Here is a 144,179-nt window from a genome sequence, read left to right as displayed (position 1 = left end):
TAGGGGTGAATGCTCCTTCCTTGTTCTCCTCGACCTCTCAGTGGCTTTTGATACTGTTGACCATGGTATCCTCCTGGACCGCCTGGAGGGGTTGGGCATTGGAGACACCGTATTGTGGTGGTTCTGGTCCTTCCTCTCCAGCAGGTACCAGAGGGTAGCACTGGGAGAGAAGGTTTCGGACCCATGGCTGCTCACTTGTGGGGTGCCACAGGGTTCCATCCTCTCCCCGATGCTATTTAACATCTATGTGAAGCTGCTGGGGGCTATCATCAGGAGGTTTGGGGTGTGGTGTCATCAATATGTGGATGATGCGCAGCTCTACCTCTCGTTCAAATCTTCACCAAGGTTGGCCGTAGAATCCCTGTCCAAATGTCTGGAGACGGTGAGTGGCTGGATGGGGAGGAATAAGCTGAAGCTGAACCCTGACAAGACCAAGGTACTTTTGGTGGGAGACAAGAGGAGGTTGACCTGGTTTTGAATGGGGTACAGCTACCCTTGAAAGACCAGGTCCGCAGTCTGGGGGTCATCTTTGACTCCCAGTTGTCCATGGAGGCTCAGGTGTTAGCTGTGAGCCGGACAGCACTGTAGCAACTCCATCTGATACGGCGGCTGCGCCCCTTCCTTCCTGACCATCTGCTCCCATTGGTAGTACATGCCCTTGTCTCCTCTCGTTTAGATTACTGTAATGAGCTCTACGTGGGGTTACCCTTGAAGACAGTTCGGAAGCTGCAGCTGGTACTGAACTTGGCAGCTCGCCTGATTAAAGGCAGCCAGTGGCGAGATCACATCGCTCCAGTGCTGAAGGAGTTGCACTGGTTACCAGTTGTTTTCCGGGCCAAATTCAAGGTGTTGGTTTTGACCTTTAAAACCCTATATGGTTCCGGCCCAGCCTATCTCAAGGAGCGCCTCCAGCAACACCAGACAGGCTGCTTAACGAGATCAGCCTCAGATGGCCTTCTCTCTGTCCCATCAGCCAGGACAGCTAGACTGGTGAGGGAGAGGGCCTTCTCTGTGGTGGCCCCCACTCTGTGGAACTCCCTCCCTAGGGAACTCCGCCATGCGCCCTCTTTAATGAGCTTCCACCGCGCATTAAAAACGTGGTTGTTCAGGGAGGCATTTGGGGTGCGTTAGGGTATTTTTAGAAATATGATTTTTTAATGTAGAATTTTATTGTTTTAAACCGTTTCTATTGTTGTACATCACCCAGAGTGGCTGGGTGACCAGCCAGATGGGTGATGGATAGGTTAAATAAATAAATATAACACTCCCTTTTCTCTCTCTCTCTCTCTCTCTCTCACACACACACACACACACACACACACACACACACCTACCTGCAGTCTGAAGTAGTACAACTGAGACACAGGGTTATCACTTCAAAACTAGGCCTCCGGTTTCCACAATACTGTAAGCATTCTGATAGGACAGTTGTGAAGTGCCTTACATGACCATTTCTGAGGTGGAAAAGTCACCACAAGGTGATTCTCATCTTCACGTGGTAAAAATCATTCTGTGAAGGGGGTTTCTTTCCTGTTCTTTCTAGAACGTTGTCATTTGTTATCTTGCCGGATGAAGGCCCATTTCTCAGACTGTAGTCACCACATAAGGAGGGAGGAAAAGCACACAAGGGCAGCTCTCCCACTTCCAAAAGAGTTGTGTGAATCAGCACTATGTGTCAAGTGGAGATCAAACGGAATCATTTTGCTTTTTTCCTCTCTTCTTGGAAGCTGCAATAATCAGGCTGCCTTTCCCTACCCCTCTTTGTTCAGGGCCAACAAGACCAGACAAAAGATATGAAGCAGAGCTGGGAGGGGAAGGCAAGCATTCAGTTGACCAGGGACAGCCTTTACCCTTCTACAAGGCAAGATGATCTGCCCCAGGTGGCAGGTTTTAGGATAGCAAATTTTAGCTTATTTCATTGAGATTATATGTTAATCATCAAAGGGCAGGCACCGCTTGAATTTTCCGTCTTCGAAGTTTCCCAGCAGGGAAGAAAATAAACAAACAAGCCAGTTCCTCCCACTTTTGGAAAAGGTACAGGAACAGATAGCCAGTACAGAACTGACAACCCTCTTTACTCCCTGGTCCTCCACCCACGAGATTCTCATCGCAGAGAATCTCTGTTTGGGGCCAATCCATCATTCTTATGACAGCTTGCTCAATCTGGGTCAAAAGGGAACAGAGTTCTACCTGAAATGCCCACAGGAACCCATGAAGGAGCTTTGCTTAGCTGCTGTGTGACATCCCAATTTTCCAGGGATTATATGTCACAGAGTTCAGCACCCTTTCTGCATGCAGGTGCTTGCTAGAGACAACTGCAGCTCCCTTTTCTTGCTTGACAAGCCTTTATCACCAAGAGTAGCTATTTCTGCATATTCCTTTACTCACAGCTTGTCAACTCTTGTCTTTATGATTTACTTTGTTTACCCTAACCCACTTCAGAGTTTGATCAGCGATATGCAAAAACTGAGGTGGGCTGTGTGGTTTTGATTGGACTGACACCTGGAATTTCATGCTTTTGTGAGTGGATTAAAATGTCTTCCTGGTCAAAGCGATTCCTGGAAGAGCTCTACCGTCTGCAAACAGTGGTCAGATTTGAGTCTTATATCCCTGTCCTATGCAAGTTTACTCAGCCCACTGAGTGCAATGGGGCTTACTCCTTAGTAAGTCTGCATAGGAGTGCAAAGTTAAGCTGTAGTCCTAAACACACTCGCCTGGAAGTTAAGTGTCCTTGAAAGTAGTGGGACTTATTTCCGAGTGCATACACTTAGGATCAAGGTGTAAATCTGCTTGTTCTAAATTCTCTGCCTCAAAAACAAAACCATTTAAGTAATTTCATGTCCCTCCCTGTTTGTATCAGGCTGCATGCATGCACGCGCATGCACACACACACCTTTTAACCTAGTTCACTTCTGTGGTGTTTTTGCATGCTGCTACGGCTCCCTGCTGAAGTATCTGGGTCTTAGGTTTTCCCATGCTTTTCTCCCTTACCACGCTAATGACTGAGAAGCAGTGCCATCCTCTTCTGTGGGTTGCTGGCAAAGGAATGGATCTAACTATGAGTTCACGTCCAGGTGAACAGAACAAATCAGTCCCTGTTGTGGAATGGCCTGGCTTCTAAAATGCGGCGGTATTGCCAAGGGATGTGTTGGGGTTCCAGCAACTGTTTGGAATTATTTCAGTGCCCATTTTACAACGGGATATGGTAGGTGCCAATTTGCCAGGAGACTGCCAAAGGAATAGGATAGGAGGTGGGGGTGGGAAAGCTTTGTAAAACAGCCTGAAGGTCTTCTCTAAGGAGATAGACCAACACCATTATCTTATCCAGGACACACCTGGGGGAGGGGGGTTCTAATCTCGTGACCTCCAACTGAAACCTGTTCATCCCCTTTGTGCTTCATTGTTACCACTGAATACCTGGCCCATATCTGCTGTCTGGTTTTATTGGCCCTGAGCAAAAAAGAAAGAAAAGTGTGTGGGGGGGAGGGGGGCAGACAGAAAAGACAAGGCAGTAGGATTGCTGCAGCCCAGGTCTCTCCTATTCCACTCACCCTTCATAAATGGCAGTTTCCTTTCAGCATTTCTCTAAGTCCTCCAATGTTAGCCACATTCCACGGGCAGATAGATGTATTCAAAGCCTCATTCAGGTTTAGCGTGTGTGTCCCCCACCCCACCCCTGCCGTTCTCTTCACATGTATACTATGCTGGAGAGTAAAGACTGGGTAGCAAAAGAAGGACCCTGCAGACAGACAAGCTACCTTATAGCTCAGTTGAAGAAGTAGGTTGTTGCCCAGGAAAGCTTTTGCTACAATAAAGCAAATGGTCGTCTAAGCACTTTTTCAAATCAGTCCAAAGCCTGTTTACTTAGGAATCTGAATGGGTCCCATTAAACTCACCAAAAACTTACTCCAGAATGTGGAGATACGATTGCAGCATTTAGCCACAGTCCAAGCCTAGGTGAGGTGACTTTTGATGTCCACCAATTTCAACATGCTAAACCTGCACTGATTATAGTCAGTCTTTTACTGCTTCCAACTAAGGGCATAATCCAGCACTTTTGCACAAAAGACAACTGTGCCCTCAGTGTGTGCTGCTCACAGGGAGGAGAGTGCTTCATGCCAGGTATGTCTATTTGTGCTGTAGCACTGTACTGTTGGGGAAGTTCTGATTCATGGGCCCACATCCCAAGGTTGGGAAGAAATGGGGTTGACCATGGTGCAGTGTGCTTCAGTTCTGGCAGCCTATATGGCTCCTTCCATCTCACTCCCATTCCCCCATACATGGCCTGTGTGCTCACGCGCTCGCTCACTCGCTCTCACTCTCTCTCTCTCTCTCTCTTTCTCACACACACACAATGATAAACAGGAACTTTAAAATAAAACCAATGAATGAATGAATGAATGCACAGTGTACGCTTTTTAATATTAAAGAATCTGCGCACAATTTCTAACTCTCACCCTTTTACCTTGAGTCTTACTTTTAAGGGCTGCTTTAAAAACACTGAAATGGTAAGATGAACAAAATCAGAAGAACCTCAACATTTAAAATTTCAGTGCCACATAAAAGCTCCCAAGACAAGACCATGAAATAAAATTGCACTTCGTTTATTTAAACATTGAGAATTTTTAGCAATCTTAAATTTGGGTAGCCGGCAATGCCCTTGTTTACTTCACACAGTTATGCTTAACTGGACATTCATACACCTGGTCCTGGATTCTTAAATTATAAAGCCATTCAGCTAACTGGCTTCCAGTTCTTTTTCAACTGGTCATTATAAGTACTATTTAAACTTTAAAAATCAGTTCCTCCTTCTGCTCACCCCTCTTCCCTCCCCACCTCCTTTCCTTGTGTTGTGACTTTTAGATTGTAGGCCTGCATGCAGGGACCTCTTGTTTTTATTGATTGTAGGTAAGCTACTCTGGGAGCCTTTTGAGCTGAAGAGTGCAGCATAAATGCTATAAAGAAACAAAGATTTCTGGTATAACTGAAATTCATCTAATTCAACATTTTTTTTCCTTTTTAAATAATTATGGTTACACTAACATTGCTCATAAACCACAGAGAAAGATTATAACAAGGTTACACACACACACTCCTTTTATAGATCTCAGGGCAAGAGAAAAATCTGGGACATCTGCAAACCTGAGATAGGTCAAGTCAACTGACCTGAAGGCACAAGATGTAACCACCTTGCTGCAGCTAAATGGTTCTGGGTCTGATCAGTGCCTGGAAGAGACTGCCCAGGAGCCCTAAGAGCTTAATAGCGGAAGGTGGGATAAAAATGTAACAAGGAAATTAACTGCCTTATTCATTGCTTACTTCTGTTCTGTGTTAGATTTATGAGGCTGCCTCCATAGTGCTCCTAAGCCTAACTTGTTAGTATATGTCTTTCAAAGTAACATATTAGTAAAATCAAATACGGTTAATTCTATCAGTGTACAACTGCAATGAAAAATAAGAGTCTTGCAGCACCTTAAAGACTTAAAGAATACATTATAGCACAAGTTTATGTGAGCGGCAGTCTGCTGCATCATAAAAACTTATGCTATAGTAACTCTGCTAATCATTAAAGTACCACTTTAGTCACCTCCATATAATGTTGTTAGCTGGTTTGGATTTCATTTTGGAAGGCAACGCTGGATTCAAATAAATGCTGAAATGAAACATGAAAATGACTGTTGGTTTTGCTGTGAAAGATTAACACAGCTACCCCTTTGGAAACTGCTACCACGGAACTACAATCTAAGATGTTATTTTCAACATAGCAAAATATGAAGAAAAAAAGGAGTGCATGTATGCATATATTTTGGGGCATAAGGGATGTAATTTGAAGTCATTGTGAATGGAGAGAAATAGGAGTTACATATCTGCAGATTTTCACATCTACAAGAATACAACGCATATTACTACTGTGTTCAAGATATGCATATTATATGATAAACCTAGTGGTTAAAGGGCTATTTATGTTTAATGGTTTGGATGGAACCATTTTCAAATTATACTTCAAGAAATGGAGTTAAGGTTGTGGAGCTAAGTGATGATGAACTTTAAGGGTGCAATCCTATGCATGTTTAGACAAAAGTCCTACAACTCCCAGCATTCTGGGATTGTGCCTTAAATTAACTAGATATTTAAGACATAGGATTGTGCCTTAAATTAACTAGAAAGTGCTAACTGATATATAAAACTATCCTTTAAAAACACAAGTCCAATAAACTTTATCTATTGTGAAACTCACATGCATGCTTTAACTTTTGTAAGAAGCCATTTCAGAAGATTCTTAAGAAATATCAGGCATAATCCCAAATTAAGCACTTTTAATTCCTATTGATTCCAGAGGGAGAGTTAAGTACACACTTAAGTGTCTCCCACTGAAATCAATGGATGTTAAAAGTGCTTAACCCCATCTAGATCATGCCCATAATTGTAAACCTTTAAAAAAAACAAAAAACAGAAGTTTTTTGGGGGGTGCTTCCAGACAGAGAGCTCCTATTGCTAACAATCAAAAGGCACTGTGTGGCTATTCTGTCTAGTCTTCCTTAATGGTAAGAGAAAAAGAAGAAGTGATGGGAGTGTTTTTGGGAGGTCTAGAAATTGAAAATGCGTCATCCTGATCCCCTCGTAAAATTCCATGACTGAGGCAGTGTAATTGCACAATAAAAGTCTCGTCTAGAGCACCCTTTGTCCTTTTTAAAAAGCCGTCACTAGGCTAAAAGAGGAACATCACAAAAGACAAAGAATAATTATTTTGTGTGTTTTGAACCAAGAGGAATTAAGAACGCAACATACACGCATACTGAAATCAGCAACAAAACCCTTCAAAGAAACATGCACCTAGCACCATGTGCCCAAAGGTGCCTTCGAACCTTTATATCATGAGCAGCAGCCCTATATACTCCATGGCAAACTATTTTCAGTTTCATGGTAGTTTGCTATTCAAAGAAAAAAGAAATGCACTGAGGCTCATGAAAGTCTTGCCACATGTAATTCTTTGAATCCTGGCCCTATTGATTTTAATGGTGCTAGATTGCAACCTAAGACTGCTATCCAGAAAACAACTTTGGGTATGCCCAAATACTTCTGTACAGCCAAAGGGACTTTTGTTCAGCACCCCACAATAGATTGTCCATGTGATATTGTAAACATCTTTTGTTGCGCAGCACAGGGGGCTGCTGTTCAAGTAATACAGGTCTTAAACCCTGCTGGGCAAACAGAACGAGTCATTCAGTTCTCAAGATCGCAGCCTGCATTTTGTAGCTAAGAGATCAGTGGTTGAAGAAACTGCAGAAACAAAGAGTGGCAACAGCCAGAACTAGGAAAACCAAAAGAACCTAACCTTTTACAATGTATTGTATATACATAGCAGGATTTTAATTTGAACCATAGCTTTTATCAAACTGAACTAAAATCCTATACCCATTTATCTGAGAGTAAGCCCCACTTAACTCAATGGGACCTATTTTGATATGTATGGGATTGTGCTGTAACAGACTTATCCTGTGCATATTTACTCAGACATCTAGTGAGTTCAACAGCACCTATTCTCAAATAAGTGTGCACATGACTGCAAATGAAGAACAGCAGCAACATAATTGATGACTAAAGCTGACTTCCTATATTGTATCAAATAAAATTAAACCAGCAGATCAGCTACAAGGGAAGATACATATCACTTTGGAAGGGGGAATTGATTTGATCCTGTAGAAAAGCCTCTTTTCATCCAGTCTTTTTGCACTGATCATGCTTCTTGACCCAAGCCACTGAATAGAAGGACTTGCACTGATTTTTACATTCACTACTTAGAAAATTGTCTGTACTTACTGACAATCTACAAAGCAACATAAAGACTTCTCATCTAATCCTTCATGGTGTTACCCTGCAAACCTTCTAGCAAAGGGTTATGGAGGCTGCAATACAGCCTGGTAGACCCAATTCTGATAGGAGATTCTGACAGCCTGGGCCAATCTGGACTAGAGACCACTGTAGGTAAAAGCTGAACTCAATCCTTCCATAAAGCCATTTCTGTAGCTAGCAAAAACATAGTTTCATCAGCAAGTAATGAATCAAGAGATACTTCTTGTTTTCCCTTAAGGGGAGATCTATGAGAAAGAGTTTAGGTCAACAGCCTTCGAGCCAAGCAAATTCTGAGTTTCACCACTGCAAAGGGCAGCCAAGAAGGGTTGAAGAAATTCTTTGCCAGCGATTTGGGGTATCACAGTTTATAAGCCAGAAGTGCTTTAAAAAGGCCTGCTATCTAGGAAAATGCTGAGTAAGACCAGATCTACTACCCAGCAACTCCCACCCCAAAATAATGAACTCCAGGCACTGTTAACTTTTTACAAGTGGCATAGATGCAAGAGCAAACTACAGAAGGCAAGGGATGTTCAGCTTCCAGGCATTGAAAAATCATTCACATTACAATTCCTAGCACAGTTCACCACCGCCTTTGCCACAGGTTCAACTACTTGCTTGCATTCACACATACAACCCCTTGTGCTCTGCCCACAGTCAATCTGTGTCCCAAGACATAAGGCAACAACCATTACAATAAAATAAATGAGAAAATAAAGCTGATGGGAGATGGTGTTAGAAAACGGGCAAGCATGCCCTAGGAGTAAGAAATCACTGGAAATGAACTATAAGAAGCCAGAGGCTGGGGCTAATTGCCTTATTTTTGTTAGCTGCAAGTAACAATTTGCATCTAATTTACTTTAATATGGCAGATGCTAAGCTAGGAGACATGGCTCACACTTATTCTACAATATCTTCTTTCTGCCACTGTTAACCCTATTTGTGAAGACAATGCTTAAAAATGGATCATAAGACTGACATAAAACAGGTTCATTTTACCCTTAAAACCACGAAATCTAATGTATTAAAATAATCAGTGAAATCTGAAAGCGCAAAATGAATCTGAATGGCGTAATTGGCATCTGTTTTGACGTTTTGGCATACCTTCCCATTTTCAGCCTTCTCTCAACCATGAGGCTGAGAAACTTGTTTTTCTTCAAACTAAAATCTGGGATTCTTAGGATTCTAAGCTGACCCTGGTCTCCACAGAAATTACTATGGAGAAATAGACTGCCCACTATTCCTTAGAAACTTTGGAAAAGTTTATCAAACAGATACCCCAAAAAGATTTTATTCCAACTTTTTCCACACAGACTTATTTGTGAAAGTTCTCAGCGTACTGGCTCAAATCTATCCCCGTGCTACATAAAATTGCATTTTCTCCATTATTTATTCCCCCTCCACTGCAATAAGCTAAACAGATCAGAAATACTCATCAGACCAAACGGATAAAAAGTATGACAAGAAAAAGAAACAGACCCATTATGTTTTCACTCTCAGATTTTACCTGTTGCCTCCCAATTTGTAATATTTCACACATAATCAACAGTTTCAGTAATTAGAGAGGGAACACACAGAAGTCAAGGGGAGTTACTGATCCAGTTATCTCCTGGTTCTCATGGTTCCTTTTACTAACCCAAGAAAATCAAAAGGGCTAGCAGTGTGATTTAGCTAGACACCAGAAGTGTATAGCTTATTTAAGCTGATAAGACAGCTTCATGGATTTTAGTGGTTCCAGATCAACCCACCCAATGCCCTCGCCCATGAAATGCTGACATTTTTCTTGTTAGCACTTTAAAAAAACAAGCTCATTTTCCATCCTGGCAATAAAGTTTTATTAAAATTAATGCTTCATATGTAGCAAGAATGCATAGATCCCAAAATATACATATGTCTTTTTTTCCTTATAGAAATAGATCATTCTTTATAATAAAAAACCTGTAGGAACATCTTTAACAGATTACTCAATCCATGACTGACAGTTACACGAGGTTGCATCATGTGTAGCTAGCTTTCCCAGCCATGTTTTAAAGATTGCATCACTCCGGACTCTCTTTCTCTCCCTTTCGCTCTACTTTATGTTATTATCTCTTTCTTTGTTTTGTTTTTACTTAAATAACATTAGCATTCAACCAAAGGAAAAAAGAGGTGGGGAGGGGAGGGTGAAACCCTGCAAAAACATTCAGATGGGAGATGAAGTGGCTTGTGTTGGGTTTGGTATCACGTTTTTTTTCTTAGAAAAAAATATATTAAAATTGAAAAATAACGATCCCTCCATGAGGTCGCAGAGGTAAATGGAAACCGCCAGGACACTCCCCCCGCCAGCCGAAGGAGTTGTAAAGCACGAAGCTTGTGGCGGAAGGCTTTTCCCATCATCAGAGTGCGAATTAAAGGCCAAAAATATAATATATATATATACACATATATACGTATGTAAACCCTCTGGGCTCTTTCCCTATTTTCTCTCCCCCACTCCCCTGATCCGTTCTCGTCTTGAAAGGGGGGGGGGGATAGACGCATCCACCAGATTCCACACACCCGTAAACCTCAATCGTCCCCCCTCCCAACTCCCCCAGACCCGGTCCTTTCCCAACCCAACCCACCGCGCTGTTCCAGCGGCGTCCAGCTGTGCGCGCAAAAAAGGGGGCGCGGGCGTGGGGGGAAGGGGACTAGCAGTGTCCCGAGGTGGCCAAAAGCGGCTCGGGCAGCTGTTTGAACAAGTTCCGGAGGGTGCTGAGCTCCCGGGAGAGCTGCTCCACTTTCTTCTGGAGCCTCTCGTTCTCGGCCGTCAGTTCCAAGACTTTGTGCTGCGTCTCGAGGTTGCGCATTTTGGCTTTGTCGCGGCTCTTGCGCACGGCGATGTTGTTCCGCTCCCGGCGGATCTTGTACTCCTCGCTGTGCTTGTCCACGCACTTCTTGGACTTGTGCTTGCCGCCCCCTCCGCCGGGGCCTGCCGGGTAAGCGCCGCCGCCACTTCCTCCTCCGGCCGAGGCGGACTTCGAGGAATCCGACGGGTTCGGGGTGCCGGGGGGGCTGGACGACGACGCCGTGGAGAGGTTGCCGCTGCTGCCGCTCGGCACCGACTGGTAGCCCAGGTAGGAGCGCACGGTGCTGCCGTAAGGCGAGGACATGCCCCCCAGGCCGGGCCCTGCGCCGCCGCCGCCGCCGCCCTCCTCCTTGCGGGGCCCTTTGCAAGAGTCCAAGTGCTCGAAGACCGGCTCCACTTTGGTCTCCACCATCTGCGGCGGGAAGCAGCCCAGCAGCGGCCCGCCGGCCTTGTGGCTTTGCCCGACGCCCGGGTGGTGGTGGGGGCCGTGCCTGGCCAGGCTGATGTACGTGTAATCGGGGTGCTGCTGCTGCTGCTGCTTCTTGCCGCCGCCTTTATAGTCCTGCTCCGAGAAGAGGTCGGAGAGAAAATCTTGGCTGCTGTTCCCGCCGCCGCCGCTGCCGCAAACCGGCTCAAAGTTGCCCCCTGCTGCCGTGGAAGGAGGCGGCGGCGGCTGCTGCTGCTGCGGCGATGCTAAAGGGTCCAGGTAAGGGCTGAAGTCGATGGCTCTCTCGTGATCGCCCACGCTGAGCTCGGACATGGAGCGGGCCCCTGCCGCCCGCGGGTGCAGCTTGCTCAGAGCGGCCAGACAGTCCGCCTCGTAATAGAAGTTCGCCACTTCCATGGATTTAAAGGCCGGCGGCTGGAGGGGAAGGCATGCCTGCTCCCAGGCCACCAGGCGTTGCATGAAAGCAAAGGGGCGCGAGCCGGGGAAAGGGGGGGAATGGGGCAGCTCGGCGCCGGGCGCCCCCCAAAGCCGCTGGAGCGAGAGGGGTGCGCGGGACGTGGCGGCGGGGTCAGCGGCGCCTCCTCGACGGGCCCCCGCGTCGCTCTCTCCAGGCTCCGCGCGGCGGCTTGGCGAAGCGAGGCTGTCCCCGCGCGAGCGCCCGCCTGGACGGGTCCCCGAGCGCCTGGCGGGCCCCTGCTGCCGAGTGCTGCCGACGGCCGGGCGCTTCTGGGTGCGGGGCGCCGCTCCGGACCATCTGGCGCGCCGCGGGCGTGAGCGAGTGGGTCCCTCCCGCGTCCTCTCCGAAAGTCTCTGGTCTTGACTTGGGGAAAAAGTTCCGCTGCGCTCCCGTATTTATAGGGGCGGTGCAGTCCCATGGCAACGGGCGCGTCACGGGCTTGGCCGCCTGCCACGCGCTGCGTACTGGGGAGCGCACGAAAGCGGCTCGGCGGGCGGCAGCCTCGGAGGAGCGCGTCCCGGGCGCTCGCGCGCGTGTGCGCCTCCCCGAGCCGCGGCCATTCATAACAAAAACAAGGCGCGCTTCGCCCAGGAGAGGAGAGGAGAGGAGAGCGAGCGAGCGAGCGAGCGGGAGGGCGGCAGAGCGCGGGGGGTGGGTGACGGGGGGAGTGAAATTGGCTCGGGCTCTCCACCAGGGAGGGACTTCATCGCTGGCCGGAGCGAAGTGCTGTTGGGCGCGTGATCATCTCTCTCTCCCTCCCTCCCAGACGTCTCCAAACCTGGGGCCCTTCCAGAGGGGTCGGGCTACAACCTCCATCGTCCCCAGCTGGGGACGATGGAGGTTGTAGCCCGACCCCTCTGGAAGGGCCCCAGATTTGGGGACGTCTGGGAGAGGATCTCTTCCCTCCCCCACCCGCACACTCCAAGCAAAGTTGGAAGGGACAGAATGCCTTTACGTCGAATGCTCTTTTGCACCCTGGTACCGGGAGAGAGAGAGAGAGATGTTTCTTTTTTTTAAAGGAAAGAAAAGAAAAAGAGGAACTGTTTGTTCAGCCTTGCTCAAGTTAAGGATGCACGCTCAAGATTACTTCGTTTGGCTTAGTTGCCCGTCAAACCCAGCGGGACGTACTCCAAAGGACACACGCCTGTGCTGCACAGCTTCATTCCTAAACGCAATTTGGAGGATGGCCTGTTGAACAGAGTGGCACGTTTGAGGGAACATGCTTAGGATCAGACTGCAAGTGTGGAACTCTCTTCCTTTTCACTGGCTGCCTGTGGCTGGAGTGGGTTTTCAGATCTGTTTTGGTCCGCGGTACTAAAACTCTACTTACTTCCCCAGCCTGGCACCCTCCAGATGTGTTGGACTACAACTCCCATCTTTCCCAGCCAAGCATGCCTCTGCTGTCTGGGGCTGATAGGAGTTGTAATCCACCATTTCTGGAGGGCACCAGGTTGGAGAAGGGACAGAGACCCATAATTGAACCCAGTTGGACTTGCTTTGGAATAAGCAAGCATGGGATTGTGCTGGAAATGCTTGCAAATGCAGCAGTGGGGCCTGTCCTAGGTTTGACAAGTTATGTCTACGATACAAACTGTGTGTCGAAAAGTGGTAGCAAACAGGGAAGGGATAATACTAAATAATACTTCTCTCATAATACGAGAACCCAATGGAGTCGTCCCATGAAGCTGATTAGTGGGAGATTCAGGACAGATAAAAGGAAGTCCTTCACACAGCGCATGGTTAAACTGCAAAATTCACTTCCACAAGACATAGCGATGGCCACCACTTTGGATGGTGTAAAGGGTGGTTAGACAAAGTGCTACCTCCAGTATCAGAGACAATATGCCCATGTATACCAGTTGCTGGGGAACATGGGTGGGAGAGTGCTGTTGCATTCATGTCCTGCTTGTGGGTTTCCTGTGGGCAGCTGGTTGGCCACAGTGTGAACAGAATGCTGGACTAGATGGACCCTTGGCTTGATCCAGCAGGGCTCTTTTTGCGTTCTTATGATGTCACGCCATCATTCCACAAATGCAGCACTGGGGTCAAAAAAGGCAAAGTGGTAAGTAATCTTGCTCAGGTTTGGGATTGGCTGGGGGAGATCTGCCTGCATTTTCCACTTCAGAACTCCGAAACTCCCCCCCCCCCATTCCATATGCTCAGTGATGCCTCAGATTATGGAAAAGGAGGCAGAATCAAGTCCAGGAGCCACACCGTGGACTCTTCTCAAAACAGAGGGCAATGAGGATTTGAATGAGCCTGGGGGAGTGATCAGAATTGATCAGTGCTTGCTTCCTAAAACGAGTCATTAAGGCTGGAGCATGTCTAGACATCCCACCTCTACATGGGGAGACCTTCTCCTTAATCCCAGGTCTGGATGTGAGATGATGGGGAGGTAGAAAGGCATCTTGGGTACATTCAAAGCAATGCTCTTCTTTTGTGATGGCTTCACATATTTCTGGTCTGTGCCTCAGCATTGAAAACAGCCTCTGGTGCTCCTGGAAAGTATCAAATTGCCCCCCTCCCCCTGAAAGGTGTACCAGACCTCCCAAGTTTCTCCTGGCTGGGCCATTTTTGTTTGGCTTCTCCTTCTTGGATAGGCTCTGGGCTAAATTGTCATTGATTGGGTCTAGCAACATCAGGCATGCATGCCCAGAGAGAAAGCGCCCCACTTTCCAACCTGAGGCTTTCCATGTTGATTTCACAGTTGTGAGGGTCTGCAGCACCAAAGGGTGTAGCGAGTTTCAAATGGCATTCCTGGTAGGTCAGTGAAGTTTTATGGCAAGATACAGCTCCAATGGACTTCTGAAGTCTCTGCTGCTAGGACTGGTGAAGGCCTCAGCAAACTTGGAAGCAATGAACCCTGATGCCCTGTTTAATTAAAGACACCCACCTTTGGGGAGCCAAGCGTATATTTTCCCCTCGTTGACTCCCACATCTACCTGTTTGCAAGGTTGTGAATCACTCCCAGGATAAAGGACACCAATTTGAAATGAAACATATAATTAAAGGGAGTAGGGGTGTCTTCTGCCTTTGCAAAGACAACCCAGCAATGGAGAGGACATGGCATTGCATCTCAGAATGATGTGAAGCAATCCTGCGGTGTAAGAAACACTGTAACGTTAAGCCAGAGGAACAGGTATTGCATTATGTGATTCAAACAGTCAACTGTTCATGAAGGCTCAAACCTCAGAGCTTAAAAAAGAGGAAGAATTAAAATTGGGCGGTGCAGTCCTGTATTCGTTCTCTTCTCAAATTGATTTTCTTCATTAGAAGTATGATAATGACAGAACACCGAGAAATCTGCATGGCTGTTCTCATATTCTACATAACAACCTTTGGCTTTGTCGCATGGATTCTTAGGTGGTTTTAAAAAACAAAATAAAATCTTAAAAGTAGGCTTCTGGTCCTCATGGTAATAGACCAACAAAACAAAAAAGCTTGCAAGCATTGCATGTTATCTTTATAAAAGGCTGAGAGAAACCTAAGTGGGAACTGGTGGGGCTCACAGTGACTGAAATCCAAATCTGGCATATATTTTTCAGATCTGGCATTTGGTGCAATTGACAAGACTTTTTCCAACCTTGTCAGTTTCAAAGGAGTCCTGTCATCTGTAATATAAAATTGGCAAAGCCTTCCTGCAACTTTGCAAGTTTCACCAGAGAGGGGGAATGATGAGAAAATGGCTATGAGGGAGTTGCTTACTGTTATGAAAAAGGAGAAAAGAGGGTAAAGGAGCTGCACCATGCCTCTTAATAGTGTCCAAAGCAGGAAAAAAGAAATTAAAATGTGAAAAAAACCTCTTCTCTAATATGCACAATTCTATTGAAAAAAATCTGGTGGGTGGATGATTAGAAATGCACTTTCAAACAGGACACATCTGTTCACAAACGGCATTAAAATGCAGGGAAGTTAAAATGTAATTGAAAAATTATGTGCCCTTTCTTTTTTTCTTTCTTTCCCACCTATACACAACTGCAGGAGAAAGGCTTAAAGGTGCTTTTAGCGGCTCATCCGAAATTGGTTTAAGGAGCAAGACATCATCATCATTGTCATGACAAGGGTCCATAGAAACCCCCTTCATCCGTCATTAAACCCAAAGTGGAGTTTCAAGCAGGTAGGTTGGTAATAAAGGTTTTTATTCAGTGCCCAGTTACTTCACTGGATGGCATAGGTGGCCCCCACCCCTTAAGTCCTTCCCTAAATTCATGGCAGAAAGTCTCTGGGTCCCAGCCACCTCATCAGGGGCTGGAAAACCTCTCCTTGCTGCCCCCCGCAAACTTGGCAATTCCTTGGGAAGTCTAGCAATGCTCTTTTTCTGTGGGTTCTTGCTTGGGATTTTCTGGTAAATGAATAGAGATGTCACACCCAGAGTGTCACTTTTGCCAGGGAGGGGAGGGAAGTTGGACCACAGGAGCTGGAGCTCCCAATGGGGCTGATAATAAAGATAGTCCTTAAAGGAAAGGGGTTTGGAGCAGGGATGAGTCTACATCTCCCTGGCAAGAAGGAACCTGAGAAGGCAGAAAGGAGTGGAGCAGTGGAGGCTGGTAGCTCTGATGGCAGTGGGGTGGTGGATCTGCTCCAGGTTTCAGTCAGAACTCTAAAGACGTTTTCCAGGGTGTGGAAGCATTCCACTGCAAAACATTTTGAAAGATCATGAACAGCAGCATATTGAAGTTGGGATCTGAGATTCAGCTGGTCACTTGACCACCTCAGCATTCAGTCTAGGCCGGCCCAACAGAGTCCTCACAACTGGAAACCAAACCCTAAAAGTGTTTGTGTGAATTAGCAATGGTTTCAGCAGAATGTATTTCAAAGGCTGAATGAATATAGAATTGGAATTTAAGAGCCCAGAATCGCACAGAAGTAAGTTCTACGGAGTTTCTAATGCTTAACATTGCAGCTGTACACAACATCTGGAACCCACAGTTCGTGCTGGTTTGGGTAAGTGTGGACATGGGAAGTCCAGGTTTATTTGTGGGAAATGTATGGTTCTGGGCAGAAGTGGACAAATTCCCATTTATGTTTATGGAGAACAGATGTCATCTATGACCTTAGTCTAGTTTAGGATGTGCAAGGATCCTGAGGGGTGCTTTCTGGATTAAAACCTGGCTGCAAAGGTACGTCTCCATTTCTCTGTGGGCAGCACCATGTATCTTTTCCATTTTGCAGACCCCCGGCGAGTTGTTCTGATCCAGGGTTATAGCTGGCTCTGGAGGCTCCTCCCTTTCCATTCTCTGCTATTATCCTCTTGGAGAGTCTTTGCACCACCATGCAGCTGCTCCACCTGCATTTCAAGCCATAGACTTCCTTTCCGTGAAGGCTGAGACACCTTTTCCAAAGAGCTAAGAATAGCAGCATTTCTATTGCTATTTTTAAAAAAGTTCTGAATATGTGTGAGGTTTGTTTGTTTGTTTGTTTGTTTGTAAAAGAGAGGTGCTGCCACTAAGGGAATGCAATGAGATTAATCTTTTTTTTCTTTTTTTTTTAAAGGCGAAAACAGCAGAAGCTGGTTTTAGATTCATTGATTTCAGTGGAACGTCTCTCCCCTCTGTCAAATAGTACAGCCTTTCCCAACCTGGTGCTCTTGAGATGTTTTGAACTCGAACTCCCATCTGCCCCAGTCAGCACGGCCAATGGTCAGGAATGTTGAGAGTTATAGTCCAAAACATCTGGAGGGCACCAGGTTGGGCACCAGGCCTAGATAACAGACCCGACTTCTATTTGCCCAGTCCTGTTCACATGCAATTTTTTTCAGTTTAAGAGTGCAGTCCCATCTGTGTATGTTTACAAAATTAACCTGATTGAGATTGGTGGAACATACTCCCATATACATATGTATAGGACTGCAATCTTAAAGACTAAGGTGGCAATCTTATGCCCACTTACCCGGGAGTAAACCCATTGAACTCAATGGGACCTACTTCTGAGTACACATGTGTAGTATTGCGCTATTTGGTTGCAATGCTATACATCAGGGGTGGGCAATTTATGGCCCTCCAGATGTTCTGGCCTACAATTCCCATCATCCCTCAGCATTGGCTGGCTAGAGCTGATGGGAGCTGTAGGCAAAAACATCTGGAGGACCACAAGTTACTCATCTCTGCTATACATACTTACCTAGGAATAAGTCCATTGAACTCAATCAGGTTTACTTCTGAGTAGACATGTGTAAGATTCCACTGTAATGCAATTTTCAGTTGAAATAGAAAAGATTACAATTTCCAAATAGAAAACCCCTTATTATATACATAACATTAAACTATGGTACTTGTGGTTTAATATTTTCCTCTGGTTTACTGCAATGCCAAAATAAATTAAAATGCACCATTTTTCTAACAATGATAGTCGATTTCTCAGATGTCTGAGATTAATATGTTTATTCATAGGCTTAATATGGTTCCCTTGTGCATTCCTGCTATACATTTTAATTTTGTTTCTGAGTATTTTGCCAATACAATTTTGGCAGCAGAAAAAAAGAATAAAAAGAGGCAAAGCCTCAAAATGGTTCTGAGGAAAAATAGTAAAATGCCCAACTTGTTTCTATGAAGATCTTAAGGGCCACTGAAAGAACAAAAACGATATAAACAAACAAGCACAAGTAATACAGATTGTGGTAGAATTTTTCTTTTATTTTGAAGAACTGGAAAAAGTCTTCACTGAAACACATTAGGCATTTTACAATTGCATTACATTTCATATTTTTAAAATATCATTTAGGGCTTTGCCCTGTGCTGCTTTTGCTTTTGCTGTTGATGTATTTTTAAGTTTAGTGCTGCTCCTTACCTTTTCCCACTCTCAATAATATTTTCACACCAGCAAATAAATTCCTGATACGGTCTCTGTGTTTTTTCATCACATCAAGGTTCCACACAAAATTCCTAGTGGGCTGATCAGAATTTCATAACCAACAATATTCGTAATCTTTTAACTGATCAGTAATCTCTTCTAACATCTTCACACCAGGTTCTAAACAGAATCACTAGTGGAGGTTAACTAGAATTTCATAACCGATAATATCCTTAATCCTTTAATTAATCTTTTGTAACCACTTCACACTAGCTGAAGTCATGCAGAAACAAGAATATGGACTCTGTTTTAAAGAAGAGCAATACTTTAATTCAGAGGTGTGCAACCTGCGGCCCTCCAGATATGTTGGCCTACAACTTTCATCAGCCCTAGCAAGCATAGCCAGTGGTGAGGTATGCTGGGAGTTGTAGGCCAAAACACCTGGAGAGCTACAAGCCGGCCGCCCCTGCTTTAATTCCTTCACTATTATTCCTTTGTGTGGAGTCGGATTCACTTTTTCCCTTCCCACAATGCCTTACACAAAGAGAATGGCGACTTGCACTGTAGGAAACTGAAGCAAGGAGAACTCTGGGATAGCCTCCAATTACTTCATTGGACACGATTCTCCTGAGAGCACAATGGTGCTTACACACTCCTGTTCTTAAAATGTATGAACAGTAAAGAAGCGAACAGATGTTTTGGCTTACAGCTCCCATCCTCCCTCACCATTGGCTGGCTAGAGCTGATGGGAGTTGTGGACCAACCCATCTGGAGGGCACCAGGTTAGAGAAGGCTGAAGTAAAGGATGTGACATTCTTAAGGTTGTTTATTCATGTGAAGGCAGCCCAAGTCATGACTAAGCTGTGACTCCTCCTATTGTGTACATGGGTCTTTTGTTTTTTTACAGTGTGGCTTTAAGAAAGGAGCATGTGCTCTGTAGGCACTTGTTCCCATTCTCCATTTGCAACCCCCTTTGGCTTGGATTTGACTGGCAGATTGCTGAGGTCCAGATAGGGCAGTGTTCCAATGAATGTAGGACAGGGATATCAAAAGTAAGAGCTTGGGACTTATCAGGCAGGTCCTTTGGGGTCCCCAGTATGGTTGCAGTACTCCTACCACACTTCAGCCATTTTCAGGGCCAAGAACCCCTAAATATTAGCCTGGCCTACTAGCTCACAAATCAATCCCCTTTCAGAATGGCCTCCCCTCGCTGTTTAAATCAGTGAACATAGGAACATACGACTCTGCCTTCTACAGAATTTAGGCCATTGGTCCACTTAGCTTAGTATTGTCTACCCCAGGAATGGACAATGTTTTCTCTGATGACGGTCGCATTCCCTCATGGGTAATCTGTTGCGGAGGGGTGTAGCGGTGGGCAGGGCCAGAGCCAAAAGTGGGTGGGTGCCCCCTTTTCTCTCTCCCCCCTCTTCCTACCCATGCAACCCATGCAGGAGAAGACACAGAGCACTCTTGCCAGAGGCCTGAACTGACCGCATCCAGAGGGCTTTTGAAATTAGGCTGAGGGTTACACATTGCCTACCCCTGGTCAACACTGACTGACAGCATCTCTCCAGGGTTTCGAAGATGTTTCCTTCCCAACCCTGCCTGGGGATGCTGGGGGATTGAACCTGGGAATTTCTTCATACAACATGTGTGCTCTGCCACTGAGCTTGTAGCAGCTCAGTTTAGGATGCACGAGGAAGGTAAGGCAGGCAGACATGACAAGAAGTGGACTTTGACTTTTATACTTCAGAAAGTTATCCTTTCATGTAGAGTAGTGGGCATCAGAAAGAGGAGTTTGGGTAACATGTTTTTTGAATGGAGGTGAAACTAAGACCCAGTGTAGTCTACTGGACAGAGTGTTCAACCCAGATTGGGGAGATGGCACTTAAAATCCTTGCTGAGCCCTAAAGATTACTGAGCAGCTTTAGCTCTGATGATGAATTCTGGAGAACTTGAAAGCTTGCTCACAATTTGGTGTGTTTTCCTTGGTCCCATTAAGAGTATTGCCCGATCACATATTTTGGAACATTTCTTATGGATCAACATGACTTCATTTGTTTTTTGTCTACCTTTTAGGTTTGTTGTGAAGACAACCATGTACACAATCCTGAGCCCTGTGAAGGAACAGTGAGATAAATGTTTATTTTGGTGTAAAAAATGATATAGTGTCTGGGTGGGGAATTTGGCCCTTCACCTTATTTAGGTGTAGGTTTTCACAAACCCTGTGATTCAATGACTGTACATTGCAGTGGGTGCTGCTCAAATGTTAGGAAAGGTCAGTTTCAGCTCCAGGGAGAATTCAAAGAAGAGGAGGGTGTAGAAAGACCTAGAGTTGCCCCATTTGCTGTTACATGCGTCCCTCCATAAAAAGTGGCCAAGCTTAAGAGCATCTCTATGCCAGCCTAAAAGCCTGCATTTAAAACAGGGCTTTCTGCTTCTGTTTTAAATGCAGGATCACAAAGACTCCCTTTTTCATGTGCTTCCTTTTCCCCTTCCCCTTCCCCTGTCCTTCTCCCTGTTTCTGAGTCTTCCATTATCTTCATTGATCTTCTTGCTGCTTTTCCTCTTTTCTGGAGGGAACTCAAGTGGAACACAATGGGGTAATTTGATACTCATGATTTGCAATCTATTTAAAAACGGAACAAAGGGCATTTAGTGCAGGAGATGCCTTGGAGGTTCACAAGAGTCATCTAAAGAGCCTGCAAACTTCCGTGATTGGGCGATCTCAATCGCAGGATAAAAGCTCCATGTGAAGGAGCTCTTGAGTCACAATGACAGGCAAGAGTAGGAGCATTGCTAGGCACTTAAAAGATTAGGGGCCAGGACCATAGGATTCTAATCAGCATAAGGTTTGCATGTGCCCATTTCTATCTATGAAAATTTAAAACTAATTACTAAGGTTTATTTAAATTCCAGAGAAGGCAAAGCCAGGCAATTAATTTCTCATCCAAAACATCTCAAATAAAATAATTTCTTCTGTTAATGTTCATCCTTCCCTGGATCATCCCAAATCAGCACTTCCTCTTAAAATTAATTTGCAACAGTGTGAAAAAATGCAAAGAAGGGAGTGCCTGGCAGATTGGCTTTGCACTCTCAGTCTGCTTGGACCCAGCCAAAAAAGTGAGAGGGCAGAATTTATCATGATTAGCTTCTGCGCAAGCCTCACTGGTGAGAATTGCATAACCTATCATTTATTTTAGCATAGCTCAGATAGGAGACATCCCCAGCGGATTAATAACTATTTGCTTTAATATTCAGATAACGTATTTGAAGCCCATTGATCTCAAAGGGATTACTCTAATCTAGATTAAATGGTAGAAGACTTTCTGAGAACCTGAACTGTGTATGCCAACAAATTAGTTCCAGGGTGCTTAAGAAAGTGAGTCAACCCACATATTACAGGGATGGTAAATGAAAATAGCCAAGCAAGCTGCACCCTAGAGGGAGAGGTTAAGAAAAATAAAACGGAACAACAATCCAGGGTCACTATCCATTCTTGCCCTGGAAGAAAGTGATTACTTCATCCCAATATGGAAACTCAACTGCTCACTGATCAGTCAGGCTTTGAGCATGAGCCCAAACCTATCTACTGATCCTCCCTAAAAGAAATGTTTGGGGGCCTAGTCCACATGACCCAGCAACCTGCGAAGAGTTTTTGATGCTTCCTAACCATGTAATCCTTAAGAATGTTCAACTACGAGTTGAGGAGGTGCTGAATGTCCCATCCTTACTGCTTCTGGCACTCATACATAGCGGGTTTGCATGGCATGACAAGTCTTTGTGCAAATCTCCCCCAGCATGTAACCAGCAGTGTAGTTAAGCCACTGTGGCTTGTTACCTGCCTGCTGATCGTGCGAACCTGGTCACTGGCAGAGACAGAGGTGCAATGTCAGTTCAATACTCCCTGTTCTAATGTAGCGCCATGTAACAGTATGGTTTCAACTAAACTAGCCAGGTACTGAACTCCTCTCACAAATATTCACATGAGGCCAACACCAGTTTGTCCATTAAATACATCACATTCCATATTAGCTGTAAATATTTATTTTGCCTCTAATGTTATGCAAGGTCCAGTAGTTTGAGGGTGTGTGTGTGTGTGTGTGTGTTTGAAATTGAGATTGGGGACCCTGAGTTATAGTCTCTAAAATCTCACTTGCAAGGGACCAGGCTTTTGTAAAATGCAAATATTTTCAGTCCCCATAACCTAGGCGATCAAATAGCCCTTTGTCAGCAAATGTTTTCAAACATTTGGAATGCAGATTCCAGACAGTTATCTCTGTTGAATCTGTTACAGAAGGAACAAAAGAAAAAAAGGAATTTAGCAGCCCCTTAAAAATGAACCAGTTTATCAGGGGTGTTGCTAGGCGTTTAAAAAGATTCAAAGCTCAGGCCCATTGAAGACAAATCTGCATGCAAACTTAGAACTAATTACTAGAATTGATTTAAATTTCATAGAAGGGAAACCCAACCAATTAATTTCTCATCCAAATCACCTCAAATAAAACAAATTCTTCAACTAATTTGCACCCTGTCCCAGATTGCCCTAAATCAGTGGTTCCATTGCAATGAATTTGCAATCTCTTGCTGTCCCTTTCCCCACTCCACACACACACACCCCAACTTCCCAAAACTCTTGTCTTGTCTTCCTTGAGGATAATTACTCCCAACCTAGGCACCTAAACTTAGAAGAAAAGCTTCCATTAGCACCAATTAGCTTCTATTAGCATCCCCCCAAGCTTAACTGCCATACAGGCAGGTTTGGAGTGGCACAGCATACTGGGAGACTTGTTGTTGTTCAGTCGTTAAGTTGTGTCCGACTCTTCGTGACCCCACGGACCATAGCACGCCAGGCCTTCCTGTCCTCCGCTCTCTCCCGGGGTGTGCTCAAGTTCATATTTATTGCATCGGTGATGCTATCTAGCCATCTCATCCTCTGCCATCCCCTTCTCCTTTTGCCTTCAATCTTTCCCAGCATCAGGATCTTTTCCAGTGAGTTTTCTCTTTGCATTAGGTGGCCAAAATATTTGAGCTTCAGCTTCAGTATCCGTCCTTCCAGTGAGCAGTCAGGGTTGATTTCCTTTAGGATTGACTGATTTGACCTCCTTGCAGTCCAGGGGACTCATAAGAGTCTTCTCCAGCACCACAATTCAAAAGCATCGATTCTTCAGCACTCAGCCTTCCTTATAGTCCAGCTCTCACAGCCATACGTTACTACTGGGAAAACCATAGTTTGGATTAGACGGACCTTTGTCAGCAAGGTGATGTCTCTGCTTCTTACTATGCTGTCTAGGTTGGCCATAGCTTTCCTCCCAAGGAGCAAGCGTCTTTTAATTTCATGGCTACAGTCACTGTCTGCGGTGATCTTGGAGCCCAAGAAAGTAAAATCTGTCACTGCTTCCATTTCTTCCCCTTTTATATGCCAGGAAGTGATGGGGCCAGATGCCATGATCTTAGTTTTTTTAATGTTGAGTTTCAAACCAGCTTTTTCACTCTCCTCTTTCACCCTCAACAAGAGGCTCTTGAGATCCTCTTCGCTTTCTGCCATTAGGGTGGTATCGTCTGTGTATCTGAGGTTGTTGATAATTCTCCCAGCAATCTTAATTCCGACCTGTGATTCATTCAACCCGGCATTTCTCATGATGTACTCTGCATATAAGTTAAATAAGCAAGGTGACAATATACAGCCTTGTCATACTCCTTTCCCAGTTTTGAACCACTCGGTTGTTCCATGTCCAGTTCTTACTGTTGCTTCTTGACCCTCGTACAGGTTTCTCAGGAGACAGGTAAGGGGGTCTGGTACTCCCATCTCTTTAAGAATTTGCCACAGTTTGTTGTGATTCACACAATCAAAGGCTTTAGCGTAGTCAATGTAGCAGAAATAGACGTTTTTCTGGAATTCTCTTGCTTTCTCCATGATGCAGCGAATGTTGGCGATTTGATCTCTAGTTCCTCTGCTTCTTTGAAACCCAGCTTGAACTTCCAGTAGTTCTCGGTTCACATACTGCTGAAGCCTAGCTTGTAGGATTTTGAGCATAACCTTGCTGGCATGTGAAATGAGCGCAATTGTGCGGTAGTTTGAACACTCTTTGGCATTGCCCTTCTTTGGAAATGGAATGTAAACTGACCTTTTCCAGTCTTGTGGCCACTGTTGAGTGTTCCAAATTTGTTGGCATTTGAGTGCAGTACTTTAACAGCATCATCTTTTAGGATTTTAAATAGCTCGGCTGGAATATTGTCATCTCCACTAGTTTTGTTGTTACTAATGCTTCCTAAGGCCCACTTGACTTCACTCTCTAGGATGTCTGGCTCAAGTTCAGTGACCACACTATCATGGCTATCAGGGACATTAAGAATTTTCCTGCAGAGTTCTTCTGTGTATTCTTGCCACCTCTTCTTAAACTCATCTGCTTCTGTTAGGTCCCTACCTTCTTTGTCCTTTATCATGCCCGTCTTTGCACAAAACGTTCCCTTGAGATCTCTGATTTTCTTGAAAAGATCTCTAGTCTTTCCCATTCTGTTGTTTTCCTCGATTTCTTTGCATTGTTCATTTAAGAAAGCCTTCTTGTCTCTCCTTGCTATTCTCTGGAACTCTGCATTCAGCTGGATATATCTTCCCCTTTCTCCCTTGCTTTAACCCTTCCCAACTGCATGCCATTTATGCTCAGAAAAAGCTCCATTTGGCACCAGTGGAAGATTTTTTAATAAGTTTACTTGCCATGCAGGTGGGAACTTGGGAGGGAGGGGATGTCCCAGTATCTGGGGAGGGGGAGGTTAACCTTCTCCATCTGCAATCCCCTTTGAAAATCACTCTCTGCATGGCAATTAAGCTAAGAACAAAACCTTCCAAATAGACCTGGGGCCAGGGCTGCATGGGTTTAGGTGTAGCAGCTGAAAGATAAGTGGCATAAGTGTTTATGGACAAGAACAGGGGTGCTGAATCTCTTTCAGCCTGAGGGCCCAATTCAATTTTGGAGAAGCTCTTGGGCGCCTCATTCCAACATTGGATGGGGACAAAGGCAAGGGGGAAGGACCAAAATACCAGCATATTTTGGCTTCAAGCTCCTCCTGCCAGCAACTAAGCCCGGGGAGAGGCATTTCAACCTTTTACAAGGGGGGTGGGGGAAATGCAAAAGCCAGGAAAGTACCCAAAGCAGCTGGGGGAAAGGGGTTGGGGCCAAGGGAAGGGGCATGGCCATCAGGGGAACCCTAGGGGACTGGATTGGGACCCTGGGCCAGCCAGATTTGGTCCCCAGTCCTGAGGTTTGATACCCCTGGACTAGAGCGGATTCCATCAGAGGCATCTGATGAAGCTCCAAATTCACAGAAGCTTTTACCAGAATCCATCAGCCCATCTTTGAAGTGCTCAGTTCCTCCCGAAAAAGAGCTCTTTGAAGTCTAAACATGTGCAGACTCATGTGCCAATCCGAGTTGGTCCATTTAGAGCAGGCTTCCCCATCCCGGCACCATCCAGATGGGCTAGACTGCAATTGCCATCGTCCCCACCCAGCCTGGCTACGTTGGCTGGGGACAATGGGAGTTGTAGCCCAGCCCATCTGGAGGACACCAAGTTGAGAAGGCTGGTCTAAAGGCATCATTTTTGGCCACTTTGTATTTCCTAACCTTACTTATCTTTTACTTCTGGCATAGGCAGCAGTCCTCAAACCACATACAGGTCATTTGGCTTAAATGGGGTTAATGTGAAGCAGGTGGCTTGAGGACAAGTTGAAGGAAAGTGATCTCCCGCAGCAGTGAGTTCCATAGGCTCCCACTCAAAAGAATCGCTCCCTTGGTGCCAATATTCAGAGGGTGCCTTTAAAAAAATGAACAGGAGCCCTTTGAAGAGACAAGCCTGTACTCCTACGCCCTCCCTTCTACCAGTGTGGGCGATGCTCTGCTGTCCTTTAACCCCCTCCTGCTGCAGGCTCACCTCTGACCCGGCGCTCCCAGCTTTTGCAACGCGTGAGGTTGCACAATCTCGGCGTTATCTGGCCAAGCGATGCTCTTTGCCCTACAGAGTGCACGAGAGACGTCACCCGGCAATGGGTGGCTCTGGTCTCTTGCCTGTGGGACAACGTGACCAAAATGCCTTCCTGTCCTCTTAAAAAATTTCCAGCACAGCAGCAAGGTCAAAGGAGTGGCTGCATTTCAATCTCTGTGGAGAAGACCGCCGGAAGGGGTAGCCAGCACAACGCTGACCATCCATTTTTGGTGCAGGCCAGTGGGGCTTTCAGGCATTTTGGTGGCTCTCTGCTTGGCTGCAGGTTGGACTGTGAGCCTTTCCCCGGGGCTTCAGTGTAAGTTCATGCTGCACCAGTGGAGGCTGGTGGCTCTGATGTCAGTGGGGCAGTGAATCTGCTCTGGGTAGCAGTCAGAACCAGTCCAGACTCTAAAGGTGCAAAGCACCTTGGATGGCTCCTTTAGAGTTCTCTGACTGAAACCTCGAGCAGGTTCACCACCCCACTGACATCGGAACCACCAGCCTCCACTGTGCCGCACATACCTGTGAAGTCCACCACGTGCAAAATCTGTTGTGTGCCCGTTTCTCTGGGCATTTTTCTAGCCTGATCCCATGTATGCCCCATGAGTTCAGAGGGGCTTATTCCCTGGTCAGTTTGTGTGGTACAGCCTTACATGATCTCTACTCATATCTAGGTCAGCCTTTCCCCACCTGGTGCCCTCCAGGTGTTTTGGACTTCAACTCCCATCAGCCCCAGCCAGCATGGCTAGTGGTAAGAAACCCCTGGAGCTGTGGTCCAGAACATCTGGAGGACATCCGGTCGGGGGAGGCTGACCTAGATTGTGGGTTGGATCCAGACTTGGTCATACCTTAGAGTAGACCCATTGGAATCAGTGGGGCTTGTTAGTCATGACTAACTTGGGTCCCATTGATTTCAGTGGGTCTACTCTAAGTAAGTTTAAGCCTGGATCCAACACATTGTGCATCGTTATTAGTGCATCGTTATTAGTGCCTATTAGTGCTGAATCCATTCCCTTAATTCATTGGCCAACTGATTGGCTGAAAGAGCATTGGCTGGCCCATCGATTTATCGCTGTAATCCACAGGAGAAGGCAGCTGATGACACAATGATCCCATCTGAAAAAACATTCACTGCCTGTAGAACCAATGTGAAGTACCTTATCTATCAGTGCAGTCCTATACATGTCTGCTCAGAAGTACGCCTCATTGAGTTCCATGGGATGTAGTCCCAGGTACATGCCTATAGGACTGCAGCATGCATCTCTTTTTTTCAGGGGATGCTCATAAGATGACTTCCTTCTTCTGTGTCATGCAGGGCAGCAGAGGCTGCTGGCTCCAATGTCAGTGGGGTGGTGAAGCATGTTGGATGGCCCCTTTAGAGTTTGACTGGTTCTAACTAAAACCCAGAGCAGATTCCCCACCCCACTGACATCGGAGCCACCAGCCTCCACTGGCCAACGGATAAACAACCCTTGGGCCGCATGTGGCACTCCACCACTCCCTATGTGGCCTGCCAGTCCACGGGTGCCTCACCCACTCTTCCCTGCAGCCCAACTGTGTGTGCATGGGTGTTCACACATATGCAGCCCCCAGCCCACATCAGATAGGGCCTTCAAGGCCAATAAGGTTGTGCACCCCTGATGTTGCCTCAAGAAACAGATCTTTAAAAAAACCCCAAAGTACACATATATTGGTCCATTATATATATTCCGAATACCACGTATATTGCGATATTCATGTTTAATTAATAACAATACTTGGCAGCTAGACAGTGTATTTGAAATGCAATAACCCCAGCTTCAAGTATAACTGCATGGGGTTGGAGCTAGCGGTGACCGACCAAGAAAGAAATCTTGGGGTTGTGATGGACAGCTCAATGAAAATGTCAACCCAGTGTGTGGCTGCTGTAAAAAAAAAAAGGCAAACTCCATGTTAGACATAATTAGGACAGGAATTGAGTCTACGTACGCCAATTGCTGGGGAACATGGGTGGGAAGGTGCTGTTGTGCTCGTGTCCTGCTTGTGGGTTCCTGGTCGACAGCTGGTTGGCCACTGTGTGAACAGAATGCTGGACTAGATGGACCCTTGGTCTGATCCAGCAGGGCTCTTCTTATGTTCTTATCCTTGGAATAGCTCTGTAAGCCAGGCCAGTACTGTCACCTTCATATTGTAGACTAGGGGACAGAAACCTGTTTTTCTCCATAAGGCAAACCCCACAAGTTCATGGTGGGATTTGAACAAAGGATTTCACAGTTTACACTCCACGGTACTATACCATACCACAGCAGAATCTCTGTAATCTATGCATGCCCAAACTCAGCTTTCTGCATACAAGCTAATGTAAGCCACGAGAACCTCAACCATGATAGTGGTACTATGTCAATTTCAGAGGGTGAGCACATCAGCATTAATAGTTTGCAGATATTATCGCACCATCTATGTACATGTGTGTATGAACAGAGCACCGTCCTATTCCAAGGGGCTTATAGTCTAAAAAGGCCACCAGGGAGACAGCAGAGGGAGGATATGGAAATGGAGTCAGGAGCAAACAGGAAGAAGATGTGATTGGTACAACTTCACATACTAAGGCTCAGTTTTGGTAGGGTATGGGGACCGAAAGGGGGTGTCAAAGGCTTGAAATCTTCAGTCTTACTTACTTACTGCACTTTTACACTGCCCAATAACCAAAGTTCTCCAGGCAGTGTACAATAAACTAAAAACATAAAAATATAAACATTAAAACAAGGAATAAAACCAGCGCAGGAGAAAACCAAGATAAAACCAGCAGCAAAGAATAAAACAATTCCAGCACATTTTTATTTTTATGTATTTACTTCATTTCTATACTGCCCAATAGCCGAAGCTCTCTGGGCAGTTCACAAAAATTAAAACATCAAGCTCGGCATAAAACAATATAAAATATGAAAGCTTAAAACTACAGTAGAAAGGTACAACCAGCAGCAATGCAGCGATTTAAAATACAGATTTAAAACAGCGGAGCTATAAGACTAGAGCACTAAAATGCCAGGAAAATAAAAAGGTCTTCACTTGGCGCCGAAAGGAGTATAACGTAGGTGCCAGGTGAACCTCTCTAGGGAGCTCATTCCACAGCTGGGGTGCTGCAGCAGAAAAGGCCCTCCTTCTAGTAGCTACCCACCTCACTTCTTTGGCAGGGGCTCCCAGAGAAGGACCCCTGAAGAAGATCTTAGAGTCTGGGCAGGCACATATGGGAGATGGCGATCCTTTGGATAACCTGGCCCCAAGCCATTTAGGGCTTTGACTGTTAATACCAGCACTATAAATTGGGCCTGGACACATACAATCAAATAAAACCAGCAACAGAATAAAAGACTTAGAGCACTAAAAGTCTTCAAAAAGAGAAGATTTTGCAGGTGAAAAAGATGTTAATCTCAACGGGAAACCACAGAGCTATATGAAACTTCAAGTGATAAATGGGTGTTATAGCGCTTAGTCTGGGAAATTCCTAAAGCAGTGACAACTCATAATGATTTTAAAATTTTCTGCCTCTGGAGATGGTCAGGTCATGCTTTCCAAGTGAATGTTTTTTTTTCTGTCCAGGTGTGGAGCTAAGAGTGATGTTTGGGTAAATAGAATGCTCCTTATCATATACTAATAGCGAAATTCGGTGCTGAGTTATGACAGCAATATAGTCAAACGGGCTACTGAGAAACAAGGGGGAGGTATCAGCAGGCAAGGGGAAATCCTAAGGTTAGCAGAAGCTTAGGGGAATATTAGGGGGGTGGGGAATCTAAGCACTACCTCGCTCCCTCCACAGCCCAGTGATAAATGAGCATGCTCAGTGGCCAGAAATGCCGACAGTCTGTTGTTGAAAGAAAAACAGTAAACCAGGGCGAGAGGGAATGGAATGGGTTATGCTGGAACCCTGAACAGGAGCACTCTATGTTGCAACATTTTGTTGCCAGTCCCACTTGTATTAAATAATAGAAATATTACCAAATATTCCAGGCTCTGACCTGGAAGATGCGGGTTAAAATCGCTCTGCAAATTTGAACTCATTGCATGACCTTCGGCAAGTCATTTTTGTCAGTCTGTAAAAAAGGGAATATTAACAGCCCACATGCTTAATTATGAAGCTGAATACAGTAAAGGTTGTAATGCATGTTGCATACTAACAGAGCAGTGGAAGGGAAATGGCATGTGCCAGGTCCAGGGGTGGCATACATGTCCCCCTATTCTGGGGGGGGGGAGAATGAGAAGGCTAAGGGTCCTGTAGAATTCGAGCCTTTTCCCGATTGGCCCCCGGCATGCCCATGGATGCCTCCTCTTTGCCTCTACCAATGTCAGCACTCCAGTGTTTGGGAGGCAAGGACCATGGAAGTTTCTGTGGTGGCTGGGGTGGAGGGAGGTTGCAAGATCAGATCTTCCCCTCCACAGGTGGCCCTTTCTTCCTGCCCTTAAAAGGGGAGAACTAGGGGGTGTTTCCACCAGTGATGTACTCCGAGCTGGGTGAGTGTTGAGGTCATTAGGCATAGGTGATGTCATGGCCATCCAGCAGCCACCCCAGAGCTTATCAGGGAAAAACTGGATTTCCTAAGACTGCGTAAAGTCCAATTTTTTTCCTTAAGTCAGGTTCTCCCTGGTATAGTTGTTGTATGCCCCAACCCCCGCATTTAGCTCAGGTACGCTAGCCCTGCCCGGGGTGTCCCTTTCACCATGACCCCAGTCAAGGGGCGTTTCGTCCCATTGTGCTGAATGAGGCTTGCCCTCTGAATGCCCACAGGAATTACAGAGAACCCCCTCAATTGACAGGGCACATATCAAAGCCCAATTCCATAAGCACAATTAAGCGCAATCTCGAGGCTCCAGTTCATTGCCTTAGGAAGTAACTACTGCACAGCTTCCTTATAGAGCTCCTGTGCGTTAAAATGGGGGGTAGTTTCTATCTCCTTCCTACAACAAACCCATTAGTGTCTCCTCAGAAGTAACTCCCATTGTGCTGAATGAGGCCTTCGAATGCCCACATCAGAACTTACAGAGATTCCCCCTCAATTGAAATGGCACATTGTAAAGCCCAATTCCTTAAGTGTTATGCTCCGATTCATTGCCTTAGGTCCCAAGTACTTCACAGCTTTGTTATAGATATCCTGTGGGTTACAATGGGGGCTGGTTTCTGTCTTTGTGTTCTCCCCCCCTCCGCTCTTTCCCAGCACAAGCATATGTGTGTCTACTCAGAAGTAACTCCTATTGTGCTCAATGAGGCTTGCTCCTTAAATGCAGGTGCATCTGGGCTTTCTGGGGAAAGGAGAAAGCGGGGGAGCGGGAAGCATCTCTTATTGGTTGAGCAGCCCCTGCCAGTTGGAGGATGTTCACTCCAACCCCCACCCTCACCAGGAAGTATGTTCTATAAAGCAATTTTTGCTGGTGCAGAGAATCTGCTCGTGGAACCCTGCTCATTGCAAAGCCCATTTCTTTTTGAACAATCCAGTACTCCTCCATTAGTTAGTTTATCCTTCTGTTGTCGTGGAAACACTGCCCTAAAACCTGCTATGGCCCCTGGATATAGGGATTGCAGCCTAAAGGACTATAGAAACAAGTGCTGTAAGGCACAATCCTGTGCATGTTTAGACAGAAAAAAGTCCTATAACTCCCAGTCCTATATGGCTGGCTGGGGAATGCTGGGAGTTGTAGGACTTTTTTCTGTCTAAACATGCATAAGATTGCACCCTTACATTTCTAAAGGTTGGAGCCAATGTATTCATCACAGAAATGACATAATGCGGCATTTATTAATTGGCTATTTAATTTTACACGCCCATACCCAACTTCTCTCTGCTTTAATTTTAGGTTTTTTATTTTGAAATGTATATCCTGTTTTTCTTTATAAAAATAATAGACTCAGAAGTGAATGACAGTGCAATCCTATGGATGTCTGCACAGATATATTTGCTGTTGAGTTCAGTAAGACTTAAGCTCGATAGTTCAGTACACAGGTATAGGACTGCAGCCTGAAAGTGTTTAGCGAAACTGCCCACTTGACCTTAATTTCTTGCATTAGCCAAGTATGTGAAAAATTTTCCTTTAAAAATAAATAAGCCAAAAACTCAAGATCCAGAACAAAGTGAAGGCTTCACAATTTGCAAAAGTTATCAGGGCTCTGCAGACCTTTCTGAAAACAAAACTAGGTTAATGATACTGTCACTTGGGAGGGAAGAGTTCAGTGGACAGAATTTTAGATTGCAACTTGCACATCATGATTGAACTTTAGACTACAGCTCTCCACATCATTTTAGTGGCTGAGATGAATTTAACATTTAAAATCTACCTTCAGATAAGATCCTCAGGAACTGAACAGCTGAAGTCCAGAAAGCAATATTTGATAGTCAACAATTCTGCATATGGTTTGACACTGAGCAGAATTCTATACATGTCCACTCAGAATTAAATACTGAGTTCAGTGGGGCTTTCTCCCAGGTAACGGAGTATAGGATTGCAGTCTTAAAGCTGTCAATGGAGTGATGTGTGTGATGTATGGAAAAATGGCCTCTAACATCACTGGATACTTTCAATTAGGCTTTTAATCACGAGCTAATGGACAGCTTAGTGGACGCCCCATTTTCGCTGCTCCGTGCTCCTCTTCAGAATGTAGGGCCGTTCCGAGCTGCCTGCAAGGCAGCATGGGAAGGGGGGAAGGTCGGTTCTCCAGGAATCGACCTTGGAGCATGGGCTTTGAGGTCGGTTCCTGGAAACCCACATAACCTATGGCCATCTAGCCCCTGGCTAGCGGGTGCAATCCTATGCATGTTTAGACAGGAAAAAGTCCTACAACTCCCAGCATTCCCCAGCCAGCACACATGGACTTTGTAGGAGTTGTAGGACTTTTTTTCTGTCTAAACATGCATAGGATTGCACCCTAAATCCCACTGTACAGAGTGGGACTTAAATTCCAAGTAAACCTGCATAGGAGTGCGCTGCATGTGTAGTTCCAATCCTTTTCAACAGGACTCAGTTGTTGTGACTACTTCGGCTGGTTTGCTCCCCTCATCTAAAAAAATTCCTGGAGTATTAATGCTCAAGTACAGAATTTCCGTTAACACCAAATGGGAAACAATTAGGTGGCATCTTCCCATAGAAAGAGTATCTTAAGGCCTACAACTCCCAGCATCCCCCAGCCAGCACTACTGATGTGCTGCTGATTCTGCAGGACTACATACAAACCCCTTGCCTGAAAGTAGGGATGTCAGAAAATTCTGCCACGGATCTCGGTGATGCCAAATGCCAGTGCATTCAGCCCCCCAAAATCCGTGGCGGAATGAAGCCCCTGCCCCCCCCAACCCACAAAAGGTGCGCGAAACAGAGCACTTACCTGCTACCGCGCTGACTTGCGAATGGCGGCCACCCTGCGGCCGCCATTCACTTCTTCATCATAGCCGCGATAGGCTACGCAAATACATAGCCTATCACAGCTAACACAGGGACGCCTTTTGCGTCCCTGCGGAGGCTGTGATAGGCTATGTAAGTATTTACGTAGCCTATCATGGCAAGCCCCCCCCCCCAAAAAAAAACAGCGTACGCAAATGGCGGCGGCTACGGTGGCCGCCATTTGCGTTCCCTATTTTTAGCCATTTTAGCCTACGTAAATATTTACGTAGGCTAAAATGGGGGGGGGGAACGCAAATGGCGCCCGCAACACTATTTGCGTTCCCCTTTTTGTCGCCGTAATAGCCTACGTAAATATTTACGTAGGCTAAAACGGCTAAAAATCGGGAACGCAAATGGCGGCCGCCATAGCCGCTGCCATTTGCGTACGCTGTTGTTTTTTTTTGCTTGCCGTGATAGGCTATGTAAATACTTACGTAGCCTATCACGGTAGCTTTGCAGGATGCAAATGGCGGCCGCTACAGCGGCCACCATTTGCGTCCGCAGCAGCCTGTCCGTGGCCAGAACTCCGGCTGCAGACGGCCCTGGCCGGCGGCTCCGCGGAGCCGCCGTGGAGTGGAACCAGCCCAGGGAGGATTCTGGGGGGAGGGACGGAGGGCCTGCCCCCCACCGCGAATCCAAGCTGCGAAAAGGTAAGTGACTTTCGTACATCCCTACCAAATGCCTTTAATTCTTCTGCTCTGAGGGTCAGGGGGATTTTTAACAACTTCCAAAGAGGTGAAAGTGGGCTCACGCTGCCATCTAGTGGCCTGCTGTAGGAAAAAAGATCATTCCGAAATGAGATTTTAAAAAGTCCATCCAAATTTATTTATTGTGTAATAGGTACAGGCCATTGTTTACATACAGGTTGCAAGGGAATAGCTACTGCTGGAGTTTGCCCATCAAAAGCACAAATTTGGGGTTGGCATAACATTGTCTAACTTCCTGGAGAACCAATTCACAACCTGGAAGAGGGACTTTGTAGTGATAGTACGTATTTGGAATAGCCTCCCTGCAGACATAAGGCATGCATCAAAAATATTATTTTGACTTGTGCTGAAAAGATATTGGCTTCAACAGGCATTTCCTGACCGTTAATATTGCCAGCATACACTGCCATCAGATTGGATATATTGTATTTATTATTAATTGTTTTGGGGTTTTATCTTGCTTTTACTGTTGCGATCTCTCTCTCTCTCTCTCTCTTTCTGTATTATCTATTTGTAGACCACTTGGGATATTTTAAACTATAAAGCAGCATAGAAATGTTTTAAAATAAAGAAAGAAATTCACAATAAAATAAGAAGGAATCAACCATTTAAAACAGATGGCATATAATGGTGTATGGGTCACACATATGTAGCAATTGAAAGAAAGTAAGACAATAGTTGATGTACCATCAGCCACATATATTGGTGAAGGCTGACCTTGTGGTGTGCATCTGTTTAGTGAAGAATGCTAAGCCTTGGAGGATGTTTATGTGAAGTAGTGCTTATAAAAATAATAACAAAAAATAATAATTAATGAGCAATAGCTCAGGTGCAAAGAGGAAGGTAATGATTAACAATAACAGCCCCCCCCCCCCCGCTCACCCGATGGAACAAACCCTGACTAATTAAGGGCAATTCAGGAATGCCACCATGATTGAACAGGAAGCAACTAATTTGCCTTTACAAAAACAAAAGGACAGAGAGAAAACTACTAATAAAAGACAACTACTCTGAAAAGCTTCAGTCAAGATGGATTAGCATTGATTGAGGCTCTTCAGAGGCTGTTCAGAGCTATTGTCTCTTTAATTAGCTTTCTGCCTGTCCTTTTTTTCTGTTGGTTTTAAAAGCTAATTAGTTGTTTCCTGTTTACCTGGGATGGAAAGTGTGCAGGGATGACCCCTCCTGTATACTGTCTTCCCCATGACAATCACGTTCACTGTAGCCCACCAAACACCAAAGGAGGAGTGTTAGGGATCTTTAACATCCAACTTCAGTCCTTTTCAGGCATTCAGCTGGTGCAGAACACAGCGGCTCGCCTGATTAAAGGCAGCTGCCGGCATGATCACGTCACTCTGGTGCTGAAGGAGTTGCACTGGTTACCAGTTATTTTCTGGGCCAAATTCAAGGTGTTGGTTTTGACCTTTAAAACCCTATACGGTTCCGGCCCAGCCCATCTCAAGGAGCGCCTCCAGCAGCACCAGACAGACCGCTCAACAAGATTAGCCTCGGATGGCCTTCTCTCTGCCCCATCAGCCAGGACAGCTAGGCTGGTGAGGACGAGGGAGAGGGCCTTCTCTGTGGTGGCCCCCACTCTGTGGAACTCCCTCCCTAGAGAACTCTGCCATGCCCCTTTTTTAATGAGCTTCCGCCACACACTGAAAACTTGGATATTCAGGCAGGCATTTGGGGTGGGGTACGGTATTCTTAAACAATGTTTTATTGTATAATTTTACTGTTTTAAATTGTACCATTGTACATCGCCCAGAGTGGCTGGGTGACCAGCCCGATGGGCGATTAAGAAATTTAATAACTAAATTCAAAAATGTGATAATAAACACGTGTCCACAGCAGGCTTCAGCATCAGGCCCTGCCCAAGGTATCTTGCCGCCTCAAGAGAGGCAGAAACGCTGCCACTGCCACCACACTCCTGTGGGCCCTTCTTGAACCCTGCTTGGCTGGCCAGGCCTCCATCTGGCTGCTAGATGGACCCTTGGTCTGATCTAGCTTGGCTGTTCTTATATTCTCTCCTTCATTTGCTTGGCCAGCCAGCTTAGCTCATCGCTTGCTCAAGGCAGCCTGGCCGATGCTCCTGCCTTGTGCCCCAGGTATTGGGCCGGGGCTAGGGATCCGCGGTGTACGAAACACTTACCTGGGTCCGCGCCGGGGCATCTGTGGTGGGGGGGAGGCACTCCGTCCCTCCCCCCGGAATCCTCCCCGGCTGGTTCGACTGCACGGCGGCTCCATGGAGCCGCTGGCCAGGGCCAGCCACAGCCAGAGTTCCAGCTGCGGCCAGGCTGCTGCGGCCACAAATGGCAGCTGTCGTAGCGGCCGCCATTTGCGCCCTTGCAGGCAGCCATGATAGGCTACATAAGTATTTACGTAGCCTATCGCGGCAAAGAGCAGGGATGCAAATGGCGGCTGCTACGCCATTTGTGCCCCTGCTCTTTGCCGAGATAGGCTATGTAAGTATGTACGTAGCCTATCATGGTAAAGGCAGCCACGCAAATGGCGGCCGCTATGCCATTTGCGTGGCTACCTTTACCGTAATAGGCTATGTAAATACTTGCGTAGCCTATCACAGCTGTCTGCAAGGACGCAAATGGCGGCTGCTACGACAGCCGCCATTTGCGGCCGCAGCAGCCAGCCAGGAGACCAGCTGGAGCTGCCACCACAGCCGCTGCGCCCACCCCGGGTGAGCTCCGTCCCAGGGGGATTCTGCGGGGGGGGCGGGAGGCCGTTCCGCCATGGATTCTGGGGGGCCGGATTCTTTAGAATTCCGACACTGGAGTCCGTGTCGGAATTCTCTGACATCCCTAGCCGGGGCCAGCCTCTCACAATAGCTCACAGGAGCCCTGCATGTGGCTGGGACAAGGCAGGAGGAACTGGGCAGGCAAGAGGAAGTGGCCAGCTGGCTGCTGAGCAAGTAAGCGAGTGGCTGGCCCACAGGTAGGCTGGGTGGGTGGGCGGGCGGTGGCTGAAGCCATGGCTGCCTGTGCTGAGAAGAAGCAGCGGGCCGTCGTGGCAGGGGCAGGGTGAGGAGCTGCACAATTTACTGCACTTTCCCACTCTGCCGCCCGATGAGGGCGCATGGCTCTTCATAGTGGGAGGGCCAGCCCTGTTCAGCCTTTATGCCTCAGTCTATGCACTCATTAGCGTGTCCCCAAGTGCCCTCCATTGGTATATTGGGGCCCTTTACAGGCATGCTAACAATTGTGTGTAGCCTCAGCTGGAGCCTGCCACATGCACGCGTACATTCAATATCCATGTTTTGAATGTCTGAAAAGAACTAAAAATACCGAGCTCTCTCTGGGAGAAGCTGTGTCAGGTTAAGGTTGTATCAAACCAGCCTAAGATGTAGTACAGATACATCCCTGGATGAAAGTACATTAGAACATAAGAGCCCTGGTAGATCAGACCAAGAATCCAGCTAGTCCAGCATTTTGTTCATATAGTGGCCAAGCAGCTGCTCATAGGAAACCCACTGCACCCTTCCACCCATGTTCCCCAGCAGCTGATGTACATAGGCATACTGCCTCCGATACTTGGAGGCAGCATGCAGCCATCAGGACTAAGGCATTGATATCCTTCTCCTCCATGAATTTGTCCAATCCCCTTTTAAAGCCAGCCAAATGGCCATCACTACATCTTATCTGTCCTGAGTCTCTCACGGATCGGCTTGATCGGATGACCTTGGTTCTAGTATTATGAGAAAGGGAGAAAAATGTCTCCCTGTCCACTTTCTCTACACCATGCATAATTTTGTACACCTCTATCATGTCTCCCTTACTCACCTTTGTTTCTAAGCAAAACAGGCCCAGATATTGTAACTTTTCATCATAGGGAGTCGCTCCAACCCCTTCATCCTTTTAGTTGGGCTTTTTGCACCTTTTCCAACTCTACAATATCCTTTTTTAGGTGCAGTGACCAGAACTGCACACACTATTCCAAGTGTAGTCCCACTATAGATTTGTATAAAGGCAGTAAGATATTGGCAGTTTTATTTTCAGTTCCTGTCTTAATAAGACCTCATATAGAATTTGCCTTTTTCACAACAGCCACATACCCTGGGATGACATTTTCTTTGGGCTGTCCGCCACAACCCCAAGAAAGTAGTTTGGGGATTCTCCCATCTTGGACAACTCATGTTGTCTTTGTGCTGTGCATGAACCTTTACAAGCATTGGTCTCTCTCCAAGATTTCCTTACTGTTTTACTTATATGACATGTACATTTCTTTTGCAGAACTCTGATCTATTTTACTCTATCCTTGCATTCACTGTATAAGATCGCTTATGTTTTAGTATAAGAAGCAATACATATTTTTGATGAGAGAGAGAGAAAAATAAGGTGATACATAAGTTAGGGCACTGTACCCCAACCTGGTGCCTGCCAGACGCATTAGACTACAACTCCCATCATCCCCAACCAATGTGGTCAGGCTGGTTGGGGATAGTGGGAGTTGTAATGAAGCAAAGCTAGAGGATGCCAACTTGGAGAAGGCTACAATTGCCCAAGAAGAATTAGAACTGCAGACATACCAAATGATGACTGGCCACAAGGTGGCGCAGTTGTAGAACCTTTGAAGTTGCCATGTCTACATGGGGGCAGAATTCTGATCATGCGGAATGGGTCCATCTTTCCCCTTTCTTTGCATCTTGCGGGAGCGGGGCGGGGGGGACATTTTATCTCAGGGAAACACCTGCCAAATGTCTTCCGTCTTGGCCATGCGTCTGTCCTCTTCTATATTGCCAAAAAGGGTATGCTGTGTAAAATGCCTTTGAAAAAGCGTTTTAAATATCTACGTAAGCCTTTGGAGTTGTCTTGTGATTATTCCATTTTCTTTTGTATATTATGGATAGCGCCCCGAAGAAGGTTTTACAATCCGAAATGCGTTGGGCCAAGAATTAAGGACAATTCACTAGTAGCATCTGGAGATTTCTCCCTCTCCTTTTGCCATTTGTGGTGCCACCCCTCTTTCTCTGTGTGCTCTTCTCTGCTATATTGAGCCAGACCAATGAGACCCTGAGATCCTATGAAGGTGGAGATGCAGGGAGCAGTAGACAACACCGGACCACGAGGACCAGTGGTCCAACTCCGTATACTAGAGGGCAGTGTCATGGGTGAGAGATGTCCTATTCATTGGTGGGTGAGTTGTCCTGTTTGGTGGGGATGCAGGGAACCGCTCCCATGCCTTTGCCCTGCGAAGCAAGTGCTCTGTCACACTGAGCTACAGCTCCTCCCCACTAAGTAGTCCAGGGCACTGAACCGTTCTCAGCCCGAGGGCCGAGTTCAATGTCAGGGGAGGTTTCGGGGGCCACGTTCCAGTGATGGGCATGGCTAGAAGCAAAAGGGGTGGGGCCAAACATTCAAAGCATACCAGCCTATTATAGCGTAAAGCTCTGACTGTCAGTAACTAAGCCAACGCTGGTCCAAACTCTCCCACTGCCCGAGGTGGAAAAGGACACGCGCCACCACTGGCCACTATTGCCACCACCTCCTTCCTCCGCTCCCCTTCGCCTGCTCTGTCTGTCTCTCTCCTCCCCCACCCACCATGTCTGTCTCCCTCCTACCTCCCTCCCTACTCCCTACCTCCCTACTCCCTACCTACGTACTGCACTGTCTCTGCGATTGCCTGCACTGTGGGGTGGCCGAGCTCTCTAAAGAGCCATGTCAGCCAGAAAAGGAGCCTCCTCAGAGGGGCAGCCACGCCCAAATGCCTGGCTCAAGGGATCCTTCCTCGGAGCCAGGCACGGAGGGAGGGCGTGTCCCTGGAGACACAGTGGTACTGGCAGTGGCAGCAGCAAAGGGTGGGAGCCTGGCAGTGGCAGGTCCTCCTGGTGGCGGGGGGGGGAGAAGGTGCAGTTTGCCACTCTTGCTCAGCCGCCTGATGTGGGGGCTTTACCCTGCTTCATGGGAGGGCCAGCCCTGAACTAAGCCTTAGGAGACGCATTTCAGTCTTTAGAATGGGGCAGGGGAGATGCACAAAAGCTGTGAAACCACTGCATGACTGGGTGACAGGGAGGAGCAGAAACCAGCTGGTGACGTGGGGAAAGGGGCTTGCCATCTGCGGAACCCCAGCAGGGCAGATATGGCCCCTGGGTCTGAGGTTCAATACCCCTGATGTCACCCTTTTAGACACAACGCCTTTGGTAATCGGGCCAGCTCCTCCTGCAGCTGCTGTATCCATTGAAACAGTATGACTTTGGGCACTCCCTTCCCCACTCCCCTTGAAAAAGGAGAGCCACAAGCATGAGGCAGCATGGGAGCAGTCAGTCAGAAAGGTGGCCTGCACTTCCTGAGGCCCTTGGGCCGTCCAGCTCACAGCCACACTGTTCCCTCCTTCTGAAAGACAGACGCATGGACGAGAGACTCCAGATCATACAGATCAGCAGGGATAATGTATTTCCAGGCCCAGCAGCTGCACTCAGCACCCTGTCGCAGTCTTCCCCAACTGGGTGCCCTCCAGCTGGGTCGGACTATGACTCCCATCATCCCCAGCCAGCATCATTCCTTGCAACTCCAAGGACCCTGCCCTCCCTCCTTATGGCCCTTTATCTTTAAACTTCAACTTGGACTGGGCAGGCCTTCAAATAGAAGACAATGCCATCAAACAGAGGACTGCTTTCTGGCAGCTCTTCAAACTGAGGGCTGTCTCTATAAAGGAGGACAACTGGCCACCCTAAAATTCAGAAGGACACTACCACAGTGGATATCCATTACTGAACAGTCTCTTAAGGGGGGAAAATGCATATATTTTGTTTGTTTAAGGTATTTATAGGCCACCTTTTAAGTCAAACACCCTCACAAGATGGCTTCCATAAAATTAAATGACAGTGTATAAAACCAGAAAGGCAGCAACCCAGGTTGTCCTTCTGCCAGCCCTGAAGATTTACCTCTAATGACATGCCGCAGCCCATAAAAACACCCGCTGAGACTAAAGATCACGCAACCTTGAACCAGCTTCCAATTTCCTTTCTGCTAACCTCTCCGGTTCAGATACCAAAACTCTCAGAAGTGCTAATTAAAGTAGTGATGTGGGAAGGAGAGAGGATGGAACAGGGTGGGGGTGCAGGGAAACAGCCAAGCAGTGCGAAGGGGCGTTCCTGAGACTCAGTAGATGCTGGTGATGCTGAGATGGGCAGAAGGTAGATGGGGATGTACTGGTAGATCCGGTGGAGGCTGGTGGCGCCGATGGCAGCGGGGTGGCGAATCCACTTTGGCTTTCAGTCGGAACTCTACAGGAGATATCTAAATCGCAGAGCCCTGGCACCAAAATGGCTTCAGCACCTTGGATGCATCGCCCCACTGACATTGGAGCCACCAGCCGCCACTGGGTAGATCTGGGGGTGAGTTGTGGCAGATCAGCAGGGGTTCTGATTCCCAATGGGTTAACAAGAGCAGCAACAAAATTACCCACCCACCCCAATCAGGGGTGGACAACACACAGACCATGAGTCTCAAGCAGCCCCCTGGTCTCTTTTGCTGCCTCTGTTCCCCTCCGCCGCTGCCGCCACTGCTGCAGCCACCGCTACCGCCACTACGCTTGCTGCTTCTGCTGCAGTAGCGAAAGGCAGCAGCCATTTTGCAACGAGGTGAGGTGCCTAGGAGTGCACCTCTTTTTTTGCAAGCAGAATTGTGCTCCCGTAAGCTACAATTCTGCTTGCAAACAAGGCACGTGCTCCCCGTGTATTGGGTTCTGTCAAGAATGGGGTAGCGGAAGCTGGAGCCATGAGGGCCATTTGGGTAGTCACCGATGAAGTAGCCACAGGGAGGTTGATTGGTTTGGGGCCGTTTTTCAGCCCAGCAGCTCAAGGCCACACTCTGCTCGGGCTAATTGGGAAAGTGATGGCAGCCATGCCTGGTGGGAAGATTCAGCCTCCTTGGAGGGTGGAGTGAGGTGTCCTGGGACTGGGCTTGGATTGGGTGTTTTAAATCTGCCCTGAGTTGCTAGGGCTGGGCAATAAAGAGAGGGCTAAAGAAGGGGCAGGCGTCTCTTCTTGGCCCTGGTGGTACTAGGGTGTGCTGCTGGCCGATGGCTATCCTGAGAGGCCCATACTTTGGTATGTATAGGATAGACTAGCTAGCTTTATTATTTTGCTCTTGGGAGTGTGTGCCTTGGTGTTTGGCGTTTCTGGTTTTGCTTGGAGTATTGTAACTTGCTTGTAATTTCCTGTACAACCTACCACCTCTTCCCTTTCCTTCCTCTCTGTTCCTTTCCCCTAATAAACTTTTATCCAACTTCCAGTTGGTGTGGTGTGTCCTGTATAACTTCAATGCTAAATACAGTGCCTATTGACCTGGGAGGGGAGCTACTGGGTCAACTTTGGGGAACTTGGGGCCAAGCTGGGCCTGGCCTACCTTGCAGGGTTGTTGAGGTGAGTCCAACAATCCTTCACAGTTTCCTTGCGAAATCACTGTGTGTGGAGGAGTGCGTGTCACCACTGCAGTAAATTCAGCAGCAATTGCAGCGGCTGTGGCAGCCATTTTGGTGGTGGCAGAAGGGTGGGGAGTGTCCACCTGGGGTGGGGTGGGGGTCAGAGCACTCCCCAACCCTCAGAAGTTGCCTACCTTGCACTAAATTAGCGGTGTAGGGCTTCTAGGGATGCAGCGTGGGACTTCTTTTTATTATCACAGATGCTGACTTCATCTCCTGCCACCCTCATTTAGACTTCCTCACTCTTTCTGAGCATAGCCAATGTCCTCACAGTAGCAAGAGTGGGTGGGGATGGGGTGAATTTTCTCAGCAACAATGTTGTAATGCAAAGTATTTTGGGGTGGCCTGGTCTTGAATGGGCAATTGTGATGCATTGGCTTTACAAAAGACCTGCTCCTGGTGGCGAGGAAAACTGCCAGAACTGGGTTGTTGATATGGATCAACACAGGGGCCTGAATTTTTGGATTCTTCTTGGGGTATAATTTATTATATTTATTTATTTATTTCTATACCGCCCAATAGCCGAAGCTCTCTGGGCGGTTCACAAAAATTAAAACCAGACAACCAAAAATTAAAACCAAACAAACAACTATGCGGACTGTCACGATGAGCTGCTGCACTCCCACATTTACCATCACGCCACTGCCTAAATTTAGTCCTGTGGATATACAAACAAATATTATGTTTTAAAATATTTTAGGATGCAATCCTATGCATGTTTAGACAGAAAAAGTCCTACAACTCCCAGCGTTCCCCAGCCAGTATGGCTGGTTGGGGAATGCTGGGACTTGTACTTTTTTCTGTCTAAACATGCATAGGATTGCGCTCTTAATTATAATTAAAAACAGCTGCTTAAAACTAGGTGAAAAACACTGCAGGGTCCTATGACGGTAATTGTGCAGTATGCAGTAGTGTAGTGGCAAATTCAGAAGTGCAAGGTCCCTTCGTGACAGTCACAGCCATGCCCCCTTCTAAGCTTACACAACCTTGTAAGATCTACAGCCTTCAGCTGGGATCCAAAAACAGTGCAGCTGAGAGTAAGGCAGGGGTATTTCAATTCGACCTCTGAGAGAAAATGCAGGGGTGTTACCACTCACTCACACACAAACATTTTAGTTTTTCAAGATATGATACTCTATGGAAGCTTCACCCTCTCAACTCAGCCCTTGTGGACAGATCCCTTCTTAAACAGCCCCCTTGCACACTCCCTTAGCGCCCCAACATTACTAGCCTTCCCTAAGTGCCTTCCTTATATCTCCCCTCCCCCTCCCACAGAAACATCCACACACCCAGCTGGATTGAAACAAACACACACACACACACACACAGAGGGAGAAGGAGAGGGGTAGTGGTAAATTTGGAAATGCAGGAGCTCATTGTGACAGTCTCCAAGGGCAGTCCAAAAATGTCAGGCAGCTGTGCTGATTCATATCAACAAACCAGTTCTAGGAGTTCTCATCTCCACCAGGAGCACGTCTTTGGTAAAGCGAATAGGTCTTAATTGCCCATTCCAGATCAAGTCATCCCAAATACTTTGCATTCCAGCATGGAACAATATATGGTTGCTTGGAAAATTCATTCCCCCCACAGCTACAGTGAGGATCACAGCTAAGCTCAGGGGGAACAGGGAATTCTGAGGGGGGTGGCAGATGACATCAGAGTCCCTGCTAATGAACAAGTGCTGGGGCTATGTCCCTGCGAGCCCTGCCTCCATTACATCACTGGCGGTATGTGTTATATACAATGTCCCTGTATACATATATTTCTTTAGTTTTGGGCATACTTCTTATGTACTACACAATTGCCCTTTTACTATACCACTGAGGAAGACTGGGGGTGCGTTTACATTAAAATAACAGCCCACAGTCCTTCCATTCCAGAGCCTTTCTGCATTTACAGTGGGCTCCCAGATGGTGACCATGTGACTGGTGAGAGGGGAAGCTTTTAGTTTTCAAGGTTCTCTAGAACTCAATGAAACAGCACCATCTAGTGGCTGTTTTCATAGCGCAACAATCCAACTTAAATAGTACGTTATTTCGGGATCTTTTTGAAATGGAATAACCAGGAAATACCTCTGGATGTGCCCTGGAGGTTGACAACATCATGAAAAGAACCTGAAAACTTCTGTGAGTGAGCAATCTCAGTAGCAGAATAAAAGCTCCATGTGAAGAAGCCCTATATGTCAAAACGTGTTTGATTTAGTTGGCATTGGTTATTTTTTGACATGGTTAGACCTTCATAACACTGCAACATTGTATTCTCTATGTGCTGGATGTGCCTGATATTGTCTGATCTCAGAAGCTAAGCAGGGTCAGCCCTGGTTAGTATTTGGTATGGGAGATTGCCTGCGAATCAGGCTTCCTGCATTGAGCAGGGGCTTGGACTCGATGACCTTGTAACCATCAACATTGGCCCCTTCCAACCCTATGATTCTGTGATTCTCCCTTATTGGTTTGATGTATGTTTCTTTACAGTACAATAACAGTGTATTTTTTCTTGTTGTTTTTATGAATATACTTTTTAACTACATAGATTAAAAAATAGTATTAGATTCTGTTCCATTTATATTTATTATCACCAGTAAGCCCAGCCCAGTTCTTCAGTCAGAGCCAGTCAGAACTCTAAAGGATCTATCCAACGTGTTTTGCTTTGCACCTTGGATAGCTCCTTTAGAGTTCTGACTGGCTCTGACTGAAACTCAGAGCGGATTCACTGCCCCACTGACGGAGCCACCAGCCAGCACTGGCTGTGGTCTTAAGATGAAAGGGAGGAGGCGGGTCTGCAGACATTCAAACTGGGCTTTTCCAGCTGATGTGATGGTTTCAGGCTTCACTGGGAACAAGAAGGGAGCTGACAATTGTAGATCCTCCATTTTTGAAAATATAAAATCCAGCTGTTCATTCAAAATGGTTTCCATCCTGGCTGAACCAGACAGTTGGTGGGAAACGGAAGTAGAAGTCAATTTTCAAAACAAACATTTGTCGTTAATTTGTCCTTGCCCTGAAACCACCTTTGTTAGCCATCTCAAAGACAAGTGGGTTCAGCTCCTCTGCCCACATACATTCTGCTTTAAATTGCCCCTCCCCCTTAGCCATTCTGCCTCTTCGTAACAATGCAGTGGCAAGGATTTAGGTCAATCCCACTGATTTCAGTGGGTCTGCTCTAAGTGTGACTAAATCTGGATCCAACCCCATGGCTTTCACCTTACTAAAGCCTGATATTGCATGGATGAGTTGCTTGAGGTGTACCAGCCCCCACGTTTTCTTAACATACAAAAGCATGGAAATACGCCAAATGTCTTTTCCCTTAGCTCTTTAATAACGCATCAAGGCAGTACAGCTGCTCCAGATGCACTGTTCCATGCCTGAAACAAAACAAAGCAGCAAGACTGACGATGTTCTAGTATAGCTAGCCGGTCAAAGAAAAGGCTTTGGACATGCTGTTGTCCCCTGCTGCCTTTTTAATGTGGCCAGGGTATATCTACTCTCCCATCACAATCTGAGTGAAAATTTGTCCGATTATCAGAAAAACCATGCCATCCACCACAAATGTCGAGAAAATTCACATTGGGTTTGGCTGAGCAACTCTGCTTGCAGGGCTGGTGTCAAGAGTAGGCATTGTCAGGCACCTGCTGAGGGCTCACATCTCTTCAGGGGGCCCACTGACAAGAGTCCCGAGAAGTTGCTCCTTTGCACCATTGCAACCGGCTTGTTCCCCTGCCTCTCACTCTGGCCCAAAGATGGTGGTGGTGAGAAGAAAGAGCAGTAGATGCCAGGGCCTACTTGGTCACTGGCTCTCTGCCTGTCAAGCAAGCAAGCGGGAGCAATGGTGAGAAAGAAGTTGAGGACCAATAGCAGGTCATGACGATGATGGTGAGAAGCTAGACTCCCTGAGCAAGAGGGTTCATTGAGGGTGTCTTGCCCAAGGCCCATCCAAATCCAGGAGCCAGCAATGCCTGCTCACATCACTTACTAAGATTACCTTAAAAAAAGAAATCCAAAATCCACAGCTGGGCAATACTTCTATTCATATCAGTCCGAATATTACACACACACACAAAGCAGGCAAGCATTCGAGTTCTCCAGCATCCATTGGGTTACCCAGTCTGACTCATGCTTGAGGATTCTCTGTTTTTCCTCAGGTTCTTTGTGGAAGTATGAATGGGTGGTGAACCTTTTGGGCCCAGTCCTGTAGGAATCAGCACTGACAAATACATTTATTTATTACACATTTATTAATTAAATTTCTTAATCGCCCATCTGGCCGGTCACCCAGCCACTCTGGGCGATGTACAACAGTACAATTTAAAACAGTAAAATTATACATTAAAACATTGTTTAAAAATACCCTAGCATCCCAAATGCCTGCCTGAACAACCACATTTTCAATGTGTGGCAGAAGCTCATTAAAGAGGGGGCATGGCGGAGTTCCCTAGGGAGGGAGTTCCACAGAGTGGGGGCCACCACAGAGAAGGCCCTCTCCCTCGTCCTCACCAGCCTAGCTGTCCTGGCTGATGGGACAGAGAGAAGGCCATCCGAGGCTGATCTTGTTGAGCAGCCTGTCTGGTGTTGCTGGAGGTGCTCCTTGAGATACAGTCTTCAAACTAGCCTAGGATTAACGGCAACTGCAGAGTGCCATGTCACCCCCATAACACTGTGCCATTGTGTTAGCATCACCAGATGTGGCATAATGGTGATAGACAACAACATTAAAGTTTTGGTCCTGTGCACACTTACTTGTGAGTAAGCTTCATCCAACCCAGTATTTCCAGGTATGCATAGGAAGCATCAGGGTGTAAGAAGCATAGAAAATAATGGATTGGGGGGGGGGGCATAATATGCATAATTGTTTACTTAAAATCTTTCTAAGATTGCCATTTAGGGTGAACTGTCTCAAGGCTGAGACAAAATTTAAACTCACAAAACACAATAAAAGGAATAAGAAAAGCAACAATAGAATCAAAATAAACAATTAAAACCAAATAGCCTCATAGGCACATCAGCACCCGACAAAATCCTCATTCAATTATAAGCCAAGGTGAAAAGGTAAGTCTTTAGGGCCCACTTGAAGGCCTGTAATGGTGGGGCCTGGCAGACATCATTTGGAGCACTGTTGGTCAAGTGGGGGGCCACTACTGAGAAGGCCCTATCCCTCATGGCTGCCAGCCTAATTGCTCTGACATGCAGGCACAGAAGCAGGGCAACCAATGTTGATCTCAGAGGATGAGGACAGCCCTGTATCCCGTTTCCAACAGAGGCAAATCAGATGCCCCCAGAAAGACCACAAGTAGGGCGGGAAGGCTACAATCTTCTCTTGGCTTTTGTTCTGGTATTCTGAAATATGTTCCTAAACATGGAAGGTTTTAAACCATTTAGCTGTCACATCTAATAACTCCCCCCATCTGCTTAATGCTGCAGTCCTAAGCACATGTATTTGGGAGTAAGTCAGATCAAACTCCCAGGGACTTGCTTATGAATAAACATAGATAGGATAGGGGGCTACATGAACCAGCGCTGGTTAGGCCTCATCTGGACTACTGTGTCCAGTTCTGGGCACCACACTTTAAGAAGGATGCAGATAACTGGAGAGGGTTCAGAGGAGGGCAACAAAGATGATCAGGGGACTGGAAACAAAGCCCTACGAGGAGAGAATGAAAGAACTGCGCATGTTTCACCTTGAGAAGACTGAGGGGAGATATGATAGCGCTCTTCAAGTATTTGAAAGGTTGTCACAGGGAGGAAGGCCAGGATCTCTTCTTGATCATCCCAGAATGCAGGACACGAAATAATGGGCTCAAGTTACAGGAAGCCAGATTCTGGCTGAACATCAGGAAAGACTTCCTGACTGCTAGAGCAATATGACAATGGAACCAATTACCTAGGGAGGTAGTGGGCTGTCCCATACTGGAGGTATTCAAGATGAGGCTGGACAGCCATCTGTCAGGGATGCTTTGACTTGGATTCCTGCATTGAGCAGGGGGTTGGACTCGATGGCCTAAAAGGCCCCTTCCAACCCTACTCTTCTATGATTCTATGATCTCTGCTGTCCAGTGCATTAGGATCTGGTTATCTGAACACTTGGGCCTTGATTCTATTCATGTTTAGACAGAAAAAAGTGCTACAACTCCCAGCATGCCTGTGCCAGCCATGCTGGCTGGGGCATGCTGGGAGTTGTAGCACTTTTTTCTGTCTAAACATGCACAGGATTGCGCCCTTGAGAAAGCCAACCAAGAAATACTGAGGCCAATTAGACCTCACTCTCATACTGCAGCCCTTCCGCACAGAAGAGTTGTCATGGTAGTTGGACATAATGAGGGAAAATAAGTGATCTTTGTTTTGAATAATTGAGGATAAGTTTAGCAGTGGCTACTAGTCATGATGGCTTTATTTCCTACCGTCAGCAGCAGTATGCCTCTTAACACCAGTTGCTGGGGAAGATGGGTAGAAGGGTGTAATTGTGCTCATGTCCTTCTTGTGGGCTTCCCAAAGGCATCTGGTGGGCTACTGTGGGAACAATAAGCTGAACTAGATAGGGCTTTGGTCTGATCCAGCACAGCTCTTTTTACGTTCCTAGTTTTTAAAATGTATGGAAAGCTTTTGAAACCCAAATTCTTCATAGAGTAGAAAGGATATACATGTTAGCAACTGTGTATTTATTGTACACGTTTACAATTGATGCAGAGTTGGATACATAGAAAGGTCTGCAACGTTCATACAAATATACATACTAAGATTTGCAACATTCTTTCAGCACAATGCCTAGGCATGCTTACTCAGAAGTCTCTTAGTCCAAAATTGGTATGCATAAGATTGCAAGAGTGCAGCCCGATACTATCCAATTTACTCAGAAGTAAGACCCACTAAATTCAATGGAATTAATTCAACAGTAAGTGTTTACTACTAAACTATTAGTTGCTGGCTCCATGGAAGAAATCTTTTCAACTGTTCTTAGGTTCTCAAGTTCAAGGATAGGCATTTGGCTGACAGCAGCCAGATTGGTTTAATATATATTTTGCAGAATTTCCAAATCTGAATCACAATGGATTGCTTTGTTATAGAAAAACAAGCAAACTCCGTTTTGTGGCACACAGCGACAGGTACAGAAGGAAAAGATTGTGAACAGGGCATGTAAAATATTATGAAATGCCAAGAAATACAAGGGCCCAGTTTTGATGATTGTTCCAGAACCATACTTTATGAACTCAGGAATGAGCACTGAGGCCAAGGAGTCTTCCCCTTACCAGTTTTAGTGTGAAAATCCAGGCTTGCAATAAGCCAGAGTTCCCTCTTACATCCAAATCAGGAAACCCTGGCTTAATATCACTTAACAAACCAGGAAAATAAGGCATGATGACATCTGAACTGGATGATTACCTGAACTGGACCAACAGTCTGTGAAAGAATTGGTCTCTGGACCATGAAATCATATAGCCAAATAAACCTGTCAGGGGTGGTGAACATCACCTCCAGGTGATGTTCATTTTATTTATTTATTTGTGATACTTCCATACCGCTTAATACAGGGTGTTTCAAAAAGATGGACCCGATTTGAAATCACTATATCTCTGCAACCACAAACCACCCAGGAATGAAACTCTTACCACTTGAAAGGATGGGGCATAGAGTTTCAAATGATTACCGCTAGATGCCTCTCTCAACCGCTCTGAGCCCCTAGCCTCAGTCACTCGCAAGATGGCGACCCCGCAACACAAGGCGTTTCGCGTTCTGCAGTTCAGCAAGACTGAATCCACATTGCAGTTTCAGTGCAGGAATCAAGTCAGAGCATCCCTGACAGATGACTGTCCAGCCTCATTTTGAATGCCTCCAGTGTGGGAGAGCCCACCACCTCCCTAGGCAATTGGTTCCATTGTCGTATTGCTCTAACGGTCAGGATGTTTTTCCTGATGTGCAGCCGGAATCTGGCTTCCTGTAACTTGAGCCCATTATTCTGTGTCCTGCACTCTGGGATGATCAAGAAGAGATGCTGGCCTTCCTCTCTGTGACAACCTTTCAAGTACTTGAAGAGCTCTATCATATCTCCCCTCAGTCTTCTCTTCTCAAGGCTAAACATGCCTCAAAAACAGAATCACGGCAGCGGTGACTTCAGTGGAAGACACTTTGAGAGGCGTTTGGGACGAATTCAACTATCGTCTCGATATTGTCCGTACAGCAGGTGGAGGGCACATAGAGCATTTATAAAATGGTTAGTAAAACTTGATAACTCATTATACTGTTTATAACTTTTGGTGTAATTGTAACATGTTGCCATTGTGAAATATACTGCTTTGAAATTGGGTCCATCATTTTGAAACACGCTGTATAATAAGTGATTGGACTACATCTCCCATCATCCATGACTAGTGGTCATGCTTGTTGGGGCTTATGGAGTCCAACACCATCTGGAGGACCAGAGGTTCCCCACTCCGGTGTTACTGTTTTAAGAGGCCACACAGGATTGTTTGCTTTCGCTGCAATGGACTAGTTTAGCCTAGGTTTATTTCTAAGCCGCTATTCCACTGCAGAGTGGGCCATGCTCAAAGCAGCTCACACAATAAATAAGTACCAAAGTATATAGCAGCCTTCCCTAATTTTGAGCCCTCCAGATGCATTGGACTACAACTCCCAGAATTGATCTCTGGGCCATGAAATTGTTTAGTCAAATGTTAATGCAGGCGTGTGGGACCTTGGGTCCTCCAGAAGTTGTTGGGACTCCCATCAGCCCCAAACAACATGGCCAGTAGTCAGGGGTAATGTGAGTTGTAGTCCAATAAACTCTGGAGGTTAGCTTCTGGAGTTGTAGTCCCATAGCCTCTTAAGAGGTTCCCCACCTCTGCACTTACAGCTTTCTTTGGCCATATGATTTCATGGCCAGAGAACCGGTACCCTCCAGATGTTTTGGACTACAATCCCCAGAATTCATGCTCATTATCTATGCTGGCTGAGGCTGATGGGAATTGAAATCCAAAACATCTGGTCCAGAGTAGCAGCTGTGCTTTTGTTTTTCTCATAGTGGTGTTCAATATAATAAGTTATATGAACTTCGGCTATTGGGCAGTGTAGAAATGTAATAAAAAAGGAAATGTAGTAAAATAAATTAATGTGGTTCAGCCAGCATGGTGTAGTGGCGAGAGTGTTGGACTGGGGGCCGGGAGATCTGGGTTCTACTCCCTACTCAGCCATGGAAGCTCACTGGGTGACTTTGGGCCAGCCACAGACTCTCAGCCCAGCCTACCTCACAGGGTGGTTGTTGTGAGGATAAAATGGAGAGGAGGAAGAGAACGCATGCCACCTTGGGTTTCTTGCAAGAAGAAAAAAGGCGGGATAGAAATGCAATCAATCAATGTAAATGAAATAAATAAAGTTATCAGCCTTCCCCAACCCAGTGCCCTCCAAATGTCTGAAATTACCAGGATTCATTCATTCATTAAATTTATTAATCGCCCACGTGGCCGGTCACCCACGAATTCATGATCCTTGGCCATTCTGACTAAGGCTGATGGTAGTTAAAAGTCCAAAACACCTGGTCCAGAGGAGTAGCCGAGCTTCTGTCTTTCTCATCGTGGCGTTCAATATAAGAAGTTATAAGAACTTCGGCTATTGGGCGGTAGAGAAATGTTTTATTTATTTTGTTTATTATTAAATTTATTAACCGCCCATCTGGCCGGGCACCCAGCCACCCCGGGCGATGCGCAGCACACAGTAAAACGGTTTAGAACAATAACATTCTACCATAAAAGCGTTTTCTGACATACCCTAGCCCGCCCCAAATGCCTGCCTGAACAGCCGCGCTGCTACGCCTGAACGACACAAGGAAAGCGTGGGGTAAATAAAAAAAAGTGAATGGAATAAATAAACGACGCCAGCCTTCCCAGGGCCCGCCAGACACTTTGCATTACAAGCCCCAGCATTCACGACCGCTGGCCGAGGCTCACGGGGGCCGAGCCCCACCGCCTCCGGAGGGCGGGAGCGCCCCGGCTGCCCCTCCGCGCTGGGCCGCTCCGTGACCCAGCCCGGCCGCGCCCCGGAGCCTGCGCGCATGCGCCAGGCATTGTGACAAGCAGGCGCCTCCCTCCGACTCTGCGCGCCCCGGCGGCGCCGCTCCCGCCACCGCCCTCCTTCTTCCTGAGTCACGTGGCGGGGCCAGGGAGGCAGCCCCTCCCCACCCCGGCCAGGGGGCGGGCGGAGCCTGAAGCTGCGACGCCCTCGGCCGAGGCGGGGCGCCCGCCGATTGGCCGGCCCCTCCCCGGGGGCGCGGCCCGGCCTGACGCCTCTTTCGGGCCGGCGAAGGGTCGGCGAGCGCCTGCCTGGCCCTTGGGCGGGTCGCTGCGCGATGCTGCCGCCGCCGGCTCGAGCGCTGGCGCCGGGCGGCTCCCCCGGGCCCGGAGCGCGAGCGGCGGGGCCGGAGCTGCAGGGCGAGGCCGGCCGGGCAGAGCAGCAGGGCGAGGAGGGCTGGCGAGGCCGCGCCGGGGCCATGGCCGAGGAGGGCGCGCCGCGCCGGGCGGCTGGCGGCGGCGAGCCGGGCGGGGCGGAGGCCGCTGCGTCACCTGCCCGGGAGGAGCCCGAGGGCGCCTCCCCCCGCTGGGGCGCGCAGCACGCCGGAGCGCGCGAGCTGGCCGAGCTCTACTCCCCCGGTGAGCGGGCGAAGCGCGCCCAGCGCGGCCGGGTCCTCCGGGCTCGGCAGGGTTCAGGGCCGCGTCGCGCGTGGCGCCCCCCCAAAAAACTTGGTTGTGCGCCGAGATGCTTGACGGCGATCCCCGCTCCCGCCCCGCCCCGCCCCGAAGAGCAAGATCTGGCCTGGGTCGCGCAGAAGTGTCCAGCCCCTTTCTTTCTCTGCCCGGGATTGTTGCGCGCGTGATGAGCGGCCGCTGGACGTGTGAACCGGCTTGCGTGGAGAGGGTTTGCGCTAGGAGCGTCCTTTACCTGTGGCGCGGAATCCGTAGTGGCCCGTTTATGGCTGCAGGTTGTAATTCGGGTTTAAGGTTTAGTCGAGTGGGATGATTCGTGTTTGTTTGTTTGTTTGTTTTTATTCCGTTGTTGGTTGGCTTAAAAAGGTGGTGCTGGTTAATCGAGATGGTAGATTTTAAGATGTTGATTCTCTCTGTAGTTGTATTAAAAAAAAAAAACACTTAAAAGGGAAAATGTGCCTGATTAATTGCTGGTTCCTTCTTTTTTTTTTTTTAGTCAATCAAAAGGTTTTACTATACTACTCTAACAACGTAATATTGCCCTAGTTGCAACTTCTATGCGTGAATGGGCCGTCTCTAAGTTTGATGTTACAAGAGGGATTTCTGGGGGGAGGGGTGAAAAGTGAACGAGAAGATGGGGCTTGCTGTGATGTGCATGCTTTTTCTAAAAATAGTCTGTTCTCTTTTAGGTAATTTTTTCAGATGTAATTGGCAAGGGACTATCATTTGTTGATTAGGATTTCTTTGATTTGCTGATGGCTGTAGCTGTAACTTTTCAGAGTGATGGAAGCACATGTTAGAAGTAGTCCTGTGCATGCAGCAAGCACGTGTGTGAGCACAAGTATACTGATCGGAGAAGTGGGATTGCCTGCAACTTCCTGTTGGGTGTATGCTTGCTAGCAACCTGGGGTTTGCTCTTACGTAATGTGTGAAATTATTTTCTGAAGCTCATGTTGCCAAACATAACCCTTTTTCAAAAATTTTCCAGTAATTAACCTGAGGTAGCCATATCCTGCATCACATCCTTGTGATCAAGATAGTTTAATGTTGGTTGATTATCACTTAACCCTCTTAAGTTCATCTTGGATGTTCTTTGTCCCTGGAGATTTGTCAAATTCCTACACTGTATCTTACAGAAAGGTCTCAGATGTGTTTATTCCGACTGGTTTTTGGTGGCTAGGGTCGAATCACAAATAGATTACTCACCCCAAGGCTTTGGGATAGGGTGGGCTGCAAGGCTAAATAAACTGGCCTGGCATATTCCCCTCAGTAAGTTGGTATGATAAAAGGATAGATCCCCCGCAGACATCCTTTCATTTCTTACTATGATAGAAATTGGGATGTTATCTGTTCTAGGTATAGTGGGGCTTCAGATGTTGATAGTTTCTATATTGCACATTTGGGTTATTTACAATAAGTTATATACTTGTGGCATGGTAACTGCAGAAAAACAGGACCATATGGGTGTTCTTCCTTGTGGAACGATGTTACAGTGAAGCTGCCCATCAGCACAGTGATCTCAAATATTTCCTCAGATACTCAATGAAAACTGATTACAGGGGTGGGGTCTTAGGTATGTGACATTATATTCAAATGTGGTTCATATGAAAGCTAGGGAAAGTCACTTGTCCTCATGGTTATATGAGGGTGGTACATTTTTAAGGAATAATGTGTTTGAGTAGTTAGTTATCTCTTGTGTTGCGGGAAAGGATGCTCTGCTCAGACTAGGGCAATCGATCCAGATTGTGTTGTTCTCTGTAAATCTAGGCTGCTCCTGCTTTTTCAAATGCTCTCCAAATTTTATTGTCTTCTCTAAAAGTAATGGTGCAAATGCCCTGCTGTTTTTTCAGGCTCAGCTCCGCAAAGTAACCCTAATATTTGGAGTACTTTATTGTATCATATGACTGAATGAAAGAGGTGAGAGTGATGCATTATTTGAACCCATCCTCTAGCCATTACTTAACTATTTGGGGTTGTATGAGGGCAAGATAGGAGGTTCAGTCTTATGGTTCCAGGTTGGGGTATGATGAGCTGGGAGGTGGGGAGAAGGAAGACAGGTTACAAAGCACTTGATAGGGAGTCTGAACTTCTGAGAACTTATTATGAGTTCAAAGTAACCCCAGAAAGGAAACAGTAGTCTTGTTCTTTAGAAGTTCAGCCAGCTGCTTATTTGTGAGCAGCCCCAGCCCCAAGGCTTAGAGACTGTTTATCTGCCCCAGCTGTGAAGGCTTGGCCTGACTGGTTGTGCTTTCCCATGAAAGCCAGGTGCTGCTCCTATGGGAAATTCTGTGCAGTTGGCCCTAACCACGGGTAGGCAGCCCTTTTGGGCCATGGGCACATTTGGCAATTTGAGGAACTGTCCCGGAACCACAGAATTACTGGAGTCATGGCAAAAGATAAGTAACATGCCCAAAGGACTGAGTACGAAGCAGAGGTGGAGTCTGAGCCCTAACACACTAAACAGCTCCCTTGAACCCACAGTTTTCAGCACCAGCAGAAACCTATTTCACAGCAATCCCAGCTACTGGTAAGAAAATGTGTTGTTAAAACACATTTTATTACCGGTAAGGCATCTTGCTGGGAGGCAAGAAAGGTGACCCACAGCTACCACGTTGCCTACTCCTGGCCCAGACTACGTGACTGGGTCATATAAATGTTCTCCCAGCTTCACAGGCCGCTACAACATGACTGTTGTTGTTTATTCGTTCAGTCGCTTCCGACTCTTTGTGACTTCATGGACCAGCCCACGCCAGAGCTTCCTGTATGCCCTCGCCACGCCCAGCTCCCCCAAGGTCGACATGACTGGCAGAATGTATAGAGGGTGTAACTCTTGTCATAGGTGTTGCTAATTGGGATAGTTATTCGAAATCCTGTCTCTGGCACATCCCAAAGTTGACTGTTTCCTTTTTAAGTCTGTTGGAGATTTTGGGTAAGCATCAGAAGAGAAGTGAGAGCTGGGAATTATAATAGATATCCGAAGAAACTTTAGAGGCCTTAACCAGGTCTTGGTTTCCCACAGACTGTTTAAGAAATAGGATGCAACAAGTTCTGAGGGGAATGAAGGAAAAGACAGGACAAGAATTACGAGTGTTGTAGTTCCAGGTGTTTAGTATGGGTGCCAAGAAATTTTCCAGATCTGTGTAGGACTGGTGTCTTAAAAATTTGGTGGCTTTCAGAAATTTGGGCGTCCTTATTTTCTTCAGCTCTGCATATGACACTTTGTCTTGGTCAGCCTCTAACACTGCAAGAATCTAAGTCCCTCCTTCACTCAGGAAATAGCACATATTTTCTCCAGTAACTTTCCTGTCTCATATGACTAAGGCTTATAAGTGTGCTTTTTAGGTCACTTTTGTGCTGCACTGAAAGACAAAACCCCACCCACCCCCGGCTCCAGTGAATGAGGCCTGTAGATGCCAAGTCTTGGTGGATGCAGTTGCAATGCAAACTGATCTGCTTGATTTAACTCTGTTTGTCAGTCTGTCACTTTGCTACTGCTGATCAGAGCTGGTGTCTCTTCACAAAAGGGTTTAGATCTTGATCTGAACTTCAATATTTAAGACACTTTTACCTGTTCGCAGTCTTGATTGAATTCTGAAAAATCCTATGTAGTCCTATGTTGGGTTTCTTGGTACCAGTGTGCAAATAAGTGCAAAAGTACTGGGTCATATCAATGTACCACAAGACCCAACTTGTGCAGTTTACAAATACTTCCTTTCCTAGTCACCAGGAGGTGATTTGTACTCACCACAGGTGAATGGCTCTTTATAAGTCTGCTTTAGTGCAAACACATTTTAATTGCAGAATCAATTGATTCTCCCCATATTTTTGTCACGTGCACAAGTTATTCTGAACAGAGAACATGGGCTTTCATAAGCAGTTGAGGTTTTTAAACAAATGTTTGGAGTCTGAAATCTAGTAGCCTAAAGGGCATTTCTGCCTATTTTGATTCTGTTCTGGAAATCAAGCACACACAGAAGAGCTGGCATTGTCACTGTTTTTTTCTGGTTAATTGAAGGTACCGCATGATGGTTTGTTCAAGGTCAAAGCATAAATTGGAACGCTGTTATTTTCCACAATGCAGGAGTTTGTTTCCTCAGTCAGAACCTAAGATATGAAGGGCTGAAAATTTTTTATTTATTTATTTTGTGTCCAGACCAAACTTTGCTCTGCCAAAATATAGCCACTGCCACAGCTTTGTCATTAGCTTGCTGTACATTGTCAACAGTATAAGCCTCCGGCAGTAATCGACACACCATCAGATGTGCTGAGTCTTGGGTTTCTCCACATTCACATAATGTATTGTCGTCAACAAGCAACCCCCACTTAAATAAATTCGTCTTACACCTTGTTACCCCCACTCTCATCCTATTCATTGTCCTCCAAACTATATAAGGGAGAGTATTTCCAGTGGTCATTTCTTCATTAAAATACTCAAGTCAGTATGCTCATTCCTCCATTTACTTATCCGATTCTGTTCTTTGGTCCTCTCTAGGATATTAGTTCTTGACATAAAGCTCTTTCTAGATCTAAGTCAACGAATTGTGGGAATATATCCACTCAAAGGGTGTCGAGAGTCAGTCTCTTGCTTAGTTCTTTCGGCATCTACTTCTACTTCCCTTCTAATCTTAGGTGGAGCAATGCCTACAAGAGAATACAGTTTATTAACGGGCATTGGTTTGAGGCATCCCGTCACTATGCACATTGCCTCATTCACAGCAATATCTACTTGCTTCTCATGTGCCGATGCGTTCCATGCTGGTGCCGCATATTCAGCAATAGAGACACTCAAAGCCATAGCTGATGCTCGTAACGTAGCTGGCTGGGCTCCCCATGTATAGTTTGTCAATCATCGGGTAATGTTATTCCTAGCACATACTTTAGCCTTAATATTCAGGCAATGTTGCTTAAAAGAAAGCATTCTATCCAACATAACGCCCAAGTATTTAGGTGTTGGGCAATGTTGTAATCTATTCCCTCTCCATGTAATATCCAGTTCAACTCCTGCATCTCGATTACGAAGATGAAAGGCACATACTTGGGTTTTACTTGGATTTGGTTTTAAGTGATTATTATCATACTGCTCCAGTTCTTCTAAGGCCCATGATCATTTTACAGCACACTCATCGAAACTCGGTTCTTGTATGGCCAGTGCTGTATCATCCACATATATAAACATTCGTGTATTGGCCGGGGCGGGTTGGTCATTAGTATATATATTGTATAAAATCAAAGAGAGTACACTGCCTTGTGGTAATCCATTCTTTTGCTTCCTCCATCTACTGTTCTTATCATTCAGAGTCACATAAAACCTTCTATTTTTAAGGAAACTCCCTATAACCCTGGTGAGCTTATGGTCTCCAGTAAAGTTGTCTATCTTGCGCAGCAATTTTCTATGATTGACCATATCGTATGCCGTAGTAAGGTCAATAATCCAGTGATTAGTTTTCTTTTATATCCATCCTCTATGTGTTGTGTGAGATTCAATATTTGTTCGCAACATGACCTTCCTGGTCTAAAACCAGCTTGCTCATTCATGATCTTTCCATCAAGAGTCTCTGCCACTCGATTAAGAACCATTCACTCCAACACCTTGTAAAGATGACAGAGGAGTGATACTGGTCGATAGTTCTTTGGATCAGTTAGTTCCTTTCCTGGCTTCAACAAGGCTACCACTTTAGCCTGTCTCCAAAGCCTCGGAATCTTAAATTCAGTAATACAGGTGTTCATCATTTGCTGGAGCCACTCCAAGGTATTGGGTCCAAACTGTTTTATCTGTTCCGCCCTTAAATCATCAATGCCTGCGGCTTTGTTTTGCTTTAGACTCTTTATGGATCCTTCTAAGTCAAGTATTGTAAAAGGGACACTGAGGAATCCGTCCTTTTGCTCTTCCACTCATAGCCGGTTCTCGTTCTTTTTTCCCTTGAATTTTCCCATTTTTCAGGAGTTAACTATCTATTTGGTCTGCTTTTACATTGGTTTGGTTTTGTTGAGGTTTGGTTGGATCCCCACCTAAGTTTTTAAGCAGTTTCCACACACATCTGCTATTCTGCTTCATATCCAGATTCTCTACTAAAGTACACCATCGTAATCTATCTTCGGCAATTGCTTCCATCAGTTGTTCCCCAGCCTCGATTGTATCCTCCCTAAATGGATCTTGATCAAATAAGGACTGGTATCTATCTAGCAGAGGCTTGGTCTCCTTAGTCAACCCCAGGATATAATGGGTACGGCATCCTCTTGGGATATTTTTCTTTGAGATTTGTTTCACAAGGTCAATGAATTGATCGTACTTCTCTGGGCATGGGGGTATTCTCCCTACATCTTTTTCCAGTTGTTCTTGGAAGTTTATCCAGTTAACTTTCTTAAAATTGAATCATCTATGAAAAGGGACCTCTTGTGGTCTCACTATGGTCTTAACCACACACCCAATAGGTCTGTGTTGAGTACGAGGAATCGGGATGTCAACAAATTTCATACATTGTGCTGTGATTTTCCTGCTAACAAAGATGTTATCTGGGTTGTATCCCCTCTTCCATCTACCGCTATTGAAGGATGTGGGCAGTTTTGGGTCATTTATAAGTTGAGAATCATTGGCATCTGTCCATGCTTCAAGCTGTGCCCCGTCTTCATTACAACTGGAGGCCCCTGGGTCATATCAAGTACTGTGAGGAGGTACTGTCTGCCCCCACTTTTTTTTTGCCAGCTTATATGTGTGAAAAAAAGTTGCAACAGGACTTGCTAGCAGGCCAGTTTGGAAGGTGAAATTTGGAGCCTTAGCTCTTCATCCCTTATTCCATTCATTAAAGAGGTCTCTAAGAAATCTAGCTGCTTACCAGGGCTTAAAGGGAAGTGGTTGTAAAAGCTTTACTATGCAGTAGTGTTCTTCCATTATTTGAGAGTGCTGAGGTGGCCTTCATGAATAAAGTGTTGGGCTTGGATCTGGGGATTCAGTCTTCAAAACCCTGCTTAGCCATAGAAGACCCAGTGCACATCAAAAGTTCAAAACTTGCATATATGAAACTGGAATCATAGCAATCTACCTACATCTTACTGTACTTGACAGAGAAAAGATTATGAAATACTTGTATATTAAGTGCTGCACTACTCATAATGTGTAAATGAAAACTGGCCACTTAGGAGTAATGCTTCAAGTATGTTCCCCATTTCCTAGATCTTTAAGTTTCTTATTTGTTGATGTTGCAACTGTAATTTATGATATAGCCTCACATTCTGTTGGAGTGGGGAGTAGATTCTGCTTTACTAAAGGTTGGCCTCTCCCCACCTTGCAGGAGTGTGAGTGGAACATTCCAGAGGTACCCTGTTCCTCTTCTACCAACGCAGTCTTATTCCCAAATCCTCAGATTCTTGCAAATATGGCAGATGTACAAAAGATCACTATTCATTAATCTGTGGAATGCATGAGTGATGCTGGCTGAGATAGGATTGGTAGAAGATAATTAAAAAGGAGATTGGAGTTCTAAATACTTGAGAACAGTAGGCCAGACTTAACATCTTCTATGCTGAAAATGTCCAAGGGACATCTGGGCCCTTTCTGATGGTGATCTTGTAGCTGGTTCACACAGCAATATTCCTCCATGTGATTCTGTATGCAGGTATATGACAGGGTAGTGTGAACCAGGTGATAAAAACACCGTGCAGCCATGATAATGGAGATGACTGCACTTCTTCCAGCAACCATGCTTGCAGACATAAGAATATAAGATCCATGCTAGATCAGACCAGTGGCCTATCCAGTCCAATATTCCATTCCCACAGTGGAAAACCAGGTGCTTATGGGAAGCTCACAAGCAGGGCATGAACACAATAGCATCCTCTTGTGTTGATTTGTGAAAGTTATGTTCTGCCCTTCTTCGCAAAATGATCCCAGGGCAGGTCACAATACACTAAGTCAGTAAAACTAAAAAATACCAGTAAAAATGCACAACTGGTCAGGATCAAAAATTCTGTATATACGATGCATTGACTATCTCACTCTAATGCATAGGCCCAACCATCTAAGCAAAAGCGCTGTTGGAAAAGATAGTTTTCACCTGGTGCCAAAAGCCCACCCATGTTGGTGCCAGTCTGACCTCCAGATCATTACCCAGCTGGGGTGCCACCACCCAGAAAGTCCTATTATGAGTTGCAGAACTCTGGATTATGTTAGGTGATGGTATAAGTAAAGGATCTCCCTGTTGGATCTTAGTTCTTGGACAGGGTGATAAGGGGAGAAGTACACCATTAGGTAGCCGGGTCTTAAGCTGTTTAGGTCTTTATATCAGCACCTTGATTTGGGCTCAGTGACAAATAGGCACTAGCGTTATATAGTCTTGCATAGCTGGACCTGTCAACACCCTTTGGGATGCATTTTGCCGAAGTTGCAGTTTCTGAACCATCTTCCCATGTAGCACGTATTACAGTAGTCTAACTGAGTGGTTACCAGGGCATGAGTAACTGTTGCCAGGAACAGACATAAAAAGGAAGTCCACTTTACTTTAGCTACCTGGGCCTCCAGTGACGCAGTAGAATCAAAGAACCCCCCTCCCCCCCCCCGACTATGCAGTTTCTCCTTCAGGGGGAATGTAACCCCATCCAGAGCAGGCTGCTGCCCTAATTCCTGGACCCAAGAACCAGCAATCAGTACCCCGTCTTGTCCATCCTCTCAATACCTCCAAACACCGATCAAGCACCTGCACAGCTTCACCCAATTCTGATAGGAAGGAAAGAGAGCTCTGTGTTATCAGCCTACTGTTGATACTTTGCCCCAGATCCCTTGCTGACCACTCCCGAAAGTCTCATGTACGTGTTAAATAACATCTACAATGTGTTCCCCAGCAACTGGAACTGAGTCATTCTGCCTCTGATATTGGAAGTGTTTCATAGCCATCAGGACTAGTAGCCATTGATAGCCTTCTCCCTGAATTTGTCTAATCCTCTTTTAAAGCCATCCAAGTTGGTGGCCATCACTGCATCTTGTGGTAGCAAATTCCACAGGTTAATTGTGTGCTGTGTGAAGAAGGACTTCCTTTTATCTGTCCTGAATCTCCCACCAATCAGCTTCATGGGATGACTCTGGGTTCTAGTATTATAAGAGGGAGAAAAACCTCTCCCTATCTGCTCTCTCCACAACATCTATAATTTTATACACCTCATGCCCCCCCCCTTATTCTCCTTTATTCTAAACCAGGGGTGGGTGACGCATGGGCCACATGCCACAAGTGGCCTCCTGGCCTTTTTTTTTGTCATCCCCACCACTGCTACCATCCCAGCAAAAAAGCCAATTTTTCCATTTAAGATGAGACGTGCAGCGGGCACCCACCCTGATTTACAGTGAAACCATGCCCCTGGAGATCCTGGGGAGCTCGACTTTGCTTTAAAACAAAGTGCACCCAGCTTTTTGCTGCTAAATTTCGGTGGTGGTAGCGGGGGGCGGGGGGGGGCTGGTAGATTCTGTTGGAGGGAGAATTGGCCCTGGAGGCTGCCTACTCAGCAACCCCAAACATTGCCATCTTTCCTCATGGGAATTGCTCCAGTCCATTGATCACTTTGGTTGCCCCTTTCTCCACCTCTTCCCGCTCCACAATACCCATTTTCAAGGCACGGTGACCAGAACTGTACACCGTATTCCAGGTGTGATAACACCATGCATCTGTATAACAGCGTTACATAATTGGCAGTTTTATTTTTGATTCCTGTCCTGACGACCCCCAGCATGGATTTAGCCTCTTTCACAGCGGCCACACATTTGGTCGATGTTTCCATTGAACTGCGCTTGAGGTCTAAACTGCATGCAAAGTAGAATGCATGGTCAGTGCCTCCCTTTTCACAGTTAACCAAGATCTCTGTGTGGTGTCACAGCACTTCTCTGCTCTGTTTCACCTCTCTGCTCTGTTTATTGGCTGCTGCTTGGGTGGAAGAATACTGGGTAAAATCAGCGATGTCAGACAGTAAATTTTCCAAAACCAGTTTCCCCCCAGAAATGTTTCCAGTGCTTTATTCCCCCCCCCCCGAATATTTTTCCATTTCATAAGTTCATTAGTAACAATGAGTGGATGCCAATTGCAAATACAGTATTAGGCAAGCTTGGCAGGTGAGTGGCTTTGGGAATATGTACAAGTCTTTGGGTTGCTAAACTCTATTGGTTGTGTCAACAATTTTCAGGCCTCCATTATTTCCTTAAATTTAAACACTACAAGGGAAGTACATGCTATTACATTTTTACAAGTATTCCAATAAAGAGTTCTGCATAGTATAACATTAAGGGCACAGTTCTATCGGGTGGCTGTAAGCCTCCAAACTCGGGGGCTTATGGCCATCCAGTGTAGAATGGGAGGAGTGGTGGTGGCAGACAGGCTTTTTCACCTGTCGACCTGGGGCAAGTTATATTTATTTATTTATTCAATTTATAACTGGCCTAAATAGGAATATTCCAGTCGGCATATACAGTTAAAAACAATTTAACAAAAATCCAACAATAAAAACAACACAGCATAAAAAGAGTATACAAGAGTCAAGAAAAAGGAACAAGAGTTCTAAAAGATTAATAGTCTTTAATTCCTGCTTAAAAACCTTCAAGGAGGTCAGCAGGTGCATTTCAACCGGCAGGTCATTCCACAACTGAGGGGCGGCAAAGGAAAAGGTCCTCTTGTGTGTGGCTACTAATTTCTCATTAGGCAGCTATAGCAGATAGCCCTCAGAGGACATTAGATGGCAAACTGGGACGTAGGGGAGAAGACGTTCCCTAAGGTACCTTGGACCTAGACCATGTAAGGCCTTAAAGGTAAGAACCAGCACATTTTAGTGGGAGAGAAGGAGGCCTGGGGATACTGTGTAAGCTGGCCTTCCCAGTCGTTTCCTGCCCACCAGCATGCCCCCTTTCTCTCTTCTCTGAAGTAGCTTTTGTGAGCTCAGAGAGGCAGCTGACGCAGTTCTCCCCAAGCGTAGAGGGGACAGGGAACTTGGATTCCTGTGTCCAGGGTCGGGGCACTGTTTCCGACCTTAGATCCAGGAATTCGAAATATCCTATGGCCCCTCAAACTCCGTTTAGGGGCCATAGGACTTCTCCCTCCGTGTGGTTTAATTTCCCCCCTCAAATATTTCAGGTCAGATAATTGTGGTGTACTGAGATAGAAAAGAACAAAGGGTCTCTTTCACAAGATTTGTTTACTAAGTGCAAGTAACATAAACATGCTAAATTAGCTTACACTAGTGCATCAGAATTTTTTTCTTATGCAAATTGTGCTGTGTAAATACTTTCCATATACAAATGATTTGCATATGAAAAATTTCCAGGAAAGCTACATCACAATGACAATGTGTTTCCTCCATGTCGTGTGTAGTTTAGACTCGGTGTATTACTCACAGAGAACTGTACAGGAAAGATCTGAATGTCCCTGATAGCCACGATAGTGCGGTCACTGAACTTGAGCTGGACATCCTCGACAGTGAAGTCAAGTGGGCCTTAGGAAGCATTACTAACAACAAAGCTAGCGGAGATGACAGCATTCCAGCTGAGCTATTTAAAATCCTAAAAGATGATGCTGTTAAAGTGCTGCATTCAATATGCCAACAAATTTAGAATGCTCAACAGTGGCCACAAGACTGGAAAAGGTCAGTTTACATTCCAATTCCAAAGAAAGGCAACGCCAAAGAGTGTGCAAACTACCGCACAATTGCGCTCATTTCACATGCCAGCAAGGTGATGCTCAAAATCCTACAAGCTAGGCTTCAGCAGTACGCGAACTGAGAACTACCGGAAGTACAAGCTGGGTTTCGAAGAGGCAGAGGAACTAGAGATCAAATCGCCAACATTCGCTGCATCATGGAGAAAGCAAGAGAATTCCAGAAAAATTTCTATTTCTGCTTTATTGACTACGCTAAAGCCTTTGATTGTGTGGATCACAACAAACTGTGGCAAATTCTTAAAGAAATGGGAGTACCAGACCACCTTACCTGTCTCCTGAGAAACCTGTACGAGGGTCAAGAAGCAACAGTAAGAACCGGACATGGAACAACCGAGTGGTTCAAAATTGGGAAAGGAGTACGACAGGGCTGCATATTTTCGCCCTGCTTATTGAACTTATATGCAGAGTACATCATGAGAAACGCCGGGTTGGATGAATCACAGGTCGGAATTAAGATTGCCGGGAGAATTATCAACAACCTCCCATACGCAGACGATACCACCCTAATGGCAGAAAGCGAAGAGGATCTCAAGAGCCTGTTGTTGAGGGTGAAAGAGGAGAGTGCAAAAGCTGGTTTCGAACTCAACATTAAAAAAAATAAGATCATGGCATCTGGCCCCTTCACTTCCTGGCATATAGAAGGGGAAGAAATGGAAGCAGTGACAGATTTTATTTTCTTGGGCTCCAAGATCACCGCAGACGGTGACTATAGCCATGAAATTAAAAGACCCTTGCTCCTTGGGAGGAAAGCTATGGCAAACCTAGACAGCATAGGAAGCAGAGACATCACCTTGCCGACAAAGGTCCGTCTAATCAAAGCTATGGTTTTCCCAATAGTAACGTATGGCTGTGAGAGTTGGACTATAAGGAAGGCTGAGCACCGAAGAATTGATGCTTTCGAACTGTGGTGCTGGAGAAGACCCTTAGGAGTCCCCTGGACTGCAAGGAGGTCAAATCAGTCCATCCTAAAGGAAATCAACCCCGAGTGCTCATTGGAAGGACGGATACTGAAGCTGAAGCTGAAATATTTTGGCCACCTAATGCGAAGAGAAAACTCTCTGGAAAAGACCCTGATGCTGGGAAAGACTGAAGGCAAAAGGAGAAGGGGACGGCAGAGGATGAGATGGCTAGATAGCATCACGGATGCAATGAATATGAACTTGAGCACGCTCCGGGAGAGAGCGGAGGACAGGAAGGCCTGGCATGCTATGGTCCATGGGGTCACGAGTCTGACACGACTTAACGACTGAAGAACAACAACAAAAATTACTCAGTTTGCCTTAAAGTGCTTGCAAGTGGCTTCATATCAGTTTAAATGTCAGAATGGAAAGTTATGTTTGTTGAATTGGCCCATTTGTTTTGTATTACTACACTCCTATTTTTTTAACTTCTGTGGGTTAGTTCCGTGTTTACTTATACTACTATAAGTAAATCTAGAGCCCAACCCTATGTGTCTCTTCATACTACTTGGGAACCTCTGTCTCTGTGTTTGATTTTTTCATTTGTCTGTTAGGATTTTTAAAATGCCTAAAATGTGTGTCCAGAAACCTAGTACATGTGAACCTGACTGCCTATTTGGCGGTCATGCCATTTGGAATAGCAGCTACAATTTAATTTCACATGAAAAACATTTTTCTGCTCAGGATAATTGTGGGTGCCTTTGGCCCCCTGCCAGAAGATTTTCCCTATAGCTCAGCCCAAACCTTGCAAGGGAAGGAAATGGATTGCAGTTGCAGCGTTTAGTAGCTGTGATTTATTGCTGCTTTCAACAAAAAAGGCCTTAATGACTCTTGGGCTTAAACACCGTAGCTGGCAGGTTTTACTTACATTAAAAGAGGGCCCCGAGTTCTGTGGATTAGATATCTTCCATTCTCTGGTTTCTCGTGCTATTTAGCACTTGATAGGTGGTCTTTGCCGGCTGAGTAGTCACCAGTTCAGTACTGAAGCAGTGAGCAACTGTCAACCCATCCAGTGGCTATTCCTGTATCTGAATAGTAAGAGGATGCTAAAATACCCTTGCTTTAAAATCTGTTCTGTGTTAGAGGTTCTTAGCTATTTGTGCAGCGTGTTTTGAGTCCTTAAATCAGGAGCTCCATTGCTTTGTTTGTCCTTCGTATGTGAAAGCTGTTAAGCGATTTAAGCCTTGTGGCTTGTGGTTTTGCAGGGAATCTTCCGTTGTTGGTGGATGTGAAGCGTGTATGCTAGATCTGCATTGCCCATCAAGCAAAACACAGCCAACTAGTCATGAACTATGTTTTGCCAGGTGCTTGATACGCCTACCCCCTGGCAGTTGGAAACAAGATGTTTATCAAGCCCCTTGTGGGTTGTGTTGAGCTTTGTGGATCAAAAGGCCTGGTGTAAATCATGAAAGCAGTAAATGGATTAAATTAGGCTACACAGTATAAAAGTCCTGAAGCTACCCTATTTTGATTGGAGACACAAGGCTGACAACTTCAAGTGCAAAGGGGCTAGTCACATTAAAAACATTGCAGCAAAATCTTTGCAGTTTCTTATCACTGAATGCTGAAGTGCTGTAAGCACCCACTGTCCTAATCTAGGCACTTTCCAGTTAACATTCATTCTTGCCCTTAGGAACATAATTGAGATTTTATTTGGATATGTGCATAAGGGATGAGCCCTTGATCCATTAATTCTGCGAAATCCTAAACTTCAACTTGAAAAGGCAGGGCTCTCTTCACAAGCAGCTTGAACATAGTTTCCCTTGGGAGATGCATATATGGGCCATGATGTTTTCCCGCACCGTAATTGTTCCTTGTGGACTTGGACATTTAACTCTTCTGTTTAGGGTGCAGTTGCTCCTGTGCAGAATGTGGGTGTTAATTAAGTTACTTGGATGTCATAGAGTCTGCCTCACTATAACAGCCTTATTGTGACTATACACTTTTCTGAAAAGATGCTATTGTCAGTCTTGTAATGTGTCTTGTTCTCCTTATGACAATCATGGGTATAGACAAATTGCATTGGTTTCCGTAAAATTCTTCTCGCTTCACTTAAAAACTGTATTTCTGGGCTTTTTTAGTTAATCTGAGACAACAAAATCAGATTAAAAAATAGCTGGGCAACCATTCCCTAGATGTGAGGACCTATGCATGCTTTTCCCTTGAGTAAACGTAATGCTTCCCTGGTTCATGGGTCCGAAGTTGTCTTTGCAGAATGGAGGAGTGAATTGTCCCCATCACCTTGGAGATAGAAGTTAGTGTGAAGTGGGTGTGCCATATGAATTCACCCAAAGGCCCAGTTCATGTGATAGTCTCCCCCCAGCCCCCAGCAATAGTTGGAAGAGTATTTCAAGCTGGACCTTGGTGTGATTGAGCATTCATGTGTAGCAGTCAGTTAACATTAGATGTCTGTAGTAAGAGATTGGTGAGCTCATTCCTCCATCGCTTGAGCAGATCCCACTGCCACTTTGCATGATCAACCTACGATTAGTTCTTAGGTTAACTGTGGGTTGTTTAACCCACAAATAACCCATAGTATCTGGATTCGCCTGTCACATAACAACCTCCAGTCGGAGGTTATTTTTGCAAAGCAGCAGTGGCTCATTTGCGGCACAGGGCCAGGCAAATTGTGGGTTGACTAACCACAATTTGCCACCCTTACATGAGAATGGGCCCAATGTTATTTCATCCCCAAAGGTCTCAGCTGAGGCATGAACTTCTAAGAAGGCCTATCCTTCATATTGGCTTCTGGCCAAATGTTGGTCTTGGATTCTTTATCCTGCTGCTGCTTCCAAAATTTAGCAGTTGCTACCATAAGTGTATCAAACGTGGCCACAGCTGAGGGACCTAATTCAACTATGCAAAATGATAGTATGTCAAAAGCAACTTGCTTATATCATCTGGCTCCCAGTAGTAGCACACAGCAGATAATTTTGCAGTATTGCTGCCAATAACTGTCATCCTATTGCTCAGTGACAAAAGAAAGGAAGGGATTTGCCCATCCAGCTCTTCACTGCTTGTGGGCTTCACATAGGCATCTGGTTGGCCACTGTGGGAAACAGGATGCTGGACCATCGGTCTTGGGTCTGATCCATCAGGGCTGCTATTATATTCACTGTTTGTCAGTATGTCAAATTAGCAGGGTAAAAACCTTCAGTGCTCTGACTCTTAAAACGTCTATAAATAAAAAATGCTTTTTATGTTGAACAGGGAAGAGGCTGCAAGAATGGATTAGTGTCATCTTGTGTTTTTCTCTGATGTCTTTCAACTTCTACAATCTCCTCTTCTGCTTGAGACTGGAACATGCCTTCTCAATTATTGTTGGGATATGTAAGTATGAACTAACTATAATACAGAAAGTGATACATCCTGTCATAGCTGAAGTGCATGTTGGAAACAAAATGCCATCATCAACAAGCTGTACCTTAACTAGAGCAAGCATGTTGTCTGCAAATATAAGTTGGATGCAACAAGATCCATTACCTTGGATTCTTGTCCTCACCCCTGCACCCCCAATCATTTCTAGTTTTTCATAAAACTGTGACATGTAGGCAGAAAGTTGCACTGAGTTTAAGTCTGCTGCCTATCTTGGGCTCTGAAGTTTAAAAGTTGAGTTGAAGAATTAAATTGGGCAATGTTGGTTTAATTCCCCACCCTTCAATGAAATTCTAAGGGCTGCTTACAGACTTTCAAAATACAAACAGTAAAATTGCAAGCAGCAGGGACATAAGTAAACCCAGCCATCATAATAAATCAATTCATGCATATGGATTAGGATCGACATTTCCACTTGCTAGAGCAAGTATTTTATCAACCTTTGGCAAGGATGATGAGAACAACCATCACCTTCCTCTTCATCCTAGAGATGTTGGGGATGGCCAGTACTGTTCAGGCAGTTGCACTGAGCTTCAGAGGACTCAGCACAGTGATGGGGAAGATTCCCTTTCCCCTCCAGTTCCAAGCTAAAGAGGAAGGCTGGGACTGGTCATTTTCATAGCGGGTGGTCAAGTGCCCTGAGCCAACACATTGTTGGCCCATAAATGAGGGAGTACTAATATAGTGGCTGCATTCGCACATAACAAAGCCAGGAATGCTGGTTATTAAACCACAGTGTGGAACGAACAGTGGGCTCATAGCTGATTTGTTCCTGCTTTCCTTTTCTCTTTATTTTTGTGTGAAGAAACCACACAAGGATAGCTTGGCATGATCTCCAAACCCAGGATTATGTCTTATGCACCCAAACAGGTCAGGATTCATAAACCGGCTTTAAACCAGAGTTCATTGGCTTAGGTATCCTGGCTTGCTTGGGTACAATAAACTATCATCCCAGGTTTGGACATCACAGAACCCTGCTTGGTTGGTTTATCCACTTGTGTGAAGGGAGGAGCGAAGTGGGAGTGAATAGGCTGTGTGCATCTCTATGCAGCTTGTGCACACTGTAGTTTAAGAAGCAAGGATTCCTGGCTTACTGTGTACAAACATGGTCAATGAAAGCACAGTTTTGGTGGCTTAAGGTAGCCCAGATTTTCAAACTTAAACCACGACCCACATTCAAAAAAGTATTAACCAGTGCAAAAAGGATTGAGTGACGAGTCAAGAAATAAGACTTGATTTCATTTGTGGGATTGAAGAGCATCTGCTTGGAACAGCAGAGCAAATTTAAGAATGTACTAGTTTCTCTGGTGCCTGTGACCTGGGCTGCGCATAATATTAACCCATGTTTTGTTGCCCTACCTGGGTTTCTCTGGCAGGCAATCAAACTGTGGTTTGTTTTCTCAGTCTCTGGTTGTTGTCTTCCCTCCTACTTAGCCTACTCCTTTTTTGTATCCCAAATACCTTTGTGGCGCTGTAGTACTGGCATGTAGAGTGGCTTGGGGCAGGGGTTGCTCACTCATGCCCACCACTTTTGTAGCCTGGTGGAACAACTCATGAACAAGCCACAGGTCTGGGTTCACATAAGAATAACCCATGGTTTAAACAACCCAGAGTTCACAACCCAATGACAAACCATGGGCTCTCTTCCTGGGTTGTTCATGGTTAACAAACCCTTGTTTGTTACTGTGGCTGGGTTCGCCCATCATGGTAACCCAGAATTCAACAACCCATGCGTTAAATAAACCATGGGTTAGGATTATGTATGAACCAGGTTTGTCTTCTCTGCTTCTGTACAGAGAAGCTGGAAATCTGATCTATTCTGAGATTTGCCCCAGCTTATAGTCCTTGAACTGGATACCTCAATTTCTTAGCTAATTCTCCTGCCTTAGCACTGAAAACAGGGAGGTGCTGTGAGAATTGGTTTATTACTGTCCTTGGTTAATGAGCGCCCATAAGACCTTTAATTCAAAGGATTTATTTGAAAGGTAGACTTCAGTTCAGGGGTGTGCAACCCTTGGCCCAATTTCCAAAGCCCTCTGCAAGCGATCAGTGCAGACCTCTGGCAAGAGCCATCTCTCCCTCCTCCAGCAGCCTGCTGGGTGGGGAGGCGGGGGGGATGAAGGAAAGACAGTGTGGCCCTGTCTGCTGGTGGCATATCGTCCCCAACAGATTACTCATGAGAGAATGTGGCCCGTAACAGAAAAAGGTTCCTTGCCATGCTTTAAGCCCTTCCTTTGAAACTTTTCTCCCAGCTGCTCTACCTGTTTTTCAAGTGCAGTAATTTGATTTGGCTAAGTAAAATCTTGTAGAAGAATGAGTTGTGTAAATGTCTTGTGTTCCATGCCTAGTGCCCATGTCCTTTGGGTTATCTGGTAGAAACGCTACTGTTCACATGCACAGGATGTTGCAACCTGCAAGGGCATGATGGATCGCTGTATTCCCAAACTGCACCGTGTTTCTTAGGTTGCGATCCTTGTAGTCCATCTGTGGATAGTGGAGAAAAATGTTTCTGCTCATGTAGATGCTGCTGGCATGTGAGAGACATCTTAGAAAATGAGGTGTTGTATAATATGTAACCTGTTGGGTTAACTGAGAAAACTGCAGGAGAAAATATTCACTTCACCATTGAGAGTGGTTTCTGTGTTGGCCCCGGGGGGGGGGGGGGTTAAAATGGCCCCACTGACTACTTTTATTGGTCAGGTTGGCAAGTATTTGAATTTCTTCTCTGAGTGGTGCCGTCCAGAAACTTGCCACTATAGCAGCTCCTGATCCCAGTAATAGGATATCATTCTGCAACCTGGCATAGATTTAACTGGCTCCAAGGAGCAAACCACCTCCTTGGTTCAGTTCTGCATATTAAGGACGTTTGCTTTGGTGTTGCCCTTTCAAAATGGAACAGAGAAATGTCACTGCAATTAATGTCTCTGAACCTGTGGTGCAAACGCTATATTAGGAGTTGTGCCTTATGAGCTTGCCTGGGTGCAATCATTCATCTGAAAACAGCTTACCCAGGAAGAGCATTTTGTGCCTTGTGCTCTTTGGCTCTGGGTTCTGGTCCAGACTGTTCAACTAACAGATTGCCTAACTCAAGGGTAAACAATAAAAATGAATTTAGTATAGATTAATTGACTGGTGTCTTGTTTTTTGGAAATCGGTGCGTTGAATTTCTGTGCAGAGTTGTCACTGTTGTAAATGGTTGCTTAACTGAATTGTCACAAGGCCAAACTGGATGTAACCTTAATTGCATTAATACAAAATGCTGTGGGATATGGGGAGGGAAAGTTCACTCATCCTGCCATGGCTCCCACGAAATTGCCTCTCCAAAGCTGCCATTTGCATTTCAAGGGAAATGTAACTACATAACAATGCATTCAGTGCATATCCAGCTTGCTAAGCATGTGTTGCTTCCTTCCCTTTTGGGGGAAGGGTTTTTTTTTGTCTTGGATCAGTCTTGCTTGTAGGAATAGATGATCATCAACTATATCTAGTTATGCACATGAACTGATAACTTTTCACTTCCATGGTGGCAAGGTTCTAATCAGTTCAGCTACTGGTGGATAAAGTTAACAATTTACAGATAATATTATTTAAGTAGGAGTAAATCATTAAAATAGTGGAACTGAGTTTCTCTGTAAACAGAGCTTTCTGGCAACCACTGGTAGTCCAGTTTTTAAAATGCTGTCTGCATTCCGTGGTCTCAGTCCAAAGAAGCAGCTAGTTCCCTACACCTAAGGAAGCTTTGGCCTTTTGCTTCTCAAATGTCATGTTGCAAACTGCATTTCTAATTGAGGGGGACCCTTAGATAGCAACACTGCTTTGCATTCCGTTTGCTTGCAGTGAATTCCTTCCCTTGTTACGGAGTTGTTCCCTAAACTGTAGACAGAAATAAAAATGTCTGACATTACAAAGTTACTAGTAGCTTAATACAAGTTATAGGCACCTACTGTTAAACCAAATAGCAATGAAGAATGTTTTGTTATACTGTGTTACTGCTTGAAGCACAAGAATATTGGAGTTCTGTAGTACAGCAAATATAGGAATCTTGACTTTCTAGGTGATTGATTTGGTCTCATCCTGAGAACCCTTGTTCACCCCCTTTCTAGTAGCTGAGATCAGCTCTGTATCTGAAACCCTCTTTCAGTGAGCAGCCATCGTTTTGCAGCACAGTTTTGTATCTTTTTAATTTTTTTATGTAGGTATTAATGGATCGCAGAGTGCTAAACTTGGAATCATAGTCTACAGAAGAGGCATGTTGGCAAGATTATGTGCAACAGTTCATAGCCTAATGTTCTGTCTGTTTTTATTTTTGTCTAATGGGGAGTATTTTCAACACCCCTTCATTAGCTCTGGCTTTTTGATTGGGAAAGAAACTTAGTTGAAATGTGCATGCGCTTAATTATAAAAGCAAGGGATGGAGCGAGCTGTCCAGTTGATATGATATGTACCTCAGCAGGATAGCTTGCTCCATCCCATGTTGGCAAAGTCAAAGCACCAAGCATTGGATACACAAGTTGTTCTGCGATAACTGTTTACTTGTCGGACAATTCTCTAACAAGATTTGAAAGTAAGGGGTTGAAATTCTGTGTGCTTAAAACCTATAGTCCTAAAATAGGCATTGACAAATTGTGGATTAATGGCATCCAAAAAGAATTTACCAAAAGGGTGGCGAGGTGTTCAGTTTTCAGTTGTAAACGGTTTAGTTTTGAAGCTATAGTGCCTCACAAAACTGTTGCTACTATCGTCTATATGCAGGGTGTAGGCAACCTGGTGCCCTCCAGATGTTTTGCACCAAAACTCTCATAACCTCTGATCATTGGCTGTGTTGGCTGGGGCTGATGGGAGTTGCAGTCCAAAATATCTGGATGGCACTAGGTTGCATACCCAGTCTATAGCAATTCCACAGCAGTGGAGGTCTCCTGCTCATCAGAAGAAGACAGTCCTGAGTTGGCTGCTGCAGACTCTGAGTTGGAGCAAATTATGGGGTAGTCCAAAAGGCACGGCAACAAATGGTCATGCAGAAAAGTTCCAGTCCAGTATGGAATCAGGCATTGGCAGGAGTGGTCCAGATACAAGCCAAGGACAAAGCACAGTTCAGCAATATGTGACCATACACAGTCCAGAAGCAGAGCCAAACAGGAGTCCAAGGGTCAGTAGCACAGAAGGTCAGTCACAAGGTAAGGCACAGGAGCTGATGAACAATGTTGTTCCAACACTGTCTATGTCTACAGTGAAGGCTTTTAACCCTGAAGCCTGTTGAGCCCCACCCAGAGCTCAGCTGCAGTAATCAGAGCTCCTTGTTCAGAGCCCTACTCCTGAGGAGGTACTTTCTCCTGAGGAGTCCTTCTCTGCAAGCGAGCACTCATGCAAGCCCTACTGGCTTGTCACTTGAGGCAACACTGCTCCTGGGGGCCAGGGGGTTGCTCTGCCTCATAGTCCCCTTCCCCTGGCAGGGATGGACTTGCAGCCATCTCCCGTGAGGGCCCAGGCTCCTCCTGGTCTGGTGGCAGTGACTGATCCGGGGTACCCTCAGTTTCTGGGAGCTCCAGCTCTTCCTCTGAGGAGGATTCCTCCAGTGGGGGCATGGCAAGAGTCTAGCCACCTTAATGTTCAAATAGGCATATGAGAGTGAACACTCTAGTCTTTCCATTCTACTATGTTTTGTGTGGTGTAGGCACTGTCAGGCTGTTCGTGTGCTCCTCTGTATTAACTAAGGTTTTAATAGAAACTGCCCCCAATGGCCTGAGGCTTGTGGTTGGGAATAAAGAAGTGGGGACCCATGGAAAAATACCATGATTGGGACTGGCATTAGAGGACATGTCCTCTGAAGCTAATTCTCTCCGCCACCAATAGATGCTTTAGAGCCAACTTCTCCAACCTGGTGGCCCTCCAGATGTGTTGAGCTACAACTCCCATAATTCCCAGCCAACTCCAATTATGGGAGTTGTAGTTCAATGCATCTGGAGTGCACCAGATTGGAGAAGCCTGCTTGAAACTGTGAGGGGAGCGCTGCCCTTTTGCTGTTTTAAAGGATCTTACCATAAGGGAATTTGGTCTCTGAGAGCACACACCCAAAGGCATGTGTCATCCAAGCTCAGCCTTGCACCCCCCAGTTAAATCTTAGGCTTCCTTCCAGCCTAACTCTCAGCCTCGGCCAGCTGAGTTTGTATGTTGGTGTGATGATCTCTGCTGCATGTTTGGGGCAACATGGACATGCAACCTTCCCCCTTTGCTCTTCGTCTGAGTTCTCCAATACAAATTTGTCTTACGTTATGAGTCACGCCTGCCTGTAGTAATCCACCGTTGCCCACTTCCCCTGCCTGTTTTGGCTCTCAGTGTATGCACATGCTAGCTGTCCACTTTAGTAGCATGGGGAATGATTTCTGTCCATTTTCGAATGCTTACTAGGAAATCTGACCTATAAAGCCTTACATGGCTTAGGACCACAGTACCTGACAGAGCGCCCCTCCCGACACAAACCTACCTGTACACTATGCTGAACATCTAAGGCCCTCCTCCAGCTGCCTATTCTGAGGGGAGCTCTGAAGACAGCAACAAGGGAGAGGGCCTTCTCGGTGGTGGCCCCCCAATCCTGGAATGATCTCCCCAACGAAGCCTGCCTTGTGCCAACATTGTATCTTTTTGGCGCCAGGTTAAGACCTTTCTCTTCTCGCAGGCATTTGGCAGCATATGATAAGTTTTAATAGCTCCTGGAATGTCTTATGGTTATGGTTGTTTGGTCTGAGTTTGCTTGTTTGAAGTTGTTTTAGATATATGTTCTTTTGTGTATATTGTCTGTTCATGTGTTTTTTTATGTAAATGTATTTTAATCTCTGCACACTATGTTTTTAATCTTTGTAAACCGCCCAGAGAGCTTTGGCTATTGGACGGTATAGAAATATAATTAATAATAATAATACTAGGAAACCTAGGAACTTGCACGGCAAGTGATGGATGCTAAATATTCTGAGGTTGGTCTGCTTGAAAGCACCTGGCCCTTGAAGCTGTTACCTCTTTTCAGGCAAGCTTTCTCTTGCGTATCATTTAATAAGCATTTGGGAAGAGGACTATCTGAAGCATCTGCTACTTGATAGCTACCTCAGCTTACCTTGGACCATGGTGTCTTCTCTCCATATGAGTGACCGCATCATGCGTTTGAAGGGGGTTGTGGTCTACAAAAGCTTAATGTCACAACATATTCATTAGTCTTTAACTGGGGTGAGGCTTCTGTGGTCCTCCAGGTATTGCTGGGCTACCACTCTCGTTGTCCCTGCCTGTTAGCCCCGCTGGTTGCAGCTAATGGGAGCTGGAATCCATCAGCATCTCGAGGACCACAGGTTCCCCATCCCCTGCTTCATACCATGCCTCAAAACTCTATTTTAGGTTCTGCAACAGACTAATACAGCTATCTCTGGAATTTAACTCAGGACTAATGCTCTAGGAATATGTGGGGCTGTTATATAGGTTGGGTTGTTATATAGGTTGACACACATGCACGCATATCCTTAACAATTTGGTTTGTGTCAAGCATGAAATAGTTCAATTGTTGCTGGGCACAGGCTGTTGATACATGCGTCCTGTAGGCTTCCATACTTTTGAATTATATCTAGTGTTAAGGTGTGCATTTTGGGAAACGTACTGAGTTCAGGGAGTTGCTTATCCCCAGTAGACACTGAGGTTTAGGGTATTTGAGCAGCCATAGAGGCTTTTCCCTCATAAGCCCCTAATGGCAGCAGCTGTAGTGCAGACAATATTCTTATCCCAAAGGTTTCCTTAAGCTTGTAAATTGTCTTGCATTTCCTCTCCCAGACAGGCTGTTTGGAAGCAGCTCAGCGCTTGTTCCAGCTGTATAGCCCCAGTCTGGCTAGAACCCAGTGGCAGCAGCAGGGAGTAAAGGAAAGCTAGTGATTACATCAGCCTGGAAATTCCACAGTAACAAAAGATGAAAGCTGTGCTGGAACCAGCCTTAGAGAGGATGCTTGAGGGAGAAGGGGAGAGTTGATGTATTGGACTCAGGCAGGGGGAGGAGATTGCAGTAGCAGTCAGAAGAGACTGAATTCATTCATGTCAAGAGACAGGAAAGGCATCAAAAGAGGACAACACAGCAGTTCCATGAGATTAGGGAACTGAGAGCATGTGGTGTGTGCATGAGAAATAAACCCTGTGCTGGTACTTCAGAAGAGCCCCCACAATGTTTAGCTCCACAACACTGTGCCATTCCTGCTGAATTTTGCTGATGAGGTGACACTGGGAAGTTGAACATTGCATACTCCATTGTTCGTAGGCAACAGTGAACCTATTACTGTGCTTGAAGGCTGAGCGTGGACATCTTGACAAAGAGTATTCTGTCTGCTCAAAAAGCCTTGTCCATTCATAGAGGGGATGGCATGAGTTCTACGGAGACCTTAGTGGGAACACTTGGTTCCAAGTGTGGATTGTGGCTCCAATCGGGGCTCTGCAAATATCCGCTTGGCTTACTAGCCAAGTCCTGTTTCTCCTTGTTACCAGTTCCTCCAGTCCTCCAGCAAGCAGAAAGGGCTGGAGGAGAGACAGAGTCTTGCTTCGCTTGTGCAGATGCTTGGAGAAGGAAAGAATTGGTGTGAAAAATGTCTGCTCTTTCTTTTCTTATCCAAACAGTAGCACAAGTGATAGCCTTTGAGATTTCATGAGGTTCTTCTTGCCCCTGGGCAAGAGGCTCTTGCCCTGACAAGCAGACTAGTATAATTGTGATGGCTGACTGCGTGTAGAGTGGAGGAGAAGATGGGTTGGAAAGGTTTGGTGTAAAAGCTAATAGTGGCCATGTGGCTAGAGATGTGAAGACCGGGGGGGGCGGTGATAGAAAAAATGGAGAGTGAGGGGTGGGAGAGGTGAAGAAAAAAACAACACCTGGTATTTTCCAGGGAATTATGCAAAATTTGGAGGAAACATTTCCCACTATTTTTTCTGGTTTCCCTCTCCCAGTTTATTTTGAATCCTTCACATCTCTACATGTGGCCTTCTGGGTCATCTAAAATTTTCTGTTACCAGATCGTGGTAGTACCTTTTTCCTACTGATTGTATGAAGAGACACTGAGGTAGGGTTGGTATTTGCTCAGATTTAAAGCATTAATTGTTTTAGAGCTGTGATAGACACCAGAATCCTCTCATTCCCACAAGCTGCAGCCTTTCCCAACCTAGTGCTCTTCAGATGTTTTGGACTTCAACTCCTGTCAGCCCAGCTGGCATGGCCGATGGTCCCAGATGCTGATAATCATAGTGCAAAGCATCTGGAGGATGCCAGGTTGGGCAAGCCTGCTGTATGTCATGCCAGATCAGTACTATGGGGGCTCCTTTTCATCCTCTCCACAGCAGATTGAACACATCTTGGGATGTCCCATCTTCTGGACACTTATGGCTTATGCTGCTGTGGTTGAATGCTTGTGTCCTGCTTAATCCTCTGCTCCTGTTCAGAGATGCATGAAGTTAGAGTGCATGATAAGTAGGAGAGGCTAAGGCAGAGGGCCCAATTGGGGAGGAGAGTTACAAAGCAAGAGATAGCCATATCAGGAATGAGTCCATCAGCTGATACCACAGCCCTGTTGTCACGTTCAGTCTGCTTAGACTGAACATATGGAGGAGTGGGATTGTGCCACCCATCTGCCTCTGCTTCCAACCTCTAGATGAGGGCTAGGCAGTGTAGTGCCCGTGGGTACCAGTGCACCCCTGGACACCTTTCTTGGAGCCTACTGAGATTCCCTCCCTCCCTCCCCTCCCTCCCTCCCTCCCTCCCCTCCCTCTTTCTTTCTTTTATTAAGATCAGACATGTTCTTTATTGGCAGCTGCAGTTGCTTCAAAGCAAAGTGAGGGCCTCCGGTCCCTACTATATTTTTTCCCATGAATGGCCCTGGGCCAATGTTGGGCTCAGAGACATCCTTAAGAAATGAAGATGGTGGGCGACTGCAGGCCAATGCTTTTCTCTGCAGCATGTCCAGCCACCAAGAAAAAGAAGGGGGGAAAGAAAAAGGGACTCCTGTCTGGTGAGAGAATGCATTTTTCTATAGCTGGTGAGCCAGGGTGAGAGAGAGGGAAAGATAAGGGGGAATGAGTTGGCTGGCAGAGGTGGGGAAGAGAAAAAGAGTTTGCCTTCTGTGAAATAGGCTTTTGTTGGCACCAAAAATTGGGGCTCAAAGGAGTTGTTTAGTGTGTTGGGGCTCAGACCCCACCTCTGCCTTGTACTCAGTCTTTGGGGCAGGTAACTGATCACTGGTCCTTTATGACTAGCCATCCCTCCCATGGCAGCCATTTTGTGGTGGCACCCAGGACAGTTTCTCAGATTGCCAAAGGTCGCCGCCCCTGCTCTAGATGTCCAGTGTGTGTGCAGTTAGGGATCCTGCCTTGTGCACAGTTCCCGATGGTGCCGAAGACCCTTCTCATGCAAAGTTGTACATGTCAAGCTCAGTTCAGACCTTTTTTAAAAAAAAAAATATAAAATTTAAACAACAAAAGAATAAAGAGGAAAATAAAAAATAGAACTATATAGATTGGAATATATCAGTTTCAGTACATACATATGAAATGTATGTATGTGTATATCAAAATACGACTTTCTAAGAATTATACATAAATTTCAACAAAGGCAGACCAAATACCCAAATATATATATATATATATATATATATATATACACACACACACACACACAGACACAGACACACACACATACTCACAAGTGGCATCTATATACCACCCATTCAAATGTTATCTATATACCACCCATTCAAATGTTGAAAATGTTGTTAGGTCATCAATCCAATAAAGGAGGTGATCATTTATCCTTCCAATGTTGTAATATCAGTCTTTCAGTTGTCAAAAGGGTGCGGACTATACATTTGACCTGGCCGTGAGTTCACTTCCAGAAAGCAGGTAGATAATTTAAGGGGACATGTGCATTAGTAAATATTAAAGAATGTTCCAATACAAAGTTAATCCTTATAACCTCCTCCCCAAAGGAGCCAACTATTGGGCACTGCCAAAGCAAAGGATTAAAAGAAGTATTAGCTGTGTTACACCTCCAGCGATTACCTGACTTAGACAAATCCTTATTAAGGGCGCAATCCTATGCATATTTAGACAAAAATAAGTCCTACAATTCCCAGCATTCCCCAGCCAGCATGGGTGGCTGAGGAATGCTGGGAGTTGTAGGATTTTTTTTCTGTCTAAACATGCATAGGATTGTGCCCTAAAGAGATGTTGTGGTGTCCAGTAGACATGAAACAAGAGTTTTTGCTGAATAAGACATAACCTGAGATCCATAGATGTTTCATATACAGATGCTAAAGTGGTGATCCATTCATTAGGCAAAATGGGACAGTCCAATTCCCTATTCCATTCCTGCTTAAGATCCTATCTATCATACTTATTCACCAATAATAAATATTTCTAAACATGGGTCATGGGTCAACCTAACAGATCAGCCTCAAGAAGTACTTCCAATAGCAGAGGAGACTCTGAAGCTGCAAAAGTGGCAAGACCAAAACTGGATTCTAACAAATGTTGCAATTGCAAGTATTGCCATTCGGCCATAGCAGGTTAATTGTATTTGGCACGTGAAGCCAAGAATAACAAAAAATCATCATCAGGACCCACTAATTGATCCAAAGTAAAGAGAGTCAGACACGACTGAACAACAACAACAACAAAGATCAACTTCTCCATCCAAACCCACTACAAAAACATTGAAAATGGATCAAAGTGTAATTGACATAAGCCAGACATCTCTAATAGCCATGCCTGTAGGAGGAACCCTATCCACTTTAATTTGCCGAGAACCTAGTATCATCCATTTGGAGAGAGGATCTAGACAGGAAGATTCTAAAACTAACCAAGGAGGAAAACCTAAGTGGAAAAGACCAAAATTTAGTACAGGTCAACAAATATGCTTGGTGATACAAAGCGAGATCTGGAAAGCCAAACCCACCTTCTTTAATGGGAAGTTGCATCCTTTTCAAGGATATTGGTGGTAAGGAGGAACACCCTCACCCCCCATTTATGAAAGAGAGCATGAGTTTTTGAAAATACAGAGGAATCCCACATATAACCTAAACAATCCAAGGTATAATATTCATCTTAAGTGTATTTAAAGTTGAGTTTGTGGGGTAAAGTAAAGATGCCCATGTATCTACATTCTGTGAGATCTCATTAATCGACTTATTCAAATTTAACTTGATCACTTGAGATTACTCTGGGAATAAGTATTCCCAAATAATACAATCTGGGCACCATTGAAATTGCCATTTGACTAATACACTATGAGATATAGCATCTCCAATCAGCATCAGTTCAGACCTTGACCAGTTAATTGAGCAGCCAGACTGATCACCAAAAGAGCTCAGTTCAGACCTTTGGCTGAACACATGAAGACCCGTCGATTTGTTCAGCCCATTAAAAAGTAGTTTGCCACTTAACACAAGGGGTTCTTGACTTCCTTAAATATTTGATCCGTCAGTTGGCCAGCATCCCAAACTTACTCCGAAGGCCCACTTGGGCTTTCTTTGTACGGTGTTCCAATGTTAACGCTGCCTGCATAACTGCATGATAGGTAATCCATGCCCACGCCTCTTCTAGCAGAGCATTCTAGCCTTGAATGTGATCTATGTTTAGTTGAACTACTGCTCTAGTATTTTCCTCCTCGGATTTTTCACAGTGAAGTGGAATGAACTGCAGCCTATGAGGCCACCTCTGCAGCCTGCTGAGAACAGCAGGAGACCTGTTGAGTCACTTTGCTCCACTTGTTTTGGAGTAGCATTTGTAAATTCTGTTAAGAGCCAGTCTTCTTCACAATGAGCCTCTCTTTGTGCATCAGACTCCTCATACCTAACATATGAATCATGAGTCTCTCTGTGTGTGCTACTTTATTCCATAAGTGCTCCATTCAGATAAGAGTGACTCTCCTTGCCCCATATCCAGCATTTGTCAATCTTTTCTTGATAAGTTGTTCCAAGCAATGCTTTCAGGTAACTCAAAGTTTCCTATTTTCCCTGAAAAAAGGCAATAGGACATGGGTGAGGAACCTATTCCCCACCCCCATGTTTGACTGTAACTCCCATAATTTCTGATCATTTCCATACAGTCTGCTTTATTATTCCAGCACTTTAAAAAGCGAGCAAAAGAGATGCTCACAACTTCTTTGAAGAGTAAGAGTTAATGCCTGCAAGGTGGCATGACTGGAACTGCCTTTACCACCATCACCACCTTTCTTGTGAAACAGCAAGAGGCTTTGAGTTGGAAAACATTTCACAGTTACTATGGGGATGCTGATGGGATGTAGAATCCATCTGTATCTGGAGGCCATAGCTCGCAGGTGGAACACATGCTGTGCATGCAGAAGGTCCCGGGTTCAATCCCCAGCATCTCCAGGTTAGGGCAGGAAAACTCCTGCCTGAAACCCTGGAGAGCCACTGTGAGTCAGTGTTGACAATACTGGACTAGATGGACCAAGGTGTGGCTGCATTTAAGGCAGCTTCCTATGTTCCCGTGTTCCACTTCTGTGACAGGAGCTGCCGGGTTGAATGCTAGGGTTGCCCACTTACCAGAAAATTGCAGCCTGCCTGCTCTTGTGCCTTTAACAGCAGTACAATCTTCATAAAGCAGGAAGTGATTCTTTCCTTGCCATAGAGATGAGCATTGCTAGGGCCAGTAAAATGTTGGCAACTAGTGGCTCTGTAAGCAGGGCCCCAGTTTTGTTAGCACAGAAGGAGTAGAGGAGCAGAGGAGAAGAATGGAATGTAGCTGCACTGGATTTGGCAACTTTCTTAAAAGAAAAATGGGCTAGGTAAATATTATGGTTGAGTCTGCCCACTCCCATTGAGATTAATGGGGCTTGAAATGACTAACTTGCAGTGAACTGTGCCCTGTATCGTACCGTAAATAATACAGTGTAATGCAAATGATACAAAGGAGGCATCGGTATTTACCAATACTCCAAAGTTTTCATATTCTTCTACTGGTGTTCTGTATCTTCTTGGAGAGTGTCTTGTGTTTCTGCAACCTGGTTGCCAGTTTGTCTTGCTTTTCTTTGCCTCCAGAGACTGATTGTAGTCTTGAGAGTCTCCCCGGAACGTTTTGTAGCTTATCAGGAATCTTGGAGGCCACAAACGCAAATCACTGTAATGCAATTGCAGCAGAGGGAGGAGATGCATCTTGCTTACTACAAATTCTCCCCAAAGGCCAGTGCTTGTGGGCAGCAGACCGCCAGGAGCCACTCTGTTCAGATGGAATTCTCTAGGCTGATTTGTGAGAGTGGCTGTAGTTGGGGTGACTGGCCCTGCCCAAGGGTTTGTACTCTCAAAACAACAAGCCATAAAATATGGAATCATAAATAACAGCCCAACAAAAAGAGCAGCAGTTAAAACATCAGAAGCCTCATTAGGGAAACGCCTACTGTAATTAAATCTTTGTCTGCTCAAAAGGTTTTAATAGGACCTTGCGAGCAGGTCTGCTTTAGCACCACTTGTCTTCATTTCTTGTGCCCATTTAACTCTTCCTCCTTTTCCCCTTGGCCCAACCTCCTTTCCAGAGCAGTTCTCTTAGATTTAATTTTGCACCCTGCCCCATACCCTACACATGGGAGATTTCTCTGCTGTGCAGAATCCTTTTGGATTGATGGGAAAAGAGTGTTCAGGCATGTTACGCTTAGCACTGTTTTCTGGCAGGATTCTACAAGAATTGCATTTGAGCTCAATTAAAACCATGCATTCTTATGTTTTGATGGGAGAGATGGGTCTGATAGCCCTTTACATTCAGGAAGCCTGCTTTGGATGTAATGTTCCCCTTATATTGGGCAGGGGGATGAGCCCATGCCTGGCTGTGCATGGTGAAGAAATTGGTCTGATCTGTGTAATTCCTTTCTGCGAATAGATGAGGGAAATGCACAGTGCGCTGCTAAAGGTAACCTGCTGTCTTCTGGATTGTTGCTCTTAATCTGCTCTTCAGTCTGGCTAATACAATCCTGTTAACTGGGATCTAGGAGAGCTAACCTAAGCGGCCTAATTGGAAGGTGAAGTTTGGTTCACCACCAGTCACGATGTGTGTGAGCCATGTGTTATGATTTGCTCGTGGCTGAGGATAATGAATGAATCAAGTGCCTTCTTCACAAGCACCTCCTTGGCGACTGCACTGGGGCCAAACAAGGCATGACATTGGTTGTGTGAAAGCAATTAAATGCAGATTTTTTAAATCATCTAAATAGCTTCTGTGGAAGGCTCCAAGCATGACTGGGTTTGCAGCACTTGGCCAAGATGGTCTTGTGGGCCCCTTCCAACCCTATGATTCTATGACTCTAAGAGGATTAATCTTATGTCCCATGGTGGTCCTACCAAAAATCTCCCCACATGAAGGTTCTGTCAGTCCCAGAGGAAAACTCCTACTGGCACCAAATGGGAGCTTTCCTCCTGGGGGTAATACTAACTTTTGGAGGGGGGGGGGTTGGTACGGTGGGTGTGTGCGTGCTCTGGGTGGTTATTTACAATTTTTCAAATGTGTGTTAATTGCTTTCATGAAATTGTTGCATCTAGTTTGGCCCTTATCCTTCTCTTCTAGCACCTGGTGCAGGACAGAGGCTGGAGAGCTCTTTTCAAGCCTTTGCCTAATCTTTGTTTTGTATCACACTTCTGGTAGAGAAGGTTCGTCTGGTGTTCCCCTCCCTAGCTCTCTGTCGTCAGCTTGATCACTCTGGCACTCTCTGAGCAAAAACTGTATAAACTGCCATGTGTTTCAAAAGCAGAAATACGTTGGATAGTATTCACTGTTGCCTGTGGCGCTAGTAGTAATGATATTGCACTAGTGTAAACCAACGCTAATGCAGGATAACAAGCACATATAAGCCCCATCCACAGTGCTTATGTGTTAATGGGGAAAGAGGTAATTTGCACAGCAGCCGACAGGGGCAATTTTCTTCAAAGCTGGAGCGTGAGGATACTACCCCATATCTGTATTGGGTCAAACTTACAGATGGCATGTAAACTAAGAGGGATAGAGTAAGCATGACATTAAATATGGTTCTGAGATGACTTTTTATGCACATTAGCTTGTAATGTTAGCCCTATTCAGCCATTTGCCTGCTCATGTGTAGGGGGATTTGGGCCTTGCCCCCATGCGCCCAGCTTCCAGTTAGACCTTTGCATGTTAGGCAAAGGTCTGAAGAGAGCTCCGGAAGCACATTCAGCTGAATGCACTTACAGAGTTCCTGTGATCAAAAACCCTGATAAGGCAAGTTTCACGATCATGCAAACTCTGTGAGTGGGTTCAGCTGAACACACTTACAGAACTGTCTTCAGACTTTTGTGCTCAATGCGTAAAGGTCTCACCAGATACTGGGGGCATGGGGGCACTGTGGATGGGGCTTATATGTGCACCTATGTCCCCCTCCACACTCTAGCCCTACATGTGAGCAGGCAAATGCCTGAATAGGGCTATTCTGACTACAGTATACCTATCTTAATACAGATCTGTAAACCAAATGCATCTTGGTCACAGATCTGTGATCTGTACTTCCAGAGATGAACATTTTGTTGCTCTGTTCTTGAAAATAATTGCTGGCTCATCTTGGCAAGGAGCTGTGTTTATGCATGTTTTGGGGATGGAGGCTTCCAGCTGTCCCCAAGATAAACCTATCCGTTGCTAGGCTTCTTGTTTGGATATTGCATGCACAAAATGGAGCACACATAAGAAGCTGCCTTGTACTGAGTCCAGAACATTGATCCATCTAGCCCAGTGTTGTCAACACTGACTGGCAGCGGCTCTCCAGGGTTTCAGGCAAGATTCTTTCCTAGCCCTACCTGGGGATGCCGGGGATCGAACCTGGAACCTTCTGCATGCAGAGCAAGTGCTCGATCACTGAGCTACAGTCCTTCCCCCACCCAACTTAAATAGTTTCAAGCAGAGGAAAGTGTTACTGCTATTTTCTGAATAGTAAGACCCATTCTACAACAAACAAACCTCACCTTTTAGTAAATTCTATATTCTTTATTCATTATCTGTTTTTAATGGAGCTTTTGTTACTACTAGTCTACTTGGTTACAGCCTGTCTGAGCAAGGCCAAACTGCTCCTGCATTATTTGTGAAGGAAAACTGTACTGTCTTGGAACGAATTTCAAGTACTTTATTAGGCCCCAAATGAATGCGTACACATTTCTCACTTCATGCCAGGTTGCTAGTGGATCAGTGGATAGCCTGAATTGAAATTAATCTGTCTCTGGTCTCCCCAATCTCTCTCTCTCTTTCTCTCTCTCCCCCCTCCCCCCTCAATTTAAGGAATGGCTGATGAAAGATAGGCACTTTGAAATGTGTATTATAGAAACATTGGAACGTAACAAGAGCTAGTGTAGCATAGGAGCTGTGACTTGAGCTGTGATTCAAAGTTCCCAGTTCAAATCCTGCCTTTGCTATAAAACCACTGGGTGGCCTTATTCTAGCCACACTCTTAGCTTTAGCCCTCCTTGCACAATATGGGCATAATACAGACCTACTATACAGAATGCTGTAAGAATTGCTGAAACAATGTATATGTAGTGCACTTTGAACACTTGAAAGTGCTAATTTATTACAAGTGCTTATCGGCTGTAAAGATGGGAAATGGAAGATGCACATGTTTCTGCAATGCCTGTGAAAGCTCATGTGCCTTTGTATATAACAGGGGTGCACAACCTTTTTGGCCCAGTAGGCCACATGTGCTGCTGGCTCAAAGGTCAGCGTGTGCACGCGCGTGCATACACACACACACACACACACAGCAAGGATCTTGTCGGGGGAGGAGAGAGCCTGCTGTTCACCCTCTTCTCCACTGATCCTGATACAGATTGCTCTTTCCTTACTGGTTGCAATGAAGGAAGAACAATTTGTATCAGGATTCCTGGGGGAGAGAAGGTTCACCACTCTCTCCCAAAGAGATCCTCATGCAAATAGCTTTTGCCTCACTGGTATAATGATAGAATTGGTGGGAAATCGGGGGTATGGGAAATTTGGAGGCCGAGATCAGGGCATGGGGGCAGGGCACAGGTTGTGCACCCCTGGTATACAAGATTCATGTACTATACCTGATAGCATTTCCCTCGTTGACCAAAGTTGGATTCTTAATATATACAGCAGTCTATGATGGAAATGGTTTGTTACAAAAACTCTTTATGTGTTGGGAATTGGTCACAGAAATGATCTTGTCTGGAAAATGTTTTCCCAATATCAACTTTTATCTATGTTGTTGGAAGTGTGTAAAAAAAGAAAAGTAACTTGTCTCATTCTGAATGCCTAATTGGTCTCTTTTCTCTCCCCTCCCCCTTTGTATCTTAAAGTTGCAGGAGTCATTACTGCTGATTTTGTCTCTGGTCTAGTTCACTGGGGAGCAGACACCTGGGGATCTGTAGATCTGCCAATAGTTGGAAAGGTTTGGCCGTTTTTATTAATGGTACATTTTACAGGATCACCTGGAGAGCTGTTAGACTTTTGCTGTCTTAATGGCTGGAGCTTACTAGATACGATACTGAGGATATGCAGCATTTGGGTGCAGAGCCACTAAGTACCGTGAGAACACTGAGTTTCACCTTCTCAAAATGACCTTCTTCAGACATCATGACCAAACCACAATTTGGCTGTTGGGCATGCTTTGGGCTTGCACACTCCCACTAATTCCCTCTCTCACTTCATGGCTTGGAGTAACCACAGTTTGTACTGATGTTTGGGTTGAGTATGATTACCACAAACTATAATCAGCTTCCAAACCAAAATTGGAAGCCTGTGTCAAACTGACTTTAATTCTGGTTTGGAGATAGTCAGTAAATGGGTTTCATGTACTGCTGCAGTCTTATTCTGAAAGAATGCACACCCAAACAAGATGTTTCAATTCAAGTTGACATAATGTGACAATTGGCCTCTTTTTTGCTTTCACATTTTACAATATTTAAAAGCATGAGGTTTAGTAACATTGGCCTGGTTCAGATATCACAGCCACATATTAGGAATGTATTTGGGGCTCAGATATTTCCTCCTCCCCTTGCATGCTTAGATTTCCTCCCTCACTTCTGGGTTTGCAGCAACCGGGGTTTACCGTGATATCTGAATCAGGCAACTATAGTTTGCCAAAACTATTTGTTGTTGTTGTTGTGAGAGAGCGCAGGACAGGAAGGCCTGGCGTGCTATGGTCCATGGGGTCACGAAGAGTCGGACACGACTGAACGACTGAACAACAACAACAACAACAAATAGTTTTGGCAAACTATAGTTGCCTGATTCAGATATCACGGTAAACCCCGGTTGCTGCAAACCCAGAAGTGAGGGAGGAAATCTAAGCATGCAAGGGGAGGAGGAAATATCTGAGCCCCAAATACATTCCTAATATGTGGCTGTGATATCTGAACTAGGCCAATGTTACTAAACCTCATGCTTTTAAATATTGTAAAATGTGAAAGCAAAAAAGAGGCCAATTGTCACATTATGTCAACTTGAATTGAAACATCTTGTTTGGGTGTGCATTCTTTCAGAATAAGACTGCAGCAGTACATGAAACCCATTTACTGACTATTTTGGTACTTTTCAGAGTTAATAAAAAAGCAAATGTTGCAACAGAAACATTTGTTGCAATAGAAACAAGATACTGATTGGTTCCTTGTGCTAAACGGTTTCACAACCCTTCACTGTTCAATGTCTTAATACTGTCTAACGCAAGTACCTTCTCTGCTGATCTGACTGAAGACTGTATTTGATCTTTCCTTCCCTGCCCCCTCTTTATCCCATCTTAATAAGCTTGGTGTACTTAGAGTAAAACTGGCATGTCGTGCTGGGCCAAACGTGTTCTAGGTTGAACACGCCAGGAAAGGCTGAATAGTTCTCTGACATGTCATGCCCTGTTGCTGACTTCTGAGATTACAGCATGTATGATGCTAAGCTGACTCTCAATTCACTACCAACTTATCTTTTAGTAGTTTGTTTGCATGGTGATAACACTATACCTATAAATACAGATGCTAACACTTATGAACGCAAGCCAATAATAGTGTAGTGCCTAATCTTACGCTGCAAGTTCCCACATTCAAATATCTCCTCTTCCATGAGTTCAGTGGACGAGCCACTATATATCACGCTGAACTCCCCAGCTGCCATTTGGGGCCATTATAACCTCACTTCCTTAATGGATTTATTGCAGTGACATAGTGCTTATAAATATTCTGGAGGTGATGGACTTGACCTTGGGGGAGCTGGGGGTGGCGACAGCCGACAGGAAGCTCTGGCATGGGCTGGTCCATGAAGTCACGAAGAGTCGGAAGCGACTGACCGAATAAACAACAAAGTGCTTATAAACAGCTAGTCACCTGGCTGTCTGTGACCATAAGAATCCCTTTCAGGTGACAGGCCAGGAGGTGATTCTCTTTTGAGCCCCAAGTTGCCTACTTAGATATGTGTGGGTAGGAATGCTAGTAATATTTGTATGGGCTAGAAACATCAGTGTATATGGTTTCTTTCAAGGCTGACACCTCTGCCTTTTAATTATTTCTAGGCTTTTATCCGACCTTTCAGAGAACATCACATTGACCCAACAGCGATTACTAGACATGACTTCATAGAGACTAATGGAGATAACTGCATGTTGGCAGTAGTTCCGTTGGCAAACATGGCCTACAAATTGGTTTCTTTATCACCAGGTGAGTGACTATAAATCCATGAGTAAACTGGACTTGCAACCTCCACGAAGTATGATGAGTAGGTCTTTGTCCTCTGAAGAGAGGTGGAGTTAAGCCAGTTTCACTGGACTCGCAAAGCTAAATGAACAAATTCTTTCCCCATGCTCATGCGGCAGGATAGTGCCAGAACAGGGGTGTGGAATGTGTAGCCCTCCAGATGTTGTTGGACTGCAACACCCATCAACCCTAGCCAGCTTAGCCAATGGTGAGGGGCAGTTGGAATTGCAGTCCAACAACACCTGGAGGGCCATATGTTCTCCATCCCTGTACTACAGCAAGCCATAATTGATTAAATTATTAAAGGAGTAGGATAGTGAGAGAACTTCCTTGTCACAGTTGTAAAGAACTTTTTTAAATAACAAAATCATAGGCTGCAAGGTATCTAGCAATTTATCTAGCAAGCCTTTCCCAGCCCTAGTGCCCTCTAGATTTTTTGAAGTTCAGCTCCCATCAGCCCTAGCCAGTATGGTCAGTGGAATGCTGGGAGTTGTAGTCTAAAATACCCGGTTGGGGAAGGCTGATCTAGTCTAAACATGCTCTTAGGGCCCCCAGTAAGGTACACCCGTGCAAGAGGTGTCTCTGGGATTAAAGAGAGACTTCAGTAAAATAATAGTGGACGCTATTAAGTCTTATCCTAGCAAGAGGAGAATGGGAAAGATGCCTCCCTGAGCTGAAATTCTGTGATTACTTTGACTTTAGGCATGAAGCACAGCCTATTCAGAGCTGCCTCAGTTATGTAGGGTAGTATCCATATGTGCCCATGTGCTAGTGCTAATGATGTTGCATTGGCATAAACCAATGCTTGTGCAACTTAACTAGTACTTGCTAGGGCAACGGGAAAAAGCAGCCATTTGCTGCCAAAATTCGGCAAATCACCACTTCGCTCCCATTGCCATGGCAAGTGGTGAGTTCGGTTGTGCAAGTATGGCACAGTTGGATTCTACTCTTAGTTTTCAATGAAACGTCCAACACAATCCATTTATTTGTAGGATCATCTGAGCACAGGTGAAGTAAGACCTGGGAACTCCGCCATGCCCCCTCTTTGATGTTCCACCACGCATTGAAAACTTGGTTGTTGAGGCAGGCATTTGGGTTAGGGTAATTTTAGAAATATGATGTTTTAATGATTAATTTCACTGTTTTAGACAGTTTGTACTGCTGTACATCGCTCAGAGTGGCTGGGTGACCAGCCCGATGGGTGATTAAGAAAATAAATAAATAAATAAATAAGTAAGTAAGTAAGTAGGTGGGTAGGACGGACAATTTTCCTGATGCAGTTAGCCAAACTTAAGTGCCTCTCAGTTGGAGGGAACTTGAAGGCTGTGGCAAGTGTATGCTAGTGTTCAGTGTTAAAAAGCCAGAGAGTGTAAAGGGGAGAACATCTCCAAACACTCAGGCTCATGTTGAGTAGAGATCTGGAGAGGAAAACAACATGTGTTGTCATTGGAACATAATTAGCTTGTTGCCAGCATTACTCAACCAGATGTTCCTGAGAAGCTTGCAAACAGGGCACAGCGGTGACCATTTCCTGTTCGGAGTCTCTGGTTATCAGTTACTGTCATTTGGCATTTCAGAATGTCTCTGGGGATGAATGATCATTCAGGAATTACGTTATCGCGGAATACTCTGCTTAAATGTCATCAGTCCATAGAAAGACTTGGTATTGAGGGGAGCAAGTGCTGTGTCCAGTCTCGCATGGCGAGCTATTGTGAACTTATTTCCAAGAGAGTAAAGTAGATCCTGCTCCTTCTTTTCTCCAGAAGCGTTACACCAAACGTGCCCCTGGGAGTGTTACGTCTTTGCGCTGGCTGTATTTGCAACCTTGACAAACCAGATTCACAAGTGGTCTCACACTTACTTTGGTCTTCCTTGCTGGGTAACCTTCCTGCAGGACTGTCACATTATCCTGCCACGGAAACACCACAGGATCCACCACGTGTCTCCTCATGAAACATACTTCTGTATTACTACAGGTAAACAAAAGTGAAGCTCATTGCATTTCACATGGCAGACTTCACACATTTGTTTTGTATGACAGAATACTGGCCAGAACTGCCTCAACAGGTGATGAGTCCGTGGGAATGGACAGAGAAGTGCAACTTGCCACCTGTGTGCACTCAGCCCTTGCCCCTCTTGGCTGAAGACGATATCAAGCAGAGGAATTGACCAGCTGGGTCCAGACAGTAGTCAATGCCTTTTTTACAAGGGGCAATGGTTTTGAGGCTATTCCTGAAGAAGCCCTCCTTGGATCTGGAAGACAGTAATAATTTATCCCTTTGTGGGCAAGGAAATCAAGCAAACACTTGCCATGCAACGCCAGCCACTCTTGGATTAGCTAAATCAGGGCTGGGCAACACGCGGCCTTTGTCCTACGTGCACCTCCCAAGAGGACTTGCGCAGCTTCCACTGGGTCCCCTGCCTCTGTGCCATAGCACCCCATTGCAGCTGTGTGGCTGCATTCCCAGCAATTCTCCTGGGAAACAAGGCCTGCAGCCACCTTTGGTTGTGGTGGCAGCTAGAGAGGGATGTGGTTCCTGGAGGGTTTTGGGGGTCCAGTGTGGCTTCCCAACCCTCTGAAGTTGCCCACCTCTGATCTAACTCCATTCTGGTTGCTCCCATTTGGTTTCAGACCTAGTTGTGGCAAAAACTGCTTTGGTCATCCTAATGGATGACTTATGCTAGGAGAAGGACAAGGGAGTGGGGCTGCTCTTAATTTGCCTGGGCCTCTTTGCAGCCTGCGATACCACCGACCGTGGTATCCTTCTAGATCAGGGATGGGGAAAAAAAAAAAAAAAACACGTACGCAAATGGCGGCGGCTACGGCCGCCGTCATTTGCGTTCCTTATTTTTCACTGTCTTAGTCTACGTAAATATTTACGTAGACTGTTACGGCGAAAATAAAGGGGAACGCAAATAGCGTAGCGGGCGCTATTTGCGTCCCTTTTTGATTCGCCATTTTAGCCTATGTAAATATTTACGTAGGCTAAAATGGCGAATCAAAAAGGGACGCAAATAGCGCCCGCTACGCTATTTGCGTTCCCCTTTATTTTCGCCGTAATAGTCTATGTAAATATTTACGTAAACTAAGACGGTGAAAAATAAGGAACGCAAATGGCGGCGGCCGTAGCCGCCGCCATTTGCATACGCGTTTTTTTTTTTAACCCAGCAGTGATAGGCGATGTAAATCTTTACATAGCCTATCACGTCTCTATAAAAAAAAAAACAACCCCCCGACAAGACTGCAAATGGCGGCGGCTGGTCAGAAGACCAGCCGCCGCCCGGAACATCCACCCCAGATAAGTCTTGTCCCGGGGTGGGATCCGCGGGGGGTGGCAGGCCGTTCTGCCACAGATTTCGGGGGGCCGATTGCACTGGCATTCGGCCTCACCGTGATCCGTGGCGGAATTCTCTGCCATCCCTAGCTTGAGCAGTATGGACATGCAGAAAATTTTGAAAGTTCAAAAAGGTTCAAAGCTCGAGCTTTAATAGCAGTTAATTTCCTCTGTGCCAAACAGGCAGGGCAGCCCCTCCACTGGTGGGATGACAGACAGTACTGCTCGGCCAGTCAGTGTGGCACAAAGGCAGGCCCTGGGCCTCACCTCCAAGGGGGCGGGAGAAGGGGATGGATGCGGCCAATCAGGGCGCGCAAGGGAGGGTGTGGGGCTGCGCCTCATGCAAATGTCAGAGGGGGGATTCACTATGCATGAGCCACATTTGCAGTATTCATGAGCCCCTCTGTGGTGAGGGGACTGAGGGGCAAAAAAGCAGGAAAGGAGCATGGTGACATGGGCTTTACACTAGTATTCTATGAATATGTTAACAGCAGTTTATGGAGACTGGAAATAACCTGATCAGTTGAATTCTGCACTGTAGGTGGGGTACAGGAGCCCATGCTCTTGCTCATTCTCTCAAGACCTCGCCTCTCTCTAAGTCCAAAGATAGAGAAAGTTAATGAATAGAAAATGTGGGGAGATGGAGTAGAACTGAACAAAGAGGAGGAATCTGGATATAAATGCAAGGGGAATAGAAAGTGAAACCAAAAGTGAACAGAACATATTCATGCAGTCCTGTCTCCTGAGGAAACTTCTGCTGCATGTATCCTCCATAAACAGCTATGTGCATGTTTTGTTAATGTTTTTTGTTTATTCTTCTGGTTAGTTTTCTTCAACAGTCTTATTAGTACAGTTTAAAAGCCTGTTTGGTAGTGTTGATTCTGGCACATCGTGACAAAAATATCATGATTAATTGAACAGTTGGCGCTGGTTATCTCCTGAATGACTTCAGAAGTTCATTCTGCTTTAGTACTAAAATAACCAAATTAACATCCCATTTTTTCAATTAAAATTAATCTGAAAACAATTCAGAATAATTGTTTAGTGTGTGCCTGCCTTCTAATGAAACCTACATCTCTGAAGATGTATTAAGGTTTTATTAAACAACAGTGTATTTCTACTAAAACTGTTGAGTAAATAGAACCTTCCTGACTAGTGATTTAAACTGTGATTTTAACTTTGATTTAAATCATTAAAATAGAATCCTTCAGAGAAGCGATTTAAATCATGATTTAAAACAATTCTATTTAAATCAAATCAACCCTATTTTATACTATAATATCTTGGCTCCAAGTTACTTAAAGGACCACCTGTACCCTTATGCATGTTAAAATTATTGTCAGAGACTCAATGGACCACAAGATCTGTAAGGTTGGCAGGCAGTAGAGACAGGGACTTCTCAGTGGTGGCCCTGCCCTGTAGAACTCCCTCCCAAGAGAATTATACAGCTGGATCAATCTATTTTTTAAAAATATTTGTTCCCTCTGACCGTTACTTGAAAGATTTTTCATTATATATGCTACTCTTTTTACTGATTCATTGGTTTTAAAATTAGTTATGTTTTATGAACATGTTATACCAATACAAAATTCTATCTTTTATACTTGGAAGCAACCTTGGGAAAACATCTTGAAAACTGGCTATGAAATGCATTAAATAAAGTAATTTTTAAAACTTTAAAACAAATTAATTCAGATATCTACAACTGTACTTCCTAATTCACATCCATATCCTTCTCCCTTTCTATAATCTTTCAGGCTGGCTGAACTACCCATTGGAGAAAATCAGATTTTGGAGGTTCCTGGAGAATATCATTCAAGGACTGACAGGAGAAAAACCTAGGGCAGATGACATGAAGTGGGCTCAGAAAATTAAATAACTCTTGCCATGCTTCTGCCATCCTTATACTTGTTGCCAATGTTTTTAAAAGAAAAAGCCATCAGCCAAATTAAAGACTTGCAAAGAAATAACAGACTACAGCACAATGCTTTTAAAAAGTGCTAACAGACTGCAGTTAAAGGACTCACTCTTCAAAATAATACTTGAAAATGCAAATGGCTTATTCCCGTTTGTACTGAGCACCTTCTGTTAGCCACATCTGCTGATGTTGAACGTTTTCATCCTTGAGTCTTGAAAAGCCATTAGTTGGAGGAGAGAGTGCACCATTTCTAGTAAGATATGTCATTGGCACAGTAAAATGTGTTGTATCAACATGAATTGCCACTTCGAAAGTAGTTTAACGAAAATGTGGAATAACAAAGATAACAAACAAGCACTATAAAGGAGCAGTTTCAAACTTACTGCATGAAAATCAGTCAGAGGGAAAAGAAGTTTATGAAGCTGTCACCACTTCAGTTCATTTCGTGTCTGGTACACCTTCCAGTTGCTTCATCCTTGCTATCATGTCAAGTCTTAGTCCTATGTGGTGTGCAACAGAATATATTCAGGAGGCTCATTCTCCTAGTGGATCAAGGATCCTTACTGTTGTCTGTCTCCTGAAAGAAACAAGTGTTCCACTTCCTTGATATTTGAGCAGACCATTGTTGTATAAGCCTGTAACTAACTTGGTAGCAATCTGGGGAGATGCAGAACATGTTCTGCACAAGTGTCAAACATAACACCTGCGTCAGGTCAGTTAGTGTTCAATGACTGCATTTGTTTCTGTATGATTCCTCTTACAGTAATCATTGTTTAAAGTAGTTCTAGGAAACTGGGCGCATCATTAAATTTATGTTAGAAGGGATAGGTTAATGGTCTGTATTTTAAAGGTGCTTGCTCATTCATGTAAATATCATAAAGCCTTAATCTCTTTGGTGTAACATGGAATAATATTTTAATGTATGGTCTGAATGTATATAATTTATAACAAAGCAGTTCGATTATACTAATTGCCTTTTGTTAAGTCTTGTTGCAAATCATTATTTTTTACTTTTTGTAGTTTGAGGGTAAAACTGCATCTCTAGCATTTCGTCAACAGGCAAATACAAATCGTGGATAATTTAGTAGGTCTTGAACAAACTCATCAACCCAATACTGGATTTCCTATTGATGTGTATAGAAGACTGTTGAAATTTTCTGTGCCCTACAAAACAAATCACACGTGTGTGGTAGATGTCAGTACCTCTACAAAACATACTGGATGAGCAGTCCCTGATAGTGTCTCAAATGTAGCTGTTCATGTTTTAAGTATTTGTTCAAACTAATACTTGCTCTCACTTGCCTTCTCTCCCCTTCCTTATACAGTATTGAGACCTCTCTCTTTTTAAGTACAAAATTCCTGCCAAAGTTTGACAGCAAACTGCCACTTTTCCCCTTTCCGTAGCATGTACTAATGATGTTGCTGAGCTACCTCTCCCAGAAGTGGATGCATCTCATCTCTAGTGCACATACATATAAATGCATACAGGCACTGGAGGCCCAGCCCAGTTCTTCAGTCAGAGCCAGTCAAAACTCTAAAGGAGCTATCCAAGGAGCTGTGCACTTTAGATAGCTCCTTTAGAGTTCTTACTGAAACTTGGAGCAGATTTACTGCTCCATGGACTTCAGCGCCACCACTGTCCAGTGCAAACAGGTGTGTAAGGTACTGCACAGCCTGCCATTTCACCCACAGTGGCTGTTGCAGGCATATATGTTCAGCTGGTAAAATCCTGTAGGGCAGAGATGGGGGAACCTGTGGTCCTCCAGCTTGTTGGGCTCTTAACTCTCGTCATCCCCAGCCAGCCTGGCCAGTGGTCAGGGATGATGGGAGCTGTTACCCAACTTGGAGGGCCACTAATTCTCCATTCCTGCTATAGGGTGACTGTGTCTCCCTAGTATATGTTCAGCAGCTCCTAACTACTATTGTGTTTTTTAAATCAGCGGAAATAAAGTTCTAGTCAATGAATACTTGCAGCAGATTTGGTAAACCTTCTAGCAGTGTGTCGGTAACAATCCTAGCCGTTAGAATAATAGCATTGTAAGGGTGTCCTTTAATCTGAAATGGTGGAATGTATTGCTCCCATCAGACTAACAGTGAGAAGGGAATTTGGGGTGGGAGGACAGCTCGTGGAGGGCTTGTGCCCATCTTTCCACCTTTGCAGCTGTCTAAATGTATTTCTTCAAAATGTGCGATGGGTGCACAGGTATGGTGGAATCAGTGCTTGCAAGAACTTGGAGCTTAGATTCTGACTGGTTTCTGCACATAGTGGCTGCACATGCATGCTGCCCCAGGCGCTACCCATCTTCCTTTTTTGCTATGTGTTAACATCCATGTTCTTTTTTTCTCTACAAGCTCAAAGTAATATAGAAGGGCCCTGGCCCACAGGGGCGGCATGGGAGGTTGGATACACACTTTTATAGCAGCCCCAGAAAATTATGTTGGCAGCTGTTCCCCCAGTGTGCTGTTTGGACCAATGTAGCTCAGCGTAGGGAATTAGTATAATCTGCTTTGGACTTGTAGGTACAACAAATCAGCACACCTAAGAGATTCTCCTGGAGCACTTTCAGAGCTCCTTTTGGGGACAAATCTCAGTGCTATTCTGTGAAGCATTTGTTGGAATCCGTTGAGCTAAGAACCTAAATATCCTGTATTATCAATCCATGTGAACAAGATAAATTGAACTAGGACCTGTTAATGCACTTCCTCTGCAGTTATTAATATCCCATAATCACTCAAGCAGCCTTATCCTGGGCTGGTTTGCATGATCAAACAGCTCACCTTGGTGTGTGCCGGTGGCCATTTTGAATATTTAAGATGTAGCTGTGGTTTGTCATGTCATAAGAACATAAGAGCCCTGCTGGATCAGGCCAAGAGCCCATCTAGTCCAGCATTCTGTTCACACAGTGGCCAATCAGCTCTCAACCAGGAACCCACAAGCAGGACATGAGTGCAACAGCAACCTCCCGCCCATGTTCCCCAGCAACTGGTGTGCATAGGCATACTGCCTCTGATACTGGAGATAGTATTGTCCAAACCCAGGCAGCGGGGGTCGTGTTAAGGATAAACAACCCTCGTATTACCCATGGCCTGTTCTAGGGTTATGCGAGAGTTATCTAACCCTCATACAACCCCTGCTGCGCAGGCTTGGATGACACGACAAGCCAGGGCTTGAATAGTCACAATCAGCCTGGCACGCGCCGCAGCTCATTGTGGCTTAAACAAGCATTGGTGGGCAGCGGTGATCATGTAAACTGTGTCATCGAGTCAGTTGACTGGTCCATCTAGTCCAGTATTATTGACATTGGCAATGGGTCTCCAGGGTTTCAGGCAGGAGTTTTTCCATCCCTACCTGGAGATGCTAGGGATGCAACATTGATCCTGGGACCTTCTGCTTGCAAAGCAAGTGCTCTACCACTGAGCTACAACCCTTCCCTGTAACAACAGGCTAAAATCAACTAATCCTTTTAGGATTTCCAACTTTTCCACTTTCAGGGGCAGGGCAGCAAAGGAGAAAGGGTGGTGGTTAGGTGAATGGGACACATCTCAGATTGGTTGAATGGAAGATCAGGATGGTCAGGAATGCTGCCAACATCCAATTCTGAAAATACCTGGAGAGTGGGTGGCACAGGGGAAGGAGGTATGGATGAGCTAGGGAATGGAGGCAGGTGGGTTTGGGGGCAGGTCAGAGGACAGGGCTTGGTAGGTTTTGATACATCAAAGTGGGGCCTGGCACATCTGAGTGTGAGGTTTGCTTTTTAAAAAATAACCTGCCCCCCCTTAAAAAGCAAACAAACCCTGACTTATTCAAGAAAATACCAAATACTGAAACTAAGATGAAAATACTGAATAGTAAACTTAATTGTCAGCTGGGAAAACTCTTAGGAAGGGATGTAATGTGATAATTAAGGCAGAGAATAGCCAGGTTGGGAGAACTTTTAAGGATGAAGAGCTTGCTGGATGGGGATGGAGAGCTAGTGTAAAGATTTCAGGAGGGCTATTGTATGGTCTGACCAATGAGGGGTAAAGGGTTTTGGTGGTGAAATTCTGAATGGAGGTGAGAACCTGAAGTGACTCAAGTGAGACAACTCGGAGAAAGCCTAAGGAGAAGAACATTGCAGTATGGATAAAGAGGGATATCGTGAATCATCTAATGACAAACTACAGTAGCTCCTTTCTCAACCATTGCTGATCTTCCTATACTTTCATAAAATCCTAGCTATTCCTCCAAAGTCTGAATTATGAAGAAAACCAGCAGGCTATTTTTTGTAAACCGAGGAGAAACCTTTAAGTTAAAAAAAAAAAAAAGGCTTCTTAAAAAGTAACACAATTTATTATACCCCACCTTTCCTCCAAGGGGCTCCAAGTGGTGTAAATGGTTCTTATCTCTCTCACTCAGTTTTATCCTTACAACAACCCTGTGAGGTAGGTTAGGCTGAGAGGCTGTGACAGACTCAAGATCACCCAGTGAACTTCATAGCTGAGTGGAGCTCTGAACCTGGGTTCCCCCGGGCCTAATCCAGCACTCTTAACTGTACACCAAACTGGCTTTTATGTTTATAAAAATCCTGTCTTTAATTCATTAAAGTACACACACACACGTTAAAAAGCAATCTACTTCAAAACCACATATAATACAAAACCTTATTTTTTGGAAAGACTTTCAAACTTCCCCAGTCCATATAATTCTCAGGTCTAGTGGTGACCAGAAGCAGGGCACATTCTGTTGTGGTGTTGCACCTGGGAAATATCTTTCCCAGGAAAGCTCACCTGAGGCCTTTCTAACATCAGTTCAATGACCCTTGGGGAGAGCAATCCTATGGCCCCAGTCAGCACCTGGGGGGCCGTAGGATAGTTCAGATTCCTGGATCCAAGGTTGGAGTCAGCCTACAACTCCCATCATCCCTCATCATTGCTATGCTGGCCAGGGCTGATGGGAGTTGTAAGGCAAAACATCTGGAGGGCCAGAAGGAAGTGGGAAAGGTAATTGAGTATCCCTTCAGAAATTGTGATTTATTTACTGTATGGTTTTTATTTTTCTAACTCTCTTTGGTAGATATGAGTGGCTTTTCAGAGTTATTTCTCTCTCTGTTGTGTTAGCCTTTATTCAAGGCAATCTCGTTGTTGGTGGGGGTTTTACTGGCTTCCCTTTGGCATCAACTATTGAATTTTACAAGGTCAACGCAATAGTTTCTTAGGCGAATGGAGACTCCTGGTGGACACAACTGGGTATTGCAGGAACAAAAATATAGACTGGGATCTGAACAGGTGCTTTAAGCATGCCAAAGGGCTTGAGCAAGTTGAGGGGTTTGTCTCTTACTATAACACCCTCGACAACACATCATAAGCAGCTTTGGAAAGACTCCTCCATTTCAGAAGTGGTTTGCCATATAGCTACTGCTTCAGAAATACAACCCCAAAGTCTTTTTTTGCCATGTGGATCTAGTCACTGTGCAGCTTTTTGGATCCTGTGCATAAAATTTCAGCTGTCAAAACTATTTACCATCAATTGAAATTGATATGTGAAAAAAGTATACAGCTTTTATTCTTGAACTTACTGATCTTGCCCAACCCCACTCTGTGCAATGTTTCTGTTAATGCTTTCACTTACATTTTCTCATTTAAATATGCTGCCTCAACTTTGGTTTGTCAATATATAATAGTCATTTATACTAAGCATTTGACATGCATTTTCCATTTGAGGTTCTTCATGCATGTGTTTGCAAAGCGGAAATCATCACGAAGGCCTTACTCTTGCAATCCAAGCAGGGGTGGGCAACTTGTGGCCCTCCAGATGTTCTTGGTCTGCAACTCCCATCATGCCTCACCACTGCCTAAGTTTGGTAGGGATGATGGGAGTTGCAGTCCAACAACATCTGGAGGGCCACAAGTTACCCACGGAATTTATAATAGCTCTGGCTTAGGGTTTGGAAACCTGAAGCAGTGAGAGCTAAACTGACGCCAGTGCCAATGCATTAGGAAGTTTGCTTGGGCAAACCCTATTAAAATTAGTGGAAGCAGCACAACAGACAGTCATTCAACAAAGTTTGGCAGGAGAACTCCCCAAGGGATTGTGCTGCTTATTGTCTTGGGATTCAGTGAAGAAAAGTTGGAAACAGAGGCCTAGAATCGTTGTTTGCTTCAGTAATGTACACATTATTCTTGTTAGTTTTTAAAAGTGCTTTTCAAATTCAAGCAATCTGCTCCTGCTGACACAGGCAGGGACCTGAACAGTCAGAAAATGTTTCAAAATAATGAGGTTAAGGCTGCGATGCTATGCATGTTTAGACAGAAAAAAGTCCTACAACTCCCAGCATGCTACATGCTGGGAGTTGTAGGACGTTTTTCTGTCTAAACAAGCATAGGATTGCAGACTTAAACTCTGGAGCAGTCACGTCTTGCCATTATCCCAAGTCTGAGAGGCAGTATAGTATAGTGGTTAGTGTTGTATTTAGATTCCTGCTCAGCTGTGGCGCTTGCAGGGTGATCCTGAGTCAATCACTCTTGGCCTAACTTACTTCACAGTGGGGTGCTGTGAGAATAACATGAGGGGGACCGTGTACACTTCCCTGAACTTGTGGATGAAGGGTGGGATAAATGTAACAAGTTCACTCATGTGGCATGGAGTTCACAGCACATTCTCAGAGATAACAAAACTAGATAAATAGAAAACTAAACTAAATAAAAAGTTACTACTTGGTCTCTATTTTCCAAATAGCACTATTGCCTTGAACTGCCTATAAAAATAAATCATTATTTGAGCACACCAAGGATCTACTAACAAAATAGGTTTGCATGGATGCAATCCATATGCCACCGAAGTCAGTGGAGAAACCTCCATAGATTTTAATGGAGCTGGATGTGTATCTATCACTATAACAATGCAGAAAACTGGCCCCTTTGTCCATGTCCAGGTTATGATCCTATGCATTATTACCTAGGAGAAAGTCTCATTGAACGCAATATGCACTGTGGGATTTCACTGTAAAAGTCTTGTTTTATTCAGGACTCTGGACGTTTTAGGGCTACTTCAGATTTTGTATGGAAGGATGCCCCACCTGTACTGCATGCTTCACATGGAGCCTTACAAATGCCGATTAAAGGTAACCGTGTGATAGACTCTTCTTTTCTTATATACAAAATCTATTTCCCAAGGTTCCATTCTACTCTAGCAGGGCCAAATGCTGACTGGGGTTGATGGGAGTTGTAATCCAAAACATCTGGAGGGCACCATGTTGCCTACCCTTGGTTTATACCAGGGATGGCCAATCATAGAATAGTGGGGTTGGAAAGGGCCTACGAGACCATTGAGTCCAACCCGCTGCTCAATGCAGGAATCCAAGTCAGAGCATCCCTGACAGGTAGCTGTCCAGCCATGTCTTGAATGCCTCCAATGTGGGAGCCCACCACCTCCCTAGGCAATTGTTTCCATTGTCGTATTGCTCTAACAGTCAGGAAGTTTTTCCTGAAGTTCAGCCGGAATCTGGCTTCCTCTAACTTGAGCCCATTATTCTTTGTCCTGCACTCTGGGATGATCGAGAAGAGATCCTGGCCTTCCTCTCTGTGACAACCTTTCAAGTACTTGAAGAGCGCTATCATATCTCCCCTCAGTCTTCTCAAGGCTAAACATGCCCAGTTCTTTCAGTCTCTCTTCATAGGGCTTTGTTTCCAGTCCCCTGATCATCTTCGTTGCCATCCTCTGAACCCTCTCCAGTTTGTCTGCATCCTTCTTAAAGTGCGGTGCCCAGAACTGGACATAGTACTCAAGATGAGGCCTAACCAGTGCTGAGTAGACCTAGTACTTCACCTGATTTGGAAGCTATACTTCTCTTAATGCAGCCCAAAATAGCATTTGCCTTTTTTGCAGCCACATCACATTGTTGGCTCATATTCAGCTTGTGATCTACCACAATTCCAAGGTTCTTCTCACTTGTAATATTGTTGAGCCAAGTATCCTCCATCTTGGTAACTGCATTTGGTCAACTTGTGGCCCTCCAGATGTCTTGGCCTACCATTCCCATCAGCCCTAGCCAGCATAGCCGATGGTAAGGGATCATGGGGGCTTTAATACAAGACATCTGGAGGGCACCATGTTGCCTACTGTTTGTCTACACAGACTGGCAGTGTCTCGCCAGAATTTCAGACAGGAGACCTTCCCAGCCCTACCTGGGGCCTTTTGCATGTAAGCAGGTAATCTACCACTTAGCTCTACCTCTTCCCCAACAAAGCATCCTTTTCAGCGGTCCAAGTGTTAAATAGCCTCTTGTTCACATGGCCAGAATTTGTTCTAAAAAGGGCTGTCTGAGCGTACCTATGATACAGCAGGAGGAGACCTTGATGCAGGCTGAATGGACTGGGCCTGATGCCCATTAGGACAAGGGTGGGCAGAAACAAGGGTGGCCTACCATTAGGCAGTGAGGCAACTGCCTCAGGCAGCATACGTTGGGTGGCAGTGAGATGTTAGCTGAAAGAGCAGTGAGTACCATAAGGCTTCCCTATAGGTCCTAAGCTCACATGCAATGGAGGATGCTCTCTCATTGCCAATGTTGAAGCGATTCAGCTACCACTCTGGTCGGCTTCTGTATAAGGAATGGGTGGAGGGGTGCCATCTTGTCCTTTGCCTCAGGTAGCAAAATGTCTAGGGTGAGCCCTGGGCAGAAGGTAGCTTGGGATCTACAGGGAGATTGCTCAGTAATTTGCAGCAGACCAGCAAGGATTGGTGAGAATGTTGGACTAGGAGTGGGGAGATCCAAGTTCTAGTCTCCTCTCAGCCATGAAGCTCACTGGGTGCCTTTGGAACAGCCACTGACTTCAGTCTAACCTACCTCACAGGTTTTTGTATGAAATGGAGAGGGGGATCATGTAAACCATCTTGGATTCCCTGTAACAGGGAAAAAAGCAGGATATAAATGTAACAAAGAAAGACATTTCTGAGTCTCAATGGTTTAACATTTGTAACAGAAAAAAGACTCTGCCAACGCTGAAAAAGAGAGAGAAGTCTTATGGCTTCTGCCCATCATCCCTAGTGTGTGGAAGCCATGCGTTCTAGCGTGGCCAGATGTCCTACTTTATAGGGGGACAGTCCTCTATTTGAAAGGCTGTCAGAGAACAGTCCTCACTTGAAGGTATCTCTTTGAAGGGCTGGCCAGTTCAAGTGCAGTTTAAAGATAAAGTAGTAGGAGAAGGGAGTGCAGGGGCCTTGAAATGGCCTATCAACAGTTAGCATCTGGCCAGCAGACCGAGCAGATGCACAGGTCACTGTGGTGAAATGTATTGTATTTCTGTTTAAATTATAGTAATTATTTCTAAATGTGCAACCATTATCTAAACTAGCACATGCAAATCAGTGCCCTCTTTTCTACTCTTTTTTTTTTGGCGACGTGTTAGTGTCCGCCCTGTGTGTCACTTCACCGCTTATAAGTCTGCAACCTTGTACACCCTTAGCAGGGAGTAAGCTTCACTCAACACGACGAGAATCACTTCTGAGTAGGCGCGCACAGGAACGTGCTGATTTCCAGACGGGGAGGCCTGGTCGTCCGTGGCGGCGACACCAAGAGAGCCCTGAGGCAATTTAGGGCGCCATCCTGCGCGCAGGCCTACAACTCCCAGCATTCCCCAGCCAGCCTTGCTGGGAATGCTGGGAGTTGTAGGCCTGTCCTCTGTCTAAGCGCGCGCAGGATTGCGCCCTTAAGGACTAACCATTTTATTCTGACATAAGCTTCCGTGTACAGTGGCCGCCGCATGCTGTAAAGCGGGCTGTAAGTCTGCCCGTCTAATATGTTGGTCTCTGACGCAGTCTGTCTTTTCCCTGGGCCCTGTCTCTTCCCACTGAAGTGTAATTTATTATTATTATTATTATTATTAAATAACAACAGCAACAGCAACGACCCGACACCCCCCCCCCCCCCACCGCCGCGGCTTCTTGGCGAACTTTCCACACTCAATATCGCCAGACGCCTCGCTAGAGACCCGAGCCCGCGTTTCGCCCTCCCGAGCGTATCTACTCCGCAAACGAAATGCTTGCACCCCGCGAAACAATCCTCCCCCGCCGCAGCTGCTAAGAGACACGCTTCGGGCAGCCCAGCCCCCCGGCGCCGTTTTGCTTTCCTGCCCTGCGCCCGCCCGACCGCCCAGTGGCCGAGCCACTCATCGCCGCCGCCGCAACTCACTTCCCGCGTTGCGGTGACGTGGGCGGCGGGGAGGCCGGGCTCGCAGCGACAGCGGCGCAAGATGGCGGCCACCACGGGCTCGGGTGAGCGGGGACCGGGTAGCCGAGGCCAGCCCGGCCTGCGGAGAGGGGGCGGCCCCGCGCGGACAGGGGAAGGGGCGCGGGCGCCGGAGACTCGCTTCTCCGGGGCCGCGGGGAGGCGACGCGGCTGGCTCCCTCTCGCCGGGGCTTCGCCGGCTGGGTGTGTCTGGGGCCCGAGGGGCGGCGGCGGCGGCGGCCTGGGAGGCTTGTGGGGTGCCGGGCTGAGGCCGGGCAAAGAGGGCCCGACGGGGCTGGGGAAGAGGGAGGCAGGTGGCCTGGATGACGGAGGGCCAGGGCGGCCCTCGCTCCCGCCCTCCGCCTGGGGTGGCCGGCTGGAGAGTAACGGAGCGCGCCTTGTGGGAAAGGGGCGGCGGTAGGGGAAGGACTCGGCAGGAAATTTGTTAGAGGAGCGGGTGAGGTCGATGTATGGGCTACGGAGGACATCCTGTTTGAGCCAGGACCCGTCAGTGGAGCCTCCATGTTCAGAAGCAGTGCACCTCTGAAGACCAGGGGCTGGTGGCCTTCCTGTGCCTCTTGCCAGCTTCCTGGAACGACCTGGCAGGCCACGGCTAGAAGCAGAGACGCTGAATTAAGTGGAGCCTTAATCTGACCCTGTAGGGCTGCGCTAATGGGGGGGTTTGTGGGGGGGGGGGCATGTGCGGTGTGCTTGAGGAAGGTTGTGCTGGGAACCGTGAGGAAGGTTGTGCCGGGGCTGGCATGGTAAGCAGCAGTTTGTTTATTTTTCTAGCATACTTATATTCTAGCTTTCTTCCATCGTGGAAATCAAAGCAATATACATGGGGTTCTGAGGTGGTCTTCTCTGCCAGGCACTGATGACCCAGACCTGCTTAACTTCCCCAGGGTGGCTGAATCATGTGCCCTCAGACCATGCCCTGGGTTCAGGACCTCAGAGCACAGTATCTTTTTCAATCCCCACTGCCACCTTTCAATAAACATGCTCTTGTTAAAAGAAATGTCACTTGTCTTTTATTGTAAGTTGCCTTGGAGGTTTGTCAGCAGGTTGAAAGGTGGGGCATAAATATTTTAAATAGATACATGTTTCCAGGATAAGCTCTGACTTCTAGGGCGCTACCCAGTAGCAGGAAGACAAGCAGATATGGGTCTTTGGGGAGAGTTCCTCTGTAATTAATATCGTGTCTCATTCTTTCTCCAGAATGCTGCCCTTGGCTTGCAACAGCCCCGAGAGATTGACTAGTGTAGCATAATAATAGCTAAGGGACTAAGCTATGACCAAGGAAGTCTGTGATTCAACTCATGCATCTGCTACAAGCTAACTAGCTGGCATTAGGCAAGTTGTTCTTTTTTTTAGCCTAAGCCCAGCCCCCACCCTTTCCCAGCAATCCCAGTAATACTGGGCTACCTCAAGGCTACTGTGAAGATCACTAATGTAATATATGAAAGTGCTTTAGATGCTAACGTGTTATATAAGCCATAAATATTTATTAGGTTACTTTGGGAGGTGGATGTTCAGATAGTCTTATCTGAACAGGGATTTGATCATCAGCTTTCTGTGTTCAAGCCCAGTGTTTTAGCCCTCTTTGTAAAGTTGAGGTTGGTTTTTAGGAGATACAGATGTCTGTGTGTTGGTAGGTAGGTTTGGGTGTAGGCAGCAGAGAGGATGAGACACAATAGGTTATAATGGTTGGAGTCTCTTGGTGTAGTATAGAAATGTAAAATATCTGGTCATTTTGAATCCATGGAGAAGAACTATTCCCCGCCTCCCATTTAAAAAACAAAAAACAGTTTTGGGGAGAGGGGAATGGAAAATATGCATTACTTATTTTAGCACCCTTTACAGAACTAAAGTAACTTTGTTACTTTAGGAACATAAAATGTATTACATATAACTTGTTTTACTTTACTCAGACAGTACTTACAAATTTATTAGTTGAATTTACTTTTAAATGCTTTGAAATGTTGTTACAAATAGAGCTAAATTTGCTTAACTGTAAGGAATTCAGCAAGTCTTAGTTTTTGCCAGCTTATGAGCACCAGGCAAAAAGTAAAGCAGAAAACAGAAGAAACCATCAACATTATAGTAAAACAAAGGAAGTTATTATGTATTCTGAACTTAGTCTCCTCCACAGTATCAAGCAGACTCGGACAGCACCCTTTTTCAGAAAAAGAGGTGAGAGGAAACAGGGGAGGACTAATAAAAAGCTAATTTTGCTACATCAGTCTCATTTTCACTATTATTGTTTTTGAAGACCTTTGATTTTTTTAGTCAACTTTCATAGAAGATCACTCACTGCTCCATCCCACTCTACTACAGAGTGTCACGATCCAAAAATTTCCAGTTTCTTCAGGAAAAAAACATGAATAGTCTTTAGGGGGGAAAAAAACAAGGTTTCTTTTGAATGTTTCTGGGGATTTTTCTGGGGCTTCACATCTTTGGTATAGTATAGCACCTTTTCTGGAATCCCAACTTATAGAGGAATGGGTACCAGTGCGGTTTAGTGGGTAGATAGTTAAATCTAGGAAACAGGAATTCAGGCTCCACCTGTGCTGTGGGCTAGTTGTATGGCTTTTAGCAAGCCTCCATTTCTCTCTTGGCCCCAGCTTATTTCCTACAAAATGGAAGTATGACTTTGCAAAATGGAGAAAATGGATAGAGAAAAGGGTTTTATCCATTTTCATAATACTAGAACTTGGGGTTATCCAGTGGAGCTGATTGGCAGTAGATTCAGCACAGGCAAAAAGAAGTGCTGGGAAGGGCTGTTGGTCAGTGGTAGTGCACATACTTTGCATGCAGAACATCCAAAGTTTAATCCTCGGCATCTCCAGGTAGGCAACATGGCATATTGAAAGGCTTGTTCTAGACAGTGGTTGGTAGGGCTGAGTAATGGGAGTTCATTTTAGCAGATGAAGGGTATCCATCACTAAGATAATGGAATTTTTCTGTACTGTCTTGGTGCCATAGAAGAGTCAGGGCCCTTCTGTGGAGAGAATGTTGGGATAAAGATTGTTATAGTTTTGAAGGAGAGAGGAAATGTAGACTGGAAGCCTGTGAAGATATACGTAGGAATTTCTTAATAATAATAAAGGTTTCTGTGACGCCACAACATCTTTGTCCTGAAGCCTATACAACTGAAGTAATAAGGGATGCTAGTATCTTAATGGTGCAATCCTATAGTTGCCTACTCAAGAGGAAGTCCTATTGGGTTTATTGAGACTTACTCCCAGATAATTGTATATAAGATTGCAACCTAAAAATTACATCATCTATTCTGTAGTGTTAACATAGGAAGCTGCCTTATACTAGGTCACAGATTACGTGTCCATCTAGCCCAGTATTATGTACTCTGACTGGCAGGTGGTCTCCAGGGTACAAGGCAGAAGTCCTTCCCATCTTCTGCTACCTAATCTTTTTCGCTGGGGATACCAGGCATGTACTTTACCACCAAGCTGTGGTCCCTTCAACAACTTGGAATGTTGGGTAGAGGAGGAGGAAGCATGACCTAGAGTGGAAGTCTGGGATGGCACTTTTCTAGAGGAAGAAACTGATTCTGGAACCTCAAAATGGAGAGAATGCTTTGTGGAGACCCTGATGCTGGGAAAGACTGAAGGCAAAAGGAGAAGGGGATGGCAGAGGATGAGATGGCTAGATAGCATCACTGATGCAATGAATATGAACTTGAGCACACTCCGGGAGAGAGCGCAGGACAGGAAGGCCTGGCGTGCTATGGTCCATGGGGTCACGAAGAGTCGGACACGACTGAACGACAGGACAACAACAAGCTGTATCCTTCCAGAATAAATTTGGAACAGAATAATGGTGAAATCCAGCATGGTGCGAGAGGAAGTCTGCTTGCATAACGGGTCTTTTGCCTCTCCTCCCTCCTGCAGCCCCTTCCCCCTAAAATCTGCCCCAGATGATCCCCTAACCCTACAGAGTAGATTTTAAGAGTGCAGGAGACTGCCAGGGGCAGTTAAAATCACCTCTCTTTATTCCACTGACAGAAGCCATTTTACAAATGGAAGGTCTTAATTGGATTCCACCCACTATTTTCTGTGGTTGAGTGAATTATTACTGGTTCATCCTCTCACCCCCTGATGGAACTAGTAACAAATCTTTCACTCATTCAGATATAGGACATTATTCTCTTCTCAGCTTCACTTCATTTTGTCTTTCAGTTTATTTTTTACATAGTGCATCAAGAAACTTAAGTGCAGGTGACAGATTACTTGTCTTGGTTTGTGGGGCTTCTCTTTTAGGGTACAAGGGTTATCTTGACAGGACTGTAGATAGAAATGAGAGGATGACAGCATTCATATAATGCTGATGTGAGCACTTTCTCGTCTCTCTGGAGCCAGAGTAGACATGGGCTAATTTAGCTCTTTACCACTGATGTGAAAGAAGTCGGGAGGTTCCCTATAATGCATCCCAGGGGTGAATGTAGAGAAGGGGGGGAGTTCTGGCATCTTTGTTACCGGATTATGCTGGTACAGTGACATATTTATTTTAGGGAACCTTAATTATTTATCCCATATTTCTACTGTATTTTAATGTCCAAGATAATGTTTAACTTCACTTAAAAGTGGCTTGATATATTACTTAATAAAATGCCAAAGTGGATAGATCTTTATTTTTTTTAGTGATGATATACTTCTCAGGGTTTACCAACAGTATATTCATATCTTTCTTTCTTCTGGTTGTTGCTATGAAATCAGATCTGAACAAGACATTTTGACAATCCTTAAGGCAAAAATTGATAAAGGCGATAGGTTGAACCTGCCTTGAGCCATGGAGGCCCTTTTCATGTGCCATCCAGTAAGACCTATCAGGTTGGTGGGCACAAAGACATGGCCTTTTCTGTGGTGGTCCTGTCATTATAGAATGTATGCAAGAGGTATGCCTGGCTCTCTCCCAGACTATTTTTTAATTTGCCGTAGGGACCTGGATGTTTTGATACAACTTTAATTGATTCTGATGTGTATTCTCTATTTTACATGCCAATATTTTAAATTTTTATTTGTATTAAGATGATATTTTAATACTGCTGTTTTAGTTAATTGGTTTGGGCCATATCCAGTGCTGTCACAGCAATAGCGCTACTGACTAATTTCAGCAGCAAACTGCTCCACCAACTTTGGTGACAAATCGCTGCTTTTCCCCTTTGCCTAGCAAATGCTAATGTGATATCTATTACACTAGCACTGTGACAGCATTGACTGTCCATTGTATGTGTGTTTATTTTGTAAACTGCCTTGAGATGGTTTTTTATCTTCAAAAACAGTATTAAAATATTTTAATAATAAATGGATTTGCATGGTCAGGTGGTTATTTATTCCTCACATTTGTAACTTACCTGTTCTCTGTGGAACCCAGAATGGCATACATAGAGGGTTATCTCTTTCTGTCCTCATAACAATACTGTGAACTGGGATAGTGTGACTGGCCCAAAGTACACTTAGTAAGTGCTCCTAGCTTCAGATCTCCATAGTCCTGACACTCAGCACTGTGCCACACTGTTTCTTATCACTTCCTCTTCCGGGCAGATAGTTCTGTTGAGCAAAAATATGTTTTCTGAACTTGTTGGGCAAATGGTTGCTCTCAGTTTTAAAGTTATATATTCATACATATGTATGAATAACTTTAAAAACAGTCTTAAAGCAGAGGAATAATCAAAATTTACTTCATTCCTCAATAGTAGCATATTCTACCTTGTTAGTTCAGAAAAGAACTATACAGTTAGTTTTACTTTCAAGTTCTGCTTTGAGACATTAGCACAAAGGCATATTCAAACCCAAGTTTAAATATATACTACACAGGAAATTATTCAATAAGGAAACAAAAAATAATCTTTCACTTGTAACTCTGCTGTCTTTAGTATTAGCCTTCATTTTAGACATTTCAAATGGAAGTATGGTTAACAATATTTTATAAAATGTCAGCTAATTACTTAACCTTCTTTGAGGCTTGCATTTTACAGAGATGTTTACCCTTCTTCCTGCGGATGTCCTCTGTTACAGGAACCAAATTTGAAACTCTGGCACCTCACTTACACTGGCTTTTTGGCCTGTGCCCTTGGTGTAATGTCATTGTGGCACCAGCCTAACACCATTTTTTTGCAGTTGCTCTCCAGGAGTGGTTGGTACGTTCTTTCAAATACTTACCTGCTGTTGCAGGAAGTTCTGGGATCAGGCTGTTTGTATAAAATGTGATGCTGACATAGGGACCTCATGTCCTTTCATTTTGTCCAGCCTACAGTCACTTAAATCTTTTGCAGCTGCTGACATTGCAGTTTAGAGTTCGTTGGAAGAAGAACAAGGCAAATCACTTCATTTTTTTCTGAATGCCTTTGAGGGCCTTCACTGAGAGAGGCTATAGAAACCATGCTATCATTTCCCTAGGAAACAGAGTTGCTGTTTGGGTGAGTGGCTTCCACATGGCCAGATAGCTGTGTGGCAAGCAGAATGTGTCAGCTACTCTACATTCAGATGGTATTGTTAGACAGCTGAGAGAGGACTATAGTGCCTGTCTGCCTGTCCATCTCTACCACAGGATTGACTATTTCAGGGTTAAAAGTAATGGTATATGCCTTCCAATTTTGATCATGGAAGGACCCATATGTGCATTGACAGTGCTACGTATATCACTTGCAATTGAAAAGTAAGTAATTCAGGTCATGCTAATACATTTTGGGGTAAAGAGTCACAAGTACTCTGACATTATTTGAGATTAGGATGTAACTGCTCTATCGTCTCTTGTCATACATAATGTCTTGTTTTGCTTTCATTGTTTCTATATTAAGTGAAAAGAGATGCAACCTCCCCTTTGTTTCTTTTTGCTGTTGGCTTGGGAAATGTGTGCCCCTGTAGCAGCCATAGACAATATATGGCATATACGTGAACACAGTAAGCTGTCAGACCAGTGGTCTTTCCAGGCCAGTTTCTACTCTTGACTGATAGCAGTTCTCCAGATTTCAGGCAGAGAGGGGCCTTCCCCAGCTTTGCTGCTTGAGATCCTTTTAACTGGCGATGCCAGGGATTAAACCTGGAACCTTCATCATGCAAAGTGCTGACTCCGTGGCAGCACAAGCATTTGGAGGCAGAGGAGAGTCACTACTGCCTTCTCCCTGCTGGTTCTCAATTCTCTTTTCACTCCTGGTCATGGAACCAAAGCAGACTCAGGGCAGCAAGTGCTAGAGGAGCCACTTGGGTAAATACTGCTGCAGCAGGCTCAATAAAGAGTGTTACTTTCAATCTGAAGAAATCAGTCATTTCATTCAACAAGCTGGGAACCTCTCCAGATGGCTGCTTCAGGTGGGAGCTGAACAGGATAATATGCATTGTGATGCCCATCTAAATATTGTGACGAATACTGTTCAGTTAATACCTCCTTACTGAGGGTACAGAGGTTGTGTGAGAAAACGCAGAAGTGGAGCTCAAATCAGGGACAAGACCCAGCTTGAAGTGCAGACTGCTCTAGCTATTTCCTTTATGTCCTGGAACATGTCTTGTCAAAAACAATTGATGCAGACATACCCTTAGTTTTGTTGACCTTGGTGTCTTTATTACCCTCTAGAGCTTCCATCTTTGTGTCTTTCAAGGGTTTTCTTAAGCTAATTCCCCAAATGGCTTTGGACAACGAATTAGCACTTCTCCAAAAATGAAGTGAAAAAATACTTCACTTTTTTTTTAACAGTGACACGATCTTGGGTACCTGAGTGTGCTTTTCAAGTACATATTAGTGATGTCAAGGTATGGAGACTATCCTGCGAAAGAGAACACTTACAGTGTTGGAAGTGACTTTGGAAAGGCACTTCTTATAGAGCTTACATCAGAATTAACCTGTTTAATTGATATAGTGAGTGATCATTGATTCAAGTGCTTATTCCCCTAATGGCAGGGTGGGGAACCTTTTTCAGGCTGAGCAAGTATGTTGGGCGCTGCACCCCACTGCTGGCATGTGGCCCCATCATGATTGCCCAGTCCCCATTCACTCACACTTTCATTTATATGCACACTCACACATCACCCCTCCCTGACAGCAAACAGGTTTCTTAAATGCCTCCATTGGTGGGATTGTTTGGCAGCTGTGTGGCCAAGGAGTCCAAAGAGCCTTGGCTTACAGCACCTTCAGGCATAAATGATCAACAGCACATGCTCCCTGCCTAGCTTTTCCCTTAGGGAGAGGCTGGAGGGAGCAAGGCCAGTCAAAAATTGTAGGCCCGTCGTTAAATATGGGTCCTAGGCTTGGAAGGCCAAAGGCCACTGCTCTACAGAGGACTGTCTTAGAAGTCTTCGGCTACTTGTTTGAAAAATCATGAAGGAATAATAAATACCCAAAAAGCCATGCTGAGAAGCCCTTGAGAAATGGAGATTTTTATGATTAGAAATCATAATACCAGCATTATGTTCTACTGCATTTTGATTGCATAGCAGAGTGCCTGTCCATTTCTGTTATCCGCATGGAAGACGTTCTAAGACAGTAGGATGACCTATACAAAACCTACCTATGACCGCTGAATGTCCTAGGAAATGATATGACACAAGACAATAAGAATTAACTTTATAGATTAAAAACATAAGAGCCGTGCTGGATCAGTCCAAAGGTCTATCTAGGCCAACATTCTGTTCCCACAGCAGCCGACCAAATGCCTGTGGGAAGCCCACAAGCAGGACATGAGTGCAGTAGCACCATCTTCGTTGCCAACAGTGACTAGCCAGTTACCCTGGGAGGTTTGTCAACAGTGCATGATAGAAATAGCTGTCCTCGACACCTGCATCTGTGGGATGCAGAGGAGTATGGCCTCTGAAAATAGAGGTGCCATTTAGCTACCATGGCAAATACCTGCTGGTAAGTCTATCTTACATACATTTGCTTAATACTTTTTATGTCTTCTGTTACAGAAAAAAATTCCTCTGAAATTTTACCATGCACAGTGTATTCCATAGTTTCCACAGTCAATGAGGTGAGGTGAAGGCAGGAAAATTTGCAGAATGATGACATCATTTCACATAATTGGTTGTGCTATACCAGGCTTCCCCAATCTGGTGCCCTCCAGATGTTTTGGTCTACAATTCCCAGCATTCCTGACAATTTGCCATGCTGGTTGAGGCTGATAGGAGTTGGTCCAAAACATCTGGAGGGCGCTAGGTTGAGGAAGGCTGCACTATACATTACTAAGAAGAAGGAGAATGAAACATGGACAGCAGCAGCTCTGTGCCTCTTGTATTATCAAGTTTTGTCCTAAGATGGATAACGGAGTGTCAATGTGTAAATGACACACAAGGAGTGATTGTTGGTAAAACCAAGTGAAGGTTCTTGGAGACGTTACGATAAAATGAATGACCTTGTGTGGATGATGAGCAATACTAGTCCCGTTCACACATTTTATATGTGTATATTCACTCAAGGTTTGAAGCAGAAGCAAGGCTGTGCTTCAGGCCTGCCTCCAATGTGCCCGTTGGCTAGCTCTACCTCCTATGTCCGCAGTTGCATGGATGTCCTGATGGTATGGAACAGCTACATGTAAGCAGCTGCTCATGTGTAGTGGTTTCTATGCAGACATCCACGCTCAGTGCGTGAACAATGGGGTCATTTGGGGGGTGAGGCCAGGAGTGTCCCCCCACTCCTGCTTCAAACCATGAGTGCCCTGCATGCAAATAACATATGACTAGAGCTACTGTAAAATAAAGATCTGAGAAAACGTGTTTGGATCAGGACTTGGGCAGAGTAAAAAAAAAATAATCTGTTGAGTTTTAAATTGTGATATATAAGCATGGTGAGATTCCTATAGAGGTCATCTAGTTGGGTGGATGCAACAGTGTGGATTTGATTGCCACCTTACTTACCAGTATGAATTTAAGGTGAATTTAATGAAAGATTAATGTTTTGATTCCACTTCGGACAGTAAGCAATTAAATGTTAAACACTTATTTGCCCTTCTATTTAATATTGTATCTAATCCTGTATCTGAAACTGGCACGATGCCATAGAAACACAAACTAGGCAGTAGCCGTCACCTTTTGGTTGTGAGTGCAAGCTTGAAATGTAGTTTTCTATTTCTGACAGACTGTTCCAGTAAAACACTGACAGGTGTAACTTTGCCATCAGTCAACGTAGGAGCGGGTAAACCTGTTCCATTCCTGGGCCAATTAGGTGGCTACCTTCTAATGCAGACACAGGCCATTTCCTCTATCATTTTCAGGTCTGTGCCACCTGGCTTAATTTTGGGCCCTTCCCTTTTCATATGTTATCATGTTCTTTGAAGACATAGCTACGTGTTTGCTTGCTCATCGTTTGCTTGAACTCAGGAGCTGACAAATGTGGCTGGGAGAGATCTCCCAGCATCTCACACTGAGCCCCAAAGAGGCATGGAAATAGACAGTTGTCTTGCATTTTCTGAGACTCATCACAATAGGAAAGCCTTGATCTCTCCATCAACTTGGATCTGGGGGATGAACATGGGGATGGTCATGCTGGGCCTTTAAGAAACTTGGAATCCTTCCGAAGTGTAGTGTGACCTCATAGTTGGGACTTCTCCCCTCCTCTTATGGAGAGGCTGATGGTAAACAAATTTTGGCTGGTTACATAAGTTCTGTCACCGCATCCAAGGGTTAGATAAGGTGTAGGGATCAGGGGGTTTTTTTGTCAAGGGCTGCATTCCTTGAGGGTAGTGAGTCAGAGGCTGCATGACGGGGTAGGCAGGGTCAGAGCCAAAAGTGGGCAGGGCCTCCCCTTCTCTCTCTCCTCCCTCTCTGTTTTCTTTCCTGCCCAGCGGGCTGCCAGAGAAGGGACAGGTTGATCGGATATTGCCAGAGCTTGCGAGGGCTTTTAAAATTAGGACAAGTGCAGAAGGTTGTCCACCCCTGGGTTAGATTAAGCCAAATTAAAAGTGTCCTTTTTGTCTCTATACCTCTGCCAACCCAGTGTAGTCAAGCCTTTCTGGGTCCCTCCCCTTATTGTGCAATGTTGTTTCTCTGCAACTCAAGTAGTTGCAGTGCTAGGCTATTTCCAGGAGAGAGAGAGCATAGGGTGCACTCTCTTGGTAGTCATCAATTTGTGGGTTGGTTACGTAATTGCATGTAGTTTCTGAAACTTCTCAAGCTGGTTGAGCAAGACAGCCCAAGGACTTGGAATTTAAAAAACAACAACAACATATATTCTACTCCTCAAGAATAAAGTCTTCCTGAAGCAGATAACACTGAAAGGAGATTTTTAAATAACATAATAAGAGCAGTTAAAATGAGCAATAATAAATTAAGCCAGTACAATTTCCTGTCCAAAGGCAGTTTGAAATAAAATTGCAACTGGATTCCTGCCAGCCTTCTGAACATGGAATTCTCAGGTGGGAGGCTTGTACACTTCATAGCCTAGTTTGGGAGGCTGCCAGGGAGTCAGCCAGCTGCAAATCAGGGGGTGAAATGAGAGGCCACTGTATAGTGGTAAAGGAGAAGCATCTCAGCCTCCCCACCCCTGGCTGTTACCAACTTCCCCTCACTCCATAGTAAAAGGCATGATAGCAACAACATTCCCTTGCTATTGGTGGTGGCATGGGAAGGGAGGTGTGAGAGAATAAGCCCTTCCATTGCTGTGGGGTGCCGTAAAATTGAGCCATGTAATTTCTTAACAAGTGTCCTGTTCTTCTCAGGTTAATACAACATATGCTAGTGATACAGCGTTGGTGCTAATTCCTTGGTTTTCAGCATTGTGTTTTTAAGACATTTAAAAATTCAGAGATTCTAACTGGCATATTAAAAACTCAGTAGAAGCTTTAATTTGTATAACAATTGTACAGCAGTAGCCTTATATTGAAGGCAACTGGAGTGCCATCTTCAAATCTATTAGCTTGGTTTTGGTAATAATTGTATATGTTAATAATGTAGATATTGGGTTGGATCCAGACTTAGACAGTGACTCAGTTTGCATATAATGGCCACGTAAGGGGTTAATTAATTAACCCATGGGTGGCTGAGGCTGCACGCTGGTTCCATTTTGCATCCTGTTTAGCAGACAACCCAGGAACACCCCATTCCTGGGTTGTTCAGTATGACAACTGAACCTGGCACTCTGGGTTGTTGAGCGAGAAACAACCCAGAGTTTTAACCCAACAATAAATCTTGGGTTAAAACTCTGGGCTGGTTTACATGACACAACAGCCCATGGATTAAACAGCCCATGGGCTGTTGGGGACCAGAGGAAGACAGTGAAAGTGCTGCCTGCAGTGTGCCCGCCACTTCCGCCTTTACTCAGCAACTCAACAAATTGGCTCCTTCATAGGTTGCTTAACGTATTAACTGCTGGGTTGTTTCACTCCTAAACAACCCAGTACTCCAGGTTTAAACAATATGCAGCCTTCAGAGGAGCTGTTCGTTGGTTGCTGAGTAAAAGTGGAAGTGGTGGGTGCACAGGAGGCAGTGCACTCTCTTCTGCTCATGCATGACAACCCACGGGTTGTTTAATCCATGGGCTGTCATGTCATGTGAATCAGGTCTCTGCGGTTTTACTCCCTCAACAACCCAGAGTGTTGTGTTTGGACATTGCAGCAAACAACCCAAGAATAGGGCATTCCTTGGTTGTTTGCTAAACCAGATGCAAAGCAGAAGTGGCGAGTAGGCAGTAGGCTGCGCGCTTGCTCTTGTGCAGCCCTAAGCAGGGCTGGCCCTAGGATAAATAATGCCCTAGGCAAGGGGTGCCTTTGGTGCCCCTCACCGGTAGTCAGCTTTGCAGGGCCACCCAGAGGATATATGGGCCTGGTGCAGGTATGATGTCCATCGAGAATGACATTGCTCAAAACCTTGAACTCTCTGCCACTGTGCTAGAGCTTGCACAAGCCAAAATTCAAAAAGCCACCTTGTGAGCAGTGGCCGTGCACTATGCAACACAGCAGAACTATCACAGGTTTTGCTTATAATTTTTTTTGTTTCATTATTATTTATAGTAGAGTTTACAGTATTTGAAGTGCTAAGTGAGCTTCAGCTATTGGGTGGTATAGAAATATAATAAATAAAAAGTGCTCAGTAATGTTGCCTCAGAGTAAAGCTATGTTCCACTGATTTTAACTGAACACAACTGACATCAAAGTGGAAATTGAAAAAGAAACATACTTTAAAGCTAATTGAAGGAAGATCATTTTTGTAGTTAGTACCCAAACAAGCTGTAGAACTTGAAAGAAAGGTTACAGACACTTGCTTTTTGCCACTGCAGACGGTACATTCCAAAAACACAGACACTGAGCTCAGCTTGGCGCCCCCCTCAGCTGGGTGCCCCAGGAGACCATCCAGCTCGCTCACCGCTAAGGCCAGCCCTGGCCCTGACAACCCATGGGTTAAACAACATGGGTTATTGTTATGTGCAAACTGGCTTTTATTCATAGTTAGAGTAGACTCACTTAAATCAATGTGACTTAAGTTATGTCTAAGTTCCATTGAATTCAATGGGTTGCTCTATCTGTGACTCAGTCTGGATCAGCTCATTAATTTTAGTGGTCAGAAAACCACAAGCAGTTTTTAAATAGTGAAATATTGCTTGATCTGTGAGTTAACACATGACTTCAAGCTGTCACTAGTGCCCTTAAAAAAAAAAAAAAAGACTACCCCTGTAGGTGTCATTGTTCCCCTTTGAATGTATAGCAACATCTGGGTAAATGACCAGTTCTGTTGCTTGGCAAGAAGGCAGTAATAGTAGAGAGCAGCATATTCATGAAGCATGTCACTGTATCATTTATCTGGTCAAGCACTCCTTTTATAGCCTTGCTTCTGAAACAGCTTGAACTCTAGGACTGCTATAGCAAAAAGCTTTACCCAGGAAAAAACTGTTGCTGCCAATATTTATTTCTAAACATTTTACCTTGACTTCTTCCCAAAGATAAAAACCAGGGCAGCTAACAACATCTAAAAGATAATACAGATTACAATAAAAGCGATATTTTTATCTTGTTATTTTTCTGATGGTACAATACAAGAAGTAAAATAATAAGCACTTGCCTAAACAAAAATGTTTTCACATGCCTCCTGAAAGGGCAGGTCAACTCTGGCAGGCAGGCAATGGTGTAAATTCCACACTTGGAGTGTTACTACGCAGAAAGCCCTGTTTCCTGCATCAGCAAATCATGGGAAGAATCTGGAGCAGAATCTTTCCTGCAGATTTTAATAGGCTGATATGGGAGAAGGTGTTCCCTCAGTTGTGATGTATTGAGATCATATAAGCATTATTGGTAATCAGTAGTCCTTTAAATTTAACCTGGAAGGAAATAAGTGGGCAGTAGCTCTCAGGATGTAGGCTGTGACATTTTTGTTTATATATATGTTCCTACTCTGCCCTTCTAATGCTTATGCACTCGGGGAAGTTTACAATTAATAACATTAAAATATCACAATAAAACAATATCAGATAAAACATAGAATCATAGAATAGTAGGGTTGGAAGGGGCCTACAAGGCCATCGAGTCCAACCCCCTGCTCAATGCAGGAATCCAAGTCAGAGCATCCCTGACAAATGGCTGTCCAGCCTCGTCTTGAAGGCCTCCAGTGTGGGAGACCCCACCACCTCCCCAGGTAATTGGTTCCATTGCCGTATTGCTCTGACACTCAGGAAGTTTTTCCTGATGTTCAGTCGGAATCTGGCTTCCTGTAACTTGAGCCCATTATTCCGTGTCCTGCACTCTGGGATGATCAAGAAGAGATCCTGGCCTTCTTCTCTGTGACAACCTTTCAAGTACTTGAAGAGTGCTATCATATCTCCCCTCAGTCTTCTCTTCTCAAGGCTAAACATGCCCAGTTCTTTCAGTCTCTCTTCATAGGGCTTTGTTTCCAGTCCCCTGATCATCTTTGTTGCCCTCCTTTGAACCCTCTCCAGCTTGTCTGCATCCTTCTTAAAGTGTGGTGCCCAGAACTGGACACAGTACTCCAGATGAGGCCTAACCAGTGCTGAGTAGAGGGGAACTAGTACTTCCCGGGATTTGGAAGCGATGCTTCTATGAATGCAGCCCAAAATAGCATTTGCCTTTTTTGCAGCCACATCACATTGTTGGCTCATATTCAGCTTGTGATCGACGACAATTCCAAGATCCTTCTCGCTCGTAGTGTGGTTGAGCCACGTATCCCCCATCTTGTAACTGTGCATTTGGTTTCTTTTTCCTAGGTGCAGAACTTGGCATTTGTCCCTATTAAATGCCATTCTGTTGTTTTCTGCCCAGCACTCCAGTCTATCCAGATCACTTTGAATTTTGTTTCTGTCTTCCAAAGTATTAGCTATCCCTCCCAATTTTGTGTCATCTGCAAATTTGATCAGCATTCCCTGCACCTCCTCCTCCAAGTCATTAATAAAAATATTGAAGAGCACTGGGCCCAGGACTGAGCCCTGCGGTACCCCACTCGTTACCTCTCCCCAGCTTGAGAAGGTCCCATTGATAAGCACTCTTTGAGTCCGATTCTGTAGCCAACTGTGGATCCACATGATCGTTGTTTCATCTAGCCCACTTCGAGCTAGTTTGCTCATCAGGATATCATGGGGCACTTTGTCGAAAGCTTTGCTGAAGTCGAGGTATATGATGTCTACAGCATTCCCACGGTCTACAAGGGAGGTGACTTGATCAAAAAATGAGATCAGATTTGTCTGGCAGGACTTGTTTTTGACAAATCCATGTTGGCTTCGAGTAATCACGGCATTGTTGTCAAGGTGCTTCCAGATGGATTGCTTTATGATCTGCTCCAGAATTTTCCCAGGGATTGATGTCAGACTGACTGGTCTGTAGTTCCCAGGTTCCTCCTTTTTACCCTTTTTGAAGATAGGGACAACGTTAGCCCTCCTCCAGTCATCTGGCACTTCCCCGGTCCTCCATGATTTCTCAAAGAGAATAGACAGCGGTTCTGAGAGTTCTTCTGCCAGTTCCTTTATGACTCTAGGATGCAGTTCATCTGGCCCTGGAGATTTGAACTCATTCAAAGTAATGAGGTGTTCCTTGACCATATGCCTGTCGATCTCAAGCTGCAATCCTGCCCCTTCAGCCTGTACTTCGCCTTTGCCAGGGGGGTCATAGACCCTCTTTTGGGAGAAGACTGAGCCAAAGTAGGAATTGAGCACCTCTGCCTTTTCTTTGTCCTCTGTTATCATTTTGCCATCCTTATTTAATAGCTGAACAACCATTTCTTTCCTCTGCCTTTTACTATGCACGTAGCTGAAGAAAGCCTTTTTGTTGTTTTTAGCATCCCTCGCTAACCTCACCTCGTTCTCCGCTTTAGCCTTCCTGACGCCATCCCTGCAATTCTGTGCTACCTGCCTGTACTCTTCCTTTGTTACTTGGCCTTCTTTCCACTTCCTATATGTGTCCTTTTTTGTTTTCAGGTCATCCCTAAGCTTTTTGTGAAGCCACATTGGCTTCTTCTGTTGTCTTCCACCTTTTCTTCTTGTTGGAATTGTTTGTGATTGTGCCTTGAGAATTTCCTTTTTTAAAAGTTCCCACCCATCTTGGACTCCTTTTCTCGCTAGCATTGCTTGCCATGGGACCTTACTGATCATTGTTCTGAGTTTATTAAAATCAGCTTTCCTAAAATCCAGGGTACGCGTTTGAGTACACTCGGCTTTTGCTTCCCTTAGAACCAAGAACTCAAGTACAACATGGTCGCTTTCCCCCAGAGTTCCTGTAACTGCTACTTTATCCACTAAGTCATCTCTGTTGGTTAGGATCAAGTCAAGGATAGCCGATCCTCTAGTTCCTTCCTCTACTTTCTGTAGGAGGAAGTTATCCGCCACACAAGTCAGGAATTTCCTGGAGGGGCCATGTTTTGCAGAATTTGTCTCCCAACAAATATCAGGGAAATTGAAGTCCCCCATTACTACTACATCATGCTTCCTTAAAACATTGGCTATTTGCTTTTCAAAAGTTTCATCCTTGTCTTCTCCTTGATTGGGTGGCCGGTAGTAGACTCCGACCACCAGGTTCCTTTTATTCTTTGCTCCATTTATTTCAACCCAGATGCTCTCGATGGGGCTACCAAGCTCCTCCTCCTGTATTTCTGTGCAGAGATATGTATTTTTCACATACAGTGCAACCCCGCCTCCCTTTCTGTTCCTCCTGTTCTTTTTGAACAAGTTATATCCTTCAACTGCTGTATTCCAGTCATGAGAGTCATCCCACCAAGTCTCAGTTATACCTATCAAGTCATAATTTCCCTCCTGTATTAAGAGTTCAAGTTCGTTCTGTTTGTTTCCCATACTCTGGGCATTAGTATATAGACATCGAAGACCATGTGCTTCATAGTCTGGCTTTCTTCCTACCTGTGTCTGAAGACTATTATTGGGCGCTATCAGAGCTGTTCTCTCCATTGCAGTGCATGCGCCTACGTCCATTGTTACCCCCAACATTACATCTCCCTTTCCCGTAGGATTCAGTTTAAAGCCCTCCTGATGAAGTTCTTCATGCTGTGGCCAAACACATTCTTCCCAGCCTTTGTGAGGTGCAACCCATCCCTAGCCAACAGCCCATCTTCCAGGAAGTATAGCCCGTGGTCCCAGAATCCAAATCTCTCTCGTCGGCACCACCTTTGTAGCCAGTCATTCACCCGGAGTATTTTTCGTTCCCTTTCTATCCCTCTTCTAACTACTGGAAGGATGGATGAGAAAACTATCTGGGCCCCAAAGTTCTTGAGTTTCCTTCCCAAAGCTTCAAAGTCTGACGTGATCTCTTCGTAGCTCCGCTTGGCGGTATCATTTGTTCCCACATGGATGAGAAGAAAGGGATACCTGTCAGTGGGCTTTATGAGTGCAGGCAACCTTTCAGTCACGTCTCTAATCTGTCCTCCCGGGAGACAACATACCTGGCGAGTCCACGGGTCTTCGCGACATACTTGGGTCTCGATCCCACGCAGCAAGGAGTCTCCCACTACTACCACTCTTCTCTTCTTCTTGTAGGCCTGGGTTTCATCGCCTCTGTTTGACTGACCTTTAGCCTCTTGCTCACTCTCATGCAGGTTCCCCTGTGATTCTTCCTCTGCAGGCTGTCCTCCAGTCTCATCTGCAAGTACCTGGAATCGGTTCCACAGCTCCACCGCTTCCACTGGTGCAGAGTGGCGTCTAGTTCTTCTTCTCCTAACTGTCACCGTTTTCCAAGGAGTATCCTCTACTCCATTTTTCTTCACCTCAGCATTTCCCACTGCCTCATCTTGCTGTTGCTCTTCAAGCTTCTGGTCTGCCCTTTGCTGCTGTAGTTCCCCCATTCTGTCCAAGAACTCTTCGTGTTCTCTTATTCCCCGGAGGGTTGACAGTCGCCGCTCCAGTCCACTTACTTTTTCCTCCAGCAGCGTGATCAACTTGCACTTGTTGCAGGTGTAGGCCAAGTTGTTCTCAGGCAAGAAAACAAACATTGCACACACCTTGCAGGTCACCACCACTGGAGAGTCTTGTCCTTCCATAGCCTCTTTTCCCTTTTTGTGTCTAGCTTTGTGATTGTTCTAGACTAGCCTGTGCCTGCTCCTCTACTCAGTAGAGGTTAAAAGCAGAGTCCCACTGGTGTGGAAGTGTGTGTTACAAGACAAATAAATGAAAAAAAAGTTAGTAAAAAAAAATAATAAAAAAAAAATGTTAGGGGCCTCCCCCTTGACCTCCCCTGCCGAACTCCCCTGGCCAACTCCTGTTCGCTCGCTCTGTTCGCTCGCTCTCTGGGAGCTTGCCTGCTTCTGTAGTCCCTGGACCAGCTGGAGCAGCTTGCTCTGCTCTGCTCTGCTCAGCTGGGAGGCGGGAAACAGACTGAAGCTTCCCGCCCAGTCAGCTGCTGGGAGTACTCAGGCCACACCCCTCCAATTCAGTTGGAGCTCTCAGAAGCTCCTGGTGAGCTCACAGCCAGTCAGAAGGATAAAGGGCAGCGCCCTGGGCTTCCTGCAACCCACTTACCTCTTAGCCTCTGTCTCCTTTGTCTCCTTTGTCTCTTCAACCACTGCAACTCCCCTGGCCAACTCCTGTTTGCTCCCCCTGTTCGCTCGCTCTGTTCGCTCGCTCTCTGGGAGCTTGCCTGCTTCTGTAGTCCCTGGACCAGCTGGAGCAGCTTGCTCTGCTCTGCTCAGCTGGGAGGCGGGAAACAGACTGATTCAGTGGAGGCAGGCACCACAGATAAATACAGCCCCTCAGATAAAACCATACCAGCCCTGAACTAGCTGCAGTTTCCAAAAAGTCTGACAGGCTAGCCCATACATACTAGGTTAAAGTAGTTGATGCTAGAGTTGCCTAGGGACATGGATGATGTTTGTTAAGTTCTTGCTCTCCTGGAAAGGGGAGCAGCTGGTGTGTCAGGTGTTATTGGAGACAGAAGGATAATACTATGTATAGAAATAGATTTAGAATATTTTATTTATGTTGGCATGCTTAATTTTATTTGTGCCTTTGTACATCACCCTAGAATCCATCTGGCTGAAGGATTGTCTAGAAATATTTTAAATAAATTAATACATTTAGGGCACAATCCTATGGCCACTAGTCAGCGGCTAGATGGCCATAGGATATGTCAGTTTCTGGGAAGTGACCTCGATGCCCACACTTCGAGGTTGGTTCCCTGACAACCGACCTTCCAGCTCCGCACTCAGAAGAGGAGTGCAGAGTGGCAAAAACAGGGCGTTCTGGGGCGGGGAAGGCGGAAATGCCAGTGTGACACATCCAATGTGTCATCCAGCAGCTGCTTCCCCTGCTCCTCCTTCCCGTGTCTAGACAGCCAAAATCGGCTGTCTAGCCACAAATTCAGGGCAGCTGATGATCTCCTCCGCACTCCTCCTTCCCTGCATTGGATAGGCGGTTGCCTCCAAGTTTGGAGGCGGCCTCCTATCCTGGTAGGATTGCTTCCTCCATCAAAGCCCCAAACCTCTGAATCTGGAAAGTTAATGTTTGTCATAGTTTAACTAAAGTAAGGATCTAGTAGGCTCATTGTAATACCTATGGTATGTGCTAAACTGATCTGAGCATTTCTCCTTGTCATGTAATGCTTATATAAAGTTTCTATTGGGACTTCTTTCTCCATCAGGCTTATCAAATAATATAAGCTGAACTTCTGTTTCTTACTACTCTCATCCCTCTTGGACCATAACTATCATTCTATTGTAACAATTTTTAGCTACTAATTTGGAATAGACTAGTAAATTATTTCTTTGTATTTTGCGTCTCTCCTTTTTGCCTCTGGGAGGATTTATTGTACATTATGTTGGGCACACTCTTCGTGGAAGTGCAGCTCAATTAGTAGTAATCTGCAGACAGTGATATGCTTTTTTCTTTTCAGTCCTTGGATTAAATACTTGTTAGACATATGTGCCAAGGCAATAGTGCAAGCAAACTCTTAGCATAGCATCTTGTACTGTCTTATTACGTGATGCAAGATACTGAGCAAACTGGGTAATTGGCCTGATTAAGAGAGATTTCTCATGTGTTCTTTTAACACATGCATAGTGTCGATAAGAACAATTCCTGGGATGCCTGGAAAGTCTGCTTGCTCTCTTCTTGCTCTTTTGTTTATACAGATTTAGTCTGTAAACAGGTACGATCTCCTAAATTTGGTTCCTATAGCACAGGGTTGCTTGAATCACTCTAGGGGCTACTTCTTAAATTTTTATTTATACAAGAGGACTGCATTTCTATTTTAATTGAAAAAAAGCATTTTTGTTCAAAATTTTACTTGGTGTTTGTTCTGTTTTTTTAACCCGTTTGGGGTTATATGCACCCCTGTTGCTGTTCTCACTTGTAGGCTGCAGTCTTATCCCCCCATCTATGGGAGTAAGCAACATGAACTCAGTGGGACTAACTTCTGAATAAATATGCCTAGGATTGCTCTGTTAATTAAGAAAATTTTTGACATACTGATCAAAAGCATCAGTCCAGATATCCAAACTTATTTTGCCACCAGCCATTCTCATCTCAAAACTTTGTTCGGATTTTATTTTCAGGAGTAAAGGTTCCTCGCAATTTTCGACTGCTGGAAGAACTTGAAGAAGGTCAGAAAGGAGTAGGAGATGGGACAGTTAGCTGGGGTCTTGAAGATGATGAAGATATGACACTTACAAGATGGACAGGCATGATTATTGGGCCTCCAAGAGTAAGCATCAGTTTAGAGATATGAAAACCACTGTTTCATAAATCTTTGTTGTCCTTATAGAATGCACATTTAATGTATATTTCTGCCAGTGTGGTGGGATTGGTTCATTTTTCTGCTGTGGATATTGTGGTATAGGTGTTGGTCTAATAATGTGAACTGTGTAATATAGAATGTTCTGTTGATGACTTTTGTCCGATATTGGAAATAGATCAGTGGTAACCCATGATTAATTTCTCTCTCATACTCTCGCCCTGTGCTAAATGGTACAGCCGTGCATGTGCAGCTCATGCAGTTTTAGAGTATAGCAATAAATTCATTGTTAAAACCTAATGCAATTTGGCAGTTGGGAAACTTATTACTGGATACTGTAAGGATTTTCTCTGCCCAGTACATGGTTTATATTTATCCTCACCTAAATATTAGCTTTTTAGTATATTAGAAGCATTCACACATAATGCTGAACCATGTTTTAGTGCTATCTGCTCAATCAGAAATGAGTCTGTGTGACACCTTGCGCTCACGCACTCTGCCCTCCCCTCTCCTCCTCCTGCATGACCAGGAGGAGATATAAACCAGAATTCAATTTCACTTTAGGAGATTCCTGCCTTGTTGCTAATTCTGAACCAGGGATCATGTATAAAACAAAAACATCTCTTGTCAATAAACAAGCCAACAACAAATGCTGGGTTGTTCTGCTGGCTTGCTTAATAAACTAGAGTTTATTTTAAACTACAATTCCATGATTGTCCGTAACGATAAACCAGGACTCCACTAAAGCAAAACTGAATTCTGGTTTATTCCTCCTCCTGGCCGCTTGATAGGAAAAAAGAAGAGAGGGGAGTGTATGAGCCTGACACTTCATTTGGACTCCTTTCTACTTGTGCGTGTAGTGCTAAATTATGGTTTAGCATTACATGCAAACACTGCCCAAATCTTAAGGGATTCAGTACCTTCCTTTAGCGATAGCTTGCACACCAGTAAAATATCTGGCTCTCTTAAAAATAAGGCCATCAATGGCAGCTAGTCCCAATGGTGATATGCTACCTCCAGTATCAGAGGCAGTATGCCTCTGTATAGTACTTGCTGGGGAACATGAGCAGGAGGATGCTATTGCATGCAGGTCCTACTTGTGAGTTTCCCCACAGGCACCTGTGTGAACAGAATGCTGGACTAGATGCATCTTTGGTCTGATCCAACATGGATGTTACATTCTAAGAAAGCTGCAGCCACGGTACATGACATGAACTAGGCCAAATTATATGCTTACCTAAATAGTAACTAGTAAAATGCCATATAATTCTAAACCCCCCACCCCTATATAGAATTTTAATCTTAACTGAGATTTTCCTGGGTAGGTGGTGGTAGCCATGTTCTGTGATGCCTCTCTTTTTTTCTTAAAAACAACATTTTACTCATGGAAACATTCTTGGTCTATCTTGTGTATGCATCCGTATGGTTACAGCTGAGCCACACTCATTCATCGCAGGTGCGCGCACACATACACCACTATGCAGTACATACAGGTGGCCTTGCCTTGGTCACTTGCTCTTTCGGCCTCATTTCTCAGGCAGGTTAAACAGTGTATCCCAAAGTCTATCCTTCTACCTGCTTTCTTCTCTTCTTTTCCCTGTCACATTTTTTTTCTTGATATTCCAAAATTTGTCTAGGTAAATTTCACTGTCTGACTTCAGGAACGTCTCTCATCTTGCTACTTAAGCCTGATGAACATAACTAACAGATATATGCAAATCCATACCTAGCTGTATGTGTTCATTAGGAGGATGACCAAAACCTTGTATCTTTATCAAAATCACCTGCAAGCTAATAAGTCTTCTGCTCTAGAGGTTAGTCACAAACTGCCCTTATGCCAGAAGATTTATGGTATCTGTATGCAAACCCATCTGCACTCTTGGGAGAAAGATGAGGGTGCAGATCTAACAAACAGAATGTGCAAGTCAGTTGTTTGCACTGAAGAGCTCAGGATGCAATTAATGCAAGCTGTTCAATAAGTATCTTGACCTTCTCTGTGGTTCCTGAAGAGGCTCAGTCTGGATGTGGCCCCTAATTCATCATTATTTACCACACATGTGAGCCTGGATCCATTTCATCCCACTGAGCAAGCAGAATGCATGTTTGTTTGTACAAGGAGGGCTGCTGATTCTCCCCACAACCACCTGTCTGAAGCCCTCCATGCTTCCCTGAAACTGCTTCTCAATGGTGGGAGCACAATCCAGGGCAGTGGTTTTTTTTTGGTGGGGGGGGGGTCAGGGGAGGGGAAATGGTGACTTACACATGCAAGCAACGTACTTTCTGCTCATGCAACAGGATCATTGGATTCAAGCGATGATTTAGTGGAGTGCCAACCTGTAGCTCCTTCCCCACCCAGCTGCAAACCCTTGCTCCCTCATGTTTTGACACCTGGTCATCATAGCATGGGCAAAGCTTGTTCAGAAGTGGGTGGGGGGTTGTGTGTAGGATATAATGATGGGTAAAGAAGAAAGAGGAGAGAAAGTGATCAGTTACTTAAGAGATGAGAAGGCACACTTGACAGTTTTATTAGACATGCATTTCCATCTGCCTTGCCAAATTTTTTTCTGTTGTATCATGAAATCAGTACATGCAAAGCATTTGGGAGGCAGGGGGTAAGAGAGAGAAAATGTAGCTTTGCTAATGTAAAACTGATTTCTCTGTAGATCCTGTGAATGCGGTCATCCTTCAGTGATACCTGACCTGACACAGATATTTCTTTCTTCCCACCCAGACAATTTATGAAAACAGAATATACAGCCTTAAAATAGAATGTGGGCCTAAATATCCAGAAGCACCTCCATTTGTAAGATTTGTAACAAAAATTAATATGAATGGAGTAAATAGTTCTAATGGAGTGGTAAGTTTTTCACTGTTTGTATCTTAGCATTATTTAAACAAGTACTGTTGCATTGTCATTTTTCAGGAAATAATAATATAGTGCATCTACTTAAACATACCAGGTAAAATCCAATATGTCCTACTTAAGAGTAGACCCATTGAAATGAATGTTATTTAAGTTAGTCATAACTAACTTAAGTCCTATTGATTTCAGTGGGTCTGCTCTTAAGTAGGACATGTTGGATTTTACCCACAGCTGTTAATTGGTTAAATTTCTCTTGCAGCATTTCTGTTAGCTTAAACTCAAAAGTAAAATTCCACAGAAGTTTACTGATGAAAGAATTTTAGTTCTTCCATCTTTTATCATCCATCTTTTAGCTGATTCAGTTTAAGCTCATTCAGTACACACCAGAACTTCAACATAGGTCCTTTCTTGAGGTACTGAAGGAAGCTTGAAAACTTACAGTTTAATAAACAAAAGCTGCTGATAGAAACAGCAATCTTTCTTCTATGATTCTATGATTCCTAATTCCATATGACAGTAACAAAGCAGAACCAAAATAGCCTAAAAATAAACAGAAGATGCCTATAATTTTCAGCCCCTACCGATTTAAGTTGGCCTCCACTAATTGAGTTTCTAAACCAGCCTGCCTTAACCTGGTGCCTTCCATATGTGTTGGATTCCAACTCCCGGCACCCCCAGTTCAGCATGGGCAATGGTTGGGGATGATGGAAGTTATAGTCCAACACATACAGAGGGCACTGGGGTGGGGAAGGCTGTTCTAAATCTTTGGTTGATTGATCTACTAACTAAAAAGCTTGTAGCCTTAGGCCAATGAGCAAAGAGCTACTTTAGGCATGCACAAAGGCTTTTGCTGTTATGCTTTGAACTCCCCACCCCATGCTATATCACAAACTGGTTTTCAGAATCGTCTCAGTTGCAAAGGTGTTGTACTATAAAGCATTGGGGTTATTCTTGTATTTGAGAAATACAAGTCAGAAGCCTCCTTGTGTAAGTTGTGTACTTCTTTAGATCCTGGCCCTGGTCTTTTTCAGTGTTAAAATGGGTGGGGAATAAGAAGCTATTTGAGACTAATGGTTGTGGTTTTTCATTCGTTTCTAGGTGGATCCAAGAGCCATATCAGTCCTAGCAAAATGGCAGAATTCTTATAGTATCAAAGTTGTTCTGCAAGAGCTCCGGCGTCTAATGATGTCTAAAGAAAATATGAAACTCCCTCAACCACCCGAAGGACAATGTTACAGTAATTAATGAAAACAAACAGAAAAATCATGCCCCTTCATTCAATTTAAGCGCTCTTCATTTTCCACAGTAGTAAATTTTCTAGATGCATCTTGTAGACCTCCAAGTACTGGAAAGGAAGTTCCCATGCAAAGGAAAGTCTATCTTGAGATACTGTAAATTATACTAATTTTTTCCATTTGAAAATAAGTTGTGCTATAACAAATAATGCTGTCATGTGTAACCACTGTCCACATAGTTGAACTTCTGGTATCAAGAAAAAGTCTATTTAAATTTATTACTGTCAAGACCAGTGTGGCACATTGAACTCGACTGTGAAAAAGCATAAAAAGCATACATCACACAATCACATTGCTGTGTGTTTGGCCTGGGTTTATATCTTTTTTTTCCCCTGTCCATCTTCTCTCTCGCGCGCGCTCTCTCTCTCTCTTTGCAATAGAGTTGATGCTCAGGGCTATTTATTAGAGTAGACACGAAGGGCACAATCCATGGGGAAGTTCTCTTGCGCATGCTCCCCTTGAAAAGAACTGAGATTTTGCAAGAGTATCATCATGCTCTTGCACAGCTCTAATTCATTCCAGTAGGGCTTGCTCAAGATAATGTCTCAAAAGGATTGTACCCAAAATTTTCAATTCCCGGTCCTAGGCTGGGCTGTATGGACTACTAATGGGATGTGTTGGTATCTCAGTCATCCCTCCCTTTGTGCAGGCTCTAGTAAAATGCTGAATGTGTCTGGGGTTGGTTTTCATTTTCTGTTTTTAAGATATGCTATAGTAATTTGGGGCAGGCTCTTCTTTGTATCAATAACCTTCAGCTAAGGCATAGATTGTATTTCTGCACCACCCTTTCCCTAATATGTGGGCCTTGGGACAATAGATCTGGGGGTCTTTCAGTCTTTCCTCTCTCCCTTTTGTCATAGTTGGGATGCTGCTTTCTTTTTGCCCCTTCTATGATGCTTTCCTTTACACCTGGCCAAAAGAGGTAAGTGGCTGGCAAACCGCCTGATTTTATTATTGTTATTGTTATTATTATTATTTTTGCTTCATGCTTGTCAACCTTTTTTTTTTGAGGGGGAGGACTATAAATGTAGTCTTCACCAGCTGACAAAACAAGAGTGTCCGTTTTTGCTCGCAAGTATCCTTCCCTTCCTGCCCTGTAGCGCTGCTTCCACACCGCCAAGCTGGCCATGGCTGATGTTATTAGATAGGCTTTTGAAATGGTGAAAAGGGCAGTAATTTACCAGGATCGCTTAAGCCTGTTAAGAATGGCCAAATATTGTGGAAAGATCTCTATGTAGAAATTTGAAACAAACACTCCAGCTCCCAGAGCTGAAGGTCACTACCTCCGCTTGAATGCCATGTTAGCTACTCATCAGTGCGTGTAACATTTGGCCCTGTAACAGCCTGCCAACATAAATACTCCACTCTGTGGAGAGGAGATTTTGTTCTGACACTTTGCAGAGAGGAGGACTCCTTCCTAAAGAACGGGATGGCAATGCCATGCATAGTGGGTTGGGGGCCATGATTGGCAAGGCTTCCTGGCAAATAACTTCCTTTTCGGACTTCTTGTTTTGGACCACTGACTGCTGAAATGTGGATGCAAGCTTACATGCAAACAATCTAGTGTGTCCTCTTAAGTTTTATGAAATAAAAAATTCAGTGTTTGTGTAAAAAAGAAAAGACAAAAGTCACATTTAAAAGCAGAAGCTATCAAGTCAATGAATAGTTGATGTTTCCATTAACTCTTTTGAGAAAAAATATTAGTTGTAAGGATTTAACATCCTGTGTAATTAAAAAATTTAACAACAGTATTCCATAAGCAGCCTTTTTATTGTATCAGACCACTGCCTGATTTTAATATAATAAAAAGTGTGCATTAATATTATTGTGCTGTAATTGTATTTATGTTTAGAGTGGGATTCCTTGAGAAGGTTGGGCATGGGAGAAGATCCCCTGTGCATGCCCCATTGAAATAATTATTGGGACCTGTGGAAGAGTGCAGCTGTGCTTATGCAGCTTCAATTGATCTCAGTGGGGCTGTCATTGGGGAGTTTCCTTTCTGATTTGTACCAGTTGCTATTAAGTGTTACCTAGCTGTAGACTTCAGAAAATATTTTAATATTAAGATCTATTACTTAGGCATAACTTTGGACTGTATTTAGGGAAGAAGCATGTATGGGTTGATGGGAGACAAAAAATGGCTGGAGTAGTGTTCTCATTTGGCAGTTTCTTTTTTTATTTAATTTTTTGTTCAATGTGTATCCCACTTTCCCTCAGATTACCTTATGTTGCAATCTTATACATATTTACCTGGGACTAAGTTCCATCTCACTCAGCAGTGCTTACTTCAAAGTAGATACATATACAACTGCACTGTTAGATGAGGTTCCCACATAGTCTCCCATCCAGGTATTGGTTGAGGTCATATTAGACCTCTAGTTGGAACTGTGTCATACCATTTTCTGGGCTATTCTTTTTAAGGAAATGCCTTGAGTAAGTGAGAAAAGCCACAAGAACCTTCTTTAATTTGGAGGGAAATGATCTGCTGCCTGAACATAGGATTTAACTTTTAGGTGCTACAGGCTCTCCAGCCGTAAAGTTATAGTAACCAATTTTGCTTCTTTTGACTGTGTACCTAATGTACCACTTAAAATTAATTTCCGGCTTTGCTCATTTAAAGACATTCATGTTTGTCTTTACTTCTGCACTCTTCCTTCCAAGGAACTTGTGTGTTCCATTAGGGCTGGAGGCAGAACCGAGTAACTACTAGGGTTTTTTTGCTTTTTAATGGGTCTTACGCCATTATTCTTTGTCTGACTAGCCCTGGGTGCAATCTACCCTGCCTGTAGTGAGGCTAATCCAGTTATACCTGCATAGCCCTGCCATCACTCCATCTGAAGATAGTTATAAACTACAGACATTGGAGCAACGCATTCATGCCCAGCTTTTGCTTCTTCACCCTTGTTTGGTTTAACATCCAGCCTGATGTGAGCAAGCTTCCCACTTTGCCAGAATTCTTACGTGTTTGTGATATTTTCATTGGTCTTAATAAAGGTAGTACCATATTGTGGCTTTTGGACTTTCTAATGGGCCAACATGGCCTTACTATGATTCTTGTCTTTTAAGTGGCTGGAGAGATGTTGTGGTGATAGATAAAAGCATGGTTCTTAACCTGCTCCACAGGAATAGGAATGCTTAGTACACAGAGAGAGAACATATTAGTCCCTGAATATGTGGCACATCATACTTTTCATCATCCAAAGATGTTGGATGCAGTTGTCCTACAGCAAGCAAGACAATCCTGCTGGTAATTTATTCTTGTGTGATGAGGGAGGATACTGCTCTCTTCCTATTCTACATGCAGTTAAATTTCTCTACACCAAACTACATTCTCCAGAGCAAGTATGGGGAACTTTTTGCAGGCTAATCTGCCCATGGAGGTTCCCATCTGACTTAGGGAGCCTCCTTGGATTCTTCCAGAGGGTGGGACTTGGCCTCCAAACCCCACCCTCTGTAGGAATCCCCAGTGGCAGGCAGTGGTGGCTACTCTTCCCAGCACTGGCCATATCCATTCATGTGATGCATGCCAACGGTGCTGTGAGGAGCACCACACCAGTCAAATCCTTTTCTCTGTGCCTCTCAGTACAGAGAGAGGCGAAATGGACAGGGGTGGGGTAATGATGTCAGTGGGCACTGATGTCAGGCAGCCAGCAGAGGCTCCAATAGGGGGCAATTCAGCCCCCCCCCCAACTGGTCCCCCACCCCTGCTCTAGAGTCTAGACACCTATTTCTCTCACACTCGCATACACACATCACTGAGTGTGTGGGGTGGGGGAGGCTTTAACCCATAAGTAGCAGGGAAATAGTGATCTTGACCAGGATCGTGGTAGGGGGGAAGGTTAAAGCCTATCCCCCCCACACACCACCACCATAGCAATCCTATTTGGAAACTGCAAGTAGAACCATCCCTGTGCATACCCCGTTTCTCAGAAGAATCCATTTTGCTGGGAAATGGTGTGCACAGGGATGACTCGTAGTGTGCCTTGTGTTGTAGCAGCAGCAGCACCAGAGAGAAATTGTGGGGAAAGGATCCCTGTGGTGGCCCACACAGCCTCCAGGCACGTGCACAGTGGGTTTTTCACCCCTGCCGTAGATGCAATGCCTTTGTGCATTTCTATAATAATGGTACAATATAAAATGGAGTATTGACTGGGTGTGTGGTGAGTGGTGTCATTTTGTTAGGATGAACATTTAGCAAGATTCCTGCTTTTATCTTTGTCAGCTTTAAGGCTGTTAGTGCCTGCTGTTCTGAATAACTAGACCTGCATTCATCCTTTTGGGGGCCTAATATTAGATTTTGAGGAATTCCTTTTCTGAAGATGAGTGGTCTGATATTGTATAGATATATTGGGCAGTTAGTGTAGGCTCCCCTGGCTACAGCCTACAGTAGAAGCCCAGAAATAAGCAGTTTTCCTAACAACTCTCTGGATAGTGCAATGTTTTAAGATGGGAGAAGTATCCACAGATGTCTGTCTTCTGTTTTTTTCTTAATTTGACCCATTATTTTCAAATGCTGCCTGATTTGTTTCTGTTTCTGATGAATTTACCCTGTTTTAGCATGTTCAGAGTGAAGAAAGGTGTGGACGACTTTTGCCATAGTGTCCTGCAAAATTGTTGTGACTCTGAATATGGGATATAGTTCCCTATGACACATTTCTAAATACATGATGACTACACTTGAATGAGCAATACACACGCAATTTACAATCTAGAATACTTTATTTTCTTCTAAGTGATATATACCCCCCATCCTGATTTATTGTAAAAATGTATGTGCTGTCTTTTGGTTATAAATATCAAGAGTAGGATGTGCCTATGCCAATATATTAAAGTAGGGTATACAGTGCTTTGCATAAGTATTAACCCCCTTTTGACTTTTGTGTTACAACCTGGAATTAAAATAGATTTAATTGGCATTTTTACTATTTGATTTACACAACATACTTAACACCTGAAGGTGCAAAATATTTTTATTGTGGTACAAAAGTTAATTAAATAAAAACAAACTGGCATTTGTTGGTTGCATAAGTATTCACCCCTTTGAGTCAATACTTGGTAGAAGCATCTTTGGCAGCAATTACAGCTGTGAGTCTTTGGGGGTATGTCTTTACCAGTTTTGCACATCTGGATCCTGAAATTGTTGCCCATTCTTGGAAAAATCGCTCGGATGGGGACCGCTGGTGAACAGCAATTTTCAAGTCTTGCCACAGATTCTTGGTCAGATTGAGGTCTGGGCTTTGACTGGGCTATTCAGATTCTTGTTTTTAAACTACTCCAGTGAAACGTTAGCTGTATGTTTAGGGGTCATTGTCCCGCTGGAAGGTGAACCTCTGCCCCAGTCCCAGATCCTTTGCAGACTGAAACAGGTTTTCCTATAGAATTGCCCTGTATTTGGCACCATCCATTTTGCCCTCAATACTGACCAGTTTCCTAGTCGCTGCTGATGGAAAGCATCCCTACAACATGATGCTGCCACCACCATGCTTCACTGTGGGGTGGTGTTCTCAGGGCGATGAGCACTGTCGGCTTTGCATCACACATAGCATTTTGTAGTAAGGCCAAAAAGCTCAATTTTGGTCTCACCAGACCAGAGAACCCTTTTCCAGATGTTTGCTGTGTCTCCCACATGCCTTTTGGCAAAATCCAAATGGGATTTGATAAGGGTTTTTTTTCAGCAATGGCTTCTTGCCACTCTTCCATAAAGCCCAGCGTAATGGAGCATCCAGGTGATAGTTGTCCCATGGACGATTTCTCCCATCTCAGCTGTGGTTCTCCCAGCTGCTTCAGAGTTACCATTGGCCTCTTGGTTGCTTCTCCAACTAATGCCATCCTTACCCAGTCACTGAGTTTTGGCAGAGTCGCAGTTGTGCCATATTCTTTCCATTTTGTAATAATGGATTTAACGGTGCTCCAGGGGATGTTCATAGTTTGGGATATATTTTTTTTTATCACCCAACCCTGATTAGTGATTCTCCAGAACTTTATCCCGGACTTGTTTTGATAGCTCCTTGGTCTTCATGATGCTTTTTGTTTAGATATGCTCTCCAACAAACACTGGGGCCTTCTAGAAATAGGTGTATTTAATCTGAGGTCATGTGACACTTGAATTGCACACAGGTGGACTCCAACTAATTATGTGACTTCTGAAGGCAGTTGGTTGCACTAGAGCTTATGTAGGGGTGTCACAGCAAAGGGGGTGAATACTTCATGCAATCCAGACTTTTCGGTTTTTTATTTGTCAATCATTTTGTAAAATATGTAGATTTTCCCTCCACTTCAGTCTTATTGACTATTTTGTATAGGTCAGTGACAAGAAATCTTAATTAAATTAATTTTAATTCCAGGTTGTAACGCAACAAAATGTGGAAAAGTCAAAGGGAGGTGAATACTTACTCAAGGCACTGTACCCTGGCTTTTCAGACAGGTATTCCTATACAAAAGTCTACCTGTTCAACCGTACAAAGCATATGTATCATGTTGATATACATGCTTTGCACCACACAGGCAGGACTCTTAAATGGGCATTGAGAAATGAAGCTGAAGCGTACAAAAACTTAAAAATCATATTTTGTTTGGAGATTTAGCAGTGTCGTAGGGCCATTCCATGGAACCTGGACATGAGATCACATTTGGCATTATTTGTTCTGGGTTTGCTGTTAATGGGGAGTGGCATAGAGCTGTGTAGAGCACTGGAAAATCCTGTTCAAGAGCCCCACTTGGTTCTGAGATCTTGGCAAGCATTTGCATTGTGTACTTTTGAGCATGTCTTTACATCACAATCCTTTGGGCCAAAAAGCCGGAGAGCTGGGGCAGGGGGTTCTTTAACAGAAGAAGGGTAGGATATAAAAACCCCAAATAAATCATAAGGCAGGGCTGGGAAACCTTTGGCTTGCAGGCCTAATAGGGCCCAAACCTCCTTGGGTAGAACCCCCTGGAGAAATCGTTGCTGTTATCTCTGGTTTTACTTCCTCTGCGCACCTCTGACTAGAAACATGAAGGGCTAGAAACATGAAGCCTTATCAAGAATAGGAGAAATCATACAAATTGGCTGGATTTGCATGTACTTTGTTTTTTGAAAACAACTCTAATGCTAAAACTGGCAGTGGTATAACACAACACCAAAAGTAATTGATTAGCATATACTAAAATTCCTTTTATCATTGGAATGGAAGACCAAGTTAGGCTATGGCAATTCTTTCCTACGCACCATAGTAGTTATGCTACTAGGTGACCTGTGGAACGTGTGGTAGTACTTGGTTGGGTATACATTCTCGACCCAGAGTTAAATGTGGTTGAAACTAATTATGTAAATGAGGCAGTAGACCTGTATTGATAACTTAAGCATCATAGAAGTCACCAGTAGAGGGTGCTGGTGAACTTTACAGCATATGAGCACAAGAAATGCCAAAGTTCTGTCACTGCAATCTCCTTCTCAGAGTAACATGCAACATTTTCTGATTTAATAAGCCATTTTAGCAGTTTCAACACTGCCTTCAAGCTGAGGGGTTTGAGTCTCCCCCTCCCCTTTAAAAGAAATCTGCAATGAAAGGAACACAAAACTCTCCTTTGTCAAATTAAACTTTCCCACATTTAGTTGTCCATCACTTTGATGGTAAAGTTTGCATTTCTTTACAGATTTTAGTATTCCCTCTCATCCTCACCAGGTTGAGCCCTTTGTCCCAGGTCAAGTCCCTGTACTTGGCATTGGTACCTAGTAGCAGGATAAGGCCATCTTCCCAACTCAGTGCCTTCCAGATGTGTTGGACTGCACCTCTCACCATTCCCAGGGAATTCTGTTGGTGCACTCCACCCCCACTGCCTAACAGTCTTGCCGTGACTGAGCTAACACCAATGTTTGTCCTACTTAGAGTAGACCCTTTGAAATGAATGGGACTTAAGTTTGATTAACGTTGGATAGAACCCAGTGTCAGATCTGGAACTGGAGTCACCCTCTGTCAGGGGTGGGAAACTTATGGCCTTCTAGATGTTGGACTCCCAACTTCCATAAGCGCTAGCCAGCATAGCCAATGGTGAGGGATGCTGGGAGTTTCAGTCCAACATTTGGAGGGCACCAAGTTGCCCACCCCGGCCCTATAATGTTAGTCCTTGGAGACATACTATTTATTTAGACTATATATCAATTCTCAACAAAAACTTCTCAATGTGATTTACATAGTAAAAGGCGACATAGAAGGACATCTCAATAGACGTTTGCAGTCCCAGCAGGGAGAAGCTTTCACATACAAGATCTTCCACCCTAAGCACAAAGGAACAGACTCCCTTGCAGGATCTACTTTGTTTTGTAATAGAACTCTGAGATCCACCAACTGGAGCCTGGTGCAAAAGACACACACTTGGTATTAAAGAATTCTGAGCCCAGGAATTGTTCTCAATTTTGGAACGACATGGAGCTTACAGTCCTTCCACGCAAAAATCCACTCCGGGTTGCCCCAAGCTTTTCATTTCATCAGAGTAGGAGAGAGTCATTTGCTTACTGCTCTTGCTATACAATTGTGACTGCGAAACCCTTGGATATCTACTGTAAATCAGCTAGAGCTTTATTACTAGACCCTGATCTTCTTTCTGCCCACACCTGCCTCAGACACTTGACTTCTGCCCACACCTGCCTCAAACACGAGGGGGTTTGATATTATTGTCCCCCTTCCTTGCCATTGTCAGTAGCAGTTTGGGCTGTTTTGGCCTCAACATCCATGCCAAGGCTGCCTTGTCAGGTGCCGCTCATGTGCTCATTCACGGTCATGCTGGCTTATATGGGAGTTATAGTCCAGCACATCTGAAAGACACCAGGTTGGGGAAGCTGCATCACTCTTCTCCCACTAGCTAAAGTCTGATAAGCTTTGGGTGTTTGGGGCGGGGGGATGGACAACTGTTACGGTACAAGTAGGGGAAGAATTACAGTGAATCTGACCAAATGCAGGTTCAAGCTCATTCAGACCTGTGCTGTGGTGGTAATGGTGGAGAGATCAAAGCACCATTACGTTAGTGCAGTGCTTGAAAATAGGGGCAGGGTCCATAGCTCAGGGGTAGAGCACCTGCTTTGCATGCAGAAGATCCCAGGTTCAATCACTGGCATCTCCAGGCAGGGCTGGAAAAAACCCTGCCTGAAAACCCTGGAGACCATTGCTGCCAGTCAGTGTCAACAATACTGGGCTAGATGGACCAATGGGCTGACTCAATACAAGGCAGCTTCCTATGTTCCTAACACAGGCACATTTAGGACCCAGTCCCCATGCTGAGGCTTAAGAACCATCTGTAGGTTGCTGGGAGTTGTTTGTAACACGCTTCACTTATAAATGGCTGGTATTCGTGGTTTGAATTCTCTGGGCCCAGGGTTCCTTTTGGGGAAAGGGGATATCTATTAAACCAGTTTAAGTTTGTCTCTTGCCACCGCACCTGACACTGAATAATGTGGCACGATCCCTGTGATGGGCTGCCAGAGATATCCAGGCGTCGCTTTCCAAAGACAGTTTCTTTCAGGATAGAGAAGGGCCTGAGCTCTTCTAAAATTCTGAGCAGGAAATGCTACCTGGCATAAAAAGAAAAATCCAGAGAAGCGTGTTGGATCTTCTCTCCAGCTCTTGCCTTTTGAAAACTTGTTTATTCAGCAGATGTGTCCAGCACTGCTGCATAGTCTTGCTAATGAGTCTGCCTCCTATAAATTGCATCATTGCTCTTCTTAATTTTAATTGCTTTAATCTGTACAATCTCTTCGGTGGGAGCTTAGGGTGGCCAGGTGTCCTACATTAGAGAGGGCAGTCTCTATTTGAACACATCTCCTGTTTGAAGGGCTGTCCAGTCCAACTCCAGTTTAAAGATAAAGAACCATAAGAAGAGAGAGCAGTGGAAGCCTTGAACTTTCCCATCAGCAGTTAGCACCTGGACAGCACGCTGAGCAAGCACACAGGTCACCTGGTCACAGTCTTCCCCAGTCTGGTGGAATGCATTGTATTTCTATTTGAATAGTGATTCTCTGCAAATGTGTATCTATGAGTATATAAACTGGCACATGCCAATTTTATGCAAACCCATGTGTAAGAGGCCACCCTATGCAAGATTGGAGCACTGATCCTTGATTTATGCCAATACATTAATAAGGTAGGTGTGTGTGTATGTGTGTGGACAGGGGAGATGGGACATCTAAGGGCTCCTTCACACTGAGCTTTTGTCCTGAGATTGAGATAGCTCCTTCATGGAAGTTTGTGGACTGTTTACATGACGCCGTGATCATCCAAGGCGTCTCCTGCACTGAATGCCCTTTGTTCCGTTTTTAAATAGATCACAGATAATGAGCTATCAAATTACCCCATTGTGTTCTGCTTGAGTTCCTTTTCAAGTGAAAAGAGTAAAAGCGGCAAGAAGAGGAGCGAGATCAATGAAAGATAATGGAAGACTCAGATACGGGGAGAAGGAGGGGGAAGGGGGTGGGGGGAAAGGAAGCATATGAAAAAGGGAGTTGTTATCCTGCATTTAAAATGGAAGCGGAAAGCCCCGTTTTAAGTGCAGGATTTTAGGCTGGTGTCAAGTTTCCCTAAATCTGAATAACAGATTTAGGGTGAAATCCTATGCATGTTTAGGCAGAATAAAGCCCTACGACTCCCAGCATTCCCAGCTAGTATGGCTGCCTGGGGCATGCTGGGAGTTGTAGGACTTTTTTTTCTGTCTAAACATGCATAGGATTACCCCCTTAGAATCATAATGTTAGAACGGGACCTAAAACATCATCTAATTCAGCCCCCTCCTGATGCAGGAAATCCCCTATTACAGCATTCCTGATTTGTATGTATCCATGCATACATGCAATATGTGCATGAGTGTATTTTCCCCACTCTTTAGAAGAAAAGGTTGTTCCTCACACTACCAAATGGCTTTTTCTATCCCACCTGGGGCATATGTCTTTTGATTTCTAAGATACAGAGACAAGCTGAAGAAATATTTCTTCCAGATTTGTTTTATCCGTAGGCCTTAAACCTTCCTTTGGTTATCAAATTCATTACTTGCATACAAAAAGAAGTGTAATTTGAATAATTCCATCAAGCAATCCCCTGTGAAAGGATTACTGTACTGCTGGAGTTTTCATTGATCCATGTACACATCTATCAAGTTCTTAGCATTTAAGGTTTTGTCGGAATCATTTAGTTTAAATCTTCAAAATCTAATTTGTTAACTGTAACTGTCTTAACAGATTATAAGATCCATTGCTTAAGAACAAGGTAATGGATTGTTCTTAACCAACTGATCTTGTAGTCTACTAAAACAGTTACGGTTAACATAACTTTAATCAACTGACAGTTCTTGTAACACTTTAATTATCATTAAGTCTCCTGGCCACAAGCCAGAGAACTGCTTTTAGGACACCTAAGGCAAGGATGGGGGACCTTTTTTTCCTGTCAGGAGCTTTTCCTTTCAGGGGTAATCTGTCGGGGGGAGAGTGCATGTTAGTGATGGGTGGGGCCAAAGTGAGCAGTCGGCATGGCCAGAACCAAAAGTAAATGGGTCCATCACTCTTTCTACCACCCTCTTTCTCTGTTTTGACACTCTTTTTTCCACATGGTCTCTCTTTCTGCCACCTACTTCTCCCTCCTTCTCTCTCTCCCTTCCAGGGGAAGGGACAGATTGTTATAGAGCTGTGCGTGTGTCCTCTCAAAATTCTCCACCTTATTTGTGGGCAGAGAAATGTGGGAGACATTTTCACTGAATTTCTCCAGTGAGAGGAGAAATTCTCCACAGTTTCTCCAAGGTAGGGCTCCCCATCCGCAGGCTTGTAGCACAGTTTCTTTTTTATTTTGGAGGGTTTCATGCTGCAAAAGCATTGTTGTCTTGGTAGGCTGGCCCTCAATTTACATCCACCACAGTGCAAGTGTGACTGGGGGTGGGGGCAGTGTTGTGTCCAGCTCCAGGGATGAGGTGGAGTTAGTGCTCTGCCAAAACCTGTCCTCCAATTTCCTGAAAGTTTTCTTCCCCACAAAAGGGGCTTCCTTTTTCAGGATGTGTTATAATGTATTTTTGTGGTGTTTTTGAGCTTACCTAATCACAGCTAGCCTCCCGGGCTGCCTGCACATCCTGATCTGAAAAAGCCCTATGGGAGGAATTACCTCACAATGCCTTAAACTGGGCTTTCATTGAAGTGTAGGAACCTGAGGAGGCTACAGGCTGCCAGAGAGATGATTGTACAGTGAAAAACAGGACACTTGTGCTCACTCGTCAGCCACGTCCTAAGTAAGGGAAGCCCAAGAAACCCAAACCAAAGCCATGAAGATTTCTCCTAAATTTCTTCACCACTGAATTTCTTTTCGAATGCAATTTCTCTTCTGTCAAATTGAATGAGAATTGTTGAAAAAAATGTGGGAGAAATTTTTGGCACAGCACTAGATTGTTATTGCTGGAGCCAGAACTGATTGCTTGCAGAGGGCTTTTGAATTTAGTCTCAGGACTACATACAACTCTAAAGCTACAGGTTGCCCACTCCTGCCCTAACGGCATGCATGCCTCTAGCAGGACTTTTTTTTCTTCTTCATTTGCCCCTCATGCGATATCACAAACTCCTTTTGAAACTCTCTCGAGTTTCAAAAGGAGTGCACCATGCAAGTGGTTGGGGCAGAGAGGGAGAGAGCTGTGTGAAAACCAAAGGCCCTGCTTTTGCTCAGACAGACGGAGTGACTGCACCGAATCTAGCTGCTGCCCCAAACGGTGGAGGCTGGTGGCTCCTATGTCAGTGGGGTGGTGAATCTGGTCAGGGTTTCAGTCAGAACCAGTCAGAACTGTAAAGGAGCTATCCAAGGTGTTGAACCCAATTTGGCAGTGGGGTTCAGCACTTTGGATAGCTCCTTTAGAGTTCTGACTGGAACCCAGAGCAGATTTACTGACCCAATGATATAGGAGCCACTTGCCCCCCGCTCTCACCTCCAGTCCTCGGTTGAGATGCTGGAGAAATCTGGTCTTTACAAATCCCCATACAAAATGAGCTGATTCATGCCTCTCACACTAATCTGTGGATCAGAATTTAGTTCTTCGCTGGATTTGGTGCTTCTCCAGATGTTGTGATGCAGTGCCAGCCGCTCGTACATATTGAAATCTGCATTTAAATATCATTGCGGACATATGCTCCTATTATTATTACGTCACCACTGATAATAGATTG

The 144,179-nt window shown here is 44.9% G+C and overlaps 3 protein-coding genes across 4 annotated transcripts; 2 read left to right on the top strand and 1 right to left on the bottom strand.

The window, feature by feature from the left end:
* Positions 1 to 9,671: 9,671 nt before the first annotated feature.
* Positions 9,672 to 11,948, bottom strand: CEBPB (CCAAT enhancer binding protein beta). The gene has a single exon (XM_084854130.1). It carries the CDS (start codon positions 11,583 to 11,585, stop codon positions 10,521 to 10,523), a length of 1,065 nt encoding a protein of 354 aa, XP_084710256.1. The 5' UTR covers positions 11,586 to 11,948; the 3' UTR covers positions 9,672 to 10,520.
* Positions 11,949 to 53,132: 41,184 nt separating this feature from the next.
* Positions 53,133 to 97,511, top strand: PEDS1 (plasmanylethanolamine desaturase 1). Of its 2 annotated transcripts, none has more exons than XM_084854127.1 (6): positions 53,133 to 53,524; positions 69,432 to 69,551; positions 87,917 to 88,008; positions 90,115 to 90,259; positions 92,059 to 92,271; positions 95,388 to 97,505. In XM_084854127.1, exons 1-6 carry the CDS (start codon positions 53,224 to 53,226, stop codon positions 95,507 to 95,509), a joined length of 993 nt encoding a protein of 330 aa, XP_084710253.1. In that variant the 5' UTR covers positions 53,133 to 53,223; the 3' UTR covers positions 95,510 to 97,505. The 2 variants fall into 2 exon arrangements, with proteins under 2 accessions (XP_084710253.1, XP_084710254.1); XM_084854128.1 differs by having other exon boundaries at positions 53,448 to 53,853; positions 95,388 to 97,511.
* Positions 97,512 to 105,750: 8,239 nt separating this feature from the next.
* Positions 105,751 to 134,028, top strand: UBE2V1 (ubiquitin conjugating enzyme E2 V1). Its single transcript, XM_084854129.1, has 4 exons — positions 105,751 to 105,797; positions 126,684 to 126,832; positions 129,594 to 129,719; positions 130,824 to 134,028. Exons 1-4 carry the CDS (start codon positions 105,776 to 105,778, stop codon positions 130,968 to 130,970), a joined length of 444 nt encoding a protein of 147 aa, XP_084710255.1. The 5' UTR covers positions 105,751 to 105,775; the 3' UTR covers positions 130,971 to 134,028.
* The last annotated feature ends 10,151 nt before the right edge of the window (positions 134,029 to 144,179 follow it).

Source organism: Heloderma suspectum, chromosome 4, assembly GCF_057233095.1.
Source record: "Heloderma suspectum isolate Gila_16-S chromosome 4, 16-S_ref, whole genome shotgun sequence".
NCBI lineage: Eukaryota > Metazoa > Chordata > Lepidosauria > Squamata > Helodermatidae > Heloderma > Heloderma suspectum.
This window is presented reverse-complemented; position numbering and strand designations above follow the sequence as displayed.

Excerpts from the sequence above, each read along its gene's own strand:
- CEBPB (XM_084854130.1), bottom strand. The coding sequence starts at position 11,585 with ATGCAACGCCTGGTGGCCTGGGAGCAGGCATGCCTTCCCCTCCAGCCG.
- PEDS1 (XM_084854127.1), top strand. The coding sequence starts at position 53,224 with ATGCTGCCGCCGCCGGCTCGAGCGCTGGCGCCGGGCGGCTCCCCCGGG. Across the intron at positions 53,525-69,431 it reads GGCCGAGCTCTACTCCCCCG|GGAAGAGGCTGCAAGAATGG; the intron begins GTGAGCGGGCGA and ends TATGTTGAACAG. Across the intron at positions 90,260-92,058 it reads ATTGGTTTCTTTATCACCAG|AAGCGTTACACCAAACGTGC; the intron begins GTGAGTGACTAT and ends TCTTTTCTCCAG.
- UBE2V1 (XM_084854129.1), top strand. The coding sequence starts at position 105,776 with ATGGCGGCCACCACGGGCTCGG. Across the intron at positions 105,798-126,683 it reads GGCGGCCACCACGGGCTCGG|GAGTAAAGGTTCCTCGCAAT; the intron begins GTGAGCGGGGAC and ends TTTTATTTTCAG. Across the intron at positions 126,833-129,593 it reads TGATTATTGGGCCTCCAAGA|ACAATTTATGAAAACAGAAT; the intron begins GTAAGCATCAGT and ends CTTCCCACCCAG.